General features: G+C 36.7%; 1 protein-coding gene across 2 annotated transcripts; it reads right to left on the bottom strand.

Annotated features, from left to right (window-relative positions):
- Positions 1-25,749: 25,749 nt before the first annotated feature.
- LOC149566786 (DUF21 domain-containing protein At1g55930, chloroplastic-like) lies at positions 25,750-121,247 on the bottom strand. 2 transcript variants are annotated; one of them, XM_089820100.1, is made up of 14 exons: positions 120,223-121,247; positions 114,021-114,118; positions 113,835-113,928; positions 88,463-88,540; positions 88,138-88,241; positions 87,327-87,408; positions 87,046-87,185; positions 86,856-86,938; positions 86,524-86,583; positions 86,116-86,207; positions 82,617-82,682; positions 66,205-66,321; positions 62,010-62,195; positions 25,750-26,581 (listed from the first exon to the last, which is right to left on the bottom strand). In XM_089820100.1, coding segments are annotated over exons 1-9 (1,281 nt in total). In that variant the 5' UTR covers positions 120,823-121,247; the 3' UTR covers positions 25,750-26,581; positions 62,010-62,195; positions 66,205-66,321; positions 82,617-82,682; positions 86,116-86,207; positions 86,524-86,581. The 2 variants fall into 2 exon arrangements, with proteins under 2 accessions (XP_089676226.1, XP_089676225.1); XM_089820099.1 differs by lacking the exons at positions 25,750-26,581; positions 62,010-62,195; positions 66,205-66,321 and having other exon boundaries at positions 82,616-82,682; positions 120,223-121,010.
- Positions 121,248-133,629: the final 12,382 nt, after the last annotated feature.

The raw sequence follows: 133,629 nt of genomic DNA on the forward strand, positions 1-133,629 counted from the left end.
GTCAGCTTTGGTGAAGAATGAAATCGGGTGAAAGGCGAATTTGATTGAAGATTGAGATTCAAGAAGCCCCACAATTTCAAGAAAGAGAAGATTAGTACAAGAGATTTGAAAATATTTGAGGCTAGGCAAGGCTTGCCTATTCGTGCAAGCTAGTTTGGTTGGATTCGAATGGGAAGGTTAAGGAAGGACAGGATAATTGGGGAGGTTAAGTTCAATTTCAAGGTAGTGGCCAAGAGCAAGTGTCTCAAGTTGCAAAGAAGTTCATATCTAGGGAAGCCATCGAGGCCAAGGCAAGATTACCCCAAGTGCATCAAGACCTCATCCTTTCAGGGTCAGGACATCAAGTACAGACAAGTTTGAGTGATGATGAGAAATTTTCTAAGGATAAGCTCAAGCATCCAAGGCTTCACCTTATCTCAAGGATTGAATAAATTTAGAAGGCAAGGTTGATGAGGTGGCACTTTCATGTGCATGCAATCAAATCATGCCAAGTCTCCTATGTTCTCATTGGTTGACAAATTATTGTAATTTTCTCATTGGCCCACAAATTTGGTGCCCTCATGTAATTGGTTGAATAATGGTAACCCTAATTAGGGTTTGTAAGATATAATCTTGGCCCTTGATTTTGCCTCTTAATCTTAGCCATTCATTGTAATTTTGAGCCTCTATATAAGGCCATTTTTCTCTCATGTGTAAGAGAGTTATGTTGGAGAATTGTTCCCAAAATGCTATTAATTTTGTTCTTTATTCATTGTTGTGGCTTGCATGGTGGATATACATGGTCATTTTGGTGTATTGCATGGTTCTTATCACCTCTCAAATTAAAGTAGGATTTCATTTTATGTTGTTAGAGAAGAAGTAGATGGCCAATTTTATGGTGATGTTAGTGAATGTTTGATAGGGACCTATATACTAGGCCACTAGCATCCTAGCGGCTTGTTAGGAAGCCTTGTGCAGTAATCTAGTCCAATCACTCCTAAGTTTTATATGCATATCATCTTTCCTCTTGTACTTCAAGTTGAGTTGGAAGATAGGTGTTAGTGTGAAAATCCTAAAAGCATCCCTTAGAATCATCGCACCAATGGAGGTAGTGCCACTAGTAGGCTTTCATTTGGGTAGACCCCCATCCATTTCCTAATTTCTACATCCATAGGAGTACTAGTAGAGCAATAAGCATTTAGTGGTAAGAGTAGTTGAAAGTGAAAATAATCAAGGAGAAAAGAATAAGTCAAGCAATTGAAGTACCACCAAGTTATCTTCGAATGAATAACGTAATCCCACCTATGTGATTAGCAGAAAATCACATCGATATACTGAGTTAGTATCCACAAGTGTAAGGAATATTGGAGTTTTGCTTATGTCCTCGTAACTATTAACTTTTCAAGAGAGGAATTGTGTGTTTGATACTTCATATCAGATATTCAATTGCTATATGTTATGTAGTGGTACAAAAACTAACATCAACATTATCTGGCACGAGAAGGAGGATGTGGATGACTTTCATTCTTAGATCAATTTGGAAATTCGGAGCAAGGATTGATGAGGAATGAGCTTTCAAAGCTAGATTTGAGATGAGAGATCTCTTTTAAAGTGAAAATCAAAAAAATCAAAGAATTCAAAAAAGAAAGGTTTCTCAATGGACAGGCAGGTGGACATTGTTCCCATTTGGTTTGATTTGAACAAAAGGTTACCTCCATTAGATTTGTCTCAACTTGCAACATCAAGAAAGTGCAAGATACATGGTACTACAGATCATGAGGAGATGAATTGTATGGTGTTTCTCTTGAGAGTGGACTTGGCATTAAGAGGAAGATTTTCTTTTTCACAAGTACATGAGACTGTGGTCTTTGTCAATTCAGAGGATGATTTTTGTGATTACAAAGAAGATATCAATAGGGAACCAAAAAACATATGTGGAAGAAGTTCTTGGTGCAGTGTACATAGTCTCTCGCATTCATAATCTACTTGCCCATCTTACCAAGACACCATTAACTTGGTCAAGTTTCAATTGGGTTGGTATGAGAAAATATAAGCAGGTGATGGTAAAGATTTCTTTTGGTTTTTAAGTTGGACACCGAATAATAAAGAGGGTAATATTTATCAAGATGATATGGTTGATTCTAATGTTCAAGATAACCAAGTGGATTAACCTTCACACATGATATCACAAGATGGAGAGGTTGACAAGAAAATCAAAGAAATAATTGAATTTTTCCAAGAGAGAGAAAGGATGGTAGGCAATAGTCAACATGTGAGGGCACACAAAGAACTACAAATGGAACAAAAAAAGATGGACACAAAGGAAATATTTGGTGATCCTTCATGCATAATTCAAGATTTCCTTCATGTTGACTTAGATTAGGTTTCCTTTTTGTTCCTTAGAGTAGAATGTGTCTTGGACCATTTGGCCCAAGGGGTAGAGTTGTTTCTTTTTAGTTGGTTAGTTTAGGTGTTTGAGGGAGCTCAAGTTTAGTTTGCATCAAGTCATTTGACTTGAGATCTTTTAGCTTCCCTTAGTTGACATAGTTTTGGTTTTGGGCTTTACAAATGCAAAGGGGGTCTAGGTTATCACTCATGGGCAAGATGTGTAGATTTTACATTTTTGGTGGTGAAGCAAGCTTCCATCTTGTTCATTTCTTGAATATATTTGACAAGGTTTAGAGATTTAAGGATGTGCTTAGTCGTTGGTCTATGGTAGAACTTGTACTAAATTTGGGGTTCTTAAGTTACTTTTGACATGGTTACAACATTCTACTCACGCTTAATTGCTTTGAGTTCTTGGTGTTTTAAAGTGAAGTTGGACTTAGTAAAAATCAAACACCTGCTTAAGCACCACTGTTGTCTTCCAAACCCTTTGCAAGCTTCAATGCCTACAAGCCAAACAAAAATATTTATTTTTTAAAAGAGAAAAATTTCATGAAAAAATAGAAAAAGCAATATCAAAGTGAAAATAAAGGTGAAATTTGGTTCAAGGGTGTGCAATCAGCTCTACCAATGCTATAAAAATAATCACCAAAGGTAGAACCATGATTGTAGTGCCACAACAATAACTCCATCAGGGCTATAGATGCCTGACTGGCAGCAAGGCTCTATCCAAGTTGCTTTTGAAGTAAGGATATTACAATAGCTAAGTTCAATGGATCTGAGAGAGTATCAAGTTCTTGTCGAGTGGGGAGTAAATCATTTGTACGCACATGGGTAACTTATGGTCAAGGTACTTAGGATCAACTTGAGAGTTCTTTCCCTTATTGAATGCTTGTTCTTAAGTAGATTTATGGATAGGCCATCCTAAGATTTTTGTTTTAAGTTACTTCTTTCTTGAAATGTTCAGGAACATTTCTTTGGGTTGATGCTAGATGTTGTGAAGTTTTCACATCATCACCCCAAAATTTTTGGGGACCCCCTTTTTTTATTGCCTTGGAAATAATTTTTAGAAGTTGTCCAAAAAATTTTGATTTTAGAAAAATTTACGCCTTAGACGCCTTCAGGTCAAGAGGGAGGACGTTAAATTTATTTTTCACATGGTCTTAGCTTGATTTTTCAGAACTGGCAATTTTATCCTTAGGCAAAACAAATTTCAAAGATGACATTTTTTTCGATGGTTAGAACAATATTTGGCAAGGTAAATTTACAAATTTGGTGGACTTAAACAGTTTTATTTTGAAAATTGGATGTAGTTATATAATCTTTAGTATTTTCAAAATGAAATTTTTTTAGATTTATTTGTTTCAGAAAAATTTTAATTTTTGGTGAAATTTTTTATTTTGTAATGGTGAAATTGAATTAGGAAAATTGATTTTAGATTTTGGAGAAATGATTTATTTTTGTTAAAATTGCCTTGAAGATTTGTATTAAAATATTTAAAGAAATTGGTAAATTGAAATTGAAAAAAAAAATTTGGCTTGCCAAATCTAATTTTAAATGTTATTTTAATTACCTAAAACGTTATTAAATAAAATTTCTAACATCTCCAAGGCTTTATTAATTTTATTTTTGCAATTTTGGTCTTAACCTACAATTAAAAATGCAAATTTCACTATAGGTAACATTAATTATGGCTTAACATTTAAATCTGGGCCAGAATTGTGCACTAATTATTTTTTTGTCTCTTATAGGTGCAAGTCTACTAGCTCAGGGGAGTCAAGGGAAGATGGTATAAGAGGGTTCCTCCCTCTCCCATTTCTTCATTCCATTCCAAGCTTTCTTCCATACTTGAGTGAATTCTAAAGAGGGTAGCAATTTTCCTTAGGCGATTTTTCTTTGCTTGGGCGATTTTTGCAAGAGGCAGATTTTCATATTTGAGGTTTGATTTTTTCTTCCATAAAGAGCTATGATTTTTTCCCTAGGCAAAATTTGTGGAGAGTCAATTTCCAACCTAGGCGATTTTCTTCTTGGAGCAGGTTTTCCTTGCTTAGAGGCATTTTTTTTCCTTCCATCTTGGGTGAATTTCTACCCTAGGCGATTTTGAGGCAAATTCAAATTTTTCTTACTTAGGCAAATTTTGTGGAGGCCTGATTTTTGGGCGAATTTTTTGGAGGCCTAATTTTTTGGGTGAATTTAGTGTAGAATTGGTTTTTTTCTTGCAAAGGGGCTGCAATTTTATATTAGATCTATTCATGGGCAATGAGCTAGGGTTTTGAGACGTGTTAGCATCTAGAGTTTTGGTGCCTCCATTGTGGACTGTTTTGAGCAGCATTTGATTCATTTTCAGATCTGATCCTTTGGCATCAATTCTAGTATTCATAAGGTAGCATAAATTCATCACATTTGAGCACCTTCATTCTGGCCAATTTGCATGTGCATGTTAGGGTTTTATTAGTGACAACTTCTAGGGCATTTTGGACAAAATTTGGATAGTTTTTTGGAAGTCTAATTTATATCATTTATGACAAATTTGAGGGCCTGATTTAACAAGTTTTATTGCAGCACTTCATGCCCTAGTTGGGTCATAACCAAACTCTAGCAATTTTCATTGACATCTTCTACTATTGGCAACTTTTTTGAAGGATATTAAAGGCAGATTCAAGGACATTGTTTTGTGCCCTAGATCAAGTATTACAATGAAAATTTTCAAAATTTGATCAACTCTAATTTGGACAACATAAGGGCAGATTTTTCAGATATCTTGATGCCCTAGACAAGGAGTTTTAATAAGCATTTTCAGTATTTTCACATATCTTGAGATTTTTTGTTTTAATTTACTTATTTCTTGAAATGTTAAGGAACATTTCTTTGGGTTGATGCTAGATGTTGTGAAGTTTTCACATCATCACCCCAAAATTTTTGGGGACCCCTTTTTTTATCGCATTGCCAATAATTTTTTGAAGTTGTCCAAAAAATTTTGATTTTAGAAAATTTTACGCCTTGGATCCCTTCGGGTCAAGAGAGAGGAGGTTAAGTTTATTTTTCACCTGGTCTTACATCAATTTGTTGGAACTAGCAATTTTATCCTTAGGCCAAACAAATTTCAAAGACAACATTTTTTTTTATGGTTAGAACAATATTTGGTGGGGTAAATTTACAAATTTTGTGGACTTAGACGGTTTTATTTTGAAAATTGGATATAGTTACATAATCTTTAGCATTTTCAAAATGAAATTTTTTTAGATTTATTTGTTTCGAAAAAATTTAAATTTTTGGTGAAATTTTTTATTTTGTAATTGTGAAATTGAATTAGGAAAATCGATTTTGGATTCTAGAGAAATGATTTATTTTTGTTAAAAAATTAAAATGGCATTACAAAGTCGATTTTGGATTAAATTGCAAAAATTGGCACTGAATAGGTTAAAATTGCCTTGAAGATTTTTTTTTTAAATATTTAAAAAGAGATTGGTAAATTAAAATTGAAAAACTGATTTTGGCTTGCCAAATCCGATTTTAAATGATATTTTAATTACCTAAAACATTATTAAATGAAATGGCTAACATCTCCAAGGCTTTACTGGTTTTTTTTTGCAATTTTTTTATTTATTTTTTTTTTTTTGCTCGGTAAATGGCCTAAGCCTTGATACATTTTATTAATAACTACATAAATATACAAGTATTCCCCGTTCTGATGGGCACAGGTAGGAAAGAACAGGAAAAGAAAACCTCCTGTCTTGCCTGGGACCTTAGTCCTATATTATACAATAGTTAAAGGGGCATACCCCAGTGCTTACATCAAAATTTTCACAGTTTTACAAATGTCTTCCAAAGAGGAATCAGATTGGAGGGAGGATTATCACCATCTGTCTACATTCACCAACATCAACAAATGTTAAGGGTTAAATGTATCTTAAAGCAAAACCAATTATAATAAGTAGCCATCCGGTCCTCTTATTTAGGATAAATTACATGTTGAAACTAGAAAGTTATTAATAAACCCAGTTTGTTATATTGATAATTAGATTTTTATCATAATTGAGAGGTCTATCTTAAATAAATTTTTATAACTGTTTAGTTAATGTTATAGTGTTAGAGATTTTGAAATAAAGATAAAATTACGTATGTGAACCAAGTTCTTTAATCTTTTAAAGATTAATTTCCTTACATAGTTAGATGAAGGTTGTATCACCAATTGAATTAAACAAGAATCTAGGGAAAGGAAAATCGAAAATCCATCTATAATATCCGAGAATTTTAAAGATTTCAAAAAATTCTATTGCAAGGATTACAATCTAAATTAACAAATCATAAGCTTAGTACTTAAATCCATTAAAAATTGTCCTGTTATTGAAACAGAGACACGCAAAGCAAAAGCCATCTCCACATACAAAAGGTTGTGTAGTAGCTAGATATATATTCTATTAATAAATGCTTGTCTGTACAGTAACCCCTATAGCCCATTTAAATGAAAGATACATATGATAAAAGAGTAAAAGGAATATTCGATTGATGATCTAGCAGCAACGACTTATCTATAGAGGCACCCTATTTTAAAATCACGTGATACAAGCCAAAATTTGATATATGATAGTATTCATATTGACCCATGAGATTACTTACTTTTTGAGTACCATTATAATTTCTAATGCTCCATGGAGAGAGCTAGCTGTTGAACTAGGCAAAAATTCAAATGTTGATCTGCTCCTACTAGTTTTGTCATAGTTTGGAAGATAGAATTCCACTTCCTCCATGTTGTTGAAATCCACATTTGGTTGGATACAGGCATCGTATGCCCTGAGATAGCCAGTTAACCAGTCTATTCCTTGGTCTTCGATGATTCCCCTCCATCTCATCAAAAAATTTATGCTTGTCTCCATACGCAACCATTCATTGTAAAACTTGATATCATCCCTAATAACCATGTAAGGGCATCTTGGGCTCCTTTCCAATTCCTGATTGTTGACCTCAAATTCCATGTATGCTTCTAGGAGAGGAATGCAGAGCCGAGTGTCAATGTTTGCAACAGCAATTTTTGAGCCCACTAGCGAGCAAGGATCGAAAATATTGTGAGTGATCCTGATGATATCCCATTTTTCAATTCCTACCTGAGCCAAACAACCTACCCATAGCCCAACTATGTCACTGTTAGTCCTCCAAGAGTAGTCATAATTGAATACTCCTTCCCCTAAAGCTTGACTGACTACTATACGGCTCATGTCATCTATGGGCCTCAAAATCTTGTTCCATCGCTCTTGTGTTATTGGCCCACAGAAAGCCATTGTGCAGTTTTCATAAGCATGAAACAGACTGATGTTCGAATCCATTTCTTCTAGCCTATTTCGTCGCAAAGTTTACAGCTAAACTCAAATGTTGAGAGAATGTATTGAAAAAACCCCTAAAATAGCTTATGCGGATGAGTCAAAATTTCTAGATGCCTAATAGTGGGAAGGCATGTGAATGATTAAAACGACTCCTCTCAAGATCATTATATCGAAAAGATTACTTGGCGGTAGTGAGGGATTTCCCATAAATAGGTACTCTGTTTGATGCATGTGAAATCTTACTAAATATTGAAGTTGGAAAGAGTATGATTAGTCCCTTCCTGTTGTGCGGATTTTAATGATTGAAAGTTAGGGAATTAATACCATCAGCTCTTAGATTTGCTAATTTATCAGCCTCTCTATTGCCTTCTCTGAATATGTGAGCAAATCTTATATCGTCAAATGTTGAAAGAGACTTTATAATTGCTTCTAGTTTAGAGTTTAGCACCCAGTTTGGTGTGCTTCCTTTTTGAAGTGCATTAATAATGATTTGGGAGTCCCCTTCTATTATAAGTTTTTTAATTTCTGATTTAATACATAGATTAATTCCTTCTTCTACTGCTACTAGTTCAGCCATATTATTGGAAACTATTTCTAAAGATTTTGATCTTTTAGTAATCCAATTCCCTGATTCGTCTCTAATGATACATCTTATTCCTGCTTTCCCAGGATTTCCTCTTGATGCCCCATCAAAATTTAGTCTCTTCCACCTAGATGGGGGAGGCTCCCATTTGCAGGAAAGTCTAGCAAGGTCATTTTTCTTTTTATAAGTTAATGGTGGATTTATTAATAGTGGCCATAGCTTTTTAATTTATGCATCCCAGTCAAAGAAGGATCCCTCTTCTCTAGCTCTCTTTCTAAAATCACTATTCATGACTTTCGAAATTGCTACTTCTATTTTTGAAAATAGAGCTATTTCTAAGAGATATTGTTCTGAAAAAATTTGACAATTACGTTCTTTCCAAATTTCTCACATGACTATTGTCGGCAATATATTCTAGAGTTTTCCATATATTTTCTTAGGATCCTCTTTTGGCCATCCCATCAAATGACCTTCCCAGTGTCCTGCTATTGGGGAAGACCAATTGAGTTTCCTTTGTATCTATCTCCAACATTCCTGAGAGAATTTGCATGATAATAAGAGGTGATCTACATTTTCTTCTTCTTCTTTACAGAGAGGACATCTAGATGGTCCTTCAAAACCCATTTTCCTAATCTTATCTTCTGTAACTATTTTCTTTTGCATAACTGCCCAGAGAAACATTCCTACTTTAGGAAGATTTGCTAGGTCCCAACATAGGTTCAAAGGTAGGGTGTTGACATCCCATTGTTGTGAGTTGGTTTTTATCCTATATCCATCTCTAACTTTATAGCTTCCATCCTTTGAAACTACCAAGATGAGTTTATCCTCCTTGTCTTTACAAGCTATGGTCCGATTTTTTAGTAATAGTTCCAATTTGTTCTTGTCTTCTAGATTGATGTTGGTTTCTAAAACTGATTTCCATTTCCATACCTTCCCCCAATTTGATTCAAATTCCTCTAGGTAGTCTTTGACTTTGGTGCCCCATAGGGTTTTCATTTGTAATAAAGTTTTAGGGGAGAAGTTTGAATTAATCAAAGGAGGATTTCCATTCCAGGAATCTTCCCAAAACAAAGCTTCCTTTCCATTCCCTATATCCCATGTCAGATATTTAGAAATCAAATTACGATTATTCAGAAGAAAGTTCCAACCAGCTGATCCTTTGGGAGGAGTATTAATTCTAAAGAGTGAGGTTTTATCTAAAGGGTTGAGATATTTATTGTATAAAATTTTTGCCCATTTCTTGTCGCTTTCTTGGTAGAGTCTCCAGACTTGTTTTGCTCCTAATGCTTCGTTCTGCCATTCAAGGTTTTTGACACCTAATCCTCCATATGCTTTTGGTCTACAGATCTTTTCCCAACTGACTGATGCTACTTTTTTCTTGTCTTCCAATCCTTTCCAGAAGAAGTTTCGAAGTTTACTTTCTAGTTTAGCATTGATTTGTTTTGGAAAATAAGAACATGATAATTGATAAGAAGGGATGGCTGTCAATACTGCCTTAATTTTAGTTGCTTTCCCTGCCTTGGTTAACCATCTACCTTTCCAGGATTCAGTTTGGAGGTCAATTTTGCTAATTATATGCTCCCATCCCAGATTACTTTGCTTATTTTTATCCAGGTAGATCCCCAAGTATTTGAATGGGAATTTGCCTTTTTTAAATCCTAGTTTTTGACAGATTAGATTTTCCATTTCCAGTTCAGTATTTAAAAAGAAAATTTTTGACTTTTTGGCATTTATCATTTTCCCATATGCCTTTGAGTAAGTATTTAGGATGTGATGTATCTGATCTGCCTCTTGCAATGTGCTCATTCCGGCAAGGATTGTGTCATCCACAAATTGTTGATAGGTAGTATTTTCAACTCCTTTAGTGACTTTAACCCTGATAATTTTTATTTCTCCTTATGCTATTTTAATAGCCCTTCCAAATGCTTCTACCATTATGATAAATAGGAAAGGAGAAATGGGATCTCCTTGTCTATGTTAGAATTCTTTAGAATAACTGATAGGGGGGGGGGGGTGAATCAGTTATCCAAGGTCTAAATTCCCTAATAATACTATTTCTCTAATTATAGTGAGCCCATAAACTTTTCATCCATCCAAACTTAAATCAATCATTTTAGCAAATTACAGCAAATCAATATGCAGGGATAAAACATGCAAGATCAACACATGACACGATGATTTACGTGGAAACCCAATTTGGAAAAAACCACCAGTAACATGCTACTTAATTCTCACTCTTCTAAAGTGATGCCCTATTAAAAGCCTACCCTGTTAAAGGCTTACAACACACTGTTAAATGTGACCTTGTTCAAGGATTTTACCATACTGTTAGGAATGGGCTTGGTCAAAGGACTTTAGAACATTCACTTGGAATGTCACCCTGTTAAAGGATTTACAACATGGCTATTAAACTAACCTAAGTCCATAGGATTTAAACTATCTGTTACAATTGCTAGAAAGTAACAATAATGGCTTGTTGATCTGATACAACTTACAACATATCTTGTAGATTTCAGATCACACTTCAGTTCAGTCCTTTTGCTTGGCTTTAATCACTTCAACTCTGACAACTTGTCATCTCAAGCTTCATCTCCTTAAGTCTTCTTACTCATCATACCAATGCAACCATATCTATGGTCATCTGTTGAAGCAAAGTAATTGTGCTCTCTTACTCCTTAGCATCTCCTTCAGCACTTTATGCTTTCATGCTTGACCTCTTCTCTTTTGCTTCGTAGCCTTATGACTCCTTAAGTAGAAATTTGGATTGCCTTTTTTGCTCGATTCTCCCTCTCCAACTTTAGGGTTTCAAATGAATTAGGTAGGATACAATGTATCTACCCCATATCTTGCTCTTATCTAGAAACTTCGTCTAGAGTCCAATTGTATTCTCCAAAAATGTTCTACATGGTGTTATGTGCCACCAACTCATCACTCTTATCTTCTATTTGATTTATAGAATTCAAGATAACAACCTTGTCAGCTTAGATCTGATGAATCTTCAATTTTTGAAATAACGTAGCAACTCAGCACTATTGGTTTACTGATGCTCAGCATCTCTATGTTACTCAGCACTTGTATTTGCTCGGCACTTGATCTTCGCTCGGCATTTAATTTTTACTCGGCATCTGAAGATCACTCGGCATCTAATATTCACTCGGCACTTGTTGTCTTGACTCGGCACTTGAAGATCACTCAGCATCTGAAGTTGAACTTGTTCGGCTTCAACTAGGAATATGTTCGGCACTTACTAGCTTGCTCGGCTCCCTCTCTAATAGACTTAGTTAGGCTTTACAAATGACTTAGCTAAAACCTTACATCTTTGATATGTTTCAATGTTCCCATTCTCTGTGTCTTAGAGTATGTCATCAATACACTTTTTCATCAATGGCTTAGCTGATCCTTGTACCTCATTACAACATCATAACTTCATCCTTTCTCTAGGTGTTCTAGTTACATCTTATTGATTGCCTCCTCCTTGTTAATCAACCAATTGATAGTATTTGGATCACTAAAGCAATTGTCATTCCTACAAGTAGCAAGTTTGACATCAATGAAAAAACAATGATTGAGAACATTCTTTACCAGTTCCATTACTTTTATGTATGATCATTTCCAACAATCTCCCTCATGATCTTTTCAATCATTTCCAACAGTCTAATGCCTCTTGAGATATTAAAGAAGCCTTCCGGGGTTTCGTTGATAAGGATAGATATTTTGGGGGTTGATAAGCATTGATAAATAGTGTTAATCCATTGTTTGGAGAAGCCAAAGGCTTCTAAAGTTTTTCATAGAAATCTCCAATCTACCTTATCGTATAGAAATCTCCAATCTACCTTATCGTATGCTTTCTGAATGTCAAGTTTGAGTAGCATACAAGCTTCTTTATTTTTTAATGCAGAATGAATAGTTTTCTGGATGATTGATATGCCATTTAGTATTGATCTACCCAGGACAAATCCAGTTTGTTCTTCCGAGATAAGTTTGGGCAAGAATTTTTTGAGGCGATTTGCTAGAATTTTTTAAAACTCTTTGTAGATAGTGTTACATAGTGCAATAGGCCTAAAATCTTGTGGTGTAATACTTGCTTGCTTTTTAGGTATAAGGGTTAAGAATGTATGATTTATTTCAGTTAAGATGGAGCCTCCTTTACGAGTTGCTTCTAATGCTTTCCATAAGTCCTCTCCTAAAATATCCCAACATTTTTGAAAGAAGAAGGCTTGGAAGCCATCGAGACCCGAGGATTTTTCTAGGTTCATACTAAAGAGTGTTGTCTTGACCTCTGAGAGGGAGAAAGGTTCATTGAGGAATTTATTATCTGCCTCTGAGATCAGCTTAGGAATATGTTTCAACATTTCCTCTTGATCACATTTGTTAGAGGATTCAAAGTCATTGAGAGTATTATGAAAGTATTCAGTGAATATTCCTGCTATTTCTATTGGATTTTCAGTTTGCCTTCCCTCTAGATTCCTAATTTTGGTTATATTGATATAATTTCTATTTTTAATGGTGCTATTATGGAAAAATTTTATATTACGATCTCCTTCTAGGAGCCATTTTTCTCTAGATTTCTGCCTCCAGAATGTTTCTTCTTTTGCTAAAATTTCTTCGTGTCTTAGAAAATACTCTTTTTCTAATTGATGTGATTCATTATTCATTCCTTTCGTAATAATTTCTTTATTTAATTTACTCATTTTATCTTCAATGTCTAATTTTTCTTTAAATATATTTTTGAAATGTTGATTGTTCCAATTCAAGATCTTATGTTTTAGGCTTTTAAGCTTAGAGACGAGGCAAAGCACTTTAGATCCTTCATACTAATCCTCCTTCCACCAATTTTTGATCTGTTCCATGAAACTTTTTGTCTAAAAACCACATTTTCTCACATTTGAAAGGATTTCTACTTGGTTTACTTTGTTCCTTGATTTCCATTTTTACTGGAAAATGATCTGACCCTGCCATAGGTAAAATTTTTGATGTTATCAAATTGTTCATATTTAATTCACCTTTTAGAAGAAATCTGTCTAGTCTTTCGGCAATATAACATAATCCTTTCCTATGATTATTCCACGTATAGATTCCATTCTTGGTTTTGATGTCTAAGAGAGAGTCTCTCTGAATCCAACTTTTAAATCCTTCCATCGCTTTGTTTGTTTGGCTCATCCCTCCTTGTTTTTCTTCCTTACTTGAAATTGCATTGAAATCTCCACCTATAATGGCTATTTCCCTTAGCATTGAACTGAGGAAAAAGCTGATCTCATTCTAGACTATTTGTTTATCATTTGTTGAGGTTGGTCCATATACATTAATAATTATTGTTTGCAGGTCTGATTTTGTGCTGCTAGCTCTCATTCCCATCCAGTTTGCTTGAAGAGAGAGTAGTTCCATATTAGCTTGTCGAGGGTTCCAAATTATTCCTATTCCTCCTGAGGCTCCTTGAGACTGCTGGAATACTCATGTCCATTTTCCCAATTTTTGACTCATTTTTAATCCTTCTTCTTTGTTGAGTTTAGTTTCTTGTATTAGTATGATGTCTGAGTCAAAAAGGTTGAGGTTACGCTTTAATAAGCGCTTTTTGCTAGGGGCATTCAGGCCCCTAGCATTCCAGGTTGTTATCTTCATTGCTCCTTGGGAAGGAACTTCCCCTTCCCATTGTTCAGTATGTCAGAGATCTTAGTTTGATCCTTAACCTGTCCTGCTACCTCTCTAAGCTCTTTAAGTGATTTCCTTCCACATTTCTGCTTAAATTTCCCACAAATTGGCATTTTCAATCCTTCTTGATTCATTGCAATACCTAATTTGTCAATATTTTGTTCTTCCCATACCTTCTCTATTATTAAAGAGACCTCCTCTTCCTGTACATCCTCTATGATTATTTCTGTGATTAATTGCTTACTAATTTGTTGATTCTCTCCTGTTTCTATTTGGGTGCCTTTTAGTTCCTCATTCTCATTGTGGCCATCTATATTGATGGGACTCTGCCCTTCTTCGTTTTCCCACAGGGATTCTAAATCTTTTGAACTTGGATTTACTTTTATGACTGAACCATTAACTTCTCTATCTGATTCAAACATATCTTTCCCATTACTAGGGGTTTTCCAAAATTTATACTTCTTTCCTTTTCATTTCTTTCTGATGGTTATATTGCTCCATTGTGTTGAGTCTACTGGCAGAATGTTCACTTCTTGCGTACTTTCATTGTTTGTATTAGCCATTTCTTGCCTCGTTTCTAAAACTTGTTCTATTCTACTTTATGTCCTTTACTCTTTTGTTTTGAGTTTAGTTGATCCAATGTGAATCGACTCTGCCTTCTTTTTTCTTGGAATCTGATTTGCCCTTATATCTGATATGCTTTCTGATCCGAATGCTTGAATCTCTTTTCCTTTATGTATCTTATGTGACTCTTATGCTAATAGACTCTGATCGATCAGGTCATTCTGTATCACTAGGATTTCATGATAAAGCTGATTTAATTTAACTATATTTGATTCCATTTCTTCTATATTCTCATTTTCTTTATGACAATCCTTGCAATTCTTGATTTTGTTAAGTGAGTGTTGGTAACTGATCTGCTCTTCTACTTCTCTCTCCCTTGATTTATCCCCATTTTCTTCAATTGTTAATACTACCATCTTACTATCCAGGGGCCTTAGATCTGAAGATTTTCCTCTTTCTTGTGAGGTTGGAATCATTGCAGTATCTATTTCCTTACTTTTTGCCTTCTTGCCTGTATTTCTTCCAGTTTTTAACTGTTCTTTAATGTTTTTGACAGTTTGAGATTTGGCAAAGTTAACATCTAAAATTTTATGAATTTCTCCTCTGTATACTTTAAATGTTAGTTTATATATGGAACGATTTGTTATTATCTTTCTATTTATAGGTTGATTTTGATCATATTTAATCAAAACCCTAATCCCATTTTCTTTATTAGAGTTATCTTCAAATCCAATTAAATTTCCTAACGAATTGCCATTTTTTTTAATGGTGGTTTCTTCCATTAATTCTGATGGGATTTCTTTGCATTCCATCCATTTAATCACTTCCATGCTTTCAATGTGATTTTTATTGAAGTTAGGTTGCCATTTTAGAAGTTTAATATGATGGCCTTTGTAAAACTGTTTATCAAATTTCAGAATTTCTTCCTTGTCTTGTTTAGTTCTACATAAAATAAACTAGATTTTATCTGCAAAAGTGTTAAGGGTACTTACCTTGTCACCCCATTTCATGGTAATGATGTGCACCAAACTGGATCCCTTCCTTGACGGACCATTCCAACATATATAGATGCCTTTATCTTCGCAATCCTTCCATCTTTTTTCATTATAAGGATTGCTTATAATAATTTCTTCATCAGAGGTTTGCGGCTCAGTGTGTATTAGTTTAGGGCCAACTTGAATCCTTTCTTTATGCGTTTCTTGATCTCTTTTTCGGTGCGAAGGTATACATATCGATTTCTTTCTGTCCGTATTGGTGATTTGCTTATCTTTCTCATTGGATTGCTTCGATGGAGCCTTCCAATTTATGTGAAAATTTCCCATTCGTTTTCCAATAGGGATTGCATTAGCTTCTGATATCCTATGTGGTTGTTTTGGGAGTTCCATCTGGAGTGGATTCTTCTTAGATTTAGAGCTAGGGTTGGATTCGAAATTTGCCACAAAATAGATTTGATGGTGATATGATTTTTCCTTTGGATTTTTTTCTTTTCTAATATCTATCTTTTGCTGAAAATGGGTCCGATTTTTCTGACTCTGCACTGTTTGCCAACCATCTTTTGCTTGGTGAGATTGATTTTCACAAATTTCTAAGATTTGGCTGGAGTAGAGTTGCACAAATGTTTCAAAGTTGTTATTGATTACCTTGCTGGTTACGCTTTTCCCTATTTTTGATTGCGAGAAGAAATCGAATTGATTCTTGGTTGCCAAAGAGGGTTGCCGCGAAGTTTTCTGCTGGTGGGCAAATGATTTCGTGAAGGGGCGACTAAGTTTGGGATATGAATTCGTGATTTTTGTCATAATGTCAGAGCGGAGCATGTATCATGAATAAAAGTTGGTTCTTAATAGAAGTAAGAATTTATATCATAAGTCCTTTTGCAATTTTGGTTTTAACTGACAATTAAAAATGCAAATTTCACTATAGGAAACATTAATTATGGCTTAACATTTAAATCTGGGCCAAAATTGTGTGCTAATTAATTTTTTCTCTCTTACAGGTGCAAGTCGGCTAGCTTGGGGGAGTGAAGGGAAGATGGTATAAGAGAGCTCCTCCCTCTCCCATTTCTTCATTCCATTCCAAGCTTTCTTCCATACTTGAGTGAATTCTAAAGAGGGCAGTGATTTTCCTTCCTTGGGCAATTTTTCTTTGCTTGGGCAATTTTTGCAAGAGGTAGATTTTCATGTTTGAGGTCTGATTTTATCTTCCATAGAGAGTTGTGATTTTTTCCCTAGGCGAAATTTGTGGAGAGGCAATTTCTAGCCTAGGCGATTTTCTTCTTGGAGCAAATTTTCCTTGCTTGGAGGCATTTTTTTCTTCCATCTTGGGCAAATTTCTACCCTAGGCAATTTTGAGGCAAATTCAGATTTTTCTTACTTCGGCGAATTTTGTGGAGGCTTGATTTTTGGGCAAATTTAGTGGGAGATTGACTTTTTTTCTTGCAAAGGGGCTATGATTTTATTACTAGATCTATTCATGGGTAGCGAGCTATGGTTTTGAGGCATGTGTTAGCATCTAGGATTTTGGCACCTCCATTATGGACTGTTTTGGGCAGCATTTGATTCATTTTGAAATCTTATCCTTTGGTGTCAATTCTAGTCTTCATAAGGTAGCATAATCCATCACATTTGAGCACCTTCATTTTGGGCAATTCGCATGTGCATGTTATGGTTTTATTGGCGGCAACTTCTAGGGCATTTTGGACAAACTTTGGATAGTGTTTTGGAGGTTTGATTTATATCATTTATGAAAAATTTGAGGGCCTGATTTGACAAGTTTTATTGCAACACTTCATGCCCTAGCTGGGTCATAACCAAACTCTAGCAATTTTCATTGACATCTTCTACTATTGGCAACTTTTCTGAAGGATATTAAAGGCAAATTTGAGGAAATTATTTTGTGCCCTAGATCAAGTATTTCAATGACAATTTCCAAAATTTGATCAAGTCTGATTTGGACAAGATAAGGGCAGATTTTTCACATATCTTGATGCCCTAGACAAGGAGTTTTAATAAGCATTCTCAGTATTTGCATAAGGTGGACAGAATTCCAAGGTCTTATTTCACTTTTCACGACTTCACATTCTTGCTTGGAGGACTATCTTTTAACATGCTAGACAAACTTGCAAAGGTGTTCTTTGTTGGTAGAAGGACGAACTTCATTCTGTGTTTGGAGGCCGCTCTAAGGGAAAGGTTGTCTCTCTCTTGTTCTTGCTTGGTTTTGTTCATCTTCTCTTGTTTGTACTTTTCATCCACCACTTCATCATCTCATCTATAGGTTGAAGGTTGGAGAGATAAGTGTAGATTCCATGATAGGACATTTGGCGAGGCAAAAATAAGCTAGACCACCCTAGGAATGAAGTTGGGAGATATAAGTGTAGTGCATACTAAGGTAACAGAGAGACAAAAATAAGTGGTAGTCCCACCCCTAGAAAGAAGGTTGGAGATTGATAAGTGTAGTGATAGGAATTGGTGAGGCAGAAATAAGTTAGAATCCATCGATAGAGAGAAGGTTGGAGATCGATAAGTATAGTTCCATATCACGTAGAAAGAAGGGGAAAAAATAAGTGTATAGGATGGCAGATGTTAGTGCAAGGAAGAACCCAAGAGGAACGTATACTAAAAAAAGACAAGGAAGACATGATGTCAAAGACTGTCTTCTTCTCGAAATTGAATCAAGTCTGTGACTCCAACAGTGGCACTATAAACATGATACAGTTGAGAGAGAAATGATGGATCAGGCTGCCAAGTTCCACTAGGATAATTAAGATGCCTAGTTCTCTACTAAAATAGAATTGGGTACATTTAGGCAAGAAGGGAATCACCAAGGCATCAAGGTTCACTCGATCAGACTTCAAATTAGAGTATGGCGACCTCATTGTGCTGCTCAACTAAGTCATGGGCGTCTCACAAGGTATGCAATTCAAGAATTGGATGTATTACTTTATTGATGAAATTGCAAATGGAAAGGGCAAATTTGATTGGGCTAGAATTATAAGTAAAAATTTAGAATAACAACTTAGGGCAGTGCAAAACTAGAAGCAATTCCACATGGGGTCCTGGCCCTTTGATTTGATTGCAAGCCGGCAAAGGTTGAAGTGCGAGCTTTGGTGAAGAATGAAATCGGGTGAAAGGTGAATTTGATTGAAGATTGAGATTCAAGAAGCCTCACAATTTCAAGAAAGAGCGGATTAGTACAAGAGACTTGAAAATATTTGAGGTTGGGCAAGGCTTGGCTATTCGTGCAAGCTAGCTTGGTTGGATTCGAATGGGAAGGTTAAGGAAGGCAAGGATAATTGGGGAGGTTAAGTTCGATTTCAAGGTAGTGGCCAAGAGCAAGGCTCTCAAGTTGCAAAGAAGTTCACATCCAAGGAAGCCATCGAGGCCAAGGAAAGATTACCCCAAGTGCATCAAGACCTCATCCTTTCAGGGTCAGGACATCAAGTACAGACAAGTTTGAGTGGTGATGAGAAAGTTTCTAAGGACAAGCTCAAGCATCCAAGGCTTCACCTTATCTCAAGGATTGAATAAATTTATAAGGCAAGGTTGATGAGGTGGCACTTTCATGTGCATGCAATCAAATCATGCCAAGTGTCCTATGTTCTCATTGGTCAAAAAATTATTGTAATTTTCTCATTGACCAACAAAGTTGGTGCCCTAATGTAATTGGTTGAATAATGGTAACCCTAATTAAGGTTTGTAAGATATAATCTTGGCCCTTGATTTTGCCTCTTAATCTCAGGCATTCATTGTAATTTGGAGCCTCTATATAAGGCCATTTTTCTTTCATTTGTAAGAGAGTTATGTTGGAGAATTGTTGCTAAAATACTATCAAAACTTTTCTCTATTCATTGTTGTGGCTTGCATGGTGGATATAAATGATCATTTTGGTATTGCATGGTTCTCATCTCTCAAATTAAAGTAGGATTTCATTTTATGTTGTTAGAGTATAAGTAGATGGCTAATTGTATGGTGATGTTAGTGGATGTTTGATAGGGACCTATATACCAGGCCACTAGCATCCTAGCAACTTGTTAGGAAGCCGTGTGTGGTAATCTATTCCAATAACTCCTAAGTTCTACTTGCATATCATCTTTCTGCTTGTACTTCAAGTTGGGTTGGAAGATAGGTGTCAGTGTGAAAATCCTAAGAGTATCCCTTAGAATCACCGCACCAATGGAGGTAGCACTACTGGCAGGCTTTCATTTGGTTAGATCCCTGTCCATTTCCTAATTTCTCCATCCATAGGAGTAGTAGTAGAGCAATAAGCATTTAGTGGTAGGAGTAGTTGAAAGTGAAAGTGATCAAGGAGAAAAGAACAAGTCAAGCAAGCGAAGTACCACCAAGTTACCTTCAAATGAATAATGTAAGCCCGCCTATGTGATTACCAGCAAATCACATCGATATACTGAGTTAGTATCCACAAGTGTAAGGAATGTTGAAGTTTTGCTTATGTCTTCATAAGTATTCACTTTTCAAAAAAGGAATTGTGTTTGATATTTCGTATCAGATATTCAATTGCTATATGTTATGTAGTGGTACAAAAACTAACATCAACAACATCTAAATCTTAAAAACTAGCCTTGATGATTAAAAGTAGTGGTGAGTAAAAGCCATGATGCCTTTACTTTAATTCCACCTTTGTATAGATTGCAATGAAACCACAAAATTGGCCTGTGATAGGAGATTATCGCCCGGATCTATGTAGTTGCTCCTAAACACTAATTGCCAATAGTAATATTATCTCAATTCCTCATTAAAACTCCTTTATGATTATCATAAGCAATTTGCAGTAATGCCCAGGTGACAAACATAATTCATTAGCATAAGAACCAACTTAAAGTGTTGAAAGACATTGAAGAAAATTCAACATTTCCTCTAATTCAACGCCAAACCCTTGAAATTCTTACTTCATCAGATAAACAATGCATAATATAATAGTTTGATCCTTGCAAAGCATTGCATTTATAACATTTTAATGCAAATACTTCTTCACACTCGACGCCAAGAGTCTTCATGAACCACTTTTCAATGTGCCATTTGCTTCATACTTAGGCACATAATAGAACTTATTAACTCTCTTTCGCTCCAAAATCAACTTTGATGCAGAGCGTTCCCTTGGTACCCTTCTCAAGAATAAGTCCGACTCCAGAAGCTTGAACAAAGGACACAAAACATCATAAATATACTTCAGATTCTAATTTGCATTTCAAATATCATTTTCAACATTCAATTACTAAATAGAGACACGTTGCATAATCACACATTCCATTTGTGAACCCAAGTCGATGATTGTCATGAATACAAACTAGCGATACCATGTAAAACTTCTATGTGTGTGTACGATATCAATCAAACCAGTAATATCAAACAGCAACTTTGTAATTGTAAAGTTCGATGAATAATTCCTGACCTTTCATTTTTCCACATAAAGGATTCATCAAACTCCAAGATCAATAACATTCCAAAATAAGGAATCATTAAATTAACACTACTATTTGTAAATACATTGTGGCTCAATAATATCACCCATCTATCAATTCCTAAATTTACTTGGAACTCTCTTTTTTTGGTAACTGGTTCTTGCACAAGGGTGAGCCGATACCATGCTTGTAATTTGTAGTTCGTAATCTGATACCACCGATTACAAATCAATATTCATGATGTAAGTTAAACATATTTTTGACAGCCGCCAAATTGACTCTTGGAACCCAATGTCATGTTGCCTCCAAGATGGTAATCGGTCATAGCCAAATCGAAATCTATACAGAATTCTACAAAAACATTGGCAGTTTGTGCAATGTCTTCGACAGGAAAACATACCTGATTCACGATTCAAATAGACCCGATTCCATCATTGTCAAGTCGGGATTCAAATCTTAATAAACCCGATAAGTTAAAGAGATTAACAGGATTAACATGTATAACCGATAACAATGCAAACAAACAGTTTCAAAATATGAACATAAATATCGATGCCTGTATAAATATACAGAAATTTTATTTAACATTCCAAAAACTCCCATACCATTCTCAATCTGATGTTCTAGATTGTTGTTCCCTGTAGGAACGGTCAAAGGATTAATTTGAAATTACATTTTTCACTCCCATGTTGTTCATATTTTTCCAATAACTCTCAGTCGTTTATACCTTTTTGTGGGCAGTTGCATGATTCTTCAATAACATGGCTCTTTGAATGCTATGATTTTGATGCAACCTTGCAAATTTTTTATTTTATAATTGGGATCACATTGATTTTTAAATACATGTAAAAATAATGTTTCCAATGTTGTGGTGGTCCTACACCAAATGTCTTCATCAATATCATGATATTTTGACACACAAGGTCATTATTTCATGTGCCCAAGATTTATAACTTTTCAACCCAATTCCAACGAGCTATGACACTAAGGTGAACAATATACAACACCAGCAAAAATAGCAACCTTGGCATATTTAATTAAATAATAATCATAATTCACTCATCTTGTCAAAATGAGTAAAGATGTAGCATAATCAAAATCTTAACACACGAGTGATCCTGATGAAGAAAAATACTGAATGAATATGATAGAGGGACTTAACTAAAAATAGACGCTCCCTTCAAGATTCTTGGAGCCCAAACTAGAAGCCAAAAATAAAAACTATGAGCATAATTCAACTCCTCTAACTCATTTGAGCTCATCGAAATCATCCATTGACTTACTACAAATACTAAGTCTTACCAAATGGAGCAAGGTCCTCTAATCACTCGTATTAGCCTACAAGGACCCAGTAATAGGCTAAATCCATCCACTCTCATGATCATGCTAAAAAGGGGACATTACAAAGTCTTGCATCAACAGTGTGCCTAGAATTCTCTAGAACTAACCCCCTAATCAATTAATCATTAGATGGCTTATCATGAGTTTCAATGTAGTTGTTGCTCATGTCGTGGGTGTAGCATGCATGGTCACATTAGCCAATTTAGTTAGATTAAGAGATTCATGTAAGTAGAGTAAATTGCAAGACAAGCTTACAATCACAATTTTCTTAGGTGTCCTAGAGGTGTTGTAGGAAGACATGGAGCTGAACATCTGACTGGTCCACTATGCAGATAATAAGCAAATGGCTTTCAAAGGATGCATTAAACCTAAAAGGTAGGACAAAATTCTAAATAAATTGAATTATCTATCTAGGTGTACGGTTGAAGAAATTATAGGGGAAAGTCACTTCAACAATGAATTTAAATTCAAGTCACTTCAACAATGAATTTAAATTCAAGGTTAATTGTGACATCGTAGGGTCATATGCGGTCATCCTATTAACAATCAGGGCTAAGAAAGAAGACGTAATTAATCTTTGTAAAGTTATCTTTGTTGAGGAGATCATGAAGGGTCTAAAGGAGGAGGTAAATAGCGTAGATAACAACCTCAAAATTTCATACCCAGAAAATCACATGAATATCATCGATGGAAAGGAGATGGAAGTTGACAGAGTTGTGGTTACAGCCTATTCTAATATTTGAAAGTAGAGAAATATTTGAAGCTACGTAGTCTATGGTAGTAAGAAATACTAAATTCCTTATAGAGTGGCTCCATGCTACACCTACATATGGCATTGCATGATTTGAGTAAATGAGGGTAAAAGGCTGTGAACCTTCTGAGTTGCTAGGAGAGGTAAAACTAGAAAGGATTCAAATTTTGCCTCCAACCATAATCAAACCTAATAAGACCCAAGGAGCCTTGAAAGGCGAGAATGGTCCATCAAATGCTGACTTCCTAGCAAATGCAGACAATGCAGGCATGTTTGAGCCAATGGAGGATGAAACATATTGCATGGAACAAAGCCTACTGGAATAAGTTGGGTAATGGTTAGTACCTAGGGTTTGTTAGCATGGAGAAAATATAGTAATGGGGGTTGTAATATTTCGGCCTATTTTCATAGCACTTGGGCTTGATTTTTGGTAAACTCTAGAGTCTAGACAGTTTAGATGGTTTGATATACCCTTGGAGTAATTTGTTGTTTGAGGATGTTATTCTTAAACTTTGGATTGAATCCTACATACATTCAAGTTTTGTTGATCATGTTTCATATGATATCAAAAATATACTATATCTTATAAATGTGGAAATGACATGTAGGTTAAAACTATAGACTTGATGCCTTCCATATGTGCGTGTGTGTGTATAAACACACATACATATCTCTTTGTATCTGGCATTATTGTCTGGTGGGATTCAGAAGGACTGGAGAGGTGATTACTTACGTCTGGTATTATTGTAAGCACTGGTAAGATTGGTTAAAAGTCCTCGAGTGGTTTAGGGAATAAAAAATGTATAATTTCAGCTTTATTCAATCTTAAAAAATAATGTGCATGGATACAATTATGGGATGTTTAAACAGGATAATGAATAACTTGTTTAATAAGCTGTGTATGGTTTAAATCTTTGTATCTTCCATTCAACATTGGTTTCAAATTCTGGAAGTTGTAGTGGTAGGTGAAATTTTAAGCAGTTGCAACATTTAATTCTGTCAGTGGATAAGGTAAAAGATAGAACAAGATACAATTTATGATTTTGTCGTGCTAATTAAGGTATGCAAAAAACCTGCCAGTTGAGAAATCGAATACACAGTGCTTCTAGCAATATTGCGGGACACTGTTTTACAGGCTGTAGTTGGCATGGTTAACATATTATTTGCGAAAGTCAAGTTTGCAGTTTCTCTTTGGGTGCCAGACGACGTAAATATCAAATTTATATATCATCTTGAATGTAAGGAATGGTGCTAAAATACAATCTCTGGTTATGTGATTATTATGGTATTTATAATGTGAAACATTTTCAGTAATGACTTGCATTTGGATATAGAAATACGAGGATTGGTAATCTCAGGGCCTAAAACAAGCAATGCTGATTTCTGAGTGTCTCTTTCACAGTTAGTCTACGTGTAGTGGTTTTATAACTAGAGGCATTTGATATGGTTTGCTTAAGTAGGAATACTTGGATTGACAAATATGAAATGTTTCTTCACTCAAATAATTATTGATAATACATTATCTGGTCTGGGATTGCATTGAGAGACTACGTGTAAATATAGTTGCAGGGTCATGCCTTAAAGGGTACAGAGTAAGTTGGGAGTCTTAAGGGGGATGCTAAGGGGATCTGATAAATTGGATCTCTTACTTGGGATTAGGGGGGTTGGATAGAGTAATTACAAGATGGTAAATTGAAGCTATCATTGTGGAAGGATGTGTTTCATAGGACGTTAGGGGATTCTTTAGCCTGAATATTTAAGGCATGATTAATACTTTCAGAGCTATATTATTAAGGTATTGAACATTCAAGCAGACCACCAAATCTAAGATAGTGTAATATCATGGTAGTTTATGCACCCAATGCTACTCGAATCCCTCCCATCAGGAAATTTTGAGGCAGATTACTTGGTCCTTAATTTAGATCGGTCAATTTCTTTCTTCCTCAATACTTTTAAATGAGAAGTTAACAAGATATTGGTGGTGGATCCTAGCATGGGATTATAGTATTTTAGGTTTGGTGACTACGAGACAATAATTCTCACAAGCATCATCTATATTCTTGGTGTAAGGACATACATAAGGAAGAACAATTGAAGATCAAAGCAGGAATTCCTAGCACTTTGTTATTCACTATGGCTTCTTGTTAAAGTAACAGTAGAAGCGGTTCTGTGATTTTTCAGAATTTTGATTTTTCAAATATTTATTGATATAATAGGGTATTGGTTTTATAATGATTTTATGCTGGTTTGCACTGGCTGCTTTATCGAGATGGTTTGGTGCTTGAAAGATGATACAAGTTAATCTTGTAGGAAAAGAGGTTTCTTGGTCAAGGCAATTATGGACATGACACTGGTTAAGATTGGGATATTTTTTTGCATGGGATCTGGAAGCCATATCTCTTCCGAATGAGGGATTGATGCCAGGCAGCACAGTTGGTTTAAAAGAGTTGGGTTATATGTAGGGAGATCAATATAGTGTATCAATGTATCAGTCTTGTAGGTTTCTGTACTACCCATTTGGGTTTTGTATATTCTGTATCTAATTTTAGCCATGCACCAAAATGTATCATAGCAGTTAGGTCAACATGAGCTACAACCCAAGGATTTCTCCTGGTTCTTTACTGCTGGTATCTCGCCCGAACCATCATTGTATTTGTACTTTGTTAATGTTAATAAAATCTATCGGCTATGGCCCACTATCTAACCAAAAGAAAAATTGAAGACATGATAAGAATGTCCAAGAACATTGCCAATAACAAAATTTGTAAAATTAGGTGTACCATACCTTATAAACAACTGAAATTACTCTAACGAATGTTACAGCAGATAACAATTTCCAACAATATTACACTTTTTGAAACAATATTACACTTGTGAAACACGCCATCTCTACCTCTACTAACAGGACTACATTTTGGCATTTAAATTTTAATAAAAAATTGGTTGTGTCTATCGGTTGAAAAACCACCAAGGAATTAAGAAGATTGAGACCAGATTCACACCATTACTTTGAACTAACAAATGATTGTCATTAATCTCAGTTTCATGTACTATTGGGATCAATCAGTCTCCTGTCTCAAGTCTACTGTTTGTTCACTCTCTACACCAACAGATTCTTCAAGCGATTGTTTTCTTCTTTTCCTTCTCCTTCTCTCTCCTTTCTTTTCATGTTGTTTCCAGGTTTCAATTGAACTTCTTGTTGAAGGGACACCAATATCCCCTGTTTGCAATTTAGTATCCTCGACTGCACTAACATCATCTGGATACACAACAGTCAATTCAGAAACATCCACCACCTGTGCCTTTGCTTGAGCATCAATATTAGCATTTTCAGCAATTGCATGATGATTTTGAGCATCTACATGCATACTCTCAGAAATTTGCTTGTTCTTAGAAAGAACCATAGGAGATTTAGTATCAAGTATTGCTTCCTGATTTGTCTGCACTCTATGATCATCTGTCTCATATTCACCTTCCCATCTTGGTTTCAGAATGTGAGGGAAGACATGAGTAACCTTGTCATTTTTGTTTTCATCCCCATCTATCTCTTTAAAACGAACAGCACCAACCTTCCTAGCATTACCTGCCAAAACCTGCATCAAAGGTAAAACTCATTAACAGATGGAAAAAGAACATAGTGGGAAACAGAAATGCACAAGTTAATCTCATGTAAAGCATGCTTCTGACATTGCAAGCCTTTAAAAATGATGAGTGGCAAGAATCAGTATGGTAAATACAATGTGGCATCTTTTCGCCTACTAGAATTAATACATTAGAAAATAATTGTTGGCAGACAATCTGGATCCATGTGTCTATGGCTTTCATAGCTGTTTAAATCACTTGTACCTAACCAAAAGAGAACTCTAATGATTGCAATAGTCACATATCACTAAATATACTGTCACAATAGAGATGCTTTCCGTTCCAGGCAAACAGTTGATGTCGATAACTAGAAATACTGGTTATTTTTTGTTTAGCGACAATATACCAAAAAATGTCTATTTTTTTTGACATATTCAATAAAACAATTTTCAATCTGCACAAATCTTGAAGCTGGTTTTGAATATGACTGTTCCGAAAAAATGATTTCTTTGTTCAATTCACATCAAACATGTGGTGTTCTAAATGTTAATTGGAAAATGAATGCAATGTCAATGCTAGTACATGATTGGAATTCTAACCAAAACTGAAATGGCTTGAAAGTAGAGACAATGGAAGAATGCTATGAACTGTTACTGGAATGTCAACAAATTATTTCTTTCCACAGGAATAGATGATGCTGATCGCGAATTTTCAGAATATGAAGAAATGTTGGATTTCCTCTAATTGTAAACCAATCCAAGTAACAAACAAAGTAGTTCTTTCTAGCTTAGCATCCAGCAATGACCAAATAAAATTCCAGAAGTGATATATGAAACTGGAAACTGTATCTCGAAAAACTGAAATTGATTATTTAGAATAGACCGAAATTTGAGGAACAAGGCCAATTCTGGCACAGTGATTGTCTTCTGGCCAGCAGTCATGATGTTCATCAAAGAGAATCTGTTGATTGGAATAAAGAAGAAATCATTTTGATGATAAGTCAATGGTAAACTAGTGACACAATCAACACTGATTGAACTGGGGTGGGGGAGGAAATGGTCAGTGGGGTGAATTGGTGTATGCCAATTTCAACTTGATTGAACATTAATTACCATTAATAACTTCTCCAAGCATCACAACCAATCTCAAACCCAAATCAATGAATCATAAATAAAAGCATTTCTTGGTATTTCTTTAATTATGAACAAAATAATCAAAGACTACACGTCCACACAAATGAACACCATATTTACATTAAAACCCAAAAGGGAGATACCACAGACAGAATAGCTGCTTGGATCTACTGCCAAAATCCAGCCTCATAGAAATATAATGAAGAATTTACAATATGAAGTAGGCACCAACCTACCGAAGACACCAATCCCCAATTACATTTGCAGGAACCAACCTACAAGAGACACCAATCCCCTAATCCAAGATAGAGCACTAACTCAGAGTGAGAGAGGAATCTCAAATACATCAAGATATACTAAGATATGTGGTGCATACCTTCACAACTCGAACTCCAATCTCTGTCAAGTCTGATCTACATCAGAATACTAACTCAATGTGTCTAGAATCTGGAACTTGATTTGGACACTTCAGTTCATCCTTGCAATTGACAACTCACTCAACTTATGCCATTTCACCACATATACTTTACACCACATCTAGGAATGGACTTGTATCAATAATTTATATGTATTATAATAATAATCACATTCACAAGTCAGCCAAACATAATTACAATGTCCACAAGCTGGCCTCAAATAGACTCCTTAACCAAACGTGTAATAAGCCAAGTCCAAAATTACGTATCAAACAAAATAGGCCAGGTGCAAAAGCCCAAATATTACCCTAGGAATGGGAACACATTGTGCAATACCCAACACTCACTCTACTGGCAATAATGAAAATCCATACACTACCTTCAGCTAGTGCACATTACCCTCTGGCACATCTATCTGGAACACAAGCACAGTCAGCCAACTAGCATAGCGAACAATGTCACTTCTAACTTTATGTCTGCTGAAGCTCAGCCTCTGAAACTCTGGAACATGATACTTCTGATGTAGCTTTACTTTACTTCCAATCCACAAGCCATTACTCTCAAATGCAGCAAATTGCAGATCCAAACACCATGATAGTGCAACCATGTGCAAATATATTTTTCTGCATAACAAACCTCAGAAACTTACTGCAGATACTTCCAGACAACAGCACAAGTGATAGGCAATCAGGAAATGCTAATATCAGGGCATAATGATAACATCAAGAGAGCTATTAAACATAATGGACTTTGTCTTTCCCGAACTCAGACACTCTAGTATGACATGACAGGAATCGCAATCTTCTAGATGCCTTAACATCAACAACACAACTGAACAGCACCTTTAAAATCAGTTGCAACCTGTTTCTCAACAATGGGGTCCATCTGGACACTTAACAAAGAATCTTTGGAGAAATTGTGAATGAATCTCTTCAAAATTTGATGAAAATGCTCAAAGAACTTGTGAGCACCATTAGAAAATATTTTTAAATATGTGGCCTGCTACCTGTTTTTCACCACTGGAAACACCTGTAACCATACAGTAGGTTTTGAGCTTGTTCCTAATGGAATAATGATCTCATTGACTCGATTTCTACCTTTTTTGTATACTCCAGCATTCTTTTAATTTCCTATTTTCCAGTAGGCTATGACAGAGGTTTTATTTGATCTTCTGTTTCACTGGATGCAACAACCACTGGACTGAAAAGTATACTATTTACCAGCAGAAAAAGTTCAAGGCTTGAGTTGCAACAGAGATGCCAAAGGACAACGGATGTCTGTCGGCTGCACTGTAGGTTAATGAGCACATTATTTCTCTCTTTCCTATGGCAGCTGTCATCACATTTTGTATCATCTATTCAATTCATGGTTCAAGTTCACTGCATTCCAGATATTTGGTGTTCATGCAGGAATAAGATGTAATGAATAGACATATTATTTTTTAATTTTCTGTTGGCAGGGTACCTGAATGAGCAATTCACACAGCTGTAGCTAGTGCAGGACGAGAAAAATTGTAAATTTTCGTGAAGTGCTTCTCTGTTCTTTGTCATAAATGGTCAATAATTTACAAAACAGTGTATCTTTACTACCTTGATTTGGTTATGGATATAGTACTATATGTTGTGCACTGAAAAACATCTGACTGTCTTCAAGAAGGTCGATTCTTGTGTCCACCAATTTTAAGTTAGTAGCTTGAGTTAAGCATTATCATGACCATGTTCACATTAGGCGTTGGTTTCGCACACATTGCTTGCCTGTAGTTTAAATTTCACTTCAAGGTCATTCCCACAGACTACAAGGTTAACTTGAGATGTTTGGGATCTGTTTTTTGGTTGGAAGCTTTCACAAAAATGTTCACATAAGATGCTTATTTTACTCGCATTGCTCCTCTATTGTATGAAAATTGAAATCACCATTACTCTCATAAATTCAAGTCCTAGAAGACTGAAGAACTTGATATGTTTGAGGATTTTTCCACTGAGGTTTACCTCAGAAATAGTTAAGCTTGTTATCCTTTCTTCTTTTTGTTCGTCAGCAAGCCTTCAAGGTCTGCTCATACAACCATACAATCTTTCAAACTTATTATTTATTGGTGTACCTCCAGTATTACAGATAAAAGTCTTTGCAGCTAACCTGTGGACCGACAGATTGATTCTTGCAGCTTTTTAAGTATAATAGTACCTTCTCTGTCTCCCACAACATCTTCCAATGTTTCCTGATTCAGTGCCCAATTTGCAAAAAACAATATGGTAGGTTATAAAGGACAAAGCTAAGAGGTGCTCCTTATCCATTTTGAGGGGCAATCTGCCATTGTTTCATTAAGTGTCCGAAAAAATAAGGGTGTCCGATGCAGATCAAACACTGTCCTTCACAGCCAGTGCAAATCCACCGCATTGGAATTAGAGATGCAGACCTTTGACATCCTATTCCATCATCCTCTCAACACGGTCAGAAAGGTAATCATTGGGTGAACAATTTTACAAGAGTTTCTGAGATCGTTAATGTTCAAACAGAAGAGTAAGAAAAGTTGCCACCCTGACAGTGCCTTCTCCACAAATAGACTTTAGGCTGTCACCATGAAGCCTAGACTCTAATGAAATATCTTGCATCAAAGAATAATATAATAGGAATTAGACTACAAATGCTTGATAACAATCCAGAATAATAAGCCACTTTGGCAGGGCAATCCTCCATATATCTCAAATGATAACACAATTTCCAATATGGTGATTAAATAAGACACACTACATCCTGTATATACCCTACCTATGCATTGGATGTTACCTCAACTGAGTTAGATTCCTAATTATATCGCCTAGGCCAACTAGACTACATAATTAAGAGTAATTAAATGATCACATTAGTCATACATCAGTTATCCATGGCCCACAGTTATGATATTCTCTGAACCATTGTCTTATTTGCAATCAACTACGGATGTTTCTGCACAAAATCTTCATCTTCCCATGTGGCATCTTTGACCAACTGATTCTCCCACTGAATTAGATACTCTATGATTGTCCCAGTTCTCAATTTTTTGCGTGTGTGTGTGGAGAATTAACTCTGGATCCAAGCTGATTTTTCTTCTTCATCTAGCTCTAATAACACTATCTATGAAAAGATCTATCAACCAATCACCCTTTTATAATAGAAAACATATGAAAATTGGATGTATCTGTGTTATTGGAGTCAACTCAAGCTTGTAGGATACATTGACAATCTTCTACAAAATCAAGTATAGATCACAATACTTTGTTGACAACTTATTATTCTGCAAGAACCCTCTGTGGATTCAAACTTGACCACAGCTGTTCAAATGTATTTTTTGGTTTTGGAACTTTGTATGTTTTTGAGTTTTCATATATAGGTGTTTTTTTCTGACAATATATGGAATTAAATACAATGCTTGAAAATAATCAACCTCCCCCGTTCCTTCTCACCCTCCTAACCCCTTCTTGGTGGCTCTTCCTTCAACCTTGACTTTGGGTTCCTCCTTGGCTAGTGTTGGGGCTTTTTCTTTCCCTCCTTCCCGTGTTCCTTCATTTCCCCTGACACTTTGTGCTGCTCTCTTCCTCCTTTCTTTGGGCTCTTGGGAGGGCTTTTCTCTCTCGCCTTCTTATGCTCTTGGTCTCCCTGTCCTCTCCTTGTCCTCCCAATCGTTGGGGCTTTGTTCTTGTAGGATCTTTCCTGTCATTTCCTTCTACTTTTTCTCTCCCCACCTCTCTTGTTCCTCCCCAGGGGTCATTGGTTAATTAGTGCTTCTCTTTCTTTTTTATATTTTTGTAGTTTTTCTTTTATTTTCAATTTTTGCATTTAGTTTTGTTATATATTTGTCGCATTGTGTGGTTGTTTTTTTGCTCTTATTTAGTTTCCTTTCATTTTTATTTATTTATTCTTTCTTTTTTTATTTCTTATTTATTTCTATATATTTATGAGTTGTTATTTTCTCTTATCTAGTTTTCTTCTTTTTCTTTTTCTTATGTTTGTGCTCCCACATCTGCATCTTTTTACAGATTTTTGGTTTGCATTATTTTTTCTTATTGATTCATTTGTATTTTTCTTTAGGTATTTTTTCTTTCTTTTTATTTTATATTTGTTTCCCTTGTGCTTTTATAGTCTTTCCTTTTAGAGCTATTCTAGCTCTCTTTTGTATTTATTGTTTTACGTTGTTAATATTTATTTTGCATTTGGTAGTTATTTTTTGCTTTTTGCTGGTTTTGTATTTGGTTTCATATAGGTTTGTGTCAACTGTTATTTAATTCCATAGGCTTATATTTGCTTATTCTTTTTTGTCCTAGATTTAGATTTAAGATATATCGTTTTGAGATTCCTAGATTCTTCTAATAGTTTTGCAACCTGTTAATTCTTTTGGGTGCTTTTATATTGTTTTGTGCATTTTCCTTTTATTAGTTTTTACTTTTAGTAGTGTTTATGTATGTATGTATAAACATATATGTTTGTTTTTTCTTTCTTATTTTTAGTATATAGAGATGACATATTATTTATATAATATATCGTATATATATTATCTAGTTTCGTCATTTATTTGCTTTATTTTTATATGTGGTGTACTGTGTCAATTGTGTTATTTTATGTGTATTTGTGTTTTTGTTTTTATTTTTATTTTATTATTAATATATTTGTAGCTCTTGGTTTTCCTTTCAAGTGTATTTGCTTGCATTTATGGTGTTTTTATTAAGACTTATTTTTTCATCCTGTTTTTCTTTTGTTTCTCTTTTAGGTTGGTTGGATATCTTGTCAACCTTGTTTTTTGGATCTTCCTCCTCTCCCCCCTCCCTTCTCCCTTCTTTTTAGTGGTTGCTAAGTCTGCAATCTTTCACTTTTCTCTTTGGCTCTCTTGCATCTTGATGATGGATCATGTAGTGTGATTCGAAATATTGATGGAAAAAATTTCTACAGAAACAGTATAAAGAGCATTCTAATGAATTGTGAAAAATCTTATAGCTCTAAATAATCAAACTACAATGCAACTAATTTCCTAACATCTCTATTCCATTATTCTTCTATGAAATAATTGATTAAAATTCACATGAATTTTTTTTTTTTTAATTAAAGCTAATGGAGTAAAACCTGAGACCAAATGCATGTACCAAATTAACTCCAAGTTGAAATCGCTGCCATTGAAGACATCCCAAATTGACACTGGAGCTTAGAGTTAAATAAGGGAGGCGCTCCTATTCCAATTTGTGCCCAAAAATCTGACAAACACTGCCTCAAAAATTAAACGCAGCATCTCAAAATGACTACCACTGCCTAGAAGACAATGCAACACAGGGACTCGCACCCCCTCCCAAACCTCGAAGTCCCCAAGACGTCCCCGCACTAGGTACTTGAGTACCCAAGTACCCCCACCTCCATTGTTCTACAACCATGCCACTGCTGGGATGGGTACTTGAATTTCTATTTAATTTTAATTTTTAAATGTTACTATTGGGTATGTAATATGTTACTATGTTGAATGTTCAATGGGTCTAGTTCATGTTGCAATTTTGCTATGTTCAAGCATTTTAATTTGGATACTGTTGTGAGGTTTTCACACATCGCCCCAAATCTTGGGGACCCCCTTTTTTTTTCACCTCGGCAAATTTTTGGATTGCCCAAAATTTTTTGAGTTTTGAAAATTTCACGCCTTGGCACCTTTAGGACAAATGTGGGGAGGCCTAGCTTATTTTCACCCGGTTTCAGCTTGATTTTCCAAAGCTATCAATTCTATCCCTAGGCCAAATAATTTTCTAAGTTAATTTCAACTTGGCTGGATAAAATTGTGAATTTTGTACTTAGACGATTTCTTTTGAAAATTTGGTTTTAATCGTGTAAATTTGGATGATTTTCAAAAGGGAAATTTTGATTAGACTTAAGTTTTGGAAAATCTCAAATTTTTCTTTGGTGAAAATTTTAATTTTGTTGAAATAGGGCTAAATTGCAAAAAATTGATTTTTGGGTCTAGATGCAATTTTTTTTTTTTTTTTTTTTTGGCATAGCAAAATCGATTTAGGTAGAAAGTTACAAAAAATTGGCTTTAATAGATTAAAATTGCCTTGAAAGCTTTTTGTTTTTAATGAATTTGGTAATTTAATATTGAAAAAATGGCTTTTGGTTAGCCAAAATCCAAATTTAATGACATATTAATTACTAAACCCTCATTAAATGGAAATATTTAACACCCTCAAGGCCATTTAATTTCGTTTTGCAATTTGGAGCTAATTGGCAAATTTAAAGTGCAATTTTCTTTTGGCAAAATTAAATTTTTTGAGCTAAGTATTTAATTGTGGGCCTTAACTTGGATTTAATTTTTGTTTTTTTCCCTCCTCCAAGACCAGGTCGGCCAGCTTAGAGGGAAAGGAAATTGGGTATAAAGGAGACCCCAACTCCCATTTCTTCTTCACAATTATTTCCTTCCTCTCTATCCTTGGGCGAATTTCCATGGGAGCAGATTTTTCCAAACTATGCAATTTTATTTTTTTAATTTTTTTAGCATAGCAAAATCGATTTAGGTAGAAAGTTACAAAAAATTGGCTTTAATAGATTAAAATTGCCTTGAAAGCTTTTAGTTTTTAATGAATTTGGTAATTTAATATTGAAAAAATGGCTTTTGGTTAGCCAAAATCCAAATTTAATGACGTATTAATTACTAAACCCTCATTAAATGGAAATATTTAACACCCTCAAGGCCATTTAATTTCGTTTTCCAATTTGGAGCTAATTGGCAAATTTAAAGTGCAATTTTCTTTTGGCAAAATTAAATTTTTTGAGCTAAGTATTTAATTGTGGGCCTTAACTTGGATTTAATTTTTGTTTTTTTCCCTCCTCCAAGACCAGGTCGGCCAGCTTAGAGGGAAAGGAAATTGGGTATAAATGAGACCTCAACTCCCATTTCTTCTTCACAATTCTTTCCTTCCTCTCTATCTTTGGGCGAATTTCCTTAGGAGCAGATTTTTCCAGACTTGGCGAGTTTTTGGAAGGCAGTTTTCTTGCATTTGTTGGGCAAATTTCCTTGGGAGCAGATTTCCATACTTGTCGATTTTGTTCTAAGGCAGATTTCCTCTCCATTGTTGAGCGAATTTCTCTTGAAAAGCAGATTTCAGGCCTTGGCGATTTTCCTTGTGGGCAGATTTTTGCAGGCTTTTGGTGATTTGTTCTCCTTCTATGTGCTGCGATTTGTGCCCTAGGTGACATTTTTGGGCAAATTGAGGACTTCCATGCTTGGGCAAATTAAGACAAGGGCAGAACTTTCCACTCTTGGCATTTTCTTGAGGCAGATCTGATTTTGTGACATGGACAATTCAAGGTGAAGATCTGATTTTTCCCTATTTAGGACTGAATTTTTTATATCAGAATTGGCAATTTTGTTGGGAGAAGAGATGCATATGAAGATTTGTTTTTTTGTTTGTTGGGCAAGTGTTGGATAGTTTTAAAAGTTTAAATTTCTAATTTGCAAAAGGATTTGAAATTCTTGAAGTCATATCCTAGGTTCCGAAAAGTCGCTGTAAGATTATTGGTTAAGGTGAATTTTCATCATCTAGAGTTGCAAGGGGTGCTTAAGCTGACATCCATCTTTCATTCTAGTCCAAGGATTGCTCCGCTTGGTTCTTCTTGCCTTCTGGTCCACCACTCTACCATCCCGTAATAGGGCGACGAGCATGGAGGATGGTAGTGCAAGTAAGAATTCCAAGCAGGCAAACACTAAGAAAGACAAAGAGGATATGATGCCCAAAACTTCCTTCTTCTCGAAAATGAAGAGAATAACCGACACCAATATCGGTACAGTGGACATGATACAGATGAGGGACAGACTGAAGGAAGGAAAATCCCCCTTGGCAAAATGGATATACAAGAGCGGAATTGTACATGCAACGGCTTTTCCTCCCACATTGCTTTGTCCAGAATTGATTATGGAATGTGCATCCAGATTTGATCTAAACAGTAAATCCATCATTTTTGATGAAGGGAAAAGACTGTTGGCCAACATTGGCAAACAAGTAATCGAAGAAACATTCAACATTCCCCAGTACAAGGGCATGACGATTGTGATGATGGACCAAGCAACTAAATCATTTCAAGATAACCAAGAGGCCTATTACACGCATCTAAAGTGGAATTGGATACGCGAGGGAAGGAAGGGACTTAACAAATCATCGAGGCTCACAATGGCAGATTTCAAACCAGAATATGGTGATCTCGTTGTTCTACTCAGTCGGATCATGGGCCTAGCTCAAGGGATGCAATTTGAAAACTAGATGTACTTCTTCATTGATGAGATCGAGAAAGGGAAAAGAAGGTTTGATTGGGCCAAGATCATAAGCGAGAACTTAGAATTGCAACTTAGAACCGTGCAAAACCAAAGGAAATTCTACATGGGCTCCTATCTGTTCTACCTAATTGCTAGATTGTACAAGAGTCCGGAACTTAAGGCCTTAGGAGAAGTTAGTAGCGGACCGGGACAGTATTTGGTACATGAATGCTATCCGCAGCTCCATTTGCACAACAACAAGGATTACAAGATATTTTGCGATGCCTTCACCATGAAGACAGTAAGGGTATTACAAGGGACACCTGCTAAGAGACTTTCACCAGGAGCAGAAACAAAGATAAAGAAATGTGGGAGTTGGTTCATCCAATTTCCGCAGTTTACATACATTAGAGTGGCAGGAAGTACAATTTGTCCTAAGAGGCTTCCAAGGTACCCACCCGACAAGGTAGTTTTGTTAGAATTGGCTAGGCAACTTGAGCAATATGATAGAATAATGAGAAACGAAGGAAAAATGGGCATTTCATTTTCAATCGTAATTGGCAATGATAGTTGCCCAAATTGAGCATCCTTTGAAGCTGCAGAGAAGGAATTGGAATGGTATCATCTAGGGTGGTACAAAGCAAGGCAATGATTCGATCCTAATGGTCTTATCAAGGTATCTCATGGAAATGAATTCAAGCATGTTCCCACCATAGAAGACTTTTGGGCCAACGTCAAAGACGACTTTCATGTGAGAAAGCTAGCTTTCTCAAGGCTGTCGATGAACATGATGAGGGCTATTAGATGGAGAGGCCTCGATATTCCAAATCAACTAGAGGATGATGGAAATGTGTTGAGAGAAGACTATGATACAGTAGAAGGAACAGAATTGAATCCAGTGGATTGGGATGACCATCAGGATCCTTCGTTGGAAGCAATCACAAGGGTAGTGAATTTACATACTAAGTCATGGTATAATGAAGGACTAAGGAAGCTACAAAGACAAAGGATTCCCCTCACCTATGAGATGATGAAGCCAAAAGAGAGACAAGCAGAATCAGTTGGACAAAGGAATGAAGGAAATAGCCAGCAACAGGAAATGATTAGAAAAAGCAAGAAGAAAGTTTTGGAGGTAGAGAAGGGCAAAGAACATCCAGAGCCTCCAACCAAGAGACAGCATGCAGCACCATCAAGAGAGAGTATAATTGAGGCTAGAAGCCAAGAGGTCAATTCAAATGATAAAAGGGCCACAGTGGAGGTGAGCTCTGATTCAGAATCAAGTGGCTATAGTGAAAGCACCGAGTACTCCCCTCTCTCGGAGAACCAGCAAGGAAATGATATGGAAGAAACTAGTAGAGAAGATGGACCAATCGACATCGAGGCAATAAGTCAGGAGCCCGAGGCCGTTGGTGATGCTTTGTTAGTCAAACCAAATCCAAATTTGGGGAGATGCACTGCACCACTATGGTTAAGACAAATGCTTATGCCAAGAGGCAAGGTGGTAACGGCCCATACAGCTGAGGACATCCAAGGGTTAATGGAAAAGGGTGATAGCGAGAACCAAAAACAAATGGCAAGAACGGTGGCAAGGGTAATCAGGAGCAACAATGATGGTCACCGAAAAGTTCAGATTGTTATCCCAACAGTCAACAAGGCAGTGAATGAGATTGTGGCCCAAGAATATGAGATAGTGGAACATAACTTGGGAAGGAATATAGATGATATGGAGTGTGAAGAGGTCCAGGAAGGTATGGCATCAATCAAAGAAAGGTTAAGGAAGACAAATGAAAGGATAGTAAAGTTGGAGGCTGAGAACAAATATTGGAGAGATAGCCAGCCCATCCAACAACTGCACCAGGCAGCCCTTCCTCAAGACAGCAGGAGCAATTCAAGAGAGATATCAGCTCAGCTACATGAAGTTAGGGATTGGATCCATGATACAATCCAAGATGGGCAAAATTTCTTGCCTTCCTTCATCACGATATTCCAGTCATTAGTGGCCGTTAGAGACAAGTTCAAATTATTTGAAGAGGAGTGGAGAGGTTTCCTTGCCATCAGAGATTTGGCTATTCCTAGGCTACAAGCGTTCATTGGGCTACCAGAGGCATATTTGCAAAGGGCCAGGTTGGTTGATGAGAGAGGATTGAGTATAGTTGAATCTTGGTTTGTTGCATTAACTACCAAATTTAGAACACTTGAGGAAATACATAATGAGGTTGCACGACACAGTCCAAGCGTCGACACTTCTATTTCAACCATGATGAGCGACATTGGGGTGGCACTTGATTTTGAGGATATCAGAGAAGAGGATATCAATGAGACAAATTTTGGATCGAGATTGGATGAGTTGAGAAAGGTTGCCATCAGGAAAAAGCATTTGGGCACCCTTTCCTCTCTCAGTGCTTTTATTGGATTTGCGAAGGAATATGAGAAGGATCACGAAAGGATACTACAAGCAGCAAGTAGCGTGGCAAAGTCAGCAGAACTCAAGGCAAAGCACACACCTTGTCCTCCTATGGAAGAAGTTAACAAAAGGCTAGCTAAGTTCATTGCCTTAGCTAAGAAGATGAAAGAAAAGAGAAGATTTATATTAGATCATTTGATGTAAGCCCAAGTGGCAATTTCCCTTTCTTCTAGAATAGGACAAGTGTCTATCTCTGATTGGCCACCATTTTGGTGCCTTCTCATTGGTTGCCACTTTTTGCACTTTTTTCATTGGTCCATTGATGAGGTGGTAGCTTCTCATTGGCCGATGGGGTGGCAACCCTAATTAGGGTTTTGAGGATCCAATCTGGATCATTGATCTTGTTTTGATCTCCACCGTCCGTTGTATTTCTGGCCCCTATAAAAGGCCATTTGCTCTCATTTGTAAAGTGTCGGAGAAATTGTTGCAAAGATAATACCAAAATTGCTCTCTTTTTCATTGTTGCGATTTGCATGCTGATTAAGAACATTGGGTGTTATTGCATGTTTTCTACTTCCACTTAGTTAGATTTCCTTTCAAGTTGTTAAAGTTGGTTGCATTTGAAGTTGTTTAAGTGAAGTTAAAGTAGATGGATAGTTGTATGGTAGCATTGGTAAATGTTTGATAGGGATCAATACTAGGCCACTAGCACCCTAGCGGCTGGTTGGGAAGCTTTGTGTGGTAAACTAGTTTATTATTCCTTCGAATCATCGCACCTGTGGAAGTGAGGCCGCTGATTAGCTCTCATTAGGTTCGATCCCCATCCATTTGCTAACCTTCCATTCATAGGAGTAGGAGTAGAATAAAGAGTAGCTGGACAGTTGAAGTTTAGAGAGACGAAAGTTAGAGTAAGTCGAATATCAGAACACATCCATTCACCCTCCACCACCATCACTTTCCCATCAACATCATCCTCGGCAGGCACACCCTCCATCATCACCACCATCAACATTCTCTGCCTCCGCACATTTCACAAACTGAGCCACCATCACCTTCATCCCACCAAAGTCCAAGTCATCCTCAACAATTTGCGTAAGGCCACCTACATGATTACCAGCAAATCACATCGATAAAACTGAGCGAGTATCCAACGGTGTAAGGAACACTGGAGTTATACTCATGTCTCATGAGCATTAACTTTTCAAGAGAGGAGTTGCATGTTTGATATCCCATATCGAATATTCAAATCCTAATATGTTATGTAAGTGATACAAAACTCGCATCAACAGATACGTTCTACTGAAACATCATTTCATAACTAGCATTTCAAGTTCTATATGTATATTATACAACACCCCTCCCCTTGCGCCCTCCTCTAGCCATCCCTCTCTTGTCCCAAAAAATGAGGCCCATTTTCCCCCCATCCCAACGTACCCCAGTACTAGTGTTACGCCGCTAAAAGATGAATGGTACCTCTCAAATCCTAAATGCAGCCCCTCTTTTGTAAAACAATGGCCCCGAATTCAAAACACGGGCCTTCATACACCAGATGATCTGCAATTATAATAGTATCCAACCTTGTGGATTAATATCTAAAATCAAACGCTGAAATTCTTCTACAAATTATCTTCAAATTGAGACACAATGGTTGCACTGAATGATACCGCCCTCTAGCACAATTTCATTGCATAGTTTCACTAGTTCATAGTGCACATCACCTATAGAGATTCCTAATTTCTCAAGCCCTTCCTTCTGAAAGCCCTTGTCTCAAAACTGTTCACAATTTCACAAAATCAAATGCACAATAGCATGATTTGAACCCTTATTTTGAATACATTTATAACCTTCAATCCAAATTGGCCAACAACTTCTTGGATACTCTTTTCATGACTTAGGACAAACTTAGGCATTTGAAAATATTTTCTTTTGTTGTCATGTTTGAAATATAATAGTTTATTATATTTCCCTCCAAATATATGTTAAAGAATATTAACCAAGATAAACCTACAAGTCTGACAGTACAGACCGTACTTTCTCTTAATAGTAATATATCTCTAATGTTGGCATTTAATGATATATATATATATCTCTCCTATAAGTGCCAAGTTAGGAAGGGTTATGTCCCTTGAGGGACATACCCTTTAGAAAGTATATAAGTAGGTTGTAAATGCAGATTATAGGACACACAGTTACAGCAGTCTGCTCCTATAAGCATTTTATATCCTGCAATTTATATCTGAGATTCTCTATCACAATAAAAGGTTAAATATTCAGTATTGTATCGAAGCACTAATTTCATCAATATTCATACTACTTAGAAGATCATTCTCAGCATATAAGACTGGATTAAAAGTATAATTAAGAGATAAGGATTTAGCAGAAACTTTACATGATATCAGCGCTATGGTAATCGAACCTAGGCTCTACTAAATTTCAGTAATCAAGCTTTGTACACATCAAACAACAATCTTCTATCTTCCATGGCTTACACAATCAGACCCAAGGACAGGTTTGATGGGAAGGAGAAGGAGCATCCAAACTACCCCCAGTTGAACCTCACAAATCTATCTGGAGCAGAGGAAATAGAAAAGCTATTCAAATCATCTTGGATGTAGTTAAAAATGATATTGTACCTATGCTTACAAAACATCAAACTGCCTTTGATATAATGAATGCATTACAAAATGCCTATGAAGTAAACAATGCAGCCAGAGTTATTGCACTAAAAAAGCAACTAAACCACATTCAAATAAAGAAAGGAGAATCGATAAGTTCTTACTTCTTAAGAGTTGCCGGCATTAGAGATGAACTATCAAGCAAAGGAACCATCATTAGTGACACAGAATTAACACTTATGGCTATAGATGGATTGCCAGATTCATGGGAGACATTCGCACAGGGAATTAGTGCCAGAGATCAACTCCCAGACTTTAACAGACTCGAGAATGATTGTCTTCAAGAGGAATCCAGAAACTAAAGAAAGGAGGGAAACCCAAAGTAGAAGATGAACTTCACGTTCTCAATACAAACTCCTATAAAAGCAAGAAAAAGCATTTCAAGAAGAAAAAGGGAAATCAAAAGAATGGAAAGCCCAAGAAAGATCTATCTAAAATAAAGTGTTTCAAATGGGAAAAATTTGGACACTATAGATCTAATTGTCCTAAAAATTCCAAACAACAAGCAAATTGTACAAATTTCATCAGAGAAAAAGATACTTATGATCTTGACAACTGTGTTTTGTATTCCTCTCTATCAAATGAAATTTCAAATAAAGCATGGGTAATTGATAGTGGATCTTCTAGACATTTAACAGGATACAAAGAAACTCTAGATTCTTTATCAAAGAGGGTTAATGATGAAGTTATCATTGGTGATAACTCAGCACACTCCGTTGAAGGAATTGGAAATTGTACTTTGAAACTAAAATCATGAAATACTCTTCTTCTTAAAGGTGTACTCTATGTACCAAGGATTAAAAGAAACTTAATCTCAATTACAGCACTTGAAGATGATGGACACAATGTTGCATTCGTGCATGGCAGAGTATTAACTTGGGGTAAGAACTCTTCCATCAAGAAAGCAAAGTTAATTGGTCAAAGAAAAGGATATTTGTATGAATTGAATACAGAATCTAGTCAATCCATTCAAGCCCTAGTCCACAAAGCTAACGATTCAAATGAAATATGGCACAGGAGATTAGGGCATCTAAATTTTAAAACTTTATCAACTATGGAAAAGATGGTTACTGGATTACCCAAATTAAATAAAGACCACTCTAGTATTTGCAAAGGGTGTGCTCTGGGTAAAAGCACCAGAAGTCCCTTTCATGATAGTACTAGGAAAACAAATAATGTACTAGAATTAATTCATTCAGATTTATGTGGACCTATGTTTGTTCCTTCTCTTGGAGGATTCTGGTATTATATCTTGTTCATAGATGACTTCTATAGGAAAACATGGATTTACTTTTTAAAATGCAAAGAATCAGAAGAAATCTTACAAAGATTTAAAGAATTCAAAGCATTAACTAAAAATTTTTCAAGACATAAAATTAAAGCCCTTAGAACTGATAACAAAAGAGAATATACCTCAGACTTGTTCAAAAGGTTTTGTAAAGAATCAGGGATTAAGAGGGAGTACATTGTTCCTTATAACCCAGAGCAAAACGGAGTAGCAAAAAGAAAGAATAGGACAATTATAGAAGCTGCTAGGGCTATGATTTTTGACCAAAACCTAGAATATTATCTTTGGGCAGAAGCCTCTTGTACTGTTGTATTTATTCAAAACAAAAGTCCTCACTCCTCTCTTAAAGATAAAACACCTGAAGAAGTATTTACTAAAGTAAAACCCAATATAAGTCATCTTAGAATTTTTGGATGTCCTGTATATATCCATATTCCAAAAGAAAAGAGAACCAAGTTAGAACCCTCTGGGAGGAAAAGTATTTTTGTAAGGTATAGTGAAACTTCTAAAGCATATAGGATTTTCATACCTGGACAAAAAACTATTGAACTTAGTTGAGATGTAATCTTTGAAGAAGATCTTGCATTCAAAAGAGCCATAAGTTCTGATGAACCTTCTCCTTTATCTAGTTTTGAAAGAATTAATGAATCTGGGTCCTAGAGGGAGAACTTAGAAGAAATTGAAGATGAAATTCAGAATATGAACCTTGAAGAAAATTCAAAGAAAAGACCACTTTGGGCCATTAAAACAATTGAAGCAGCTCAAGAGTTTGTTGCACCTTCCGGAACAGTCAGAGAAAGCAAAAGACCTACAAGACTCTCTGGTTATACAGCTAACATAAGTGATTTATCCAAAACAAAGCCAACCAATCCCTCTAATGCTATTAAACATACAGCTTGGAAAGAAGCTACGACAGAAGAATACCAATCTATCATGAAAAATGATGTTTGGGAAATTGTTCTAAGACCTAAAGGAAAATCTGTTGTTTCTTCCAAGAGGATATTTAAAATAAAGCATGCCGTTGATGGTAGTATTGAGAAGTATAAAGCAAGATTTGTAGCCAGAGGATTTTCTCAAAAAGAAGGGATTGATTATGAAGAAACCTTTTGCTCTTATTGCCAGATATACCTCCGTAAGAGCAGTCTTAACAATTGCCGCATCAAAGGGATGGAAGGTACATCAGATGGATGTGAAAACAACATTCCTAAATGAAAAGATTTTAGAAGAAGTATATCTGGAGCAACCTGAAGGATTTGAAACTCATGATCCTAACGCTTTTGTTTGCAGGCTCAAGAAAGCTCTCTATGGGCTTAAACAGGCTCCCAGGGCCTGTTACGAAAGAGTTGATAAGTATCTCACCAGCTTAGGATTCTCCAAGAATGAAGCTGATCCAAATTAATATTATATAAGAGATAAAGATGATATGATAATTGATGCAGGAGCATCCAGAGGTATAAGGGCAATCCTGTGTCACCCAAAAAAAATGTACTTAGACTTAGTTTCTGTTTCATGTCTTTACATTTTTGGATACCCATTTGGCTCAAATAAAGGTTCCAACTCTCATAGTTCAACTATCAGTGCGTTTGAAAATCCCGAAAAAATAGGAGCATGTATTTGGGCAATCATTTCGGTAAACTAGAAGGTGTGAATTGGCCAGATGAATGTAATCATGATTTAGAGCATTCCAGAAAAAGAATCATGTCAATAGGCCCCATGGTTTGAAAGTTATGGCAGTTTTTCGAGTTTTGGAGACCTCCTAAGAATGCTTCAAAGTCAGGTTTGGGGCATTAAATGACCTCAAAAAGGGTCGAAAAATGGGGGACGAGCGAAGCTGGTCCATAGGGCTATAGAGCGCTTCGAGAGCTTTCCGAAAATGTAAACGGTTCGTCAATCGGAGCTACGGTTCAAAAGTTATGCCTCCCGGAAGTTCGGCTACCGCTTCTGGATTCTTCTAGAGTTGCACCGACTTCTAACACAGCTTCTGGAACCTTCTATTTTGTCGGTGGATGCCTACTAGCACTTTCTAGAATGTACTCCTAGTCCTTAACCCTCCGGGGTCTATTTAAAGAGATTTCTGGCATTGTAAAAGGTAGTTCGGATTGGAGCTTGAGAGGAGGTGCTAAAAGGAGAAATATTCTCCAGATTTATGCTATTGTAAGCCCGTAGGGCATGTTTTGAAGTTTATTTCCTCTACACTGTTTATACTAGCTTATTTTCTCAGTTAATATAATTACCCTTTTCTATTGTGTCCATTCTGTTGTTGGGTTGTGTCCCCATCAATAATTCTGATACTATACGTTGATGATCTACTAATAACAGGTGATGATCATCTCATAGATCAATGCAAAAAAGATCTAACTAGAGAATTTGAGATGAAAGATTTGGGACTCCTTCATTACTTCCTAGGACTGGAAGTACGGCAGAATTCTGACATTATCATACCTAAATCAAGGGAAGTATACATCAGATATTTTATAAAAATTTGGAATGTGGAATTGCAAATCTATGTCTTCTCCAATGGAGACTAATCTACATAAACTTAAGGTAGCAGCTGTAGAATCACCATCAATAGATTCTACTCTCTACAAACAAATGATTAGGTCTCTTATGTAGTTAGTAAATACAAGACCAGATATTTGCTATGCAGTTAATGCCTTAAGTCAGTTTATGTGTGAACCGAAGGAGATTCACCTAGTCGCAATTAAGCACATTATGAGATACTTACACAGCACTCTTAATCTCGGACTCAAATATGAGAAAGTTGCTTAAGACTTACATAGATTCACTAATTCAGATTGGGGTGGAAGTGTTAAAGACAGGAAAAGTACTTCAGGATGCTGTTTCAATTTGGGTTCAGCAATGATATCTTGGATATGTAGAAAGCAGTCTTCAGTAGCACAGAGTTCCACAGAAGCCGAATACATTGCAGCAACGATGGCCTCCCGAGAAGTAGTATGGCTAAGGAAGTTACTTGTGGGATTATTTGGGCAACCTATGAATCCCACAATTATTTGTTGTGATAATCAGAGTTCCATCAAGCTCTCAATGAATCTAGTTTTTCATGACAGGTCCAAGCATATTGAAGTTCCTTACCATTATGTAAGAGATATGGTAGACAGGAATTCTGTAGAATTGGAATACATTTGCATTGCATATCAGACAACAATCATACTCACCAAACCTCTATCTAGAGTGAAGATAGAACACTTCAGGAGGAGACTTGGTATGGTTGAGTTGTAATCCATTTATACTCTCTTGATTAGTAATAAAATAATTTTATTTTGTCAAGCTATTGACTGTTATGGGCTCCACCATTTGTATTCATTTGTATTCATTATTTTAAGAGGTGACGATCTCTGAAAATAATGAACACTTGTATAAAACATTATGAGAGGTGACGATCTCTTAAATAATGTGTTAAACAATAGAGTTCTACTGTAAGATCTAGATAAGTTCAAGATCATATTGTGATGTTGACATTGCTATGTTCATGGGTCACAAATTGGATAAAGGAAGAATCTTATTACTCTCCAGGTTTATCCTGTATTCTGGTAGATCTTAAAACTCAAGATCATGTTGTGAAATGGAAATACCAGTTTCTATGAAATCATAACTTGGATAAATGAAGAGATTACCATTCAAATTTATCATGTATAATATCACTACTGGCAGTGATTTGTCACATCACAGGTTTAGTAATATGACTTTGTATCATGTGTTCTATGATACCACTTACTAAGAAGAGACAGACAGATATAGAGTATTAATTCTTGCTTATTCATCTGTCTTGGTGTTGCTAGATATAATATCTCTCTGTAGGATTATCAAGTTAAGAGAGTGTTAAGAATATTAACCAAGATAAACCTACAGGTCTGACAGTACAGACCGTACTTCCTCTCAATAGTAATATATCTCTAATGTTGGCAGTTAATGATATATATCTCTCCTATAGGTGCCAAGTTAGGAAGGGTTATGTCCCTTGAGGGACGTACCCTTTAGAAAGTATATAAACTAGGCTGTAAATGCAGAATATAGGACACACAGTTACAGCAGTCTGCTCCTATAAGCATTTTATATCTTGCAATTTATATCTGAGATTCTCTATCACAATAAAAGGTTAAATATTCAGTATTGTATCTAAGCACTAATTTCATCAATATTCATACTACTTAGAAGATCATTCTCAGCATATAAGACTGGATTAAAAATCTGATTAAGAGATAAGGATTTAGTAAAAACTTTAAAATATAAACACCAAGTCACTTTATAATCAAATAAACATTCAATGCACTTTGAGCACACTTTATAATATAAACTTTTATTTTTAATCATTAATTAAATAGAATTTCATTTCATGATTAATAATTATGAATGAGTTTAATAGCTCATTAAATTCTTTGATGGATCCCTTCCAAATCTTGGTCCTCACTACTAGACTCAGATGCCAAGGTGCCCTACCAAAAATAGTACTGACCATTAATTGACTTACTATAAATAGTATGTCCCAAACTAGAAGCTTTGTCAATGTCCCCGCAACTCCTTGCTACTACCAACTATTCAGGTGCCCTGGCTCATATTAGTAGCCCTGACTTTCCCAAAATAGCAGCTTGCTATAAATAGTAAGTGTGCCAATCTAACTCAAACGAAGAACAACGCTGACATCTCTAACCTCTAGAGTGGGGAATTAGCCTCTAGATCGACCAAGACCCTCTACCCAACTAATTAGCCTATTAGGGCCACTGATAGGCTAATCAAAACCACCAACCATGGTCAGCTAAAAAGGGGACATTACATATTCTTCATTTTTTACTGCATTCACTTCTAAGGTCGCATTCTCAAGAAAACCCTCACCCACTCCAAAAGCCATTTATGTTGGTCAACTAATTATTTTATTCGATTGCAACATGGCCAAACTTTCCTTAACTCCTAAAACTAATCATTGTTGATGACTTGTAGTGCTCCACAACCTGAACTCTTGATGCCATCTAAATTGATGATGTGATAGATGGGGGACAATATTCATATAATGTGACAAATGAGCACATTTTTCAGACTATGGAAATAAGTGTTATAATGTCATTCTACTAACGGTAGCCAATCCACCCATCAAGACTACTCATATTGAAGTAAAACAAAATAGATACCCTTCCAAACACTTATTGCCAATCTCAATTTACCCATCTAAGGATGGTATGAAGGGCTACGAACCAATTAAGAAACCAAACAAGAGAACAAATTCATCCAAAAGTTACTTGTAAGATAGGATGTTGATCGATCACAATAAGTCTTGCGATAACGTATAAATTTTCTATATCCTCCATAAATGCCTTTGCCATTTTATTTCTTAAAGGATTGGATATTATTTATTAAATGAGCATATTAGTGAAACAATCTACAATTATTAATGACACGATTACCTTTACAACAAGGAAGCCTTGTGATGAAGTTCATGGAAACATCTTCCCACCACTAGCTAGGAATAAGTAAGGGCTGCAAAAGACCAAGTGTCTTAGTTATCTCCCCTTCATTTCTTTGACATACCAAATATTCTGCCACATTTTTTAACTAATGCTTTAAAAACTCTCCAAAGAAACCTTGCATGATTTGATGATGTCTTCAAAAATCCTAAATGACTCAAAACTAGAGAATAGTGGAGCTCCTTAGGAATCTTGCGTTTTAGGATAAAATCCTCACATAAGTCAATCTCTTTTTATGCCACAAAGAGTCTTCATTCCAACAAAACTATTATGAACTATTATGATCATTTTGCAACAACTGTATTAGATTCCTTGTAGCCACATTCTTTTGCCACTCTACTTTGGCTTCTTCAACCCAATCTGCTGTAATATTGAAATGGAACACAATAATGTTGGCCTAGCATTTTAGTGACCCACTTCGGTTGCTCTTAAGAGGAAATCATTACTCCAAACATCAAATCTTGCTTTGACTTTGACCTAGGCACTTTTAGACGAATTCCAAACCATAAAAGTTAATTGTAAAACATTTCAAACACCAAAACATGTTCATTTTGGCCCACTCCTATTGTTAAAAAACAAATATCATTCTGAAAAGGCTGAGCTTTCATTTTTGCTTGTCGAGTCAGCAATGGAAGCCAAAACTTGATCTTTTTGAAAGTTTACAATTTGTTACCCTACATATTTGCTAGTGTCCATTGCCTGTCAAGAAGATCATATGACAAATATTTTTGTAAAGAGGTATGTTTTTTCATTATGTTCTTCCAATTTCGTTTCACAAACATGAGACAAACTCTTTGATTTCTTTTTATTTAATTCTAGAAGTATATTGGAAGAATTAAGTTTATATATCTGTTTCTTATTTTTAATTTTATCTGTTTTTTTGTTGTTTATAAAATTTCTTGCCATAGGAATTACAATGGCAGTTGGTTCTAGCTCCACACATCAACATGAATTCAAATCAGATCTTTGGCTGAAAACCCATTTGTGTGCAGTACCCAGACATTCATCAAGGCTTATCTAAGTATTTGTAAAAGAATAGTGTACCTATGCCACCGAAGCAAGTGATAGCATTCCTTATGGAGCAAGAACTAGAGATAAACTAACAAGTCGTAGAGCAAATCATCATTTTGTGAAAAGAAACATCAGAGCAAATGAAGCCCCTACGTCCCCATCTAATCCCAATGTTGCAGTAGAGCTAACAATTTTTGTCAACACTTGAAAGGGAACAACCCACTAAAGAAAAATGTTAATTCTGTAACTTTGATAGATCACACTGATCTGATTACAGATCGAATTGACCTGTTCAAGCATGATTTAGAGGCCTATCTTTAATGGTGCTTATTCTATTAGTAATTGGCTTTCCTAGAAGCATTATTGAGAGTTAAATCATTGTCACTTTAGTTAGTCTATTAACTAATTAAACTCCTCTCCTTACTCGCCAATTTTTAGAATTAGTCAGAGGCCGACCTAGGAAAGGACATGTCCCTTCTAGAGACATGCCCTTTAGGTGCATGTTAATATAGGGTATATTGTGGATAAAGAACACACACAAAATATACAGTCTGCTCCTTATCAAATCTGCCCCATACGAATTATTGGTGTCATCAGGAAATAATGTAACGGGATGCACCTGTCGGGGTAACAGGATGTATGCATTAGTGTATCGGGATGTTCCCGACGAGGTATCGAGAGGTTCTCGACGTTGTATCAAGATGTACTCGACGGGGTATCGGGAGGTTCCTGACGGTGTATCAAGATGTTCCCGACGGTGTATCAGGAGCTTCCTGACGAGGTATCGGGAGGTTCCCGACGATGTATCAGGATGTTCCCGACGGGGTATCGAGAGGTTCCCGACGGTGTATCGGGAGGATTTTGCCAATGTATCGAGATGTGTGCTGTCAGGCCGACATGTATCGAGATGTATCCAGAAGGTTCTATTATTGTAGTTGACATGTGGTTGACGGATACCTTCGAGAAGGTTCCTCGGACAGTATTTATATCTCCCTTCGGGATCATTGTAATCATCATTATATCAGAACCTAATGTAATATCTTGGCATATGCGAATAAAATAAGAAGAGTTCTGCTGTTTGAGTTCGTGTTCATTATCTGTGTGCAATTCTTAATTAACCTATGCAGTAAACATTTGGCGCTGTTGCCCGATGGACCTGGAAAGGCAAGAGAATGAAGAGTAATGCCGAATCAGCTGAACAAGAATAAGAACAAGCTAAAAGACAAGGACGAAATACGCACCGCACATGGAGATTTGATTTTGGCGCAGCAAGCCGAACACAGAAAGAGGTTCCAGAAGATTGCTGCAAACGGACGCCAAAGCGCGGAAGCATTGTTGGAGGAGACGCGACATCGAGTGGAATTGGTGGAAGAGGCAAGGGAGGAGTTTTTGAATTGGTGTTTACCGAGGGAAGATGGTCCAGACGGAATAGAATCGACTCGCATGGCTCAGAGTGCCGAAGGAGCAAGAGCGCGGAGTGAACTCTTCGTCCAAGATCCACTTCCAGAAGGAACAAATTCACTTCACGGAGACCCTTCTTCACCAAACACGGCTGTCGGGATACCAAGTGTGAGCGTCGGAATACCAAGCGTGACCGTCGGGATGGCGGGACCAAAGGAGAAGTTACCTAAATTTGATGGTGATGGAGCAGCTGATCCCATTCGACATTGTAAAACCTGTGAAACGATTTGGAGAGCCAATGGTATAACGGATACAAATGAATGGATGAGGCAATTTCCGGCAACCCTGCGGGGTGTTGCAATCGATTGGTTTACTGATACCGATCCACAAAAGTTAAACAGTTGGGAAACATTAAAAAGGAGTTCATTGCCGAATTTCAACTCCTGCACGATGATAATGAAACTATAGCGGAGATATTCAATACTAAGCAAGGGAAGAATGAAACAGTCTGAGTCTTCGCAAGGAAATTGAAGGATTTGATCAATAAGATGGAGAATAAGCCAGCTGACGGGTTACAGAAACGATGGTTCATTGAAGGCCTTCACCCAAAGTTGTGAAAGAAGATGAAGATTGTGCCACCATTGACATACATTGAAGCATATAACTGGGCAATGAACTTGGAAAGTGAGCAGAAGACCAAAAAGAAGAAGAAGAATAGTTCATCCGACTCAGATGACAACACCTCTTCAGGAGAAGATAGCAGTGATGATGAGGGTAGCAGCAAGAAGGTTCGTGCCCTTCAAAAAGACATGATTCGGATGATGAAGGAATTCAAGAACATGAACAAGGAAACTAAGGGCAATGAACTGTGGTGCACGGAGTGCAAGACGGAAGGCCATACGAAGGGATCCTGCCCGAAAGAGCAATTTTGCGAGATCTGCCAAATTATGGGACACTCGGTAAAGGAATGCCCTTTCAATCTGAAAACAAGAACACCGCAGCAAGTGTTCCTAACAAAGGAAGCATCCGCGTCCGGAGGGAGCGGGAACAACAGTACGGAGGGTGCCACATCGAGCAGATACAGAAACAATCGGCACGGTCAAAACAACAACAATAACAGCAACAACAATAATGGCAGAAGGAGTCGAATTCAGTATGATGCGAATGGTTGGCCGATAGTTCAATGCCGCGCATGCAATCTGTGGGGTCACTTCGCCCGAAATTGTACAATGGCGAACACACCGAAGTTGTTATGCAGATGGTGTGGACCTGGTGATCATGAAGATGCTAGGTGTTCGAAGTCGGGAGTAAACTTGATCATCATCGAGATGGACGAAGAAGAGGTCCTGGCCATCACGCAGCAGCAAGCGAAAGTGTACCCCAACCCGACGGAAGAAAAGAAGAGACTGGAGGACGCACGAGCAGAGATCCAGAGAGCAAGCAGGTAGAAACGGCACACTTGAAGGACATGCCTAGTACCTCCGTACGGAACTGCGTAGAACAGAACATTGTACAACAAATATTGCAAGTCAAGGTACCCGTCAGGATAAATGATCTTTTGCTCACTATGCCTCAGCTTCGATCGGCACTCGCAAACATTGTTCCCGTTGCTAAACTACCAAGAGAACATGGAAGGGAGCAAAAAAGTGAAGCAAGTACAGTGGACAAAAAGGGACAGGAAAGTGGCACAAGTGCAGAAGATCCGATGCTGTTAGCTCTCTCATCCGGACGCCATCCGGCAATCGTCGAAATGGGAATTCTCAGGACTATATTGACAGAAACGATTGTGGACGGAGGGTCCGGTGTCAATGTGTTGCCTGAAGACACTTGGAAAAAGTTGGGACAATCGACATTATGGCCGCCTACATTCCAGCTGCTAATGGCCGATCAACATGGAATCAAGCCATTGGGAGTCCTGACAGCACAACCAGTGACGATTGGAACACAACCATTCTTGTTGAATTTCGTCATGATCCCACTGAAGCAGAGAGGATATGATGCCATTCTAGGTCGGGGGTGGCTGATACAAGCCAAGGCGAAGCACGATTGGAAGAAAAATACTTTATCACTTGAAAGCAAAGGGCGGAAGTACGTCATCGATTTACACACTCAAATGGTCGGGGAAGAAGCTCTATCGTCAAATTCCGAAGAAGAAGAGGATGAAAGGAGGCAGAATATGGAACCAGATCAAGAGGGAGTCCTGCGGTTGGAAAGAGGATCGACAGACGACGATCTCGATTCGGTGAACGGTCTTTACCACTTGCAGATAGAGGACTACGAACTCTTTCCGAGTTGTAATATGCTAAGGATCGACAAAGGTAAAAATAAAAGGAAATGAATGTTCGAAGGAACACAAAGGAGCCGAAGAAGGAAATGAATGTCTGAAGGAACACAGAGAAGCCGAAGAAGGAAATGAATGTCCGAAGGAACACAGAGAAGCCGACGGAGGAAATGAATGTCCGAAGGAACATGGAGAAGCAGAAGGAGGAAATGAATGTTCGAAGCAACACAGAGAAGCCGAAGAAGGAAACACGGGTATGACTGAAGTTGAAGGAAAGAACATACAGTATGAACCTGAAAGGAGGAAAGATTCCACTGTACGACCGCGCACGAAGAAAGTATTACATCGAACCACAGATATAGCAGAAAGGTGCCAGCAACAAGGAAGACACATCATACGGTCTGCATAGGAAACAAAGCGGAAGGGTTTAATAAAAGTTGCAGCAGTACGGAGTGGATGTGTTATTGACGAACAGAAGGGGCAGCTAACAGAGTACATGGTAGCAAGCTTCGGGAACAAACTGGGCGATATGGAGATGACACAGAACAGGCGTAGCAAGTATCAACTCAGACAGTGGGTGTTGAAGTACGACGACCAGAATGAAATCAAACTAGGCAAGTTCAAAATTAAATGGGTCGAGCCATACCAGATTCGGGAAGTGGGTGATAACGGAGCAATAAAACCATGGATACTAGATGGAAAGGAGGTGGCCAACGTAGTGAATAGGTGGAAGTTGAATGTCTACCATGAAAGAAGTAACGCACCTCCGTGGATGAACAACTGAGATAAAAATGACTATAAGTACTGTATATATGTAAATATTGTACAGAGTTATTTGCTAAAAAAATAAAAATTAAAAAGAGAAAAATAAAATTTAAATTTAAATTTAAAAAAAGGAAAAAAAGAGAGAAGAGCACCGTACGATCAAGTGACCGTACGGCATTGTGAAGAACAGTAGACACTGTACGGTGGAAAGGTTGCATCACCGTACGGTATCATCTTATATCACCATTCAGCTTGGAACGAGAACAAAAAGGTAAGTTGGAAGCATTCATCACCGTACGGACTAAGTAAGAGTCCAAATGGCCACCGTAAGGTGTTCCTAGTCACTCACCGTACGATTTCTAAATTCATATCACCGTACGGCTCGGAATTGAAAAATGAATCTCGTACGGTTTCCAGTCTATCAAACAAGTCATTTCTTCCTGAAGCACTGAAGGCATTCGTCACCGTACGGACACAACTGGAGTACAAGTTGAACACCATACGGCTTCAAGAGGTGTCCACATTGAGCCGTACAGCTTCTTTCTGGACAACAGCATTCAGCATTGAAAGTGGTAATCCCGTACGACGTATTCAAGTTGTATCATCATACAATAGCACATGTTGGAAAATTGAAGAAAGAATCAAGGCACATCAGCCATACGGCGATGCAAAAGGACCGAAGCATAGTAGCTGTATATTGGCAGTGCAGAAGAATGATGATAGGAGGTTTTCAAAAAAAAAAAAAAAAAAACGACAGATTCAAGTTGTTTGGAATGAGTAGCAGATGATGCCAAAGGGAAGGGGAAGCATCAGTGGTTGCCAGAAAGAGTGTAGAATCAGCAAAAAATGACAGAAATGGTGTGTTCCGTGCAATTTTGTATGAGTTTCGGGGTGCTAATTTGGAGTGCCCCAAGACCCCGCAAGGGCACTGCCCCTCGACCCCGCCGAGGGTGTTGCCCCCTGGACCCCCAATCGTTACGGATATCAGTCGTGAAGTGTGACCAGATGAGAAGACTTGAAGCTACTGCAGGCATGGATTGTTTGTGTACCAGAGGCACTAGGAGTAGGTGTTGGCCGAGAGGCTGTCTTGGTGGATGCGTAGAGAACTCGGGAGGAGTCGATCATCCAATTGAAGGCACTTCAGCGACACTTGGCTCAGTGGACCCAAAGTTGGAAGCAGACTAAGCAGCACAGGTGGCTATCAAAGTCAGCTAAGGAGACAGTTTTTGTTGTCTAGTCGTTGGGAGATGACTTTTCTTTTTGGGGGGGATGATGTCATCAGAAAATAATGTAACGGGATGTACCTGTCGAGGTAACGGGATGTATGCGTCGGTGTATCGAGATGTTCCCAATGAGGTATCGGGAGGTTCTCGACGATGTATCAAGATGTACCCGACGGGGTGTCGGGAGGTTCCGATGGTGTATCAGGATGTTCTCGACGAGGTACCGGGAGGTTCCCGACGATGTATCAGGAGCTTCTCGACAGTGTATCGGGAGGTTCCCGACGGTTATCAGGAGCTTCCTGACAAGGTATCAGGAGGTTCCCGACGGTGTATCAGGATGTTCCCGACAGTGTATCAGGAGCTTCCTGACGAGGTATCGGGAGGTTCCCGATGGTGTATCAGGATGTTCTCGACGGGGTATCAGGAGGTTCTCGACGGTGTATCCGGAGGATTCTGCCAATGTATCGGGATGTGTGCTGTCAGGCCGACATGTATCGAGATGTATCCAGAAGGTTTTATTATTGTAGTTGACATGTGGCCGACAGATACCTTTGAGAAGGTCCTCGGACAGTATTTATATCTCCCTTCGGGATCATTGTAATCATCATCATATAAGAACCTAATGTAATATCTTGGCATATGCGAATAAAATAAGAAGAGTTTTGCTGTTTGAGTTCGTGTTCATTATCTGTGTGCAATTCTTAATTAACCTATGCGGTAAACAATTGGAAAGACAAACAAGTTTCAGAATAGCATTTAATATTCTGAAAATTACCTCCTACAATCTGAAGAAGAAGAAGATTAGAACAGCAACAGTGAAGAAAGGTATTATCTTAGATCTAAAACTTAGAATTTGCAAAAACTTTAAATGATATCAAAGCCCTGGTAGTCAAACCTAGGCTCTGAAAATTAAATAATTAAACTTGATATATATCTAGCATTATTCTCCTATCTTCAATGGCATAGACAATCAAACTCAAGGACAGGTTTGATGGGAAAGAACACTTTGATGTTTGGAAATTCAGAATCATGATGATTCTTAAAGAAAATGATGTAAAACAATTTGTTGATTCAGTATCTAGACAAACTACCATTGATCCTCATAAAACTATCTGGAGTAAAGGAAATAGGAAAGCCATTCAGATCATATTAGATGGAGTGAAAAACAATATAGTACCCATGCTAATGAAACATCAAACAACATTTGATATGATAAATGCATTGCTAAATGCATATGAGGTTAACAATGCAACTAGAGTTCTCGCACTAAAAAGGCAACTAAATCACATACAAATAAAGAAGGGAGAATCGCTGAATTACTTCCTAAGGGTTGCCAGCCTAAGAGATGAACTTGCAAGTATAGGAACCATCATTAATGACACAAAACTAACACTAATGGCTATAGATGGATTACCAAATTCTTGGGAAACATTCGCCCAAGGAGTAAGAGCCAGAGATAATCTTCCTAACTTCAATAGACTTAAGGGAGATTGTCTTCAGGAAGAATCCAAAAAAACTTAAGAAAGGAGGAAAACTAAAAACAAAAGATGTTCTTAGTACAAATTCCTATAAAGGCAAGAAGAAGCATTTCGAGAAGAAAAGGGTAATCAAAAGAATGACAAACCTAAGAAAGATCTATTCAAAATAAAATGCTTCAGATGCGAAAATTTGGACACTATAGATCCAATTGCTCTGAGAATCCTAACCAGCAAATGATGTACAAACCTTACCAGGGAAGAAGATAACTATGCTACTGAGAATCGTGTATTGTATTCGGCACTATCAAATGAAATCTCCAGTAAAGCATGGGTGATTGATAGTGGATCATCTCAACATATTATAGGATACAAAGAAGCACTAGACTCTATATCAGAAAAGATTAATGGCAAAGTCACCATCGGTGATAATTCAACACATTCTGTCAAAAGAATTGGAAATTGCACCTTGAAACTAAAGTCGGGTAGTTCCCTTCTTCTCAAAGGAGTACTCTATGTACCACGAATAAAAAGAAATCTAATCTTGGTTATAGCACTTGAAGATGATGGACATAATGTTGCATTCATGGGCGATAAAGTCATAACTTGGACTAAGAACTCCTCATTTAAAAAAGAAAAATTGATTGGTCAAAGAAAAGGGTATTTGTATTAATCAAATTCAGAACCTAGTCGACCTATTCAAGCCTTAATTCATGAAGCTACTGATATAAACGAAATATGGCACAGAAGGTTAGGACATCTAAATTTCAAAACCTTATCAACTATGGAGAAGATGGTTACTAGTTTACCTAAACTGAATAAAGATGACTCAAGCATATGCAAAGGATGCGCTTTGGGTAAGAACACCAAAAGTACATTTCATGATAGCACTAGAAAAACTAACAATGTTTTGGAATTAATCCACTCATATTTATGTGGACTTACGTCTGTACTTCTCTTGGAGGATTCTGGTACTATATACTTTTTATAGATGACTTTTCTAGGAAAACTTAGATTTACTTCTTAAAATGCAAAGAATCAAAAGAAATCCTGAAGAGATTTAAAGAATTTAAAACCTTAACTGAAAATTTATCAAGACATAAAATTAAAACTCTTAGGACTGATAATGAAGGGGAATACACCTCAGATTTGTTTAAAAGGTTTTGTAAAGAAACAAGAATTAAGAGGGAGTATACAGTTCCTTATAACCCGCAAGAAAACGGGTTAGCAGAAAGGAAGAATAGAACAATTATAGAAGCTGCAAGAGCTATAATATGTGATCAAACTCTAGAATATTATCTTTGGGCAAAAGCCTATTGTATTGCTGTATTTATTCAAAACAGAAGTCCTCACTCCTACCTTAGAGATAAAACTCTTGAAGAAGTATTTACTAAGGTTAAACCCAATATAAGTCATCTTAGGATTTTTTGGGTGCCCAGTATATATACATGTTCCAAAAGAAAAGAGAACTAAGTTAGAAACCTCTGAGAGAAAAGGTATTTTTGTAAGGTATAGTGAAACATCTAAAGCATATAGGATTTTTGTACCTGGTCAAAAAAATATTGAACTCAGTAGGGATATAATTTTTGAAGAAGATTTAGCATTCAAAAGAGTCCTAAGTTCTAAAGAACCCTCTCCATTACCTAGTTCTTAAAGAAATGTTGAATCTGTGTCTCAAATGGATAACATTGAAGAAATTGAAGATGAAATTCAAAATCTTAATCTTGAAGAAACTCAAAATTCTAAGACAAGACCACTTTGGGCCATTAAGACAGTAGAGGAAGCACAAGACTTCGCTGCACCATTTGGAACAGTCAGAGAAAGCAAAAGACCCAAAAGATTTTCTAGTTATACTGCAAACATGAATGATTTGTCTAAATCAAAACCAACCAACGTTTCAAATGCTATTAAACATACAACTTGGAAAGATGCTATGACAGAAGAATACCAATCCATTATGAAGAATGATGTTTGGGAAATTGTTCCAAGGCCTGAAGGAAAATCTGTTGTTTCTTCCAAGTGGATATTTAAAATAAAGCATGCTGCTAACGGTAGCATTGAAAAATATAAAGCCAAATTTGTAGTCAGGGGATTCTCTCAGAAAGAGAGAATTGATTATAAAGAAACATTTGCTCCTATTGCTAGATGCACCTTTGTAAGAGCAATCCTAGCCATTGCAGCATCGAAGGGATGGAAAGTACATCAAATGGATGTAAAAACAACATTTCTGAATAGAAAGATTACAAAAGCAGTATATTTGGAGCAACTTGAAGGATTTGAAACTCATGATCCTAAAGTTTTTGTTTGCAAGCTCAAGAAACCTCTTTATGGACTTAAACAGGCTCTAAAGGCTTGGTACGAAAGAATTGATAAGTATCTCACTGGCTAAGATTCTCCAAGAATGAAGCTGATCCAAATCTATACTATAAAAGGGATAAAGATGATATGGTAACTTTGATATTGTATGTTGATGATTTACTAATAACAGGTGATGATCATCTCATAGATAAATGCAAAAAAGATCTAATTGGAGAATTCGAGATGAAAGATTTGGGACTTCTTCATTACTTCCTAGAACTGGAAGTAAGGTAGATTTCTGACAGAATTATACTTAATCAAGGGAAGTATACATTAGATATCTTGAAAAGATTTGGAATGTGGAACTGCAAATCTATGTCTTCTCCAATGGAGACTAATCTACATAAACTTAAAGAAGTGACAGCAAAACCACCTTCCATAGATTCTACTCTCTACAAACAGATGATTGGGTCCCTTATGTACTTGGTAAATACAAGACCTAATAGTTGCTATGCTATTAACGTCTCAAGTCAGTTTATGTGTGAACCAAAGGAGACTCACCTAGTTGCAGTCAAACACACTATGAGATACTTACAAGGCACTCTTAACCTTGGGCTCAAATATGAGAAAGTTGACTTGGACTTACATGGATTCATAGACTCAGATTGGGGTGGAAGTGTTAAGGATAGAAAAAGTACATCAGAATGTTGTTTCAATTTAGGATCAGCAATGATATCATGGATATGCAGAAAGCAGTCTTCAGTCGTTCAAAGTTCCACAAAAGTCGTATACATTGCAGTAGTGATGGCCTCTTGGGAAGCGGTTTGGCTTAGAAAGTTACTTGTGGGATTATTTGGTCAAGCCATGAATCCTACAATTATTCATTGTGATAATCAGAGTTCCATCAAGCTTTCTGTGAATTCAGTTTTCCATGACAGGTACAAGCATATTGAAATTCCTTACCATTATGTAAGAGATATGGTAGACAGGAATACTGTAAAATTAGAATACATTTGTATTGCAAATCAGACAACAGATATTCTTACCAAACCTCTCTCTCGAGTGAAGATAGATCACTTCAGAAAAAGACTTGATATGGTTGAGCTATAAGATTTTTGTATTCTTTAAATTATTAATAAACTAATTTTATTGTCAGGCTATTGACCTTTTATGGGCTCTACCATTTGTATTCATTATTTTGGAGGTGACGATCTCTGAGATAATGAACACTTGTATGAAAGACATTATGAGAGATGACGATCTCTTAGATAATGTACTAAACAGTAGAGTTCTACTATCAAATCTAGATGAGTTCAAGATCATATTGTGATGTAGACATTGTTATGCCTATAAGTCACAATTTAGATAAAGGGCGAATTTTATTATTCTCCGGAGTTTATCCTGTGTTCTGGTAGATCTTAACTTAGGATCATGTTGTGATATAGGAATACCAATACCTATGAGTCACAACTTGGATAAAGGAAGAATTTTCCAATTTTATCGTGTATATTGCATTCCATGCAATATCAGTATCACTAGTATGAGTGATAAGTCATATCACAAGTAGAGTAATATGACTCAATATCATGTGTTTGATGATACCACATGCTAAGAAGATTCAGATAGATATAGAGTATCAATCTATGCTTATTCATCTTAATTGATGATGCTATATATGTTATCTCTCAATATGATTATCAAGTTAAGAGGGAGTGTAAATTCTATAACTTTGATAGATCACAGTGATCTGATTACAGATCGAATAGACCTATTCTTGCATGATTTAGAGGCCTATATTTAATGGCACTTATTCTATTAGTAATCGGCTTTCCTAAAAGCATTATCGAGAGTTAAATCATTGTCACTTTAGTTTGTTTGTTAACTAATTAAAGTCCTCTCCTTAGTCGCCAATTTTTAGAATTAGTCAAAGGCCGACCTAGGAAAGGATATGTCCCTTCTAGGGACATGCCCTTTAGGTGCATATTAATATAGGGTATATTTGTGGATAAAGAACACACAAAAAATATAGAGTCTGCTCCTTAGCAAATCTGCCCTATATGAATTATTGCAAAGACAAGCAAGTTTCAGAATAGCATTTAATATTCTGAAATTACCTCCTACATTCTGAAGAAGATCAGAACAGCAACAATGAAGAAAGGTATTATCTCAGATCTGAAACTTAGAATTTGCAGAAACTTTACAAAAAGGACCAAAGGGACCTTTCCAAACTGCATTTCAAAATGAGACTAGAGATTATTGATTAACATTAAAAAATTATGCAAATGGGTTGGCTTTCAATAATGGTTACTTGCCTAATTGGCATGAAATGGGGAGAAAATTTAATGAGGCTCATAAAGGTGTGAAGCCCTAAGTTATGAGAAGGTGTGCGGCATAACATTGGGAAAAGAGGTGAAGCTCATCAAAGAATCATTGAAGCCCACAAGCGATTCACGGGTCAAGACAAAGGTATTAGTTGTTTTTGATGGGTGGAAAGATGCTAAAAATTGGCCTGTGATCAATAAAAATATCACTGTCTCCTAAAGGTGCAATATTTTTAAGGTTTGTGGATTGGCCCATGATCGTGCAAATTTTACAAATGTTCTTGAAACTTTATGAATCAACTTTTCTGCAGAAATAACCATTTATCTTTAAATGGCAACCCAGAGAAGGAGGACTTCAATAGCCATAGTTTCATAGCACCATCATTTTATAATATGCTCAAGTTTGAAATTCACAACCTTGATGAATTAACCAAGACTTCAATAGAAGTGTCTCAATTTTGCAGGTTCCCGGAAATCAGCTTGATTATGGCTTTGAGTAGTTCCAACATAGTTTCATCTATAAACAGGAGGCTAGATTTCCTTTGGACATGATCATCATTGGGTAATCATTTCTTAGTCGAGGGATGAAATCATACTATCATGTGATTTATTCTAACACTGCATAATAAATCAGGAATATATTCAAACAATAATTTTTAATCTAAATATGATGTTTTGCATGTTTCACTGTTGGAATCGATTGCACAATTTAGTTTTTACTATACAAAACATAAAAATAAATTATACTGATATTAGGAGAAAAATAAACTTGTTTGACTAAATAACATATCTTTAAGTTCTTCCACTTTGTTTAAATTGGGTCCTCAAAGCTTCTTCGCTTCCAATTCATCCATTGCATATATTCTTTTAACGCATATAAAATTCAAAATCATTACATACTCAAGCCTTGTGTATCAAATTGCCTACAAGATAGTTTATCTTTCATGATATTAGAATCATACAACTAAGTGATTAATTAATGTCACCCGTTTCTAAGAGCTTACTGAAGAAAAAACAAACCTCAAGTTTATATTTCTTAATCTTTTCTCGCTGGTCTTCATGATGGTCTGTACCACTCTCTCCAAAATCTTCATTCTCTTCAACACTCTCTTTCTGAAGAACTATATCAATACTCTGTCCTGTTCGTGGAATATATCCAAAAGCCCTACAAACAAAACCAGAAACTGTCTCATACTGATAGGGAGCCTGCAAATAGACAAAAAGGAGCCAATATTTAGCTTACAATAAGTGCAAATGCCGCAAACATGCCATCACCATGACGAGTATAATGGAAATTTCAAAGATAACCACATAAGAACAGAAAGTAGAGAATGTAGAAAAGCAACATCCTTGCAATAGAACTCATTCTGGAAAAATGAGGGAAATATTGGCACCAGAAGTTGGACCATGCCTCTCAGAGTTTCCAAGATGATGGAACAAGTGCATATCCACAAAAACAAAAGTTATATTCGATTCTAGAGTCGATCAAGATAGATAGGGTGTGTTAAATTTTATTTATATATATATATATGAGCATTTAAAGTGTTCTATTAGACTGTTAAACATCCTGGAGAGCTGCAATTCAAATTACACTGAGCATCAAAAATTGCTTTTTGAATTTGTATAAGACTTCAATGCAAATATAAAAGTATAAATAAGAACATATGACTGTTATAATACAAATAATTGTGAAAAAAATGTTTGAAGATTGTCAAATTTTTGTTTTTTTTTTCAATTCAATAAGATGTTTTTTACATCAACTTTTGACAATGCCCATATGACGTTTTCAGTAGATTAGGTGTATAAAAAAACTATGGATTCTACTAAATCAATCTCTAGATGTGAAGAGATAAATATTTTCCTTTGGTGAATGCCAAAGGAATCAAGAAAGTTCAGTAAGTGAGCAACAAGTAAGAAATATATGTAGACAATACTACACACAATAAGATAAATGGAAGAAAACATACAAAGCAATTAGTATGACACAATGCATGAGAAAATCTATGGCAATATCCACACGTAAGAAATACCATAAACTGTAAATGACAAATGCATAACGGGTGGAGGGTGATGAGATGCTTGTTTATGGTAAACCCATTAGATCAATAATCTTCTCCTTATGACAAGAACTTCCACAGAAATAGGTATGATAGATTTAAATAAAACTTTTGAAGAGAAGATGCGACCTAGCAAATTAGATAGGCACTTGTTCTTATGGCTCCTTTTTGGTTCTACACAAAATGTAATGACCCTCTGTCTGGATCACAAGATTTGGAACTATTTTGATTACACGGAGTGCCTTTCTACCCAACTTTGTACCAAATTATTTATTTGATGACCACTTGCTCTTTAATCAGAAATGATGGCTTATTATTCTATAATGTATGACAAAAGGTTCGATGGAAAAAATATTCCTTATGAATGAATACTTCAACTGGGTAAATTGCTTCTATTTCTGATATGTCAAGTAAAATACATGAGAAGATTATGTATGAGTGTTTGTGTAGATATTAGTCAATACTATAACTTTATAATCTCTGAATGTTATAAGAGTCACTGTTGAATGCAGATATACAGTTAAGCCACTTAGGCCCCTTCTGGGAAAAGTCAATAACAACTGTGTAATAAACCCTTTCCAATTCTGGTTTATAATCTATTTACTGTGAATGTCAGTTTGGGGACGCGGAGGATATCGTGATAGGTTTGGCAATCTCAGTGAGTTTCTATATGAATGTTACAATCTATGTGAAGGAGTTCGTGATATTTTATATGTTAAGTTCCTTTCTCTGATCTCTAATAGATACTCAATAGTTGTAACTGAATTACATGTTCGTGTGTCTCCTTTTCCGCCTTGTTTGCTATGCTTCCTTCTCTTTTATGAATTCTACTTCAGAATTCTGTATCTCTGCAGATTCGAGCATACACCAGTATGAGTCTCTTTTTTCTTCCCTCCCTATTCTGAGGTGAATCAATATATATATATAACTCGACCTTCTGAAATTAATGGATGGCACCTGAATGGACACATCCTTTTATTTATGTTTAGCTTAAAGGTCTCCTAAACTAATGACAAGTTAATATTATGAGCTTCCATGTCATGTAATATTGGTTTTAACATTGACTAAACTTGATTAGCACACCATTAATGATATTATCACTGATGTGCTTCTTATTCTACTAATCTCCATTTCTAAGCATTGGTTTTGGATAATCCAATGAATTGACCGATCCTCTGTGCCATAGATTTCTGACCAGGTGCTTCTCTTCGTTTTCCTTCTACACTTACCTCAGTGATTGTAAAATTAATATTGATCTTCAATGCAGCGTAGGTACTCTTCCATTATCGTGGTTGGTCTGCAATATACTGTGTTACTTGATCGTTATCAATTTGCCTTCAATATTGAAGACGTTGTTAATTCCGCATTTTATGATATCCATCTGTATGTCTCTAATCTGAGACTATTATAGCAACAATGATTTTTATGTTAAAGGTAGAGACCATGGTCTCCCTTGGTAATCTTCTAATATGCAATATCCATTAAGATTTGAATGGGTTATGACCAAATTTTTAATTTATTTAAAGTCTTATTATCATTATTATGAATCTCCATTCTAGGTATAAAGTATTAATTTGATATTATTTGTTTTTTTAAGAAGAATAAAATGGATATGTATTATCTCCTAGTATTATAAGAATCAATCAAGTTATAAGTCAATATACTAATGCTTTATACGTTCTAGTATTATTTATTTAGAATACATTATAATCTTGTATGAAATTATACTCTTGTTATTCTATTATTATGTTTAATAATAATTATCATATTATAAATTATTTGTTTATTATTATTATTAATTCCCATTTAACAATGGGGACATGACACAAAAGCGTCTCCTTCATGTTTTCAACTCCTGTGATATTTCGTACCTTTAAAATTCTTTTTTGTCTTTCTAAAAGAAGAATAAGAAACACATAAATCAGTCGGCTGTTATTAGCAAAGGTAGAAAGAATGAAAGAAAGAAATTATATTAATGTCCATGAGTGACCAACATAAGGTCATGGGAACTAGAACACAAAACCACTACAATAGCAAAAAACAAGGTAAAAAGGAACTTCAAACTAAAAGCAAAAACAAAGAGACACATGGGTCAATCTGAAAAGGTAACCCTCAAACAAGTACAAGCATAAATAACTGTATGAGGGGAGAATGTCACAAGCAATGGAAACAGAAAAAGATCATCCAGGTAAAGAATAAAAATCATCAGGCGCCTATAGTCAGATGGAATTAAGAAGACAACAATAATTTCATCAATGTGGAGTTTGATAGCACTCATTAGAGAAATTATAAAGCTTATGGGATCAAGCTGGACAATTCAAAGAGGCAGTCAATTTTGCATAAAACGTCTCCTAACTCAAGGTCAAGAAACTATTCCTTTCTCCTACTAACTCTTTTTTACCATTCAGCATCCTTAGTTATTTCATGCCAGAAGATGAAAGTTACAGATCAGTAAGAGTTATGATGAAGCATATCATTAAACATCATATCCTTCAATTCAGAATATAAATTATACATAGAACCAAGCCTTGTTTCAAGCTTCTTCAAAAGATTTTTAGAAACAATGAACAAAAAATTTCAGCCCATTAAAAAATATACAAATCAAGGACCAGCAACTGTGGTTTAAAAAGGTTCACCAAGGAAATTTTGTTGGGAAGCATTCTATGGGATCCCCCACTAAATATTTAAACTCAAATCAAAAGTATATAGATCACAACTCTCCGATAGAAGAAATTGAAACCATGTACAATCAGGTACCAATATAATGTTTGAAAAGAAGCATAGGTGTACCACCAAAAGCAAGCATCCAATACTCTAAGATAAAACAAGAAAAGATAACTCTCTTGATAACCAAAGCCAGATGCAAGAAGATGGGGATCAGGACAAAAAGGAAGATGTGCTTTTTGAGGATGATACAATTTTAGGCAGACAACACTTTTCTCTCTATGAAAGAGCAAAGGCTATTGAGATCAGAAAAAACACACATAAAAATAATTGTCTGCTCCTTTCCCTGAACATTTCACATTGTATATGTTGGCATCAGCATCTATTCTATCTGTATAGTGTATACCAAAAACAGAATCATTACATCCAATTTGTATTGTGTCTGTAAGGACTCCTTTCCACAGGGAAAAACACATAATGGAAAAAAAACATACCACAGCTACTTTCACTTCCAATGCCTCCTCAAGGTCCTCAATAGATGTATTTGCATCCACATCATACACTCCATTAGCACGTTGCACTACATAACCTGTTTTCTTTTGAATTTCTTCCTGAACCAATAAAACATTAATTGCATTAGGCATTTCAGAAAAAGTGGGTCTATAATTTTTAACACTTGAATGTGCATAAATAACAGATCCAAATTTAGATTTTACTTCCATGTTACTACTAGCCTGTGCGATACAAAAACTTCCCATGAGATCATAGCATTCCATAGATACTAACACTATAACAGATTAATTGCCATTGATACTGGGACATGTGTACCCCCCATCTTCATGATATGAGCAAGGTCTTTTTCTCAATTTCTAAAGATTTATTTATTTCTGACAATTCTCTGTAGAAGCTGGGAGGAATGACAGATTGTGTACAAAAGTTGTGACTTCTAAGTTAGCTCTAAAGATGCCTTGCATTTGAAAAAAAGAATCGCCAATGATAAAATTAATTAAGTAATTGGTTGCATTCACAATGAAAAGTCTCCAGGTTTTGGTGGGTTTTGTGTTGAATATTAAATACTACAAAATCAATAACAATTGGATTGTTGCTGAGCTCTTTTAAATATATAGGGAGCTCATGCAAGTAGGATCCTTAGGGTAAGGCAACAACAGAGAAACATTTTAGCTTAAACTTAAAGATGCAAACAAATTTTAGCTATGAACTGGAGGCCTATAAGTCTTCTAAATTTGTGCTATAATGTTTGGCAAAAGTCTTAGCTATTAGAGTTACCAAAGTCATACCTAATATTATAACTACAACTCAAATTGAGTTTGTAAAGGCAGGTTCGTTCTTTTAAAAAAAAATTGGGTTGGAAGGAATTGCAGAAAAAATATGGAGAAAATTGTGTCTTTAATTGAATTTCAAAAGGCTTATAGTAGAATTAATAAACAATCTATTATTTTCAGGTTAAAGGTCTTGGGTTTTGAGAAGTGCTCTTGCATAAAAAATTGAATTCTTTTCTAGGATGCCTCAACTCAAGTTGTAGTTAGAAGTGAACAAACTAAGTCATTATTATTGCTTAGGTCTATCAAGCAAGAGTGCCTATTGTCCCCCTCTCTAGGTTTGCTAGTCAAGACTTGCTTTATTTATTACAACAATCTTATATTATTTTCACGTAAAAGGTAGTGAGTTTTGATGATTGCTCTTGCATAAAATATTGAATTCCTTTCCAGGATGCCTCAAGTTGAAGTTAGAAGTGAACAAACTAAGTCATTATTATTGCTTAGGTCTATCAAGCATCACTTATCCCCCTCTCTAGGTTTTCCAGTCAGGACTTGCTTGGTCTAGCGTCCCTTTGCGACTCGGGACAGCTAGTTGTGAACCTAGGTAAAACCTGGGTTATGGTCTTCAACTACTTGAAGACCTCCCATCTCCATTTCCACTTTCAAGTTGACGAGATTGAGATTGCTTCATCATATACTTATCTCGGTGTTACATTCTCTGGACCCCGCTTTAGCATGAGACCTGCCATGCAGCCCTAGGTTAATAAGGGGCTTCTTTCCCTTGTTTTGGAGTGAGTGCTTCAGACACAACATCCAAGATGTCTCTTTTGGACTCCCTTGCCAAGCCAACTATGCTCTATAGCTCTATGGTTTGGGGACCCTCCCTCCTGAAGTCAGATTGGACTTCAGTTGAGCGGGTCTAGGTCCTACTTTTACGACGCATCCTCAAATGTCATCGGTCCACCCTTCATAGTGTTATTTTGGTCGAGATTGGCACTCATCTTTTCAAGCTCAAGGCCACCTTTGATCTAGGTTGGTTCCTCCACCATCTCCAAAGCTTAACTAATTCTTCTAAGGGATGCCACAAATACTCTTATCTTGCCTACTGCTCCTTTGAGGCAATTATGAGCACTGATTCCACAAGTAGAGCTCGTTGCTAGTACACTCGAGTTGTTGCTCTGTTGGGTACTGTGGGTTTGATATGGAGCACCTTCCCTCCTTCCAATTCTCTCTGAATTCCCCCCGCTCACATCCTCCCCTATTGGCGAGAGTTGAATGAGCTGCAAACTTGACATTTATAGATTGTGTATCCACATGACTTGGAGAAACCCACTACAACTGAGGATGGTCTTCTATGCTAAGCACTTTTGGGATCTCCAGGATGGGCCTCATAACTTTCCTTTTGCTAGAGTCATGCCCTTCGTATCTCCTTGGGTTCTTTCAAAGTGGGCTCCTACATACTATCTATTCAAACAAATCACCATATTGACAGAGCTTCCCAGATTTGTCATTTTTGCCCCTTGGGAGAGGTAGAAACTGAGACGTACTTTATTTTCCAATGCCCCATTTACTAAAAGAACGGGGGGAGATTCTACTGCATGTTATGCGAATGCAGATCACCCTCATCTTTCTTCAGACATACTGACCAGTGGTACCTTACTCTCTACCTCCAGGAGGCCAAGCGGCTCTGTGATCATACCTTGTAGCTCCAATTCCCATCGAGACAAGTTTTCGATCAGCCTGTCACCCCCTTCTTCACGCCTGCGTCTTCGACCTAGAGCATGAAGAGGTTGCTTAGCCTACCTGGCTTAGGACACAACAACTTTGTGAGGCCTCGTAGGTGCTACTTTCGACTACAACACCCCACTTCCAGAGCTTCTCTGAGATGATCTAGGGCCCACTCTTGCCCCAAACCTTATCCTTCAATCCTCGACTGCTCCTCAGCTAAGAGGCCTTAGTTGCTTCTGGTTTTGTTCTTCTGGTCTCTTGGTTGGTTCTTTCGTGTTTGCTCTTTTCTCGGGCACATTTGGTGTCCCGTTGTTGGCTGCAGTTATTGTATGTTTTCCAATCCCTTAGACTCTCTTTGTATTCTCTTGTTGAACATTAATAGATTTATCTTATCTTATCTCTTGGCTTCCTATCAAAGGCATTTCTCTTCAATAGCAATCTCAATTTATTAAAGCTTAGTTTGTTGATAATACTTGTTCCTAGTTTTGGGGAAAAAAAAAGGCAATTTTGGAAAAACTGTTTCTAGGTTGGAGATTCATCCTTCTATTTCTAGATATAAGATTCCTTGTTATGGCAATGGGCATTTGATAAAATCAACAAGCTCCTAATTTGCATTTAGAGCTGTCAAACCTGAGTGTCTAGATTGGCTGTTCTTTGGGCTTTCTGAAGGTTTCTAGGTGGCCAGGTCATTTCAGCTCCTTGGCTTGAAACATTTCCATAAAGTTCCATCTTTTATTTTTATTGGCTTTCCTATAATTCTAATTTTGATAAGCTTCTTAAGTTTGTTAAAGGTTTTTTGTGGTCAAAGGGTAAAGTTTAAAGAAAGAAGCACATAAATGCTTGGAAATTTGGCACCAAGCCCAAGCATTTTGAAGGCCAAAGCCTAAGAAACTTAAATGACAAGCTGCCAACCTTGCAGTCAATGTGTTTTGGGAGCAATCGTTGGTGATGAACCTTGGAAAATTCTAAACAAACATAATGTTAGACTAGAGACACCAAGGGTAAGGAAGAATGGAAATGGTTGCATCCTTTAGATCTACAGCTTTGCAGTTAGACCAACAGGATATATTTTTGGGGTTATCTGGAAAGAATGGGAGTCAGTTAAATAAAGATTTTTCATGCATGATCTCTTGTACTTGGTTAAATGCCTTCTCTGCTGAAATTATTTATGGCACTCAAGATATGGCTAACAAACTGCAAGGCAAGCTGTCCACTCCACTTTTTTTCTATCAAGCATATGTTATTACTTATTAGTGAAGGCTTCAATGATTCTATCAATGAGGTCCACTACAGCAGATTATGGTGAAGTGTTTCCTAGATGGGTTGAAGGTCTACTGCTAGAATACACTCAAAATAATGTTGCAAATCCAGGCTGTTGTTCATTTTCTTGACAGTAAGGTTGTTGATTCTGTTCAGACCAAGGAGACTGATCCCAAAGCTTAAATGTCACCTTTTTATGCTATCTCGATGTACTTGTATTGCTGTTTTTGAGAACGGCTGCCCCTTTTGAAGCCTTAGCTTTATATGGTTAGCTTATAAGGGTTTCTTTCTATGGTGCTATTTGGAACTTGTTAATTTGTGCAACTTTGTAATACTCATGTTGCTTGTTGTCTAAGCATATATTCTTTATGCCTTGTAAATTATCCTCAATACTAGAAACAAATTATACTACACTATTGCATTTTCGGGATTCCAACATTGTGTCTTTGATTAGTAGATCAAGCTGTTAAATCATGCAGCTGTGGTCTGCTGAAGAATGCTGACAAGCAGTTGCATATAGTTCTCAGTTTGCAATGCTGAAAAGCAGTTGCATGTAGTTCTCAGTTTTCTGACAGCAAGGGCAAGGTTAACCACTTCAGGGCAGAATTACTGGGGTTTTGCTGCCTTTTTAATATGGTTATTTGCAATGGTATGGAAAAATGGCCTAATTCAGGCAACATCACATGTAAAACATACAACGGGCAAAGTGTGGTAGATTATGTCATATGTTCTCAAGGCTATATCACAAAGATTATTAATTTTGAGATAGAGGAATGTCCCATTGGGCTAAATTCTGATCATAACCCAATTTTATTGAAGTTGGCCACTCCAATAAAAGGGCAGCAGGATGTTCAAACCACTTACCAAAAGAGAAGGGGGCCTCCAGTGGGCAGAGTTTTAATGACACAGGAAAGTCAGAATATTTTCAAACAGTATTTTAACCGGCTGTTTAATAATGAAGGAAATTATATCAATCCTTCAAAACCACATCCCGTGGACAAGGATCATCTTGTCCTTATTATCAACGAAACTCTGGAAGAATGTAAAAGATCTAGGATCAAAAGAGACACTAAGAATACTTTCTCATCCAATCCGTTGTTTGATGATGAGTGCAAGAGGGCTAAAAGATGTATAAGAAGAAAAATGAATAAAGAAAACAAAAAGGAGTGTGGCAGAATGTTAAGGCGTAAGGAGCAATACGTAACCTTGAGAAGGCTCGAGTTGATCAGCATTAGGTAAAACAGTCCCAAGAAGTTTTGGAAAGAACTTCAGCAAAAAAAAGAAGCAAATAGAGAACAACATCGCAAGGGCTCAGTGGCTGGAGCATGCCAAGTTACTCTATGAACGTGAGTTGGGGGAACATAGTACCACGGTAACTAAGTCCATGGGTGACCTTTTCAGTAACAAGTATATTATACATGGCATTAGGAGGTTAGCAATAGGTAAAGCCTGTTTACCGTATAGGGTAAATGGATGTTTATCGCATCAAGAGACTACAATGTACGCAGAACAAGATACTTTTTCACATAAGCAGATATGCCATTCCAATTACAATGATGATTCATAAATCCATTCGAACGATGTACATATACTTCCCGAAGGGGTGACTCAACCATCACACAACCTTTCGGATACTAACTCAACCCGCCGGCTATAATATAGTTTTTACCGACAACATCATCCCCCTCAAAAGAAAAGTCATCTCCGAACGACAAAATAGAGACAACACAAATTACTAAGTACATCAAGACTCAAAATAAACTAAGTAGAGGGTTGCATCCCTAGTACAACTAGTGTAGTAGACATCCTCTATGCCCGAAGCTCGTTTAGCTGTGCCCACAACTCATGTACCTGCTACGTCTGAGCGTCCAAATTCAACTATCACGCAATCTTTCAGATACTAACTCAACCCATCCGCTATAATATAGTTTTTACAAACAAATAATATAGTTTTTACCGACAACAAAGCCCAAGATATTGATAGGCTGCAGGTTGAATATTTAAAATGGGGTACTGATTTTTTTACACCTCATATCAATCGCATCTTCAACAATGTTAATAAGGAGGGTTTCCCTATAAATTGGAGCACTAGCGTGGTGATTCCTCCTCACAAAAGTGGAGACTAAACAACCCTTCAAATTACCAAACTATTATGGTTAATCCACTCCTTGGCAAGCTATTTGGTGGCACGGTGGAGCGCAAAATCAGTAAATGGGCTGTAATAGAAGGAAAAAGAGCAAAAGGGCAAGAGGGCTTTAGACCGAAGCATTCCACTGTGGATCACGGGGTTACTCTGACATACTTGGTTGAAAAAATATGGACACTCAGGGGGCTGAGGCATTTTGCTGTTTTGTGGACTTTAAAAAAACGTTTGATATAGTGCCACGTAACAAGGATGGAAGAGCTGGAAATTCCTAAGGAGCTTAGGACTGCAGTACATAGATTGTATGAGCATGTTAAGGCTAAAATCAGAACTGCAGATGGGCTATCTGAATGTTTTGGCAGCAACATTGGGGTCAAACAAGGGTGCCCATTATCACCAACCCTATTTAAGCTTTACATTGACTAGTTAGAAGAATGGTTAAACAAGGCCGGTGGTGAGGGGGTGCAGCTGGCTAGCTATGTGATAAGGTTGCTTTTATATGCGGACAATCTCATCATAATCACTAAGACAGCTAACGGTTTGAGAAAACACTTGAAGGAATTGGAAAGTTCTTCCCAGGAGGTGGGAATGCAAATGAACACTAGTAAAACCAAAGTTATGATCTTCTCGTTGAAGAGAAATAGGTCCTCAAACACGGTTCTCTTTGAGGGTAATCCTCTAGAGATAGTGAACGAATACTAGTATTTAGGAACCGATTTTCAAAACAATATCAATTGGGAAACGTGCAGATCAAAAAGAATTCAAGGAGGATGGAAGGCACTGTATTCACTACAGAATAAGTCCAAGAATGCAGAGTTGTGGGACTTGAAGACCAAGAAAATGCTCTTTGGTCTACTTGTCACCTCGGTGATCTTGTATGGGTGTGAAGTTTGGCGCAGCAATATGTCAGATCAAAAATGGAGACAAGTTGAAAGAATTCAAAAGCACTTTATTATCAACAGCCTCAAAATCAAAACTACTGTGTCTTATGAGATCTTATTGGCGGAGGTTGGTTCCTTCCCATTAGAAGCCAATGCTTTGGTCCGGATGATAAGTTACTTCAAGAAAACTCAAAATATGGAAAGTCATCACTAGCTTAAGTTAGTCACGGAGGAAAAACTTGATAGGAGAAAAAGAACAGGATGAAGCAAAATGAAAAATGGATGCAAAAATGGGATGTCAACATCCATATGTGCCTAGATAGTAATGAAGAAATAAAAAAGTACATGCGTGTTAAATTTCGCAATATCATGTGGGCAAGACACAAGGGTAGGGAAAAATCTTATTATGTCAAGGAATTTAACCTAGCTACTGGTCATGAGGAAAAAGTGTATATTGGAGCTACTATTAAATGGAAAGCAAAAAAGATATAGCCCACCTTAGAACTAGCTCTCACCAGCTGAGGTGTGAAATGGGTGGATGGCCGGTGCCTAAAGAGGAATGCGAAAACAAGACATGCTTATTCTGTGACAGGGAGGTTGTGGAGATGGAGCATCACTCTGTTATGGAGTGCTCCAGGTATAGGGACATCAAAGCTGGTTATGCGCAGATTCTAGAAAGCGGCAACCTGAACTACTTATTTCAAGAAAAGCAGTTGGGCAAAACAGCAAACCTAATTATTATAATCCACCGGCAAAGAGAGGAGTTAGTCAAGTTACAGCTTACTTAAGTTTTTTTCCCTTTTTGGGGGCTGTAATGTCCCCTTTTTAGCATTCATAACATGATGTTGTCGTTAGCCTATTTCCCCACGGTCCCGTAGGCTAACCAGGACATTAAAGGGACTGAGAGGCCACTTGGCCTAGATAATTTACTGAGGGGTTTTGAGGCAACTTTGGGCATACTTACTATTTACAGTGAGTCATCTTGGGCATGGGCGGACATCCAATGGCAACGGTATGTCGATGGTAATTGTTTAAAATCGACAAGAAGACTTGTTTATCACTGATAAGATTTGTTATGCATTGATAAAGCTATTTTATAAAGTTAAATTTAAATATTTAACTTTATTAATGCATAGACTATAGTTTGTGGGAAATATTTAAATTAAAAGAGTCCCCTTTATTTTATAACACATTGGAGACATAAGTTACATAAAGGGAGTTATGTTTTATCCCACATTGAGAAAACGAAGGATGGAGCCCTTGTGAGAACATTATAAAAGAAATGGAAGAGCTTCTTTTAAGTATGCTTGGAAAATATCAAAGAAATTGAAAAAATTTCTGGAGATTATGTCTCAATAGTTTGAAGGACGAAATCCCTTCAAGTTGGAAATCTTGACGCCATTAAAAGATATGGTCTTGAGATTCAACATGGTAGCAGTCCGAAAAAGCAAATACGAAAAAGCAGTCCGAAAAAGCAGAACCGAAAAAGCAGGCTGAAAAAGCAGTCCGAAAAAAGCAGTTCGAAAAAGCGGATCCGAAAAAGCAAATCGGAAAAGCAAAGCAGAAGGGGTTGCATTGAAGAAAATTATTACAGCTATCTACAACCAGGTTCCTTTGTTAGTATTGTTTTTTTTAGTGTTATAAGTTTTAGCTGTAAGTGTGCATTATATCAGCATTATCATTTTGTAATCCATGTAAATGCCAAAAGTTTTGGCCATATTTCATGAGCATTGTATTAGAAAATTCATTGCAATTAAGAAGATAATAGTTGTTGGTGTTATTTAAGCAATTCAATATCATTATTTATCAGCTAGTTAGTTTGCATACCAACTGTTTGTAAAAATGTCAGTTGGCTGTAGGTGTTCATTTCTCATGCTTAGATCATATCTATGCACTGAATATTGTCAAAATTAGTAGCACACTCATGTTAGGTCATTGTGTAGTCCATTTGGAGTCTTCTAGCACAAGATTCTCATTGATGCAAATTGAAAAAAGAGTCATTTAAAGCCAGCTGAACTACTATATCAGTCATACGTCCCTTGCATGTGAATTGTTTGATGAAATTCCTTGAGCTTTCATCAGCAATTTTGAGAGCAAATTTGAGGAGGGTCATTACAGTGGTATTAGAGCAATTTCCTGCAAGCCTGATTGGGTTATTTCAAATTGAATTCAATTCTCAGTATGGCTTTAACAGGAGAGAAGGATTTGGAAGAAAGAATGCACAATGTAAATAAGAAATTAGATTGTCCATTTCAGCGAACAAAGGACCTTCTAAGAACTTTGGAGGAGTTGGAAACTTATTTAGGCAAGTTTGATCAGTCAAGACCCGATGCTATGCAAACAGCTTTATCTCCAGCATTTGGTTCGTTGGTTAAGCCCCGATTATTGAGACATCATGATGAGGTAATAAGACTTACAGCTCTCTCTTGCATTAGTGAAATCATGAGGATAATAGCTGGCTTTGATTCTTATGACGATCAGATTATGAAAGAGGTACTTCATGCCATGGTAAAAAGCTTTGAAAAGTTGGACAACATTCAAGACCCTTATTTCACAAAGAGGGCAAGATTACTTGAAGTATTTGCAAGGTGTAGATTTGAAAATATTATGCTAGCAATTGGTTGTATTAGTGACATTCGCAGGATGTTTAATACATTTTGGAATATTGTGGACGAGTTTCATCCCAGCAGAGTATTGGCATCAATGCACTCCATCATGTTCACAATCTTGTTTGAGGGGGAGGATGAAATTTCTAAACTTTTGGCAGAAGACTTATGGTATGTTTGGACAAAAGAGAGGAATTTGTCACCTATGGCATGTACGTGGTTAAAGAGCCTGATTGATAGGCCTAAGGATCGTACCTTCCCTATGACAGGCAAAAACTTGTATGAGGAGTTTAACAGACATGCGGATTCGATACAGGGAGACATTAGCACATCTTCAGGTAATGGTTTATCTACATCATCTTCACAGGCAGAAGGGGTTAAAGATGTTGTGCAGGTTGAGCCAGTTGCATCAGAAGGTGATATCACAGACACACCAGATTGTGTGATTGACACAGATAGTGATTCCAGTACAGTTGGGCTGGATGAAGTTACTGCAGTTGAGGATAGTACAATTGATCAGAAAGTGAGCATTCATGACTTTGCTGAGAAAGAGTACCAGGCACAGTTAGATGCTTCGTCACATGAGGTTGAGGCTGGTAGAACTCCGCATGATTTGTCCAGCCAGCTGAAGGTGAGCAAAGACAGTATTGTGACTTCATTATCTCATCATGACAGGATGCGGGATATGATAGAGGATCACATTCGGATGATTCAATTACAGGGTAGACATAAGGGAGTTCAGGCAAAGTCTTCTTATGTTGACTTATAGGCGATTAGGGAAGGAATGAGAATGATGAAGTTGAGTTATTTACATCTTCTATTAGATCGTGACCATCTTCTTAGCCTTGTCGGAGACTATTCAGATGCCTTAAGGAGAAAGGAGGAGGAAGTTGACAAGCTTTCTCGTGAGCTTGAGGACACTCGAGCTTCTTTGGTGAATATTCCCTTGGCATTACAAGACTGGGAGAGACATGGGGATAAGCATGGCATGGAATTGAGTTTAGTTTCATCTTGCACTCCTGATACTCAGCTTTCTGCGGCAGGCAGATCATATGTGGTCGTTGATAATGTTGCGAGTTCATCTTGCATTCACATCCAGGATACAGGGACAATGTCAGACAGGTATGTGGAGTTAGTTGGTATTGGTCATATTACTCAGGTGACGAGTTTGCTTGAGTTACCAGCTGATTCTAGTTTACGGATATGGACTCAAGATTGTTACATTGGCATTTGGGATTCAATTGACTGGAGATCTTTAACACTTTTTGGTAGCAGTGATTGTTTGGGTGCTATCATGGATTTGATTAGCAGATTGCATGGTGTTGTCTTTTCTTGTGCCAGCAGCTTGTCCGATGTTGGTATTAGTTTTTATACACCGGTGTTGGGCTTTGTTCATATATCCAGTCAACCATTCTTGCTGGAATGTGTTGATGATCTTTCATATTTGGAAATGTGTACAGATGAGTCCCAGGATCATATTGGCATTGATGACATCCAGGAGGATGCAGTGGGCAGTTTTGAAGACTTAGTTTCCTTCACAGTTTCTTTTGGTACAGAGGAGTTAGACAGCAGTGCTACAAACTTTGATACTCTGTATGTTGATATGAGCTTTGGAGTTGATTCGCAAGATATGGATGGTAATACTCTAGAGACCAGTAACTTTGAGGATACTCCTTTAGATAGTGCATCAAAGGAGGTCTGTAGGAGACAGTCTAGCCAGTGTCATCATGTGTCTAGTCAGTTGAGAGTTAGTGAGCGAGACATTTCTATCGCTTGCCAGCATTTCGACGCTGCTCGTCAGTTGTTAGCAGTTTATGGATGGGGTTTTCCTACTAGGGATGAGCAAGGAGGCAGTTATCTTTCCTTGACAGAGATCCACTCTTTATGAGAGGCTATTCGGATTCTGAGACAGAATTATATGCAGTTGGTAGCCGACAGAGATTATCTTATGGAGTGGGGGAGTACAGCATACGAAGCATTATTGGCCAAGGAAGATGAGGTGAGTGAGCTTACTCAACAGCTCGAGGTGACTTCTGAAATTCTTGAGAGTACACAGTTGGCTTTCGAGGAGTCACAGTTTCATTTGGCTAAGGTGACCATGGAGTTAGAGCGACTGCAATCTTTACCAGATTCTGTACAGTCACAAGCTATGGTGTCTGGTGATCCACGGATGTCCATGGTCGAGGTTGATAGAGGTAGTGGAGATGAGGATATATCTGTCCACGACACTAGTATTGGCATATTTGGTCTGTTTCCACTGGAGGCAGGTTCAACTGAGTTGGGCGCTGCAGCTGAGCATTGTGATATGTTTGACTTGGAGGGCACAGAGACTAGTGATGTTGTTGTTGATTCTGCACTCTTGGCTATATCATCCTCTGACTTAGCTGATGATCAGTCATGGTTGTATCACGTCTGCAGCATGAGTCTTTGACTGGGATTGGTTCTTTTTACCGGCATTATACTGTAGGATATGTTCATCGGTTTGCTTTTGATCCATGTGTTGGGGAGTTGATGGCCGACAAGTTTGGTCTGGGCTCTCGTTTTTGCTATCTACCGTGTAATGACTATTCACCATCAGCAGTGCATGGGTGTTATGGTTATGAGATAGTGACCGGTGATCTGCAGAGTTGTGTTAATTGCAGTGGGTGTGCAGTGTGTGGATTCTCTGTATTTGGTGCAGTTTCATGCGGGAGTATTCATCGTTGTTGCAGAATTGTATTGTACATTCCACATAGGCTAGTGGGATGTGTTGATGGTATTTACTATGTTGGCAGTTTGGGTTATCTACTCTACTTGGGTTCTGATATTTTGAGAGCTTGTTTCTCATGGGTTCCTGATTTTGGAGTTTGGGTGAGTTGTATTCGCCAATTTGATTATGGATTCCTCTTGGTTAATTTTCAGAGGTTGTTGCAAGAGCCTATGTTGACTGACAGCAGTATAGTTCATGACTACATTTGGGATCTAGGTGGATTGATTGGGTTGTTGTTCGAACATTGCTTGGGGACAAGCAATTTTGGGAAGGGCGGACTGTAATGTCCCCTTTTTAGCATTCATAGCATGATGTTGTCGTTAGCCTATTCCCCCACGGTCCCGTAGGCTAACCAGGACATTAAAGGGACTTAGAGGCCATTTGGCCTAGATAGTTTCAGTTGCAAGTCTTTCTGAGGGGTTTTGAGGCAACTTTGGGCATACTTACTATTTATAGTAAGTCATCTTGGGCATGGACGGACATCCAGTGGCAACGGTATGTCGATGGTAATTGTTTAAAATCGACAAGAAGACTTGTTTATCACTGATAAGATTTTTTATGCATTGATAAAACTATTTTATAAAGTTAAATTTAAATATTTAACTTTATTAATGCATAGACTATAGTTTGTGGGAAATATTTAAATTAAAAGAGTCCCCTTTATTTTATAACACATTGGAGACATAAGTTACATAAAGGGAGTTATGTTTTATCCCACATTGAGAAAACGAAGGATGGAGCCCTTGTGAGAACATTATAAAAGAAATGGAAGAGCTTCTTTTAAGTATGCTTGGAAAATATCAAAGAAATTGGAAAATTTTCTGGAGATTATGTCTCAATAGTTTGAAGGACAAAATCCCTTCAAGCTGGAAATTTTGACACCATTGAAAGATACGGTCTTGAGATTCAACATGGTAGCAGTCCGAAAAAGCATATACAAAAAAGCAGTTTGAAAAAGCAGAACTGAAAAAGTAGGCTAAAAAAGCAGTTCATAAAAGCGGATCCGAAAAAGCAATTCGAAAAAGCAAATCGGAAAAGCAAAGCAGAAGAGGCAGCATTGAAGAAAATTATTACAACCATCTACAACCAGGTTCCTTTGTTAGTATTGTTTTTTTTTTGTGTTATAAGTTTCAACTGTAAGTATGCATTATACCAGCATTATCATTTTGTAATCCATGTAAATGCCAAAAGTCTTGGACATATTTCATGAGCATTGTATTAGAAAATTCATTGCAATTAAGAAGATAATAGTTGCTGGTGTCATTTAAGCAATTCAATATCATTATTTATCAGCTAGTTAGTTTGCATACCAACTGTTTGTAAAAATGCCAGTTGGCTGTAGGTGTTCATTTCTCATGCTTAGATCATATATATGCACTGAATATTGTCAAAATTAGTAGCACACTCATGTTAGGTCATTGTGTAGTCCATTTGGAGTCTTCTAGCACAAGATTCTCATTGATGCAAATTTAAGAAAGAGTCATTTAAAGCCAGCTGAAATACTATATCAGTCATACGTCCCTTGCATGCGAATTGTTTGATGAAATTCCTTGAGCTTTCATCAGCAATTTTGAGAGCAGATTTGAGGAGGGTCATTACAGGGGCTTGTGCTGATTGTGGGTCCCATGGGCTATTGTGGCCTTGTGGATGTTATTAAAATCTTTCATTTCATTTCATCCAGCGACACAAAATTCAATTCATAGTTTGCAAGATCGTTATTAGATAATGCAGCTGCACAAATAATAGTATTGAGACAAAGTTCCTCAGTTACCGGATTCGTCCATATACCCACGAATCTGGATTTGGGTCCGATTCGGATCCGGATCCGCGTATGGATCCGTGAGGATCCGGGCAGGATCCATAATCCTTCCTGTGGATCCGTGATCCTGACGGATCCACAGGCAGGATTATGGATCCTCGAGGATCCACGCGCGGATCCGTGCGAATCCGCGGCAGTGCCCAAATACAAAAGCAAAAAAGTGGGCCCAACTTCATTTTTTAATTTTTTTTTTCCTAAAGGCCCTAAACCCTAAAAAGGACCCTCTAAATCACAATGCAAGTTCATTTACTCTCTATTTTGCTCTCTCATACTTGCTAGTTTGAAGTAAAGTGCTTGGATTCAAAGGAGATCGGTTGTGGAGCTTCAAATACCTTGCAAGAAGTGTTTAAGGTATGTATTTCAACCATATTCTTAAGTTCTTTCATAGATTATTGATTTATTTTTAGTTTTCCAAATTTTCAAGTTTTTGTGTAAGTGTGAAGCATGGTTTTCTTTCATTTTTTTTTCTAGATTGCAAGAATAGAACAATGAGTAGTCAAGGCTCAGTGGGTGGGGATGGGGCTGCATCACCAAGCTTCAAAATTGATAAGGGGTCTCCTTTATGGAGACACACAACAAGAGTCGCACAATGTCCTGGGGGATGGGGCATACATATGGAAATGTAATTATTGCAACATACAACATAGAAGCTCCTATTCCTGAGTGAAACTACATTTTTTGGGCCCAGCGGGGGAAGGAATTCACATGTGTCAGGGTAGTGATAAGAAGGGATTACCAGCTGCACAAATAGCAGCGTTAGCAAAATAGCAAGATGATGTTGATAGAGCAGTTGCAAAAGCAAAATGTGGTGCTTCCAAAAAAACAAATACACCAACACCATCATCCGATCAAACAAACACAAGAACACATCCTTTTTTGCCTATGCCAACTACAAATGATGAAAATGAAGACCCATCTCCACTCACCCGCAAGAGAGGCCCACTAGATAGGGCATTCCAAAATGAAAAGAGAGACATTGCTAATCGCAAAATTGGACGTTTAATTGCAAATGGTGTTTCATTTAAGTTTGCTAGATCACCTTATTTTAGGGAGATGGTGTTTCATTTAATTTTGCTAGATCACCTTATTTAATTCTGATTTAATCTATATTTTGAATGTTGCAAACTTTCACTTTCAGTAATTCAATGTGAATGTGTTGATTTTCTTTATAATCGTGAAAATAGATTAATTATCAATGTCATTGATCAAGTATACTAGATTCATAGATGCATACTAGAGTCATAGATTCATACTATGAAATGATTTAGTTTTAGAATTATGTATATTTCTCTTATTTTTTAGTATATATAATGCATATATATATATATATGCACGAATCCTCCACGAATCATAATTGGGGAAAAAAAAAATCCCAAATCCACAGATCCAATTCACGTGCCCGAATCGGATTCGTGTCACGAATCGGCAACTAAGAGACAAACCAATGCCCATAATGATGCTTGTTGTCTAATGATGTTTTCACCCAAGTATACTGCCAGATTGAATTGTGCATAGAAATAGTACTGTTTCTGACAATTCAAGCTTCAAAGTTGACAGGAGCAGTTCTTGTATTCCTTTCTTCAGCCAAGTCGTTTACAGCATCACTGGTTTTAAGGATTTCCCTCAATTCTTTCTGATCCAACATTGTCCACTTATTTCCTAAATTCATAAATCTGGAAAAGTGCTGTAGCTTTCATCATCCCAAATAAAGAAATTGTTTCGATTAAAATGCTAGTTTAGTGAGGCAATCATATTATACTCAAGGAGTGAAAAAAAAAAAGTTGAGGTTCCTAATACATATAATGTGAAAAATTATTAAAATGCATTCCCCTTTCATGTGCTTGCTGATTAAATTTATGTATTTGGAAAACTATGTTTTCTAAAAGAACCACACCATTGACCATTTACTTTAGCAAAGAAAAGTGTCTGATAGTAGCTATCAAAATCCTCCATACAATATTTATCTTACAGCAGATGTACTTTATAAACAGCAGGTCATACTCAGCTTTGGATAATTCCAAGTATTGAAAGAATGCTCTGGGAAAGAAAAGTGTCTAATAGTAGCTATCAAAATCCTCCCCACAAGATTTATCTTACAGCAGATGTACTTCGTAACCAGGAGGTCATACTCAGCTTTGGATAATTCAAGGTATTGAAAGAATGCTCTGGGAAAATATTGATTATTATTTAATGCTGAAGGCATGAACTTATCCTTCAACAACTTATAAAACAATGGTAACTAAATGTAGTCTAGCTTAACATTGTTGAACTAATTATATTGAACATGGAAGATAAGCATAAATGATTATAAATCGCATGGAATTTTAGACTATGAACTACCAGAAAAAGCAAGGAATCTAGATGTCAAACAGTTTCCATGGCTAGGCAGGGAAAGAGAACAAAATACTCAGCTTCCAGTTCAAATAGACTGATTACAAACCTTTGAATCACTTTCATCAAAGATCTCGCCCACAATTTCTTCAACAACATCCTCTAATGTCACTATCTGCAAAAGAAAGATCCTACCATAAAATGAAATATTTATAATTTGCATTAATCTTTGAAGATCAATTTATAAAAGATGTAGAGAGCAAAGAATCTAACTGTAGCAAAATACATGCAGATCGCCATATATCTGAACTATAAAATACATAAATAATAAACAATAAAAAAGCATCTGTTACTGCATTTTAGTGAATCACCAAGGCTGAGAGTAGAAAACAAGTTTCCATCAACTTAAAAAGATGGCATTCCTTAACAAACATTACAAACCAAATAGGTTAGTAACTCAACATTTGGCCAACCTTTGTGTGCCAAAAACTCGCTCTTACAACAAAAAGGGGACCTAGTGTCATACCAACAAACAAACCAGATTTTAAAGAGTTCTATAAGATGATCCCTGAAAATCATGTTATCTACTTGAAATTAAGAATGTGAATCCATATTCAAGATTGGAAGTGGAACTTTAGCAAATCATTATTTCTAATTTCAACGGACAAAGATACTGTAGAACCAACTGAGACAGTCCCTGCATTTGATGAGTGATGGTGGATCAAGGACCCAGAAATGTGATGGAAATAACATTGTCAAGCCATCGAGAAAGCAAACATCTCCTTTGAACAAAAGGTAATTTGATGGCTACTAATGTGCCAGAATTTAGTTGTCAGATCAAAGTTGTTGTTTGCATTCCGTGTAGGAGATAAAAGACAGAATACTATGTATAAGAAGCATTCCAACAGCTAGAGCATTTTGAAATTGGCTACAAGATGAATACAATTTCCTCCTTAGTTCATCTCTCTTCACAAGGCCCTCTTCAGTGTTTGGGGGCAAATACACGAGTGTATGGGCAGCAATCAATTTATTTTTGAGGCCAATGAAGATACTACTCCATTCAGTTTTGGGAAGTTGTTCTGTACAAGACCTGGCATTTCTTGTACAAGCTAAGCTTAGGTATTTCAGAGAAATATGAGTTCTTTGCTCACTGAGCCACAGGCACCAGTGCTTTCATTTCTATGAGTTCTTTGCTCATTGGACTACGGCATGGGCGGTTTCCTTTCTTGCCTATGCAAGGAGAGATAGTCCTTTTAATGCTCCCGGTAAATCATTTATTCTCTCCAATAATAAAAGATGCACTTATTCAAAAGCAAATAATTGCTCGTGGACCACTTTACAAAAAGGATTGAACAGTAGAATGCTATCAAGGAAGAGGGCAAAACCAACAAAGTTGAATTGACCTTCAGACAAATATCAAAACTAGATGCATTCCCTGACCAAGAGCAATAGATTTTTACTCCTAGTTTAGCCTTATAAAGCATTCACAAACTTCGCCTACATAAGAGTGCAATAGGTGTGTCCAATGCCCCATCTGTTGAAGTTGGAAACTCTGTTTCTAGAGTGCATTTGGAGTTCAAGACAATATATGTCAAGCTAGTTAGGCAACAATACTTGACTAAGTTTTTGATCTTGAAAATAGAATGATTTCAGTTGAAAAACCTGTAGAAGATTCATGCTCAATACTGTAATAAAGTATATTGACCTTAACAAGCACTTATTGCAGCAGAATAAGCAGTGACACTAGCTAAATCTACAACAGATCCATTCTCCGCCTCAAAGACTATCTAGAAGTAGCACTGGATATGGGTGCCTACAAGGATTTTTCAAAATGTCAGCTTGCTGTAAATTGTCCCAAAACCCACATTCATTTGCTTAGTCTTTCATGTGCTTTTAGTTTTTCCATGATATGTGTATGTAAATATAGTGATTTTTTCTACAATTACTATATAAATGCATTTACCTAAAATCATATGATTGTTGCAGGAAACTTAAGCTCATCTCAAATCCCTATTGAATGCATTCAGATGACTCATAGGTCCAGTTCAATGGTACACAACTTCACAAGTGTCATGTTAATATTGTGAAACCCAAGAAGGATCAGAACAGCCAACTAGACATAATTTCATAAGACATGTGAAAATCAATTAAGACCTATAATACACAGATCAAGAGTACCAGAATAGACCATGACCATAATCCGACAAAAAAAAATTAACAAAAGAAGAGGTATACCAACAGAGAAAGCACTAAAGTCTAACAACAAGACAGTTTCCTAAATCCCACATCTTTGGCAAAACAGTAAGTGTCAATCTACACAATACAAACTTCATCAAGCTGAAGCAATCGAATAAGCTCGTGACATGCAATGACACCCCACACCTTTAGAATTGATAAATTGAACAATAGATGCCAATCTATGACTAGTTTTAAGACCCAAAGTAACAATCTAAAGAATACAATACACCTCATCTTTTTCTTCCCAGACATAATATTTACAAGAAGAAGAAATCAGAATTTCCTGAGGAAATCATTGAAAGAATCATAATTGTCTGGTAGGTCTATCACAAAGTAGACGACTAGTTTCAAACACCATGTAGCCCCAGTAGTCTGCAGCAGACACTGTAAAGTCAGCATAGACAGATATTGCAAGCTTTCAAACATTAATCATTATAGCCACTGTAAAATCTGACACTTTGAGAGTGATGTGTACAGACAGGAACTTCTCTCTTTTTTTAAACAAATGCTGCACATCCCTTTATTTTTTGCTAAAAATAGGAATGCACTGTCATTCCCTGGCACCAGAGAATTCTCAAAAGCAAGGACAAAAGATACATTCCAAATAAAATGAAATAACAAAGTGGAAGGCTTCCCGTGACCTTGCTATGACTAAGATCAACCCTTGTCATGTAAAGTAAAGAGGAGAATGAGGAATCAACATATTCTTGAAGACTTAGCAAAGTTAACTTAATAGTGCTCACCTATTGGAATTTGTCTCATGTGATTCCAAAAAATATGCACAAGAACTGAGAAGACTCGTTCCACAAAGCAAGCAAATTTTGTGATTCTTTTCTGATGCAGACAACCCCTGTTGCTGCAAATTTATAAATCACAGTCTAAATTCTTTCAACTGTTCTGATTTTGTTGGGGGATACAGAACAGCTATCAGCTAATCACTAATTTTGAATTAGAGAGTTAAAACAGGGTAATCTTCGTAATGTTTTTAGACTATAGAGATAAATGCATATTTGTAGGCTTAGGAGTAAGTTTTGGGTGTCTTTGGAGATTAGTGATCATAGAAAAGAGACTTTGTGAACCAGCAGTAGCCAGTATTTCCTATTGAGCAAGTGCACCAAAAACCTCATTATATGTATGTTTTTAGGCTTAACAGTAAGTTTTGGGAGTTTTTGGAGACTAGAGATGAAGAGACTTTGTGAACCAACAATAACCAGAATTTTCTTTTAAGTAAGTGCACCAAAATCCTCATTATATTATTGGAAATATTGTACACTTTAGTACCTGGGACTTTTCATACCTACAAATTGAATTCAAAGAGCAGTCATATAAAGAGTTGTTTGGAGGACACAAATGAATTATGAACAGCTTACTCCTATCGTTCCACCATATTCATTGAGAACAATTGCCATGTGAACCTTCCTTATTCTGAACTCCCTCAGCAACCTCCAAATTGACATAGAATCTGAATAAAATATCAATTTACAATGTCAAAATCCACCCACAACCTTGCAAGACACTATGACTATACAAACAGCCTCACCATTACGGATATCTAAGCAATATATGTTTCAAAATTCAATTAAAAAGTGTAAAGAACTTCAACTGCTATAACTTGGAGTCTTGAATCAGGGCAACTTATGTTGCTAATAGAGAACTCAATTAATAATAGATGGTACAATACAAAAGTTGATCTCCTTTCTCTTTCTATGCTCTTAAATTGAGCATGAATTTCCATACACAACTATACAGTGTACAACTAAGAACCTAAGATCATATACCAGGAACAAAATAGGCAGGCTTGTGTGCAATATGCCCAACTGTTAGCTTTTGCAACAGCTCTGCCTACACTCAACAGAAGCCATCAATTATGTCAGTATCACATATCTTGATGTTCATATAACAAGAAAATTCATAGCCAGGATGTAAACCCTATTTGGTATTTACAACCAATTTCCTTAAAAGCTAATTTGAGAAACCTACCAAAGAACCAAAAGAGAAAAAAAACTAGTCTCCTAAAGCATCCTATAAAAATTCAATTATCAATACTAAAGACCAAATGTGTTATTATGTATCAATATGTTGAAAGTTATTAGGTATCATCTAACAGTACATGCCTGTTCAACATAATCCAGCATGTCCATTGCATATGCAATTCCAACAATGTTATCAACACGCCGTTCAAAAACAGGTACCCTAGAAGTTAAGATATAGCAGTATGCTAATTGTGAGTGCATTTCCAAGAGCAAAATGCCTTGACAGTAGTAAAACAGTAGATGGCCCTCATTACGAAGGAAATGTACCTGGAATATTGGTAGGTCACCCAAAGGTTACGAAATTCCATCAAGGTGGCATCAACATCAATAGCAACTACATCTACCAAAGGAGTCATCACTTTTCCTACAGAAGTGTCCTTGAAATCTAAAACATTCTCAATCATGTCCTTCACAAATAAAAAGAATAGCATATCATCAGTATACTCTTAACTCACAACTACAAGAAAGAACCATAGCTTTGCCATCTTTGCACACATCTGTGCCCTCTTACCTTAAGAAAGTTAAAAAGAGTGACAAAAATGACACACCTGCTCTTCTTCTTCGATTGCCCCACTCAGCTCTGCACCCCTCAACATAAGTTTGAGCTCATCCTCAGTGACAAGGGGTTCGCTACAAGGAAAGATATCAATATAGCAGTTTTAAATGACAAATAATAAAAATATCAAGCACAAATATTCTAGCTTTTACAAAATTGTAAAACTTTTGGCCCATGTCTCCCTATTTTACCTAAAGCAAGGACCAATTATCAATTCAAAATTCAAATAATCAGCTCACTAATCATAACATGGGCAATTAAGTAATCTTTGAAGAAAGTGTAAATTTTATCACTAGAACAATATATAAGTTGCTGATGGAAGTGGATACAATGTCAGGAAGTGTTTCAGCTACTGAATTAAACTGGGATATGTTCTGAATACATCAAATTCTTTTAATATGGTGAGCTCTATATCGAAGGACTATTGAACCTGCAACCCTTTCATATAGACTCTTATAAATAAAGTTCCAAAAGGGAAAGGGTGAGCTTAAATAATATAAAATTAAACTTACAAAAGTCTACCTATGTAGTTAAATAACAATCACATAAAAGGCTTGCCAAAATTTTGCTGATAACAAATGCTGCTTGCGGAGGAAAACGGAAGAGAAAGAAATTCTACCTGGTTCACATCACATGCACAGATTCAAAGTGATGCAAGAAGGTCCTATTAAATACATACCTATCTATTTCATACAGTACTATGTGTGCATAAATTAAAAAGGTAATGATGAAGTAGTATAGAGAACAGATTTGGAAGAATTAAACATAATTGGCATACTCTGGAATCGTATAGTAATTAGTACCTTCTGCTCTTCAGTCCCAAGATCTTCAACATACCCACAGATAAAGCTGTGCAAACCTGACCTACTGGATACAACACTAAAGAAATTAAGGCCACTGGCCTTACCTGCAGCAAAAGTCAAAGAAAACTGCCCTTATAAGAGCTATCATAAAACCAATCTTCTGTAAGAAACAGAATGCATTTATTGCCAATCATGTCCTCTCTGCACATTGTTATCAACTGACATGGGCTTTTTTTAAAGCATGTGCCCAATATTATTGTCTCAAGACCATGATGTAAAAAGCCATGCCTTAGCATCTGCAGGATTTCAAAGAATACAGCCTTACCACAAATCGCGCCACTTCTGTTGCATTATGTACAGCTATGCTCTTAGGAGTAATTTCAGTAAGCAGTAAAACAACAACCTGCCAAATATTATCAGTTAGAATGTTCAAAAATTCACACCAAAGATGTTGATCGTACTCAACATCAGTACAATTGAAAACATGAGGTAGCAAGTTGACAATGTATTTACAATGTAAACTATGCCAAGGGTGGCCCCAAAACACAATAATGATTAAAAGAAAAGGCTTGAGGTTATATTATAAAATTTGATTATTTATTTCAATAATTTTTTCTAATAAATATCCATGCATCTCACACCACTTTACAAATAAGCAAATTTAGATCAGGCATATCAATTAACAGCCCTCTCATGGAAGACAAAAAGATAGTTAGAGCAACCACTTTAGAACCAATCTGTAAGAAGATTATGTATTTTCTAAAAGCATTGACTATTGACAATGGACGTAACATGTTCAACTCATAGTTCTGACAAGAATTGAGTTCTAGTTAAGGCTGAGAGCTCTCTTCCACAAAGAATGTCTAACATCTGTCTTTCCAAAACAAGAAAAGTCTTGATTACTGACAGCAAGTCTTTAAAGTTTAGTTTTACTGAATCCGCTCAGATAGAGATCACAAAAAACATATCCTAATCTGCCTGCGTCAAATTGAAAAGTCTTCTGGAAGTTTGTCTTGACTCTTAAAAATAGCTAGACTGAGAACTTTGACATAACATATTGTATCAGGGAAGTTCCCTGACTGTTGGCAACCATATCTATAATTTCCTGACAAGTAGAATAAAATAAAAATCATTAATGTCCGCAAAATACACAAAGTAGGTCAAAGGGACTCAAAACATATGAGTTACATTATAAAATTAATGGGAAGATGCTATTGAGGTGTATGTCATCTCATTCGGTGATTTGTATGGTTTTGAAGCAAAATGCGCAAGAAAAGGCAGATTAGATAAACTGTTCTTGGTAATATTGAAGGATCAAATATAGTAGTTCTCCTCCATGTTTTAGATGATAAAGGACATGTTTCAACTTTTTCCTGCTTTCTGCACCTCCAAAAATAAAGGATTATTACAGAAAATATTACCTTTGTTTGCAACCTATAACACAAAACTCCATAAAAATCAGGATGTACTTTATCGAGATGCAATAAATTTTAAACTTCCCTCTCTAATGCATCCCTACAATCAAGTTAATATGTATACACAATGACCAGTGCTAGGGTAGTTTATTTGAGAGGAAAAAGGTATCTCCATAAAAGGAGAAAGATCAGGTTGTTTCCAAATAAAACTTTGCTACATCGTCCTTCACATTCTTTGAAATAAGAGAAAAAGTTGAACATGTCAAAAAATAAGTAGCATGGTGATGGATTATTCTGTTATAAGGGATAAGTACTGTAGTCAATAACAGTTCAACATCTTGCATATGCAGCTATAAATCTTCACATTATATCCCATGGAAAGGAGAAATACAAAAAGGGCATCCAATCCCATAGACATGGGGAGATAGGAATATTATGCTGTGCAACTCACCGATCTTCCAGTACATTCTAGATTTACTTGAAGGAGCTTAAAAAGATGACAATCCCATTAGGGTTCAAGTACTATGGTTTTATGTGCTTCTGAATATAGTTCTTGTCTTCCTTTTGCTTCAAATTGCCATATTAGCCCTCATGTAAGAAATGTCAATTTGAAAATTTGGAAGAAACCCCCAAATGAGAATCACTAATCATCATTTTCATCATAACTCTGAAGCTCATCTATTTTCATTTTTCCATCTATGCTGAGGTCTTTATTCCATTGTTATGCACTTAATCAGAATGTTCAATGCATTAAAATTTACCATTTGACATGTATTCTGAAAAACTAATACACCTAAAATTATCCACTTTGCCATACAAATTACATCATCTAGTGCCTTTTCTTTTGATAAGTTGGTTTTCATCACTTAAATATTCATATGCAATAAATTTAGATGATAAACTCTTTCCAACACTCATTTTCAAAAAGTGAGTTAAAGTAATGAAACGGGGAGAGAGAAGAATTCAAATGGAGTGTGATGGAGAAACTTGTGTGTGGGAAACCTTTCATTCAACACTCATAAATAATCGTTTTATTTTGTAATGTCCCCTTCCGCTGAGCAGCTGGAAGTCTCTTTTAGCCTATTTAATTCCCCTAGGATATTTCAGACTTCTTGAATTTTAAAATAGTCCTAAGCTTCTTAGGATTAATCAGAAGCTGAACCTTCATTATTTAATAAACTTTGTTTTGTGTCAATGGAAAATTTATAAAGTTGGTCACTTTGTGTGCGGGATTATAAAAAAAGATATTATAAAGTAGCTTTATATGAAAAAAGACATTAATATTTAACAAAATTATTTATATAACTGAAGTTCTGGAAAGTTCTAGGAGGGTTTTAAAAGAAGGTTCTGAAAGCTCATTTGATTACTTTGAATTGTTCATTGCTGACTTATGTTCAGCAATGTGGTCATAGGATGAAAACCCTTTGGCAAAGATTGGTTTCAGTGGTGAGAGATATTGTCATGTCCCCTTCTTGAAATGGGATTAAATGATAAACAATAATCATTCAATCAAAAATATTTAAGAAAAAAATTAAAAACAATTAAAATTTAGTTCAGTTAAACAAACAGTCAAAGGGCATGAATAAAAGTTGTGTCTCCCTCAAATGAGAGGTATAAAAGGGAGAGAAGAGGAATTTATTTTATGGGAAAAGGGGAGGAGGAAGAAAGAGTGGAGCATGGGAATTAAGGAAGGATTGAGGGAAAGGAAAGGGAGGAAAATAAGGAAGCGATTTTAAAAAGATGAAGGGTTGTCATTATGAAGGGTTGTGACTGTTCGAAAGGGTTGTGGCTCTTTGAAAGGGTTGTGATTATGAAGCGTTGTGACTTTTTGAAAGGGTTGTGATTATGAAGCGTTGTGACATTTTGAAAGGGTTGTGACTTTTAAAAAGGGTTGTTGTCATTAAGAAGAGTTATGACTCTTCGAAAGGTTTGTAATCATGAAGGTTTGTGACTCTTTGAAAGAGTTGTAATCATGAAGTTTTGTGACTCTTCAAAAGGGTTTAAATCATGAAGGGTTGTGACTCTTGCCAAAAGGCAGAGATGATTAAGAGGTGTGACCTCTCCCTTGCATGAGAAGACACAAAGGAGGAAGATCAAATGGAATGGGTAAAAAAGGAGTAGGGGAGATCTAGAGCAGATTCAAAGCAGAAGTATCAGGAGGGATCTGAAATAAACATTAAACAGGAAAGAAGAAAATAAGATATGTAGATTCAGAAAAAGAAGATAGGCAGATCTTAAATGGGATATGTGCAGATTTAATGGTAGTAAAGACAGATTTGAGAGGTGAGAGATAGGAAGTGAAAGGGGCAGCAGTGTTTGTCAAACAAATGTATATTTTCATAACCAAAGGGTTTACCCTTTCATATGGGCATTAACAAATGAAAGGGTCCGACTCCCTAAACTCAAAGGGGATGCAAAAGAAATTCTTTGAAGAAGGGCATGGAATCAAAAAGGAGGATCAATTGCGAGAATTATTTATTATTCTCAAAGGCAACAAGAAAAGTGGTGACTCAAATCTTATGAAAGGTGGCGACCCTTTCACTTGTAATTATAAAGGGCAGATCATTCCAAGAAAACATCAATGCATCATCACTAATTAGTAATTAATTCATCACAAAGTCAAGCAATCTATCAATCAGCAAAGGTTGAATCAAACAATCTGTCAATTAGCAAAGATCAATTCAACAAAGTGAATAAACAAGCAATCAAATTATCACCAATCAATATGTAATATTCCTGATTAATCTCACACACCAAGAACCCCTTTAATCTTGAGAGGTTTTTCTGTCAATCATTTTTCATGGTATGAATTAGTTTTCCTGAATTTCTTGAGATCAATTGATTACTAAGGAAATAGGTTTGAGAGTTTGTTTAACCAGCAGCTTCTCATTTATCTGCAATAGTTGTCATACAAATTACAAAACTAGCACTGTGTACACAATCCAGCAATAAATAGAATACTACTTCCTTCCCAGTCCTAATAGCAATGACATTATTAATTTACAAATATTTCTCCAGAAAACATTCTCATAATGACAAACATTATTTCCAGGAAAGCATACTTGATGAAGATTTTATTCATGCATAAGCTCACAGCCACAAGATATACAGTTCTTCATAAAGTTTTTTACAAAGGAACAAACCATAAAGCACAGCAGTTTGATATGATAGAAAATAACACCTAGAATCAGTAACTACAAACCTTGCAATGAAGTTCGGCGAATTTTTGATAATATTGGCACCCTCTGAGTTTGTCACGGCGGAATCAATGCTAATCGTGCCAAGGACTGCATGCAAGAAGAAACAATGACAATCTACTGAAGATTGACTCCTGAGCCAAAGGTCAACACCCAGTCAATACTCCTCGACCTGTAGATTTCCAGCAATGGGCCTCCCTTTTTGATTGATGAAAGCCACACGTTGGCAACCTTTAAAGTTCCTCACAGCATACAGAACAGAAATCCACAATAGCACCCTGTAAGTCGGGTTACACGTCACAGCACATTGACGGCAATCAAAGACTCCATGACTCCAACCCTTTCACAGCTCCAAACTTCCTAACTCGCAGACTTATCTCTTAATCTAAAACACCTTAAAACAATCCTGTCTCTCCATCGCATACTTTCAAGTTTCAGCAATAATCGATGTGTTCAATGGTGAATCCAGAAGCAGAGATTGGGTTTGCATCCAATCTTTGTTTTATGGATTTTTGCCCCTAAAACAGTTGCAGACTTGAGAAAAGAAAAGTAGTTTCAATGTTCAAAACTCCCATCCCTGACCCAATGAAGCTTCTGCCTTTATATTTTCAAATGTGCCCTCTCTTCAGCGTTACAATATGAGCACTCAAATATCATCAAATGAACATTAGCACTTAAAGTAGTCACCATTATTTTATAAATTTATAATAAATGAGATAATTCTATTAAATTTTCCCTTTTCACCATAAAGTCTGCTACTGTCTAGCATCCCTTCAAAAATGAATAACTAGCCTACAAGGATAAGAAATTAGGCTAACCATGCTCCTGGAAAGGCTACGGAAGGAAAGGGAACAATGCACAATTCTAGAGTTCCAAAACTCGCCATGACTGGCCCAGATTCAGTGAATCATGAGCTGTGTAACCCCGGAGGAGTCACAGGGGCTCGGACTGGACCGAGTCAGGGATGTGAATCATTGAGTCATGGCAGGTCATGAGTCAGAGACTGACTCTCCAAGTCCTAATGATGGAACTCAACCGGCGGAAATAAAGTTTTGTGCCTAAAAAACATAAAAACAGAATGTAAAGATGACACCTCCAACTTCACAGGCTCATCCATACAGCCACTTATTACCTCAATCCGGCATATCATTTCCGCCATGATTTCCAAGCGGATAAGGCAGTTCTTGGTGGGTTCTATTAAGTGGTAAAGAAGATGTATTCTGCTGATACCAGAACTACACTTGTGAGGCCTCGCCCCGACCCATCCTAGCATCAATGATACATTATCATTTTGATACTCATGACTCGATATGTCAGAACATTATTTGATGCACTGAACACTATTATGCTATTTTACAATGTGTGATGCTTTACTTCAGTTATTTGATTTCGTCATTTAATGCTTTATGAACATGTATAAGGATGAAATAAATGGATGCAAACTAACACATTGATTATGCAATTCTAAAGGTTGGAAATATGAGTAGAATTAGATAAACAAATTGATTATTAGGAAATGGATGCCTTAATTTATATGATTTTTCTGATACGTAATTTACATAATGCATGTGATCTCTTGATCTACTGATGTGTGCAATGAGTGTGCAAGAAAATTAGCCGAGAAAACTCAATGGAAAGGCAGGACTAAATCACTTGTTAATTTTGTGCTATCTTGCATTGTAATTCTTTAAAGGTTGTTATTTGGTTTTACCATCCTCTAGCTTTTAATTGCTATTATTAAGTCTTTAAGGCCTAAAAACATTAAATTTAAGCACCTTAGGGGTAAGGGTATGGGTGGGGAGTATTTTTCAACCCTTTAGCCTCCTTGGTTGACTTTTAAGGTCACTCAAAAACTCTATTTTTGGTTGATTGCGAAAATTGGTTATCTCCTTCATGAGTAGGTGACTCAAAACTCCATCTTGAGTTTACTTGAAGTCTAGTTGAGTTAAGGGTCATACTTAGAGGCATTTTTGGAGAAATTTGGTTTTGTCACCCAAACCTCTAGCTTTAGAGGAAGTTTTGAAGATTGAAGGAAGAAAAAGGAAAGCTCTTCTCAACCCACCATTTGCCATCACTCTTTGTGAAGGTAGGAGTTCTTCACTCCTTTGAGTTGTTCTTCATGTGCTCATGCTTGAATCATGTTTGAATCTTGCATAAGGTTTTGTGTTGTTTATGTATTGCTTGCTTGTGTGTTGGGGTTAATTGGGAGGGAACTTATCTTATTTTCTTTTGATGGTATTTCCATGCTTGCTTGATGTTTTGTGTTTTGAGAGGATTTCATGAGGATTGTCTTGGCATCACTCACCCTTGGATTAGGAAGAAGTGGCCATGTACAGGGGTAGGGCTTTAGTTGGACCTCAATGGTGAGAGTCTCCTTTCATGGTGAGAGGAGGGAAAGAGGGTAGGGAGTATGGGCCCCTACTTGTCATCACATACCTTGTTGATATTGTGAAATCTTGAATATGGAAAGGAATGAACATCCTTGTGATAGTAGCCTCGAAAGGGCCTTGTAAAAGAATGAAAATTCTTGAAGTTTTAGCTCCGAAAGGGCCATGTTATGGTATAGTGATTGACATCTCCCATTGGGAAAATCCACCTCCCCCCTAGTCAAGTCCTATGTTTGGATCTATTGTGCAAACCGGGTTTGGGATGCATGCTTGAATTGTTCATCTCATTGTGTTGTTTTACCTCCATGTTGGTTCTTGTCTCTCCCATGGTTTCCTTGATGCATTGAAGACATTGGAGAAGTTCTCTTGTGAAAGCCCTCGAAGAAATTTCAATTGAATTGTAATATTATGTAAAATGTACTTGAATTTTGATGTATTGGTAAAGACATCAAGTTTTTTTACTGGTTCTTTCCCAATGGAGCCTTGAACCAGGATGAATAATATAGAAAAAAAATAAGATTATGAAAAGCTCCTTGTATTGCTCTCATGTGATTTCAAGTTTTTGCATGTGTTTAGGAGAAAATAGAACGTTAGATAATGCCTTTGAATTCTGAATTTCCAAGTTTTCAATTATGTAATGAAAAGCAATTGGATATGTTAAAGTTTTCAATTTGATGTTATAAGTATTAAGAAGAAATGGAAATCCTACATTGTGAGCACAAAGTTAATTCTCTCATTGTTAAGTTTCATAATTGACACAATCAATTCGATCAAGAATTATGCATCACCTTGAGATCTGAATATAGGATCCTATTCCTTGTTATATAATGATTAATAAAACATAAATTTTAGGAGGAAAGACAAAAGATTACAACCTTACTTATACCCTTGTATTATTATGCTTGTTAAGAAGAAATCAAGGTTATAACAAGGATAGAGAACACTAAATTACTCAACAACAAAACATTATAGCTTAATGAGAAAATTTTTACTTAGACAAAAAAAAAAGGGCTTCAAAAAAATAAATTGTGCACCTCCAGGAGCAAAAGCTCTCTGGAAAGTGTATGGAGAGAAATTTTATTTCTCCAAGTTCACAGAGCATATTCCTGGATTGATTCTTTTCTAAAGGAAATAAAATAACACAAAATCAAATAAGAAATGAATGTAATCCTACAATCAAATCCGTTGATGCAAGTATACATATTTAATATATTAAATTTAATATTTATATTTATTTTGCCTAACATTTCCTACCATATTCACCTAATAAACTTTTTAAAGTTAATGCTCTCTTCTCTCTCCCTTACCCTTGCTTTATTATCCTATTGAAGGGCTAGGCGTGGGTAACCCCATCCACCTGCCACATCAAGTACGTATGTCAAATCGACATGGGGAGTAAGGGAGGTTGGTGTTGATTTTGTTTTAAAAAAATATATACATTACAAACTTTCATCCTAACTACCCAATCCCCTTTCCCCAAGCACTGACCCTTCCCAACCCTCACACACGCAATGGTATGAGGCAGGCCTGCGCTGACAGGCTTAGGTCAGCGAACAGGCCCCATTGGGCAGCGCGCTGTCCTAAAGGGAAGCGACCCACTTGTCTTGTGACATGGGAGGGAGGGTAGGACTTAGGTTAGTTATAGGGGTAATTTTGGATTAGTTTGTGTAGGTTAGCTTAGGGTGATGAGTAGTTGTAGTCTAGGTTAGTTATAGGGGTAGTTTAATATTATTATTTTTTATTGTTTGTCGTGTATTAGTTGTCAAGTAAGTTTAAGCATTAGATTGAATTTAGATTAGTAAGTAGATGTAATAAAATTTCTTTTGAAATTTAGTTTGGTGTTATATGTGGCATTAGTATAATATTTTAGTATGCAATCTAGGTAGGTATTTGATTTGTAGTTCAATATTAATTATTTATTTTGTTAGTTTAGGGTATATTATTTTATTCATAATTATACTTATGTTGTCAGTTAGGCTTTAACTCTGATGTTCTTAATAAAGTTAGTATAGAATGGTATCTTAATTGTTAGGTTATTATTAGATCTAATTTAAAAGTTTGAGTTGAATTTAATGTATATTAATTAAAATAGCTTTAATGCTTTATTATCTAGTTTATACTATTGGGGAGATAAATTAGATTAATCTTAATATTGACATTTTAACATTTGACTTAAATTTATAATAGTTTGGAATAAAGCTTAGTTTAACTTATAGATTTAATTGAATTAAACCTAGTCTCAATTTCAATTGTAAATAATAAGTTAATGAGTTAGTTTAGGTTTTGATTAAAGTTATACACATAGTTAGCTTGGTTGAATAGTAAAATTTTATTTGATCTTCTAGAGTTTCGGATTCCCTTATATGTTTAATGGTTTAGAATTTAATGTCGATCAAGTTATTAAGTTAATAAGAGGGACTAGCCAATTAGATCACCTTTAGGGTTAGTGATTTATTTCTCGTAATTAAATTGTATTATTAAAACAAATTGATGAATTATGACTTTAGTTAAATAGATTAGTCATCTAATTTCATTAATGGATTTGCTAAGAGACTATCAGTTCACCCAAATAATCACTTTTGCGAAATGATCAAACTGAGTCGTAAACCTATTACTTATCTATGGTGATCTTGCATTTAGCTTCTCAGTACCTTTGTCTATCTGTATCTTAAACCCTATCGACCGCATTATCTTATTGAATCATAGTCTTTGCTATAAAATAAAATAAAATAAAAAAAATTGTGTGCGTTTTTGCTCTTATATTTTGGGCATGACAACATTGCACAAGATAAAGGCATTTGATAATGCAACAGAGAAGTTGTTTAGTGTTAATCAAATGTGCAAAGCCCCTCACACAGAATTGCAGCCAGGTGAAAATATATGTTACTGCATAATTTGATTTTATAATTTAGTCTTAAAATTGGAAATGAGACTGATTTTTTTTCTTTTCCTTATTTTAGATAGATGATGGCAAATGTTTGGGCCTACAATGCCAAACCTTCAGAGAATTGCCATCTGCATATTGAGTCCATTTGAAGAGACTCAAAATCTCTTTCAGGCATCAAAGGAAGCTTTAGATGCTTCAAATGAAGGGCAATGAGCCCATTTCTAATTTTTGCACAGGAGTTTGTGGTTTTTTAAACAAACTGAGAACAAATGGTGAAACCATGGAAGAGAGGAGTATTGTGGAGAAAATCCTCAGAAGTTTTCCCTCAAAATTTGGCACAATAGTGATTTCCATTAAAGAAGCCAATGAACTCTCAACTTTGACAGTAGATGAGCTAATGGGCTCTCTTCAAACCCATGAGTGGCTCCTAAATAGATCTACAACTTCTTCCCAAAAGCAGGTTTTTAATGCTCAAGCCAATGAAAGAGGAAGGGAGAGAGATGGAAACAACACTAGATGGAGATCAAGAGGCCAAGGTAGAGGCAACTCCAAATGAGGAAGTTCTAGAGGAGACAGTTCAGAACGAGCATACAGCCATGAAGGAGCAAGCAACTCTCTGTCCAACTCCAAAAAAGCAAAGAAGGAAAACAGCTGAAATCAGAGGTATGATAAGAGCAATGTTGAATGTTATTACTGGCATAAGTTTGGTCATTATGCAAGTGTGTGCTGGAAAAAGAAGAAGAATCGATCAAGATAAAGTGCAAATGTGACTGATGAAAATGTAGCTGAAGGTAATCAGTCAACTATTTTCATCATGTGCAATATTGGTCAAGATGGCATTTGGACAACAATTGTAGCAACCATAGAAGTGGTAATGAAAGTTTATGTTCTTCACTGATATAAACGTTAAGTCTGAAATCAAAATGGGTCACAATGGAATAGGTCCTGTTGAGGGCAAAGGGTCTATTAAGACACCAAGCAAGGTGAGAAGAAGGAAATAGAAAATGTCTATTTAGCCTTGGGCATAAAGCACAATCACATGATTGTTGGACAGTTGATCCAAAATGGTTACAAGTGCTGATGGAAAAAGGTGAATGCATCATATATGATGAGTGGGAGCAAGTTGTTGCAGCAGTTCACATGACAAAATACCCGATGTTTTCATTGAGGATAGAGATGTGTTTCCCATCTCAATCCATAGTTGTACCTCCCAAACATGGAAAATATACAGCAGGAATCAGTCCTCAACACTGTCAGTCAAGACTCCTTCACACTTTGGCATCTCAGGTATCAACATCTAGGTTATGCTGGCTTGAGTGTTTTGTTCAAGAAGGTTATGGTTAGAAGTTTACCAAACATAGTAAAGCCTAGTGGTAGATGTGAAGCTTGCATTTAAAGCAAGCAATATAGGTAGCCCTTTCAATCAAGAAACTCTAGAAGGGCACGAGCACCATTGGAGCTAGCGCACACTGATTTGTGGGCCCCTACGCAAACCATTTCTAGTGGCAGAAGACAATATTTTATGATGTTAATTGATGATGTCAGTTGTAAGACATAAAGAGTACACACTTATACTAAGGGAGGGGTTTGTTGGGGGGTGCGAATCAGCATAACAACAATTTTTTCCAGTTTAAACCGTATTACTTACAATAGCATTATTCATTAGCTTTCAACAAATACGCACATGAGAACACAATAACACAATGTTTTACATGAAAATTATAATGGGAGAAAACCATGGCAAATCAATGCTATTATATAATTATTCTTTTACAATGTTTGTAGGTACCAACCCATTGGAAGCACTTACTCCCACAATTGAACTTGTAGACACCAATCTCTACTGCTAAGCACCAAATCAGCAAGAGATGCCAATCTTCCGAATTATGGTTCCACCTTCAACGTTGCCTCTTGAATGAATGAATGATAGATGATCTTAGATCTGCCACAAGACTCTTCCTGAAACTCCTATTATGATGACAACATATTACCACCATACTTATCACAAGTCTCCTCTATAACTGTCATTAAAAGTTCTAAGAATACTTCATAAATACCTTGTGTGTCCTTGACTCTCTTCCACACAGAGCCATAATCTCTTCATGTTCTTTTCCTCAAATCTCTAATGAACTTCTCATGTGTAGTAGCCTTCTAGATCTGGTGTATATACTTGATTTGTCTTTTGCAGACACCACACACACACATTTCAAAAATAGATTTTGATCTTCCTAATAAATTTTCAAAATATTTCTTTTATACAAAATACATGCCTTTTTTGACTACTTAATTAGTTGATATCACATACATATTTTCATTTTATTTTGCTTTATTACTTCATTTTATTCTCCTTCATTAATCAGCCTTTCGTATCTTTCTCTACACCCAGCTCTCACCTCATAATCGATTAGTGTCTTATTATATTATAGCTTTTTCATTCCCCTTCATAGAGTGGTGTGAACTCCTTCCAAGAGTCATCCTTACTTCAAAGGGAGGCATCCCAACTAAGCCAACTCAAATTAATATTTATTACACATTTATGTTTCTTCCTTGTCTTCAAGCACTGCATTTTCTTTCATAACAGCATTCTCAACTTTTAATTGCCATTAGTAAAATCACACCTATTGCAAATGATTTTTGTCTTCACTTAATCACCATTTGTTTTAAGTGTTGTTTATAGACTAGTTACTGTTACAGTGACTCTCCACCTTTGTCTGTGCACCTACAGGATATCCTTTTGGGGCTAATTCCCACAAGTGTGAGAATGCCTACCATTCGTGGTGCTAGTGTGCGGTACATGCTCAACTTCTGAGATTTACTTTCTCTGCTTGGCTCCTCTACTAGCATTGCTAACAACGCTGCATCCACCGTAACCACTGCGTCCAAACCCATTACATCCAAGTGAACACCAAGTGTCCTCAAACCCTCACCCGTTTCCATCTCCATCACTCCCTCCTGAGTGTGTATCTCATCATCGAGTATAAGTATCTCAACCCCTACCTCTGGTGCGGCTAGCAAAGTCTCTCGGACAACCCCTTCAGCTAAGTCCATCGCTACCTCCAATACGATTGTATCTGGTATCGCTGTATCAACTGAAGGCTCGGCACCCCCTAAAGGTGCTAATGTTGTTGGTCAGCCTGATGGTTGCAGTACTAGCCATGTTGTTGGTCTGGCTGCAACAGTGACCGACATCATGACCACAGATTACCTAAACTATCCAAACCCAGGAATGTGAACACTTGCGGGGACTAAATGCAAGTGAGAGGTAGCTGTGAGGGACCTCAAAAATAGTAGTGACGATGCTGTGATAACTTCGACTTCCTCATCATCCTCCTCGTTCTCCACTTCCTCCTCTAAGTTAGTGTCCTCGAAGGATGTGTCATGTCTCACACTATATGTGTTCCCGTGCTTAGAGCTTTCTACCTCATGCCGCATCCTTTTCTGTCCAATGGTCTTCTGCCCTCCGAGAGTATCCAGATGTTTCCACTGCATGATCGAAGGCTCTCCTAATTCTGTCGGACCTAGCTTGATCTCCAACCTATCATTGGGTATCATCCGTGCAGTAGCGTCGAGAAATAGGTCGATGGCGTAGTGTGGCATATAAAATGTTTGTGCTGCAACATCATAAACTCTTGCATACGCTCAGCCAATAAGGATGCCCAGTCATATACTATGCCATTCATGATATTGTTCATCATGGTCACCTACAGAAATGATATGTCAAATGCCCTACTCGAACCGGTGAGTCTACTCTTTACTAAGTCCATCAAACAACGCCAATCTCCTTCTTGCACATTAGATTTCTTCAACCCCCTTCCCTTCGAAGAATCCATTAAGGCTTCACTTTCTACCTCCGACTGTTTCCCACATACTAATTCTACCAATTGCTCCTTGGCTCTCTGATCAAGTTTTGTTGGCTTGTTATTGATTTTCCTTCCTCCCTACGCATAACCTGGTATGCCAAATACCCTGGTGAAGTCTACAGTTCTAAAAGATATCACCAAATTTTGTCCCAAATAAGGAAATAAGCTTGTTCGCAAGAATCTACCATAGGTTTCCAGCATGGTGCGGAGAAAACCCTTGAAGTCATGAATGCAGAAAACTGGCATCTGCAGTAACCATTCCACCTGCGCCCTCCGTATGCTATCCTTTGCAAAATGATCATTCAGAGTCTTCGGCCACCATTTTCTACACTCCAGCCTGTTCAAACCCTCAAAAGTCACATTCTGAGGTGTGAGATGCGTAGTTGCAACTAGTTATGCCCTTGCCTTCTTTTTGCTTGTACTGCCTACAATCCGCACTCCAGATGGTAAACCCTGTAGATTCGTGTTCATTGTGTTGCTTGATGAATCTTCTTCTAACTTCTTCTTCCACACTCTCTTTCCGACTAAATGCATAATTGTCACCTCTTTTGTCCTTTTGCTTGTCAGAAATGGTTGCAACTGGTGAACCGGTCTCACAACTACTGTCTACCAATCCTTTGAATAAGTCCAATCGTATGGCTATGATTCATACTCCTGCTATGATGCCTTCTCTTTTCTCTTCTATTTAATGTCATATAGTTTAGCCTTCTTACGTACGATGCCTGCTTGTTGCTAGGTTGTCGTTTTAAAAAAATGCTCTTTATTCTTCTAGGTCGTACCACCTTTTATGACTGCTTTGCTCCTTGTTGTACGGTTGTACAATCACTAAGATTGTTCTTGCCTTACTTTTATTTTGTTTCCAACACAAAGCAATTTTTCTCCTTATGTTTCCATCATACGGCTTCCTTTTATCTTTTTCCAGCTGTACGGATGAGCTGTTGTTTTGTCGTACGGATGTACAGCCTCCCTAGTTCACGTGCTATCTTGTAGTCAGTCACCGTATGGTATGACAATCTTATACGATATGTAACTTGCTAGTTTCTGTCAATCACCTCACCATACGGTAGTTGCTCTTTTACTTATTGCTCTTTTACCTACTTGGTCGTACAGTGGTCACCTCTATGAGTTTCTTTATACTATACGGTCATCTGTTAGCCTGTAAACTTCTCTTCATTGTTGTATGGTCGTATGCTGCCTAGATACCATACGACCGTACGGACTAACGGTCGTATGGTATCTAGGCAGCATGATATATCCTATTGTTTGTACGGTGTCTTGCCTAGTGTTCATACAGTTCCTTCAGTTTGTGTTCGTATGGTACCAAGTGTATTTGATAACTTCTCCAGGCCGTACGGTGCTATATATAATCTCCTACTTTCTTAATTTTGTCATTGCTGTAATTTTCATACTATAATTTTCATTTCCCTTTGACTGCTTAACCGTATGGTATTTTTCTGGTCTTGTTCTTATTTTGCACATGTTTATTATAATTATTTATATTTACTTATCTTACATATATACATTACTAATTATTATTCTTATACTGCCATTGAGTTGCTCGTCCGTGGAGGCACGTTATTTCTTTCATGATAGACTTTCAGCTTCAACCCATTCACTGCATCAGGCACTTCCTTCCCATCAAGCGTCCATAGTTTTATTGCTCCATTATCACCAACTTCGCGAATTTTATATGGCCCTACCTATTTCACCTTGAATTTTCCTAGTTTGATCTCGTTGAGCCCATTATACTTCAACACTAGTTAGCCTAGTTGAAACTTCTTGAGCTTTAAGTGCTTGTCGTGCCAAGCCTTACATTTGCACTGTGTAATTTCAGTAGCCCATTACGCTTGTAACCGTCGTTCGTCAAGTTTGTTTAAATTATACAATCTTTCCCTTAGACTTTCCATATCTCCTAGTTTGTTTTCAATCACGATTCTTAAACTTGGTACCATGGATTTCGTCGATACCACGACCTCCTGTCCATACATCAACTAAAAGAGAGTGTGTCTTGTGGTTACCTTGTATGAAGTATGGTATGCCCATAACACTGATGGTAGCTTTTCTTTCCAATCCTCTCCTTCGATTGCGCAAGATTTATAAATTAATCCGACTAAGATCTTATTTGTAGCTTCTGCTTGTCTATTTGCTCTAGGATAGTATGGGCTCAATAGGGAATGATACATCTTGAACTCTGTGGTCAGTAGTTGGATGACGTGATTTAAATGTCCCCCACGGTCGCTTGTCAACTGCAGCAGGATTCCGTACCTTGTGATGATTTGTTCATAAATGAATCTTGTCATGCTTACTGCCAAGTTATCTAGTAGGGCCCGCGCCTCTACCCATTTGGTAAGGTACTTCGTTACTACCAAAATGTACTTGCATCTCCGCGATTTACTTACCTTGAGGAGTTCGACAAAGTCCAACCCCCAGCGTTCAACTAATTCTTGTGCGTGAAAAGGGTTCGGAGGCATGAAATCCCTCTTCAGCGATTTCCCAGCCCTCTGACATGTGTCGCACACAACGACCCACTCCCTGGCATCGTTGTGCACGGTTGGCCCCCATAGTCCTACCAGAAGTATCTTCCGCACAGTTGTATATGGCCCCATATATCCTGTGGGTCCTTCATGTGCTTCCTTCAACACCTTCGTGATTTCTTCCTCTAGAACGCATCGTTGTAGGATCTGATCGGGTCTCATCTTATACAACAACCTGTTGATCAATTGAAATGTCTGACTTCTCAGCACCAATTTCCTCCTCTCGTTCGGCAGCATTTCCCTAGGAAATTGTCCCGTCAGCAGATATTCCCCGATACTTGCATACCAGAATGGCAGTATGGCAATTTGGAATAGTTGTGCGTCCAGAAACTTGTCGTTGACTTCCTTCGGTGGTTCTCCCAATTTGATCCTTGATAAATGATCTGCGCTTACATGGCTTTTTCCAAGCCGTACCACAATTTTGAATGTAAACTCCTGTAACAGTAATAGCCATCTACTTATTCGTCCTTGGATGATCAGCTTGTTCACGAGATATAACAGTACTTGATGATCTACAAAAATACAAATGGAGTCGCTAGTGGATAATGTCTAAACTTCTATATGGTGTACACCATTCCAAGAGCCTCCCGCTCTGTTGTATTATAATTCTTCTCTACTTTAGATAGTAGTCTACTCGCAAAGTACACCAGATGATCCAATCTGTGATCACTTGTTTGTGCCAATGTTGCTCCAATTGCATAGTTTGACACGTCGACATGGACATGAAACTCCTTATCCCAATTTGGATAACCCAAGATAGGCATTGTAGCTAATCTTGTTTTCATTCCTTCAAAGGCTTCATTCTGTTCCACTTCCCATTTGCAAGGTTCTCCATTGCAAGTTAGTTTGTCAAGCAAGTAGGATATTTTCCCAAAGCTCTTAATGAACCTTCAATAGTATCCTATGTGTCCTAGGAATGATTTTACCTCCGTCACATCTATCGAAGGTGTCATTTCTAAGATTACCCAAACTTTGTTAGGATCCGTCTTTAATCCTGCTTTGCATACGATGTGTCTCAATAACTTCCCCTACAGTATCATGAATCTGCACTTCTTTGGGTTTAGTGCTGATCTCACTTGTCTGCATCTTTCCATGCATTCTCGAAGTACAGTCATATGTTTGTCCTCCGCACTAAAAATTGACCAATCGTCCAACAACGCCTTGAAGTTTTCGATTGACATCTTATCAAAGATGTGCAAGATAATTCTCTTAAATGTTGTCGGGGGCATTGCACAGTCCGAACGATATTCTTTTGTAGGCATATACTCCATCTTCTACTATGAAAGTTGTTCTAAGCCTATCTTCTTCCACGATGGATATCTGGTTGTATCCAGATAATCCATCCATAAATGAATAGATTTTGTGCCCCGCGACTTCTTCCAAAATACTGTTAGTGAATGGTATCGAGAACAGATCATTGATCATTACTGCATTCAGGCATCGAAAGTCCACAAATATCCTTATCTAAGTGGTGTCCTTCAGAGATATCACAATTAACGATACCCACTCACTCATTTGCACCCTAAAAATGATGCCTACTTTAGGCATACGGTTAATTTCATCCGTGACCCGTGCAACATAGTTTTTGTTCATCCGATACAGTCGCTTCCACACAGGTACTGCTCCTCTCAGTGGTATACGGTGGACGCATAGTTCCGGCAATACCTCTTTCAGGTCTTTATACGTCCACACAAAAACATCCTTATATTCCATGAAAATTTTAAACGCTACCGCTTTCAAAACTAGATTCCAATCATCTCCCACAAATATATTTGTCGGCTTAGCCTCATCCCTTAAGTTTATCGTTTTAACTGTAGGTTCTTCATATTTAATAGGTTTGTCTTCACTAAACATATGTACAGGTGTTTCATCTATCTGTGTTTCTCCTTCCTTCACTTCTCTATACTCCTTCGGAAATTCATTCTCCTCTCCTTTATTTCCATCCTCAACCCCTAACATGTTACAGCTCAAAAAGAGCTCATAGTCCTCCATCTACCAATGGAGTAGGTCGTTCACCGAGTCCAGGGAATGGCCGCAATGGCCGCTTTGGCCCTATCTCTATTATCCATAGAGACAATGGCAACACTTCAAAGACTTTTTCAACATTACCCATGGGCAAAAAAGATAGTTTGGCGGCCCGTTTGAAGCATAAAGATTTTAGGGGCTTTCTAGATGGAGAATCCTCTACCAAAGCCCATGATCTACAGAATGGGCATACCACTAAGCAGAAGCATTCACAATGGGAGGTGACAATGTCCCTGGGAAATGAGGTGAAGAGGGCTTCTCGCAGTCATTAAAGGAGTTCCGATAAAGACCACTTCAAAAATGGTGCAGCTCTTAGAAAATGTGGAAAGATGGGGGTTTTGAGCGTCAATGCATCTCAAGGATAGTGGTTTCGAAAACTAACTTCTCATAACCAGTTTGGAGATGGTTTAGGGGGTTCTTTAATTCCATCTTCCAAGAAAGGATTTTTATGGAGGTTGTTGCAAAAATGGCATAGATCTTTAAAAATGTGGTAAGATGGGAGTTTTGAGCACAAATGTGTCTCAAGGACAAGGGTTTTTTAAACCAGCTTCTCATAACCAGTTTGGAGATGGTTTGGCAGGTTCTTAATTCCATCTTCCAAGACTATAGTAGTGGATCTAAATACAGAGGTGGAGGAGGAAATTGCTTATAATGTTTCAATTTTTTCAACACTTGGTGTGATCAAGCATTTAGAGGCCTTTGGCCAAGCTCACATGATCTCCATTCTTGGATCTAAGATAACTGAGAACCCATTATTGAGGGGCATATGCAAATTTACCCTATGCAAGAGGACCTTCTATTGCATTCTTTCAACATTCCCAAGACAAAAATAAGGTCTTGTGTGAGCATTTTTGTAATTGGGAGAAGTACTCACTGATGTTGGAAACCTTAGCATCCTAAATTATGTCTAGCTACTAAAACATTTGACAATGTTCCATTGTGGGTAAGACTCCCTATTCTTCCCCTTCATCTTGGGTTTGACTCTCTTTTAGAAGTGGTTGGAAACACATCAGGGGATTTTCTGATGGTAGATAAGGAAAGTCAAACCTCCTACACTCAACTTTGCTCATATTCTAGTTGAAATGAATACATCTAATAGGTTTCCTATTGAAATTTTAATCAAAACTTTGAAAGGTTGTTGGGGTCGATCTCTAGACTATGAAGGCGCGCCCTTTAGATGTAGGAGATGATTCCAAACAGGGCAAATGGTTGCACAATGTGGCAAAGATATTAGGACTAAGGTGGCATCTTGGTGGAAAGATGTCTTTCAACAACATTACACAGTTGAGAAGAAGGTTGCGAAGCAAAAGAGTTTCTCTCAAGGAGTGGTTGAGGATGCAGGGCAAGAGCCTCAAGAGGAACCCTCTCATGATGCTTTTTCAAAGACACACAGTAATAACATTGGCCTGTTTGATAATTTTAGTCTCTCCCCTCACGTTAATGGTGTGGGTACATCGAAGAGTAGAGAGAAATGCAGACCAATGGGGATTCAAGATCGATTAGTTTTGGACCCAGTGCATAATATGATCAAGGGTGAGGTTGTTGTATGGAGGTTGGACATATCTCAACAATTATATCCTCAAAATGGCATAAGAAGGCGGCAAAACATGAGGATGGGTGACAAACATTGAAAGAAAAAAAAAGAACGGAAAAGTAAAAACTTTGATATGGTTCTTCGATCTACTCTAAAGAGGATGCCAAAAACAAATTTTGATTTCTTGTGTTGTAGGTTTTAAAACCTTGTATTGCATAGCAATTAAAAAAAGATGTGAATAATTTTTATTCAAACTTACCACAAAACAAGGAAAATATAGTCCCAATATCCCCTAATAGTTGACACAGTACACCCGAAAAAGGTTTGATTCTTCACAATCCGATTCTTAGCAACTGTCACAAAGTCTTAGCAATTGTTGTATTTGTTTCTTCATGTTTTTACTACCGGATAGCTCTAGAAATTGCCCGTCCCAAAATTATACTCTTGTCGCATGAAGAAAAACCACTTCAAAACAAAATAAAATTAGCTTAGGTTTTCAAAAAGTTCATTTATATATGCTTCGTTCTAGCGATTTTTTTGTTCAACTATGGCAATTATTCACAATTTTATTTTAAAAAGGTGAAGCAATTTTTTTCCAATACTCATTATCGAGTGTTACCAAGAGTGACTTGCAGCCAACTTTGGCTGGTGAGTACTCAAGAGTCGAGCAATATTTCTTAGTTTTCTTCATCTATGGGTCATGTTGATTAGAGTTTTGTGACCACTTCAACATGCCAGAAGAAACACTTTAGTATTCCAAAATGAAACAACAAATATCAACTAAAACAACCTCAAGGTTCCTTCTAGTTGTGGACTTTACTCAATTGTGTCGATGTGATATGTTGGGTATCACTCACGGACTTAAACCATTCATTCAAAGGATAATCAACTTTCTCAATGTAAATGATTTAGCAATTATGACTCTTCAGTTACTTCTAATCAAACAAAACGAAAATAGATTTGAGTTAAAAAAATCTAATCTAACTCTAAGAATGCAAGAGATCACTAAGATTAGGCGGAACCCTAACCAATCCTTGCTTCACCAAATCAAATAAGCAAAGGATGGTGCTTGATTCTAAGGATGCATGGATGATTTTCATATTGTCAATAGTCATTCAAATACCTAATGATGGTGCAATCCAAATGAACATTTCCAATTGAAGTTAAATGCTTGCAAATGGGCCCAGACTAACTTACATACTTGCAATCAACAAGTATCATAAGGTATGGACACTAATTTCACAATAATTCATTAAAAACAATATCTTCCATCCTCTCCCCAACTACTTCTATTCAACATAAATGAAATCCTACTCTAAGTGAGGAAATGTAGAAACCATGCAAAACTCCAAAATAACATAAGTAATCCATTACAAAAACCAACAATGAATCTACAATTACTTTGGCAATATTTTAGCAACAATCTCTCGAAATCTCCCTTTACAATTGATAAGGTAAGAGAGGAAATGTAGAAACCATGCAATACTCCAAAATAACACAAGTAAAGAATCATAAAACCAACAATGAATCTACAATTACTTTGGCAGTATTTTAGCAAGAATCTCTTAGAATCTCCCTTTACAAATGAGATCTTTCCTTTATATAGGGAGTCCAAGTACAATGAATGGTCGTGATCGATTCAAAATCAAGGGCCAAGATTTGTCCAACAAAACTATAGAATAACTACTGGCTACAAGCATTACATGCTTGACCAATTATAATGAAGCACCACCTTGAAGGCCAATGAGAAAATTACATAGATTTGTTTGGCCAATCAGAAAATAAGTCAGGAAGAGACATTAAATGAACTCCACATGTGCGCTTGGAATGATTTGATTGGATACTCTCGGGCATGTGCAATTGGGCCCTTTGATTGGTTGAAGATAGAGCGGGTGCAAGCTTAGAATGCTTTATTTAAATCCTCGGAGAAGGGAAAATATCTACGGATACTCAACATTTTCCAGCCTTCAATAAATTATGATGGTATATATTTCCACATTGCTTCATCTTCATAAACGTTCTCTATCCTCTTGGAAATCTTCTCATTGCAATAGCTTGAACTTGCTTGTACTTGAAATCTTGAACTTGTAGTTGTGAAGTTGCTTCATACAGCTGAATCCTTCAAATTGAACTTGGATTTCCGAAGGAAATTCAAGTTTGTGATAGTTTTCCTTCACTCCTAGCCTTGTCTAATTTCTCTCTTTGCAACTTGCTCTTCAAATTCTATTTTTAGAACTTGACCTTGAACCTGAGCCTACTTTGTTTTAACCTTCAATCTCAAACCCCATGATGCTTGTTTGTCTATTTGATGAATGACTTGCCATTTGTAGATATTTGGATTCTTGAACTCTCCATATTGTACTTGTTCAAAGTCTTTGTGTAGAAGCCACCTTTGATCTTGCCATAGTTTTCCTTCATCCTCGAGCACTGCCATCCTCCTTGCAAGACAAGAAAGAACTTTGTGTTAAGTTCTCAATATGACAAGAATGGGTAAAATTAAAACATTCTTATGAGCTAGTGATCTTTCAAAATTTCAACAAAACAATCTCACTTTTGATTTCCTATGTCCAACAACATTTGATTTCCTCTCACATGTACCTTATTAAGACCAAACTGATCAAGGATTTTCCTCATACCTTGAGGCAAATCGATCTTAAAGCTGTTGCTTGCCTAGAACTGGCAGATATTCGGGTGGTGAAGTCCCAGCTTGGACTTGGTAAGGTCAGAATCCAACCTCTACAAGCCCGACCTTATGCTGCCTTCCTTGGAATTCATATACCCTTTTGTCACCACAACTTCACTTCTACTTCAACTTCTTCATTGTGAGGGCTTTGACATTGATTTCACCGCGATACTTTAGACTTCATTATATATTTTCTCTTTGATTGCAGATCTGATTATGATTTTTCTCACGGAAAAGTTGATTTGCAACTTACTTAAATCACCTTTGTTTTGTCTAGAAGACCCGATTTACACCTTGAAATCTCCATATTTTCATGCAAAAAGTCATGTGGCATTGAAATTACGTCTAGACAAGAGGGTGGAAATTTGGGGTGTCTCAGACATAAGTGTCTTGGATGTAGGTGTCCACACTTCCCTTGGACATCCTTGTCCAAGGTGAGTGCAGATTCTGCAGTACCCTTAGACAGCTTCCAAAAATTGTTCTTAAGTTTTCATCATTAAAAAATCAATTCTGCCCTTGTTCATTCATGAATTCAATCTTTTGTTCATGATTTTCAATGGTTTTTACTCTTCTTCTGATCTGATTGCAAAAGCTTCCAGCTATCATGACCTTATGCTTGACTTTGTATATCATTACCTTTGGATTTGCAATCACATGCTTTCACCATTGCACTAAGTGATTATCAGATTGAGTTTGGATCCCCACTCTTGGTTGATTGTTCTTTGTTTTCCTCTTGAATTCATCTCATCTCGCCTTGGTAGCTAATTGACTCCATCTTCCGATTGAAATTCAAGTAGTAGGTGTGAACGGAAAATGGAGGTATGTTGGACAAGCTTATCCAAGGTGCAGATTCCGCACTTCCCTTGGAAAGCCCTGTCAAGGTGACTTCAGTTTCCACACCACCTTAGCACAGGTTGTCAAAAGTTGTCAACTTCTCCCTTGAAACTCAAAACTTCCTTTTCTTATCAACTCCCCTTTTCAATTCATCCAAGTGATTTCAATCATGTTTTGAGGTGGTTTCAATCATTCTTGTCTCAGATCTAATGTTACATTCTTTCCATTTTCACGCTCTTATGTCAAGATTTTGTATGATTTATCATCTTGGTTCTCATACCTAACTTCATACCACATCTTCAGTTCTAGGTTTCAAACTTTTTCAAATCATTCACTTCAAGGTGATCATCCTCGAATCAACTTTTCTTTATGCACATAAGACTTGTTTCAGATCAGAATTTAATCCTTGTCATACCAGATCTCCTAAATTTTAAAAATTGAGTTGAAATTCAACTGTCTCTATTCTCTTCACATCATGCTCCATGTCCTTTTCAAAGATCAGAGCCTGAAATCCCTATCCACCTCTTGGATCCCCCTCATGTCAATCTCTGCTAAGGCTTACTCTTACTACTCAGGATCCAAGTACTGGATGCCTTGGTTCACCTCTACATTCTAGCTTTCCACTCCCAAATGGACAAGGGACTTGCATCTATAACTTGCTCAAACTTCTATGGACTCAAGGACTTTGAATTGCCACCAAGGCTACCTGAAACAGCTATTCCACTGCCAAACTGAAAAGTGGGGGTCCCCATTTGCAACAGGGCATATGCTTTATAACACAAGTCTGAGCAGCAACTTGCAAACATTTTCAGAAAGCCTTTGCGCAGAGATAGTTTTGAGTGTCTGAGAAGAAATTTGTGTGTTCTTGATTTGGATGAAGAATGAAAATGGAAGATGGCTCAAGACAAACGGGGAGTGTTGGAAATATTTATTGCCCTGAACCTGTTGTTGCCACCTACCTGTCAGGGGCAACCAGCAATGAGCAGCTGGAAAATTGCATTGAGATTTCATCCCTCCAATTCACTCCTAAAGTGCAACAGAGAATCTCCAAAGAATTTATTGTTAGTGCATAAATTCAAATTTCGAACTTGTGAGAGGAAATTTCAGAAAGCCATAGATAAATAGGAATGTCAATTGTAGGAGCAGAAAAAGAATGTTTTTTTGTAAACAGCAGGTCTAAGCAGTGAAGAAAAGAATGTTGCAACAGCAATAATAAGCTCTAAACAATCATAGAAGTCAGTTTGAAGCTCCAGGCAAGCAGGAGGAGTTCTGAGCATCTCCAGATTTAAATTATTAGGTGCAGCTCCAGACCACTGCATGTGAATTTATAATCAGTTTAAAATCTATTTTTGAATCAGTTCCAGATAGTTACCTTTGTAAAAGGTGTTGTTTGATTTAATAGACAGGAAAATATTGCCCATCTCCAGCTGTGTGCTTGTTGTTTTAATTTTATTTTTTGTATTCCATATGTGAATTGTCAGTTGATTGACAATCTGAGAAAGAGTCTCAGTGGCTTTACATTTGTTTTCTTTGGGGATTTTAATTTCTTACGGTAGTTTCAGGCAAACTAATGAGGGGCATTAGAATTAAAGGAATGGTCCAGCTGATCACTGATGTCAGCATATGCTGTCATAAGGTCATTTAGCTTTGGGTACTACCTGCTGTAGCTATTTCTAAGCATTTAAACTGGCTATTTCTCAAGGTAGGATCATTGTCCAAGCATATATCTGTGGTTTGATGTGTAAAACAGCGCACTATTATAAAAAAATTGATTTCAGTTATCCTGGATGAATGCCGACTTTTTGACATATTTGTTTCAATACATTTGCCAATGTTGAGTTGAATTTTATAAAGGGAAATTCGCTTTCATAGCCTTAAGTACCCAAGTGATTACAAACACAAACTCATCATAATCAGTGACATACAAGCTTTTGACAAAATGCCCACATAATAAATGGTGAAGACTGCCGACCTTTTGACGTATTTCATATTTGTTTCAATACATTTGCAAATGTTTAATTTATAATGGGAAATTTGCTTTCATAACCTTAAGTACCCAAGTGATTACAAACACAAACTCGTCACAATCAGTGGTATACAAGCTGTTTGACAAAATGCATGCATGATAAATAATGGAGAAGTTGCAAACATTTGGGTTAGAAAATTGGTTCCGAATATTTCACAATCCAGCCTTACCAGGCAGTGGCAGGATATCTGATTACATGCACTTAAATTAGAATTTTATTTATTTTCTTCGGTAGAGCTAATGTAAAGTAATTAGATAGACATTCACCAATATAGCATTCCAAAAATCAGTGCACTCTTAGATATATGCACCTACTGTCATGACTCCTGTTGCTGCACTAATTCCAGCTTCACCAAAGAGTGTCGTTGCTGCCTCAGTCACAAGTGCAGTTGCCGCAATGTTTGTTACACTAAAGAGACAAGATTGCAACTTCTAATCAAACTCAGTTCTAACACAGTGGAAATTAAAATCAAAGAAATGAATAAATAGAAAGGAATGTACGTTGTGCCAATGAGAATAGTTGTAAGAAATCGAGTGACATCTTGACGCAGCAATCGAAAAACTCCATCTTCAGGTTCTTTCTCAGCTAGTTCACGGACCTAAGAGAGGAAGCAAAGCAACAATAACATATGAGAAGCCTTTCAAACTGGATCCACCAAGATGATGATTATAATAACACCAACCATGCATTCCAAAGTTATACATATTTTAACTTGATATTCTTCCCTCATCTTCTATCTTCGTATATACCAAATGGTCAAAGCATACAAGCATTCTTCTAGTTCTAAATGTCTATGCTACTGAAAATCTAGTAATATAGCTTACATAAAAGGGAAACTAGCACATGCCAACTACCAGAAAGAATGTATTCTGGGAAACTGAAAAAATCAACAGCAGATGAATGAATACAGGTATACAAGTAAAGGAATAGCTCAAATATTAAGCACTCAGATGACCAAAAAATGATTACAAATTCAGATTTCATGTCAATTTTGGGAATATCGTAGCGCATAAGTGCTGATCTATGGCTATATAACTTTTTGATAATTTTTTATAATAAGTCATTGATTATCTTAACTATTCCACCTAGAATCTGTTTAATGCCTCTCACCAGTTATTTAGAATTTAAAATCAAATGGCTCAAACCTACTTTGCCTTATTTGAGCTCGTGCAGGAATTCAACAAACATAAAATTCAAAAACAAATTGCTTGTGAACAAACAGATGATAAATTTTACCATTAAATTTAAGTAAAAGAACTAGATATATTTTGTATTTCTGAAAAAGAATATTACAATCATATAGGACTATATTTGAAATAGTTATGATGTTTCCCTAATATTTTTTCTTAATAAAGTTATTAAACCAGGTGTAAATATAACATGAAATTTTGCTTTAAACTTTTTCAAGAGATTTTTTAGTGCTAAGAGCTAACATTTGTAAAGATAAGTAAATTAAATATTAAATTATATAATGTATACTTTAGAAATTTGAAAACTGTAAAACATTTTGGTTACTTTTTCTAAATTCATAAAATAATAAATATAAATAAATTTCCGTGTGACTAAGGTTTTGTTATCTGTAATGTCCCCTTTTTAGCTCACCATGGTTGGTGGTTTGGATTAGCCTATCAATGGCCCTAGTAGAATAAATCACATGGTTAGGGGGTCTCAGTTGGCAGAGCTAGAGGACGATTCCCACTCCAGAGGTCAAGGATTGTTCAGGATTGCTCTTCGTTTGAGTGATTGGCATACTTACTATAGTAAGTGACTATTTCAGGAAAGTCAGGGTTTCTATCTTTAGCAGGGAACCTGAACAAGTTGGTGGCAGTATGGAGTTTTGCTATTGTTGACAGAATTTTTATTCAGAGGCTATTTATTGAAAGTCAATTATGCCCATGCTGCTATTTTTGGCAGTTTTTGTGGACTTAGTTTTAGCAAAGTTCATTAGTTGACAAAGTGGAATAAGTTTATTGGCTGAAGTTCGAGGTATTGATTTTTAATAAAGAATTCTCTTAATAGTTAGTTATTAAAAGTTATAATATAAAGTTTTTTGTTTAAATGGGGCCAATTGAGTTTATGAGTGCATTAATTTTACATGATAATTTAGGGGCCTATTTATTCATTATTCCAAGTCAACGTGGGACATTGTGTTGTTTTTATGATCAAATTAATACCAATTAAAGAAAGCAATACAATGAACCCTCCTACTCAAGGGAGAAAAACCCAGCAATAATGTCTATTATGTATATTGAATCAACTTAATTACAATGCGGACCAATGATGAGGACAATAACAAAATCAATCTGCACAACAATATCTCATCTCTTCAATTATTGAACTGCCCTTCAATTTGAATAGGATGATAAAATAAGTGAGATTGCATCATCTATATGTACGAGAGAGGCACCCTTTCACAAAGGTTCAGCCCTCAAACAATGTGTCCTTTCATAGAGTGGCAAGCTTATATAAGGTCGGCCCCATTACAAATATAATTTATATTTTATATTCAGTGAAAACCTCTTCATTTAATCGGCTCATGCACATTTTAAATATGCAAAGTCAGAGACTACTTGCATATTTATGGGTCGGCCTTAATATAATCCGACCATAGCTACAAACATGAGCACTCCCTCTTAGCTAGGGAGGAATCCTTCTCAATGTCTCAATCACATAGTGACATCCACAATGGCTACTCTCAAGGGGTGGGTCCATCATGGCTACTCACATGAATAGAAATGCAAAAGAACACAAGTGCTCATCACGGAATCACTCAACATGATGTCATCATCTCATCATGATGTTCACCATGGCTACTCCTAGAGGGTGAATAAATACAAGTGCAAAGTCATGGATTCTCTCAAATGACATCCACCATGACTACTCCCAAAGCATGGATCCATCATGGCTACTCCCATATATGGAAACACAAATGAGCGCAAGTGCCTATCACAAAATCACTCAACATGATGTCGTCATCTCATCCTGACTTTCACCATGGTTACTCCTAGAGGGTGAATAAACACAAGTGCTACTTCATGGAGTCTCTCACATGGGATCCACCATGGCTACTCCAAAAGAATGGATCCACCATGGCTACTCCCAAAGGGTGGAACAAGAGCTTTCACCTCAAACTTCTCTCCCACAAAGATAAATGCATTAAGAAGGGCTTGCACCTCAAACTTCTCTCTCATAGAAAAGAAGCCATTACCAAGGGCTTGCACCTCAAACTTCTCTCTCATAGAAAAGAAGCCATTACCAAGGGCTTGCACCTCAAACTTCTCTCTCATAGAGAAGAATGCATTATGGTACAGCTCTAGAAACCACTAATGTTGAGAGTCCCTCTCAACAAGGGTTTCGTTCTCTACACTTCCAAACTTGTCTCAAAAATGCACAAGCTTTACTCTAGCAAGAGGCTTGGTGAGAATATTGGTCATTTGATCATCAGTACTAATGTCCCTCAACTGAATAGCATTCCTTTGCACCATATCTCTAATATAGTTGTAATTGATATCCACATACTTTGACTTATAATGAATACAAAGTTGGGGTCTGCATCACTCTTGGTGAATCCGAAGCTCACCAAGCATTCATCTATCTAGGAATATCACGACCTAGGTAGGTGTCAGCATAATGGCCTTCTAGCCTATACATATGGGACTCCATCCCATGAATCATAGCCTCAAGCTGATTACTAAAGAAACCATCTCAACATGGTCCACTCCCTCTGAACCAATATGACCAAGATCCTCGGATGTCAACTGAAGCAGATACTCTAGTTGCTCCCTCTAACATAGAAGCATGCCCTTCTCGCATGGTTCCAATCATGGAAGATATCTTGCTCCATGAATGCTAATCAGAGCTGAATTTTTTTTAAATGACTCCAATGACGGGCAAATCGACCTTCCGAATTGTTTTCAGTGACTCCAACAATGGGAAAATCAGCCTGCTCCACTGCTGCTACTGTTGAAAATGCAATCAGGTTTGATTTCTGTTGACCTCCATTTGAAGACCGAGAACATATTCTTTGGCTATCCCAAGCAATATCTTCACCCCACTCAGCACCACTTCCTTTTTCGTCTTCTTCATAAGCTGCATTAAAAGAGTTTTCTAAGCCTCTTTCAAAAAATACTTTTGGTACCCTTAAGCAAAAGGCCAATCACTGCCACACAAAATGGGTACAGGAGGCATCGGAAGTGATGGTTTCTTTCCGGAAGCTAGAGTTGGAAGATTGCCCCCCAAATCTGTTGCCACAGTGTCAGCAATATCCGTAAGACTATGAATAGATGTAGTGACATAAGCAAGAGGTAGAAGACCAGATTCCTACAAAATCATTATGCGCTCTTTAATGTCCCCCAAGTATGATGCATTGCAAAATTGGCCCATTACATCTTTTTTTTTTTTTTAAATATTGGCAATCCTCATCATCTTTTTCAACTTATCTAAATTACCAATAATTGGATACAAAACGGAAAGCATTCAAAATTCTCTGTCCTTTGATATGCATACTCTACCAGACCAGCATTACCCTATCGAAGGGCTTCAACTCTTAGCTTATGCCAGTATTCCTTGTCATCAATCTCTTTTGCAGAAGCAACAGCTATTTGAATGCTTCCACTCTCCACAGCCAAGTTGAATCTAGTTCTAATAAAGTGGAGAGTCCCTCTCTAATAAAGTGGAGAGTCGCCTCTGGAAATCCCTTTCGTTGCAGATAAGATAAGATGGCTTGTCCACAGAGCTGGGAATTCCTAATCATGCTCATCGCCTCATTATTTGAGTTCTTTATAATAACCTGATCATGGATTTTGTCAAGAACGCCAGATCTATTCCTTGTAACAGAATCAATTGGTAAAATTTATTATCAAAGCTAAATAGAGGTTGCCACTGCAATTGAGGGATGGCATCATTATCACAGCCTGCGTCTAACTAAAGGAGCCTGTGATTGTTCTTAGAGGATGCATTTGTTTTAATTGGGCAGAGTTAGACTCTATTGAGGCACGGTCTTGGTTGCTTAGTGCCTTCATTCAGAATTTGTGATCTCTAGAAGCCAACAGTAATTATTTCTTTAAGGCTGAGATCTAATCTGGAATGATTTTACTTGCATGTGAATCGTTCCAGGTTATTTTTAATAAGTTTCAAGCAGTTTCCAATTGCATGGTATTGATTGTAAATATTTGCCTTCAGATACATACTGAATAAAGTTTGTGGTGCATAGTTGTGAAATAGGTATTTGAATTTCAAGCTTTGTATTTCAATTCCATATGTTGTGAAAAATAAAAAATACAAAAAGTGAATTTTCTGAAAAATGCACCAAAATGTATAAAATTTGCAAAAACAAAGCATTCCAGTGTCAGTGAATTTGAGGTAGAACCGTTGGGGTTCTGACAATACAGTTTGGAAGGAAGCTGACTACAATTTTTTAACAGAATTGGATTTTAGATGACCTAATTCTTTAGTTCAATAGACTATGTAAAAAAATTGTGTTGCAATAACTTCTCTTCAATGTTTTACAAATGGTGAATTTGTGTTGCAATAGCATCTCCTGTATGCTTTACAAACGGTGAAATGATTGCAGCCATATTTGTATAGGAACCAATAGCAAACTCTTTAAGAGATGTGTTATCCCTCACCTGATACAGTAAACTCAGTTTTTAGAAATGTGTGTGTGTGTGTGTGTGTAATTCAGAGTTGTCAAGACTCTAGGGTCAAGCGCTAGTAACACATTTACAGTTTTACTTATTAGTAACACTTTAGAAATGCCTGCAGGAGGCAGATTAATCATTCGGGCTCCCCCAGTCTGCATGAAAGGATACAGACCTTTAATAGGTACTTGCTAATTCCTAATTGCCATTGACTATGAAATAGTCTACCGCAAGGTAACATGAGACCAGTCATCTGAAGTGTTGCTACGGCCACAATGGCTACTGAATGAGCCTACCCTTAGAGAGGAAGAGGAGGAAGGAGGAGTTTGGCTTGAAGACACATTCGGTGAGGTGATTAAAGACCCACTTAGTAATGCTAAGTGTTGTACAGCCAACATGGCTATTGGATGTTCTTTAGAAGGAGAAGATTAACAAGGAACCAAAACCCAACATAGGGATATAAGAGAAGAAAAAAAACAGCGATCTTGAACTGGTCTTCTTGAAATTATTTTCTTCTTCATTACAGCTAATGAAAACATTGGTAGAAGATCGAAATTTTCAAAGTTCAATCCATATTGAGTGTGAACGCGGCTACATAAATAGAGAGGATGACAAAACAACAAAAGGCAGTCGTGTTGACTGCAAAGTTTAATTCTTCATCTTTATTGCAATATGGTGTAAATGGTGATCATTCAAATATTGATTGTATATCAAAATGCCCAAGAACGTGTCCCTAGGCTTTCTCGTTCTTTCAGAGTGAGTGCCAAAACCAACATTTTTCAAGGGAACCTTCGTTGGCCCAAAACTGAAATTTTCGTATGAAGGAAAGAGCTTCTTGCTTTAACTTTGTGCGTTAAAAAATCTGCTTTTTTTTACACAATCATTTCACGTATCTCGAACCACTTATATTTCATATTTTGGAGCTCAATTTTCATTAAAAATGATTAAACTTGATTGGCTACTCAGTTTTCATCTAAAATGATTCGAAAATACAAGCCGAATAATTACAATTATTCATCATATTTCTTCAATAAAAAAAAAAAAAATTATTCATCATATTTACCTTCCAGGGCCATAATGTCATGATAGATGTCTCGGCCATTGAAAAGAACGCTGACAAGCCCAACAGAACAGTTATGATCACTCCCTGGTCCCTAAAAACACTCAGAACCCGTAAAACTTTAGGCCACATGAGCTTCCATAAGGCTTTCATGTTTGCTGCTAACTGCTGGTGAGTTGGTGCTGGAAGACTGTCAAGTGCATAAGCTGCTCTGCATCTGAACAAAAATGCGGCAGCAAATGAAATTGCCACCAATATTGATAATGTTTGCTTTGATATTTTGGGGGTCCTGGATGCTATCTCAGAAACTGCAATTAATTTTAGAGGTTCTTCTTTTTCAGTGTTAAATCTGGCAAAATCCACACGAGACAGGGGAATCGGATACATTTTGGGAATGACTCGAGACATTTTGGGGATGGTCCAACAGATTTTTGGAACAAGCCAAGGCATTTTGGTGACCCTTCTTGAGAAAGGATTCAGTCGATTTCCTTGGGTTCCATGAAACGAAGGTGGGCAACGGAATAAGAGATTCCTGGCTTGATTAAAATCCATATTACTAAATGAAGTAATAGATAGAGAGCACAGGGGTAAGCTCCCTGCCATGATGATGATGATGATGGTGGTCAGACCCTAACTAAAGCCTCCCTCCATTTTGGTTGCTCTGTAATTTGAGCACATCCACAATATATGTCTTCTTCCCACCAAGAAGTCGATTGTTTAGAGTAATGGATTCAGTGAAGAATTGAAGACCTTTACCCTGGTAAATGTCGACGACACCATACTCTGGACTTCTGGGAAAAAATTATCGATTGCCGTTTGAACATACCTACCAGGCATCGAAGATTCGGCTCCGCATAGTCCACAAAGCAATTTGTTGAAAAATAATAAAATAGTTTTCAAAGATAAAGAAGATTATTGAGTGGGAATGCATCCCATGTAAAAAGTTTTTTGGTCTTGTATCTTACTCTGGCAATTTCTTTAAATTGAATGAATACATGCAGGATTCTAATTAAATTAAATTAGGGGACTACGAAATCATAGTCTTAAAGCTATTTCTAAATTCTCTTTTATGACTTTCTTTTGTGTCGATTTTGAAAATCAAAATATTGATATGGTTGATCTTATCCTTCTTAAATACATTGTTCATGTATTCGGCCTCCAAGATGATTTTGTATTGAGCCTAGATGTCCTCATATATGGTGCATTAAATGAGAAAGTGTTATTTTGTCAAACTCGTGCTTGTCCCATAGAAATGCAAGTCCTCTCTTTCAACACCTTTTTGGGCCTTTTCCATCTAGCCATCTCGAATCTAAGTTGATGCAAACCCATCTTCAATTGTGTCACTAATAATTTGGCTTTCACTTTAATAGTTGCCCTTAGATGTGATTTCCTACCATATTCCTGAGTTGGATTGAATGATTTGATGTAGTGAGCATTTTTACGGCCCATGTTATTAGTCCACATGGCAGTCTTAAAAAAATTATGAAAAACTTTTTTGTTTCCTCATTGGTATTAGGGCACTCTTGTAACTTGATGTTTCACGTAACAACTTTTTTCTTTTGCTTCATTCAAGTTTTCTCCCTGCAAACTAAACCCTTTTTCATCACTTTTTTTTTGTCACAATTGGTTATCCATGTTTCCAAAAAATTTAAAATAGCTTATCAACCGAGTTATCATTGTCACCTCCAACCAAAAAAATATTGGCTTCTAATAATATAATTTTATATGGTGTTGAGGTTTTGACTTTGAGATTGCTTGTGATTGGGTGCTTCTAAATTCTCTCTAACTGTCGTCATCCAAATTTTGTCATGTTGACTCCCCAAACTTGACAAACCATAAAGAATAATCGACATACTAGCAAACTAAAAATATTTGGTTTTCTAGTCCCAAAGTTTAGCACTTCTACATTCTTTTTTGAAGTAGATATGATGATTCCATCCCACTATATCCTTTTTGTTCTACAAGTCTCTCAGTTGAGCTATAATGCAAGTCAGTCCCCAAATATGTATATTCTTTCATAGTTTCTAACGAGTTGCCTATGAAAAGAAAGGTGATCTATTTTCCCTTCCTCCTAAAATAAAGTCATGATTTTTGTTTTGATAAAGTTCACATGCATCCTCACTTTATGACAAGAGTGTTCCAAAACCCTGAAGTGATCCCTTAATCCATGACTTGTTTTTTACATCAAGATAAAATCATTGGTGTGTAAAAGTAGCTTCACTACATATCCTAGTAGTTGGACCCCTTCTCTATTTGTTTTGTCTAACCAAGTTTGCAATTTATCAATGTATAAACCAAAGAACGCAAGGGATGGTGGACATCTTTTCTTAAATCTAATGTCATTATCAAAATATTGAAATATTCCTTCCTTAGTTATGAATGTTGGCTCTACCTCTCTCATATATTTTATACATTGCTACTTTATACATATCTAGAATACCTAATACTTTCATTATGTTTCATAACTTGTCTCTAGGCATTGCATCAAAGGCTTTCTTGAAGTCCACAAAATAACAATATGCTTCTTCCCTTGCTTGTCTTATGTTTTCTCTATAAAATTTGGGAGGGTGATGTAATGATCATTGGTAAAATGTCTAGGTCTAAAACCAACTTGCCCTTTTTGTAATGATCCCATCATTACAAAGTCTAAGTGGAGCATAAGAGGAAATTAAATTAATTTCTTATAAAGTCATAAAATAAATTAAAATTAAAAATTAAAAGCTGACTTTATATTTAATTAATTTAATTAATTATTTTATTACAAGGGAGAAGCTTCTAGAGTGTGTATTAATTATTGGAAAGGTGAAAGCCTCTAGTAATTTAATTTTCTAGAAGCACAATTAATTATTGTATTGCAAGGGAGGAGTTTCTAGAGAGTGCATTAGTTATTGGAAGGGGGAAGCTTCTAGCACTTGCAATTAATTAATGTTTTAGTTCCTTCTAGAAGGGTGAAGGAAAAGGATAAATAGGGGTGAGAATCTCATTGTTGAGCATCGGATTTTTGTGAATGACATTTGATAAGAGCTTGGATGCGTGAATCACATATCTTTCTTGGCAATAGAGGACGTTCATCCTCTCTTGTAACATTCTAGACATCATTCCCTTGGGGTTTGGCCTTTGGAATACATTGCTTTGTACTTGATTTCATCATTTTGAGAATTAATATAATTTCAGCATCGGTTCAATCTTTAGTTTGCATAAAAAAATCTATTTTGGCAGTTGGTTCAGTTTTTGGGTATTCTAGGGTGCCCATTGCAGTGGTATCAGAGCTATAAGTCCTACCATCCTATGGAGATCTTAAGCATTTATGTTTGAGCATGCGATAAGGGCTTTATAATTTTCACAATACCAGAGCAAGACAAAATAGGAGTTCAGACTTGCAGAATGAATAGGGTAGTTCATCCGTGCAGAGGGACATACAATCTAGTCATACAGATGCAAAGGAGACATTCTTTGAACAAGACAACAGTATGGGTGACCGAGATGATAGGAATACTGGTCCAGATCAAGAAAATGTAATGTTTAGGTTATTGGGTACATTAGAGGAGGGGTAGCGGATGCAACAAGAGTAGAATAGGCAAATGGATATGATGCAATAGGAGCAGAATAGGCGAATGGATATGATGCAACAGGAGCAGAATAGGTGAATGGATATGATGTTGCAGCTAATGGCTAGATAGATGGGCATCAATATTAATCCAGGTGATGCCAACAATAGAAACAACAATAATAGGGGCAATGATAATGAAGGTCGAGACAACATTAATGGTAATAATGGACATGAAAAATATGGAAATGAGGCTGATAACTTTAGACATGTTGCACACTTAGCTCGAACAGCCAGCTAGAGACCTCTTCTACCCACCTTCCCACCCAGAGATTCAGTTCAGTTGATTAATGAACCACAGATTGCGGAGTTATAGGATCAGTTCAAGAGGGATTGGGAGGCTAGTGGACCAGAGTTTTAGGCAAACATTTCTCTTAGAGATTACTTGGACTTGAGGATGAGACACATGCCCAAATCAAGAGGATGCAATCAAAACCTTGAGCTGAGAAAGAAAGTTGGGAATCTTTCTTTACCTTATTATGATGCTTTAGGAAAGATGACCACACGAGCTTGGGTGCAGAAGATGGATACATACTTGTAGCTGAATCCTATGCCTGAAGAGGAGGCTATAAAGTATGTGGCTATTCACTTGGATGGATTGGCACATGAGTGGTGGCACCGTGGCATGGTAACCTTGGGACATAATCAGATCACATCTTACGAGGAGTTCACTGAGAAGCTCATAGAGAGATTTGATACCAGGGATCCCGAATTATAGTTTAAGGAGTTGGCACATCTCAAGCAGTGGGGATCAGTTGAGATGTATATCACTGAGTTTCAAAGGTTAGCTATGTTGGTCACAAATATTTTAGAGAGGAGGTTAGTATTGTTGTTTATGGATGGACTCTTAGAACCCTTGCAAGGTTGGGTCAAGGGGCATGACCCAGCTACGTTGCAGGAGGCCACTAAAAAGGCTTGTGACTTAGCACCTTCTTCATTTAGGAGAAAATTTTAGCACAAGGATTCTTATATGAAAAAGGACAAGGAGAAGGACAAAAAACCTTTTCACAAGGATGCTTAGCCCAAAAGAGATAAGTTGGATAATGACACCTTGAATGATTTAAGAAAGAAGAAGTTATGTTTTCATTGCAGAGAGTCGGTATCCTCTCAAGGCTAAGGCAAATCAAATGGAGTATTTCTCTCACAGTTAGAGAGGGAGGATCAGCACTCTGATTTAGATGAGGATAGCACTACAAAGGAGAGTAGCATTCTTGAGGATGAGAAGTCATTAGCATGATTGATGAGTGCTCAAAAGGCAATCACATTTAAGGTCAGAGGTACTATCCAAGGGAAAAAAGTGATCTCACTCATTGACACTGGGGCTACACATAATTTTATAGATGCACAATTGGTAGCCAAGAGAGGTCTATAGACTGAGGAGCACGCCGGATTTAGAGTTATGGTAGCTAATGGTGATAAACTATTATGCACTCAGAAGATATATAATCTTCACATCAGGTTTGGAGATGGCTATGAGTTGGAAGATGAGTTTTATGTGGTAGACATGGGAGACTATGATGTCATCCTCGACATGGTATGGATGGCCTCGCTAGTGGAGTTCACACTTAACCTAGCAAAATTGGAGATGAAGTTTCAGCATGAGCGAAGAACTGTTGTACTTAGAGGACTTTCATATGGGAGTTGCAGAGTAGTTTCCCTAAGGAGAATGCAAAGACTTTTTCGGCATAATAACATAGAGTGGGTAGTAGAATGTTTCACTATGCCAACTTCACAAGAGCCACAGGTGAAGAGTCATCCACCAGATATCCAGGAGATAATTGACAGGCACACTAAGGTATTTGGCAAGATTTTGCATGGGTATAGAACATGTTATTGAGCTCGAGGAGGGAGCCAAACCAGTCATGATTACTCCCTATTGTCATCCTAAGAAACATAAGGATGAGATAGAGAAGGAAATTAAGGAGTTGTTGGAAATAGAGGATATTGGGCCTAGTAAGAACCCCTTTGCTCCAGTAATAGTGTTGGTAAAGAAGAAGGATGGGAGGATGCGCATGTGCATCAATTACAGGTCATTAAATAAGAAGACCATTAAGAACATATATCCCATCCCATGAATAGATGAGTTACATGGTGCATGCTTTTTAACAAAGATTGATCTATGGTCAGGGTATCATCAGATCAAGATGAGGGAAGAGGACATTGAGAAGACAACTTTTCGATGTCACTATGACCACTTTGAGTTTTTGGTTATGCCATTTGGGCTAACCAATGCCCCTACTACATTCCAGAGTTGCATGAATTAGGTATTCAGGGAGCAGCTTAGGAGATTTGTCTTGATTTTCTTTGATGACATTTTAGTCTTTAGTAAGACTTGGGAGGAGCATTTACAACATCTTGAGATGGTGTTTTCCACTTTGGAGAAAGAGTCACTGTATGCCAAGGAATCTAAGTGCAAGTTTAGGATGACTAAGCTACTATACCTTGGGCATATCATCAGCACAAATAGAGTTCGGGTAGATCCTAAAAAGATTAGGGCTATTGTTGATTGGCCTACTCCTACGAATCTTATATAGCTTAAGGGATTCCTTGGTCTCTATGGATTTTATAGGAGATTTGTTAAAAGATTTTCACAGATCATTGCACCCTTGACAGACCTTACCAAGAAGGGGCCTTCACATGGACAGAGATAGCTCAAAGAAGCTTCAGTCATTTCAAGAAGGTGATGTCATCGTGTCTAGTACTAGCTCTACTAAATTTCACAAAGCCATTTGAGCTTCATTGTGATGCGTTAGGAGATGGGATTGGGGCGGTCTTGATGCAGGAGAAGCATCCCATTGTTTTTGAGAGTAGGAAGCTCCATGGAGTGGAGAGGAGCTATTTCATCTATGATCAGGAGATGTTGGCTATAATGCATGCATTGGCTAAGTTTTGGTCCTGCCTAGTTGGGGGAAAGTTTGTTATCAAAACCAATGTGATTTGAATGATAGGCAACAGAAGTGGATTACAAAGTTACAGGCCTATGACTTTGACATTGAGTTTGTCAAAGGTAAGAAGAATGTGGTGGTAGATGCTTTATCCAGGAGATATATTTGTGCTCTAGTTGATATTATAGGAGATTGGAGAAATACAATCATATAAGAGTATACAAGGGACACTTGGGCTTTTGGAGTAATTGCAGGCACCATACATGATGATCGTTACATGGTGATGGACGGATTGATAAAGTTTCAGGGTAGGATATATTTGATTCCTTCATCACAGTTTAGGGAGGTAATACTGAAGGCATTTCACGATGCACCTACAGTTGGACATCCAGGGGTCTTTAAGACCTATAGGCAGATCTGTGAGCGGTTCACATGGAAAGGACTCAAGGATGATGTTCAGAAGCATGTCAGGGAGTGTGCAATTTTCCAGCAGAATAAGGGAGAGCACACATATCCTGCAGGGTTGTTACAGCCTTTGCCCATTCCGGATAGGAAATGGGAAAGTATTTATATGGACTTCATCACCGGGTTACCACGAGTACAAGTGAAAGATTACATCTATGTGATAGTTGACCAGCTGATGAAGTTTGCTCACTTCTTTGCTATGACATCCACTTACACAGTAGCATAGGTGGTCGATCTTTTCTTTAGAGAGATATTCAAGTTACATGGGCTACCTAGTTTCATCGTCAATGATTGGGATAGTAAATTCATGAGTACTTTTTGGTAGGAACTATTTAGGTTGTGTGGTACAAATCTTACACCTAGCACTAGTTATCATCCACAGACAGATGGGCAGACATAGATTGTGAATAAATGGTTGGAAGGATATCTGAGGAACTATGTGATTGCACAATAGAGGGCTTTGGTCAAATGGCTACATATGGGAGAGTACTATTATAACACCACTTACCATATGTCTATCAAGATGACTCCATTTATGGCACTGTACAGTTATGAAGCACCTAGTTTCACGGATTTGGTTTTGGGGGATAGTACAGTGCCCAAAACAAAACACTTCTTGCAGGATAGTTAGGATATTTTGAGGGTTCTCAAGGAGAATATACAGCAAGCCCAAAATCAACAAAAATTGTATGCTGACCAGCATTAGATAGAGCATAGTTTTGAGGTTGGGGATATGGTTTACTTGAGGCTACAACCATATAGACATTCATCACTCAAGAAAAGTGGAGCAGAGAAGTTGAAGCCTAGGTTTTATGGCCCCTACAGAGTGATTCGCAGGGTGGGCAAGGTTGCTTGTGCATAATGTGTTTCATGTGTCAAGGCTTAAGAAAGCCATCAGTCAAAGAGTTGCGCCTTCAACAAAATTACCACCATTAGATGACGAGGTAAAGCACGTATTAATTCCTAAGGCTATTTTGGATATTAGGGAAAGGACTCTGCAAAGCAAGTTGATTAAAGAATATTTAGTCAAATGGAGATATCTGCCAGAGGAAGATGCTACTTGGGAGAGTGAGCAGGTGCTATAGCAAACAGGACTAAGATTGCTTGAGGACAAGCAATTTCAAGGAGGGTAGACTGTAATGACCCCATCTTTTAGCCTTCACATTCTCCAAAGTCTAAGTGGAGCATAAGAGAAAATTAAATTAATTTCTTATAAAGTCATTAAATAAATTAAAATTAAAAATTAAAAGGTGAGTTTATATTTAATTAATTAAATTAATTATTGTATTACAAGGGAGAAGCTTCTAGAGTGTGTATTAATTATTGGAAAGGTGGAAGCCTCTAGTAATTTAATTTTCTAGAAGCACAATTAATTATTGTATTGCAAGGGAGGAGTTTCTAGAGAGTTGATTAATTATTGGAAGGGGGAAGCTTCTAGCACTTGCTATTAATTAATGTTTTAGTTCCTTCTAGAAGGGTGAAGGAAAAGGAGAAATAGGGGTGAGAGTCTCATTGTTGAGCATCATTTTTTTGCGAATGACATTTGATAAGAGCTTGGATGTGTGAATCACATACATTTCTTGGCAATAGAGGATGTTCATCCTTTCTTGTAACATTATAGATGCCATTCCCTTGGGGTTTGGCCTTTGGAATACATTGCTTTGTACTTGATTTCATCATTTTGAGAATTAATATAATTTCAGCACCATTTCAATCTTTAGTTTGCATAAAAAATCTATTTCGGTAGTTGGTTCAGTTTTTGGACATTCAGGGGTGCCCATTACTCTCTTTTTCCTTCACCTTCTACCCAACTATTGATTCTACATTCCACCATACTCCCATAAATTTTGTGAAATAGAGAGTTGTTCATTATAGTATAATAATTACATGGGTTATTGATGTACCTATTCTTATAGAGAGGAATAACTACACTAGTTGTTTAGTCTGCTAAAAATCATCCTAAATGACACTATTGAAGACTCCTTTTATGTGAGTGACAATGAGCTCAACTTCCTACTTAAAAAATTTAGTTGGAAACCTATCAACGTCACTTGCCTTAGCACTTGCTAATTTATTTATTATTTGCTTGATATCATCCATTATGAAGGGTTCCATTGAAGTGTTCACTATGGGAGGAGTATTCTTCTTGTTTGTCCACTCATAGAGTAACTTTGCATGTTGTAACCTTTGAGAATATTTAATATTGTTCTTAGTTGTGTCTCTCTATTGTATTTCCTTCTTAAAGTCATTGGGATTATATTTCTCAAGACATATTAACTCCCTCCTTTCATTTACATACTCTTATTTATTTTCTTGGGTCAATTTTGCATTTTTTTTTCTTGTTTTCTTTGTTTGGATCTTTCCCTTTTACAGATTTTTTGGTTGCCTTACATTCTTCTTCATACCAAGTATTTGTTGGAAAAGTATTTTTACCCCTCTTCCTACTGTAAAACTATTTACATGTCATTAATGACTTGTGTATAATCGGAATCAACACGCTACTGTGCACATGACCAATCAACATTTTGACCCTTTTATCTATCAAGATGTTGTTTATTTCATGTAGTTATTATTTAAGAACAACACTAAATATTCTCTTATTTTCTAATTTATGAGGGTTATTCCTTTGTTAACAACTGCCTTTTGCCTATGGAGGTCTTGTTTATTGTGTGGACTACTTAGAAAAAAGACTAACACAATAAAGAGGGGATATGATCTAACTTCATCTCTATACAACCTTCTCCAATGTTTCTATCACTTTAGATGTAAGAATTTGAGAATAAATAACACAATCCACTGCATTTTGTCCATTGTATGTTTTGCAAGTGATACCCCCTAAAGTTGAGCAGTCTCTCATGTCATTACAAATAAACATGCCAAATAGACTACACAACCCCAATAATTGTGCTCCAAAGTATGAAACACTCTAATTATTGCCTTGTCAAGCTCTTTTCCAAGATTAGCCATCACCTTCATCCAATCATAAAGGATTATTCTCTCCTTTTTCATCAATACTCGAATATAAAGGTTGATTTTTGGTTGTCATTGCATTCAAATCCCCAACTAGCATTACTTCTCATGAGATGTGAAATAAAGAGATGTATTTTTCAAAAAAGCATACATATCTTCATTTCCTAAGTTTCTTTTGTTGTAGAATTTAGAGTTTTTGGAGCAAAGTAACAAGAAATCAACCTAAAAATTTGTCTCGATTACTATTATATATAGCCATATGTATTGTTTATTTAGATCTTTTTCAAATTTTACAAATCCATGCCACTTCTCCTTTATAAGCATTGTGACTCCTTTGTGTCATTTACCTATTTCATTCCCTTTTCTCCAAACTAAAATTTTCTTACAACTTCAAATTTTGAGACCTTGCAATCATCACATGCTCATGTGTTTTGACAAGAATAGTAATATCATTCCCCCTATTGTGGCCCCAACCTAGGACCTTTTAACCATGGATAATCCCTATAGCTCCAACTTACTACACTTGGGTGATCTTGTGGGACCCCTATTTCCTATTTATTATCTGAGAAATGCTTATTGATTTGATATTTCCCATTTTTCAACCATGTCCACTTTTCCTCATTTCTTAGTGTCTTTATTTTTCCCCACTCATTCCTTTGTTCCTCTTGTTAAGTAAAATTTAGATCTTTATCTAGGTGGAATTGTAATAATCTAAGTAACCCTTTATTAATAAGGATCATATTTTTCCCTCTAGATTTCTCAAGATAACTCTTACATGTACATCACTGCATCCATCCATCCTCTTACCTATCATAGTTTCTTGTTGAGAACAACCTATTGACTTCATCTTATCTCTAAGAAAGTGTCTTGCTAGAATATTATTTCTTCTTTTTTTCTCTAAAGTTTTACAACACTACGATAATGATATTTGCAACCTTGCCTCATTTTTCATTTTCTTCCCTTATTTGAATGTTGATTTTTTTTTAATGATTCCCTTCTATTTAATTGTTGAACCATTTACCACTTGTGACCAAGATTTGACATCTTATATCCATTCCTTTAATTGAGATTCTTTATATTCCATGTTGGCCAAGGTTGGTTTAATTTCCTTTAATGGCATGGTATTTTCTTCTTTTGCCAAAATATTTCTTTTCTTGACTTCCCACACTACTCCAATTCTTATTTTATGACCTCAAGTTCTTATTGTCCTATGTCCATTTTGATTTCATGTTCAATATTTGCTCAAGTTAAGATTTTTATTTTCTCTTTCTATTTTTCTTGTGTACTCTATGGTTTTATACACTTTGTTCTCCTCTTCTCCATTGCTTGTTTCTAGAATTTTTATCCTCTTTTTTATGTCAATGAGCTATTCCTCATATAACCTTGAAGACCACAATAGTGACATTGAGTTTGGACTACAAAAAATATTCAAGGCTTGTATATCATCACAACTATCACCATTGTCTATTGTACCTAAGTTTGCTAGATTTAGATTTTACATTGGGTTCTTTTTTGTTTCTACTTGTTCTTGCAAACCTTCACTTTAATTATTTTTTGTATTATTTTCTCACATTAGATTCACTGCTCTTGTCGTAGGGTTTGTTCACTCTTAGCAAGATGATTTTAAAAAGTTTCTTTATAATGAATTTACCTATTTTTTAGTTCTTCCTACCCCTAAGAATGCCATTATATTATTTCACATTTACTCATATCAGTGTTTCACCAATGATACCTACCTATTTGAGAAATTTTTCCATAAAACATTCCCAAGCCTCTATTATACTTTCAAAATTTGTCAAATAAATTGAGGTGGTAAGTGCCCACTTGCAAACTAGTTTCAACCCTCTTGATGCAAAAGGTTTATCTTGGTCTCATTTGTTGAGTTTGGATATTATATTTGAATTATACCCCTTCTCCTACATTTTCCTAAAATGATTATTTCCAGTAGAGGAATGGTACCTCTTCGTACTAGACTTATGACATACCATTTTTAGGTTTCTATTTGACTCATCGAGGTTCGACCCTATCATTTTTCCTTAAAATCCAAATAATTGAGAGGGAGGGGGTGAATAATTAATTATCATTATTTTTTCCACTTCATAATTGATATGAAACAAACTTAATTCAATCAAATAAATAAAACATGTATGAACATGAGAGCACTTAAGAACACTATACACGATGAAAACCATACTTTTTTCATGGAAAATCCACAAAGAATGTCAATTCTCAATTATGAAATTCTAATTAAGGTGGCACAAGTTAAAGTAATCTTAATAAATGGTGGGTCGCTGCCAAGTTACTCACTACAAGTAGGTTCACTTCTTGGGTATTGCAGGCGACAAAAAAAGGTTCACTGCAAAAAGGATAATAATGAAAGGGAATCCATCCACCACAAAAATAACTATCATCAACTACAACACCAAAAGAACCTTATGGCTTTTTGCATCCATTCACACAGCTCACATACTTAACTATATCCAAATTTTGATTTCTAGATTTGCATCACTTCACACATAAACAAACATCAAACATAATCATCTTTTACTTCTACCATTTTATTCCTTCATAATCTTCTAAATTGAACAAACACAATTCAAATTAGGTCACCATAAAATATTCCCATGATGGAAAGGAATGAAACCTTGATCATATAGAAACTTCTCTCTCAAAATAGCATGCTACCCATTTACCATAATATCCCTAAAGAATAGAATTCACACATTACAATGCATACTATTTTCTAGATTAGACCAAGCCAAAATATTATATCTCTTTATGTTATCATGTGAATGGGACTAGAATAAGTATGATCAAAGATGGATTATTACAACACAACATCCAAATTATGCCAATATGGATCACCAAAGCATCAAAATTGATTATCATTTGATCAACCAAGATATGTTGACATCAACAATGACCATTAATGTTAAGAGATTAGATAAAACATCACATTCACAAAAATCTCCCCCTTTATCATTGATGGCAACATTTATCAATGACAAACTATGAAACACAATTTCAACATCAAGATCTCTTTTCTTCTCTCCCCAAGACATCAAAGACAAGGGAAACAACTCCCCTTAATAAACTTACCCTAATTACCCTAAGAGAATTTCTCCAAGCATTAGTTCAGATAAGAATGATCATATAATACATTGGACCAATGCACACCTTAGTGCATATTAGTGTAGACTAGAAAGGGGCAAAACACATAACTTATTTCAAGGATGCTAAAAAGTATCTTTGCATAATTTTTTATTGAAGATGTCTATTATATGCTCCTTTATAGGTATATATTCAAGTCTTAACCCATTTTCCAATACCTTATCTCTCAAGAAATGGTATTAATGGATATATTATTTTATTACGGAGTTTTCTACCAGATCTTTGGAAATGCTTATTGCACTGGCATTATCACACATAATTGAGACCATTTTATCAATAATATATCAATATCCTTTAGTGCTTGTTTAATCC

This window comes from Cupressus sempervirens, chromosome 3, assembly GCF_028749045.1.
Source record: "Cupressus sempervirens isolate cs-2001-9-10 chromosome 3, ASM2874904v1, whole genome shotgun sequence".
NCBI lineage: Eukaryota > Viridiplantae > Streptophyta > Pinopsida > Cupressales > Cupressaceae > Cupressus > Cupressus sempervirens.

Excerpts from the sequence above, each read along its gene's own strand:
- LOC149566786 (XM_089820100.1), bottom strand. The coding sequence starts at position 120,822 with ATGGCAGGGAGCTTACCCCTGTGCTCTCTATCTATTACTTCATTTAGT. Across the intron at positions 88,541-113,834 it reads CAGCAACAGGAGTCATGACA|GTTGTTGTTTTACTGCTTAC; the intron begins GTAGGTGCATAT and ends AATATTTGGCAG. Across the intron at positions 87,186-87,326 it reads CAATCGAAGAAGAAGAGCAG|GACATGATTGAGAATGTTTT; the intron begins GTGTGTCATTTT and ends TTATTTGTGAAG.